General features: G+C 39.0%; 1 protein-coding gene across 3 annotated transcripts; it reads right to left on the reverse strand.

Annotated features, from left to right (window-relative positions):
• Positions 1 to 33,395: 33,395 nt before the first annotated feature.
• Positions 33,396 to 118,628, reverse strand: SNCAIP (synuclein alpha interacting protein). 3 transcript variants are annotated; one of them, XM_061346042.1, is made up of 12 exons: positions 118,490 to 118,628; positions 83,140 to 83,242; positions 75,289 to 75,361; positions 65,590 to 66,452; positions 63,488 to 63,667; positions 60,219 to 60,332; positions 54,131 to 54,256; positions 50,033 to 50,202; positions 43,774 to 43,866; positions 40,275 to 41,331; positions 38,451 to 38,521; positions 33,396 to 33,954 (listed from the first exon to the last, which is right to left on the reverse strand). In XM_061346042.1, the coding sequence occupies exons 2-12, from the start codon at positions 83,194 to 83,196 to the stop codon at positions 33,870 to 33,872; spliced, it is 2,889 nt and encodes a 962-aa protein (XP_061202026.1). In that variant the 5' UTR covers positions 83,197 to 83,242; positions 118,490 to 118,628; the 3' UTR covers positions 33,396 to 33,869. The 3 variants fall into 3 exon arrangements, with proteins under 3 accessions (XP_061202026.1, XP_061202025.1, XP_061202027.1); XM_061346041.1 differs by having other exon boundaries at positions 118,480 to 118,612; XM_061346043.1 differs by lacking the exon at positions 38,451 to 38,521 and having other exon boundaries at positions 118,480 to 118,612.
• Between the last annotated feature and the right edge of the window lie 24,444 nt (positions 118,629 to 143,072).

Consider the following 143,072-nt stretch of genomic DNA (forward strand, 5'->3'; position numbering starts at 1 on the left):
GGAAATGCAGCCCTCAGGTATCTACATCAGGCAAATGTAGGGCTTTCAGTATGAAGGTGGTAATAGAACAGATTCTAGATTTAGCTAAAGGCACGCATGGCAACATTAAGCCCCATGTGGTGATTCGTTTTAAAAATAAGACTCTCACCCAGGGATAACAAATCTGTAATTACTGTGCCCATTTCTGGGATTAACAGGGTAGATAGGTATGTTCTGGCATCATAAGTATTGCCTTTATAAGTATGTCATCATCCAACAGCTTTGTGGAATTTCGAAGAACCCATCCTATTGCTCCAGCTGATGGCACAAGAGTAGAAATCCTAAAACTTAGGTGTTTTTAAAAGAATGCAGAAATAAACCCAACTAAATAGCTGTGAGAAGCTTGAAGGGGGGGCTCACAGGTATTGCCAGTGAGACAGCAAGACTGGGAGTGGTTTACTTGAAAAACATAGGCCTTATTCAGTACACATTTCAAAAAAACAAATATGATTTAAGGAATTTAGTGATATTTAGTTATTTCTGTTTCTGATTAATCAGAGTTAAATAGTGTGCTGCATTATCAAAGCTGTGGAAGAGTGTTTGCAGCTTGAATGATGTGAGCCCAAATAACTCCATGCTCTGTTACCAGCTACACTTCTGGCAACTCTGGCTGTAAGTGCTGCACTCACCGCTGCTATGTGTCTGTTGGCATGAACCCCGCCCTGATGGTAGTATCAAGAAGGTACTGGAAATGGCCTTTTTTTAATAAACGACTACATGCCTGTCATGCTGTGGACTATTGCCCCCTGGAGTTCAAATTTGGGAAGAACCTTTTCTCAACAGGTTTCTGCTCAGGCAGAAGACCTGGCACTGTTTGTCTCCTCCCTCTATTGAGTGGATTTATAAGTAAACAGGAATTTTCTTTCATTTAGCTTGGCCTACTTGTATAGAGAGCACTGAAATATTTGCTTCTTGGAATCACGTATCTTGCTTTAGGGCCAAGGCAGCAGTTGAACTAACATTGGTTCATTACATCACTAATGCTTATCTTGACTTTTGAACTATTTCAAAGAAGTTTAGAAGTCTTTGGCATTTTTGGACAAGAGTGGTTTCTTGTTCCCACACATTGTCGTTAATTATGGAAATTACTGTTCCAGTCCTAATAGCCAGTTCACCAATGAAAGGGAGGGGGAAAGATAAGAAACTCACCTAACTTTTCACAGAATGTTTTTTAAGAAAAAACACAGGAAATCAAGTTGAAAAAGAAGTAAAAGCTCTTGGAATTCTGTTTTATTCTGTGGGAATCTGACTGTTAAGAGTCAGAGGTTTCTGTTTGTGTTCATAGCTGCTCATGCAACTTAGTTAGTAAAAGCTCTGGACTAGCAGTATAAACATGAAAGAGTGGGATTTCAGTTATTCGTACCTGGAAGTGAAGAGGGAGTTAAAAAAAAAGCCTAAAGCGTAAGGAAAGGAAAATACAGGTAGTGAAGTTTATTCCAGTGCTTGTGCACAATACTGCAGGTTGCTTCTGTAGTTTGCAGGGGCTACAAAGGATCACTGTTGTCTGGAGGATGAACTACCACCCACAGTGAATGTCCAGTGCAACCAGTGGAAGACCAAATCCTATACATATTTCTCAGTGAGATGTGCATGTATATGGTATGTGCATTGTGTTAAGCAGCAGTGAATTAATGGAAGTACACATTTTCCTACCATATTCTCTGTGCTGAATTTAGTCTAAATTAAATAGAGTACGGACATGGAAGACTGGTAACTAAAACATCCATCAAGGCAAACTAGACTTCTTAAAACCCTAAAGCTTTCTGCTTAAAAATACTTATTGATGGATCCTGGTTTATCATATTTACTGATGGCTTATAGAATCACGTTCTGCAGGTATGTGTAATGTTTATCTCTGTATTCCCTTATAGCATCATTTGAACCCTTTGATTACATAGGGTTGGGGGAGATGCAGGGAGAGTGGTCTGAAAGAAAGTTAAACTCTTCATGGCTTCAGGAAAACTGGTGCCAAAGCAGGGCAGACAGAACTATAAATAATCTGCCAGGGGAAATGACTGTGGCAGACATTCTCCTTCTTGGACTACTAAGCAAATCAACAAAAAGATACAAATCTATAGGAAAACAGAATCCCGAAGTTCCAGTCATCCTCAAATTATCACCCCTAGCTAAGGTTTAGAAATACTCTCAGAATATTCACAACATGTTTAAACAGGTTTAGGTGCAGGCTGCCCTCCCAGACCTGGAGACAAATTTCCTCTTCTCCTTTTCATTGCATCTAGCTGTCAGAACTAAACTTATTTTTTTCTGGTTTTGGTGTTGTTGGCTGCTGGTGAAATTAGGGAGCACACAGCCTGTGCCCTAAGGGGTCTGTGGGAGTGCAGGCATAAAGGGACAGGGGGAGACAAAATCTCTGACGGTGCTCCTTGTGGGGAAAAATTAGGCAGTGATGTGCCTAAATGCTGCCATTAGCATATATACCAAATGAGACCATTCACAAATAGGCAAGTCAGCAGGATGTGGGTGTCTAAATGGCACTGAAAAATCCATTCCTTAAAGTCACTGATAAGGAAATCTTCAGTTGACAAGAGCAACATAATATAATCCTTGCTTTACCACAGTGTCTGAATAAAATTGCAGGCTGCCAGTGTTGTTAGTACAGTTCCTAATGAAGATATACAGAGCTCTATTTTTGGAGAGTCTATAACAGGCCTTGTGACAGCCCATGGAGATTTATACTGCAGGATGTCCTCAGATATCTGATGGTTTCCCTCCCACAAAGGTATTTGAAAGTCCTACAGACTTTGTTCTGATGCATCTCAGGAGAGAAGGCTCCTTATTAACTGGTCTAGTGTGAAGTATTAACTGATAGCCTTGCATTACGTTTTGTGTTGCACTAAGCTTTATGCATTCACTTAAAAAATAAAATCCATGCCCATTTAGTCTGAATTTTTAATAGGTGTTTTACTAATAGTAACAGAAACATTTCTTGGCTTAATACCAAAAAAAAAAATCAGATTTTAAAGAAGCTGAAATACTAATCAATGAGTCTTTAGGCTGGCTTTTTTTTTTTTTCCTTTTTTTTTTGTTTGTGTTTGGATTGTTTTTGTTGTGGGTTTTTTTTTGTTGTTGTTGTTTTTTTTTATATTAAAAAAGTTCCACAAATGCTTGACTCCCCAAAAGTCTGTTGAAAAAAATGAAATCTTCTTCTCCCAGACCACAGTATGGTGAAATAAATTAGTATAATGATTTATGTTTACGGTTTTAGTCAATTCTGATAGAGATTATAGAGACAAAATGACAAACTGCCTTAGAGGTAAACTTAAATCATGTCAGCCAATCTTTAGTTTTTCCTTACTCTAATTGCTCCTCTTGTTCATTTATCTTCCTAGGCAATCTTTAGAAGAAATACTAGTTCAATCAGTGCATGTGCAAACCACCAGAGATAAAAAGTTTAGCCTAATTTGTCTCACTAAATTGTAATGCCTCCAGTAAACAAATCTTAGTTTGAAAGGAAACCAAGAAAAGCTAAATAAACACACTTCACAAAATGTTTCTTTCCTCTTTGCTACACATAGTATTTCTGATGTTTTACAACCTTTGCCTTCTGATGCAAGCAAAGCAAAAACAAAAGCCCAATATGCTTTTGCAGTTCTCTGGGGTAGTTGCTTTCAACTATCCATAATAGCTTTTAAGCACAAGCGATTTAGTATTGCAACAGAAAAATAATGCAAATAATTAAATGGCAGAATAAAACACTGTTTTACAACAGTTGTACAGTATGGAAGGAAAAGAGACTCATTTTAATTTCTCTTTCTAAGGTTTTGAAGCCAATACAGTTTTGCTGCTCACAGCATGCAGAATTTCTTAACTTGGTATAGCTTTATTACTGTTAATCCTCTTCTCACTCAAGTGAACAGTTTTGCCATTCACTTTGAGAGAAGTAGGTTCAATCCATTAAGCTCTTTTTCCACAAATGTGTATCCTTTTTCAGTGGAGCTGCCTGGCCTGAAAAAAACGTTCAAGTGTGTGAACCTCTGCAGAGTAGAGATGTAAGACAATGAATGATCACTGGATTGAAAGCAACCCAGTGCTGAATGGTACATTAATTCAGACCATTCATTTGATTTCTGGAAAGTCGAGGTTGCTGAATACAGACCACATTTTCTATAAATATCCACAGCTCTAGTTCTCCAACAGCACGTAGAGGCTCGTTATTAGATGACTACTTCAATGGTTACGCTTCTGTTGTCTTTCAAAAGCAAGAGTCCTATCAATGGGAGGAATCTCAATAGAGGTACTTTTGCCCTTATAAGGCTTTCAGGATCCAGACTTTCTGGGGATCTCAGATTAGAATCTGACCTCAATTGCTAGGTTTTCAAAATACAAGTGTGTCATTATTCATGTAACTAATCCCAGCAACTTGCATCAGACCATATATGTGAGAAAATGTGCATGTATTTTCAAAAGCTTGCTGGATTGGGCCTTAATCCTTCTTTCCCATCAGATTTTATGTCTAGCAATTTTTGTTATGTATTGCTGCATAAAGCTTGGTCCTGTGGCTCATGCTCTACAGGGAGGAAAGACATTTTTAAACAAGAAGTGGCAGCAGTATCTATAATAAGGTCATTGGCTGAGATATCTTGTTATTAGATGGCATGCTTGCCAAATACATATGCACTGGGTGGAAAATATGCTTTCTAATTAAGAAATTAGAGAGTAAAGATAAAAGTAGAGCATCTCCATTTCTGGACAACAGAGACATAACTCATGTCAGATGCTGCAATTCTTATCACTTTCTAATTATGCACATTTATCATGGTCATTCATCTACTTATCAGGTCTGCATGATGATACAAACATCAAAAAAGCACAAGCAGCCATAAGACCTCTAAAGGAGCATGACTTTGGGTCTGACCTTTGAAAACATACAAAAAATATATCATCTTCTGTGTTAAAGACAGCAAAAGATTAAAATTTTAAAGATTAAAGATAAGCCTGCAGTATATATGTAAAAAAAAATCACATTATCAACATACTTCTAATGGTTTATGTTTCTTTTCGGTTGTCCTACGTGTCTCATTGCTCTGCCTTGGGAGCCAGCCTCTCAAATGGTTTAAATTGCCACAGTTCCCCACTAAAGATAATCACATTGTGCCAGTTTACACAGACTAAGAATCAAGCCCCCACTCATTTCTGAAAAACAGTTAGTCTGGTCTACATCCCATTGTTCCAGTGCTTTAAAAGTATCTGGCTATGTTCTTACATATTGTCTCTGCACCTCTGTGAACAGCACAATTACACCAGTGAGAAATCAGAAGCAGGCACTCCTCATGCTGCCTCAACACTACAGGAAGCACAAAGGGCCTTTTTGTGCGTATGTGTCTTGCCAAGTCTTTACACACAGACTCATAACCAGACTACATGGATGACCTGATAGAAATGAAGGTTTCCCTCTGTTGACTTTGTGAAGTGATCAGCAGATTCAATAAATCAGAAGAATATCCTCTAAGAAAACCTAACTCCACTCCCAGCGCACATTGGCAGACTGATTTTTATACCTTTTTGTAAGGATGGCTGTCAGAAGGACGACACATAGACTATAATTAGGAAATACCACTCAGAGACTTCTTGGTTGCTACTACTGCAGCCTGGTGGAAAGCAGAGCAAGAGGTCGAGCTGCAGCAGGCCGGTGCCCTTCCATCCATACTATATATCCTTTGATAAGCCCCTGGGGGGAATTAAAGGTGAGTGAGGGCAACTTGACTTCTTACCCCGTAAGATATACGGAAGATAACACTGCATGGTAGAAATGACTGCAGCAGATAACTGCCCACCCTCTCTGGAGATGTTATCTCCTCAGGGCCTCATCTTGGGAGCTGGCAAACAAGGGATTGTGCTAAGTACAGGTTGCTCATGTGGGCACCCAGGAGCTTTCTGATGCACTGCTTCTGAGTACCTTTGTACAAGTTTATCTGAATCAGAAAGAAGAAACAAGAAGGGCTCTTATTCCCATGAAATAAAGCAAATACGAGCAAGGCACTTGACATGCAACCCAGTCTCCATTTTCAGTACAAACAGACACACAGTGGTTATGAGATCTCAGACATGTCATTTTAGTTTTCTAGGCATAAATTACGGGGAGTTGAACTGGATGTTGAAAACCATCTGTCAACTGTAGCCTTTTTGTGAGATGTTTAAGAATAGAGCACAGCTTTACAAAATAACAAATAATCTAAACCGTATGATGAATAGTTGATTTAGTTAATTTAAAAAGATGTGCTTGCCTACTTACAGCTTTTTCTGTAAATGCCATTTCACTAGACAAGCCATGTCATACCTTTGCTACATGGCTTCAGCATCATACTCGTAATAATCACCTGAAAAAATCATATGTATCTGGGAGATGATCAGGCAAAGGGAGGCAAGATCCCAACCTTAAACACTGCTTTAATCTCCAGACACTGCAGAAACATGTGTACCCAGGCTTCTTTAATGGTGAACAGTGTTGTTCCACAAGTGGCTCTCTATATGGATAGTGATGTTAGAGGTCCTAAAAGTAACAATTCCAGATGGGAACAGTGTCACTATGAGCTCCAGCTTAGATTTGTGCCACTTTGATAGCGTTGCCTGAGCAACCCAATGTGATACCAAACATACAGAGATGTTTTCAGCAGCTGCCTAATACTCCCAGTGAAGACCATTAAATGATATGGGGTGTCTGATCCACAATAGAGGGATGAGGATGGAAAAATAAACACAAAGAAAAAAAGATGGCAGAGTAGTGGTATTGGATATCACCAATGATAGGTAGAGAAAGCCGTTTCCCATTGATCTGAGACTCACAGGATGGAACCTTCAGTCTCACCATGGTGCCCTGCAGAAGCTGCCTTTATGAGAAACACCATATTCAACCTCTAAAGTTATCAAAATGCAGACCTTTTTCCTGAAGTGACAGCAACAGTCTAAATAACAATGGTCATACTTTTGCTATGGGGATGTTTGGCTACTGCAACCAGGATGTGACTATAATGCCACGTAAAATAGGCCAGCAAAGACCATAGAATAGGACTGTCAGTGGCAAGAGAAGCAACGCCACAGAAAACAAAACAAATGGGTAAAACAAATATGTTTTTTGTGTTAATGATCCCTTGAGCCCATGTAGCCTGTTGTTCCTGTTTTCAGTAAACTCTTGCTGTGGCTATGCAAGGATTTACAATTTTAGCACACAGTAATCAACTTGAATACTGAAGTATAGTACTGAAACTACACAAACAAAACCAAACTGACAGTCACAAAGAGATAAAGCATGTGTTTGAAAGCTGTACACTGAAGGTACCAGAACTGTGTAGAGTAGCGGCACAGCATCACCAGGCAGAGTGGTTAAAATGCATGTGCAGGAGACAGATTACTAGCACATACAACAGAAGGAGATTAAAACTGAAATATGACAGGCTAACCATCACTGTTTTACAGACTGAAGTCTGGGCAGGTGGTTAAAGATGTTGGTCCTTTTTACACTACTTCACACATGAGTATGACGAGCCCAAGCCCAAAAGGAAGCTCCTTCCCCTCTTCTCCCCCCCACCCCCCACCCCCTCCTTGCTGAAACTATAGTATAGCAACAGGATTTCCTCTTTGCCCATGTTTACTGGGTTTTGGTTATATTGCCAATGCATATCTGACTCAATCTGTTATGTTTTACAGAAAGCACCAAGCAGGTTAACCTAAAGGTCCAATAAATTATACACAGCATATTCTGAGGAGGTTTAATAAAGAAAAGTATGCTTTAAAGTTTAATTCACATCAGCTTTTTGAAGCAAGACTTACTGTTCCAAATGCCTTTAAGTGGATCTTTCGAGAACCAGAATGGAAAATGCAGTGCAATATAATTACATGATGTGACTTCAGTGATGGTATTAAGAAGACCTGCTGGTATTAAATGTGAAAACTTTTGTGAATCTCAAATCTAATTTTGGGAGATTAATTTGCTATTATATTTGTACTGCTGTAAGGTATAGGATGAATTTCTTAGTTTTCTGGCTTTTAAAGATTCACCTTTCTGGAAGGTTAGCTCTCAGGATAATCTAACTTGTAATTAAGAAGATAGTCTTATAAGTAATAAATCTAGAAAGGAAGAGAATGAACTGTCTTCTAACAGACCTGTTTCATATATATGCAAAACAGAACAATTGAAATAACCTAGTAGCTTCTTCAGCTTTGTAGAGCAATTAAACTCACTGGAGAGGAAGATGAGCATTCTGAGAGACGATTCAGAATTGTTCTACGAAGATCATTGGCAACATATAATCAATCAAAATAAGATCTGTTTGAATATGAAATTTTAAACACACAAAATTAACACCTAGAGATCACTACAGGAACATATAAAACATAGAATTTAAAAATAAATGCCATCTTGATCAGTGACGGAAGCCCTCAGTTGTTGTGGGCTGTGAAATGGTATAAGCAGTATAGACAAAGCATGATGGGGCAATAGATCACAGTAATAACATTTGCAATAAACAATAACAGAACAAAGCAGGCATCTATAAAAATCCCATGAGGAATTTGCCATATCCATAATTTTTCTTTACATTTGAGAAACTGTGTCAGCAAAGACCATTACAGCTAATGGCACCAATTAATTTCTGCAACTTTTAATGACATCTTTCTGGGTAAAAACCTCTGATAATACCCCAGGCTCATGATTGATAGAAGCCTGTGTTTGATTTGTACCAGGCTGGTGAATTTTTTAGTATTTTTAAAGAGTCCCAGTGCAGCCAATCAAGCAATCAACATGAAATACTCAGATCTTCTCTGCTAAAGTACAAGAAAACAGAAAAACAATGGGACTTTCTTTGTAGTGTTGACAGAGTGTTGGTGATTTTATTTCAGTAGCTCTTCAGATGATGGATGACACAAATTTTTATTCCAGAAGAAAATGACAGCCAAAAAGAAATCTTTGATTCTCATGCCATTCTGGATATTATTCTACCCTTAAAAGGACTGTTGAAATGCAGAGGAGATAAAAAATAATTGATTTTGAGGCTTGAAACATAAGAATAAATTGATTTAATGTTTGGCTTTCTTGTCTTCAGCTAAGCAATAGGTTTCAAGCATATGATAAAATCCAGTCTAGAGTTCTTTCATAGATAAGTATTTGGAGAATTTAGAAAATGCAAACATAATTCCCAGTTTTGTTCCAGAATAATTTAGCAACATCATTCTCTCATATTTTGAGATCAATTGTAGTATTAAACAGAGCCTGGAAATAAGACGTTTTCTTTGCAGTCTAGTGAGCTTACAGCCATCAGAATAAAACCTTGTGTCCCCATGTCTGCAGCAGTTAAGACATATGGGGCCATTGTGATATGAAACAGACAGAGAAATAAGCAACAAACAAAATCTCCCAATGAAGCCAGAAAAAGTAATATATTTGTGTATTTGTTCTACAGTGTGGCTGAGCATGTGGGAACAGTGTTTGCGTACATATCTCTCTCTGTGTGTTTGAGCAATGGGGAGTGATGCCTGGATATCACTGCTTTTAGCAAGAGCAAAAAACACAGCGGGGAAAGTGACAGGGGCTGATTTGCTTAGCTACCTGCTTAGCACAGGACCGCTGTAATCACATTGTGCAGTTCTCATGGATAGCCAGCCAGGCCTACAAGCAGCAGAAAGATACGGCAGACAGTCCCGTTACCTCTGGTTTATTGCCCTGGCATAATCATGTAAGCCTGGTAAAGGGGCTCTGGGAGCAGCAGTCACACAGCTACAGATCACATACGCTCCATGCCTGTGGGAATCAGGATTCCAGTATCTGAGACTTCTAATGGAGGCTTGGATGCGTGTCCTGCACAACTGCTCAGGCACTTTGCTGAGTCTCTGTGGTGACCTGACTGTATCTGTCAGTGCCTGCCTCCACATGCCTTTTTAATTGCTGTGGATGGGACATGTGTCCTCATGGAGGAAATACAGGATATTTTCTCTGAGGCTCAGCTCTCAGAACAGTCTAACAACACAGTTTCTGGTTATGAGCTATAATTAATTTCTGAGATCTGTGGCTCTGACATTTGCTAATTGTTTACTGTATGTTAATAAGCAGTGGGACAATGAATCTGATATGCAAAACTACCTTGAAGGGTTTCAATAACGTAGATTTAATTGATTTATTTGGAGTATTTGCTGAATGCTAGGAAGTTTTAAAATTCTATAAATAAGAAGACATGTATCATCTAAATTTGGTTTTCTAACGAGTAACAAATAACAGACGACAGTAATGATCCTTTGTGCATTGTATTTCTTAAGATGAATACCATTACTTTGAGGTGATAGCTATTTTATTCACTTCTCATTGCTGATTAAGAACCTGAACTGCTGTGCAAATGGTAGTCAGCTGTTTAGCTAAGTGCTCTCTCCTGGACTGAGAGCAAGGATCATACTGGCTCATGGAAATGGGCTAATGCTAGCCAATTTAGTACATTAGTGGGGAGTTCAGAACTGGAAATCCTATGAAGATGATGCATTTCATCCCCTCCAAGCTTTGTGTACATAGTATTAGAATTACTACTTTTTAAAAGACGTCTCCACTAGATTATACTGATTTTAATCAGTACTCCAAAGATCTTGCAAATAACTCTCCTTAAAACCTAATTTTCTTTTACTATGTTAGTCTATTAAAAAAAAAAAGAAAGAAAAAAAAGTCTTGTCTATCAGTCTCTCCCTGCCTTAAAAAAAATAATTAAAAATTTACAGTTGCCCGTCCACAAGTAAACAAGTATTTCTGTATTTCTGTATTTCCCTTGGACAAAAAAAATTTTTTCCATTACAGTTTTATAGTAAATGCGTCTTTCCTAACAGGTAATTCTTGTTGTATTATCCATAATAGGGTTAATATCTGCTATCATTGCCTACCATATAGTTGCCATACAGCTGTGATTTCACCAGAGGTTAAAATTTGATTCTCATAATATGCATTCTCCAGGAATCTTCAAACCTTTATTATACCAAGCATTGACCTTCTCAGTTCTTTACTGACATCTCTTTGAAGAATAATTATCTACCATAGAAAAATAATGTCTGTTCTTGTGTAAACCAGATATGACAAAGTCATATACTAGGAGTATTAGCAAATATGTACATTTACTTTTATTGGCAGAGCTATTCAAAAGAATAGTTCAGTAACTGCAGTGCAGATATTAATTACTGTGTACTGATCAGGAAAGGTACCTTGGAAAAAATGTTGCTGGATTTTGGATACAAGTGTCCTATTTTTCTCTCCTGATGCCTTTGTGGACCACTGGGAATACTCAAACTAAAAAGTGAAATATGTCACAGATGACTCAAGTAAACATGCATTTGTTTTGTGAAAAGATGTGTGTTTCATCCCAGAGCCTAATTCAGTAGATTTATCTGATACAATTACAGCGCTTTGATCACTCCAGAATAGGTGGTGTAGTGCGGGGTGTAGCTGTCCTTTTCCAATTCACTCTCCTTATCAGGATACATGTCTGTTGATTTGTTGGAAGCTGGCTGTTTTTCGTTCCTGACAAACTCCAGTGATTAAAATGTAGTGGCTTGCTCTTGTTCCCCTGATAAAGGTGACAGCTGCAGAGTTTCCAGTGTTAGTGGATATGGTCCATGCAGATTGCTTTTTAATGAAAGCAATATATTATCTTACCTAGAGACCCTGCAGCCTTACCTTGTTAATGTATTCTGGCTTGGCACCACATTCATCTATAAATTAGTTGTATTAAACATGCTTCTTACTATTTATCCAGTCTCTAAAGAGTTGTGTTGGGTTTTTTTTTTAGTTTATTTTGTCTGTAACTTTGTTTTGTACCTCCTCCAGCAGGAGCAGCATACACACAATGAACAGTGAAGTAGATTTTTCAGAAGAATATCTAGCATTAAACAATATTGTCACAGACACCTCCATACTTGACGACTTGATAATCCCCCATATTTAGCCATTAAAATATACACTAATGAATAGATGTGGAATCAAGGACACTTGATTATACAAGTCATATCTGCAAAGGTTTTCCCCTCTACTGCAATTTTAAAATCAAAATGATGGAAGTAACCTATAAAAAACAAAAAACAAGGTTAAGCTAAACAAAGTTGTGCTTTAGTTTCGTAGCCGTGTCTCTTTTAAATTGTTTGAAACAGAGCAGATTGAAAATCCTACTTGCATTGTATCCTTTAACAAAATCTTGCAGGTCTATGGAACACCCAAATGCCAAATTCATTACCACCATGAATGGCCTGTATCTCAGATATAAGTAGTGAATTCACTATCAATATATTATTTTCACCACATTTCATCTTGAACTAAATTTCAAAAAGGGGCTGGAATATCACTTTGGGACCAACTTCTGGTCTTCTTCTACTAGAAGTATTTTTATTTTTATTTTTTTAGCAAAATTCTATTTATCTCATAAAATATACATAAAATTGTAGAGGTTTAATTACATCCCTGTTATGGATTCCTGAATTATAGTGAAAATTTAGTACATTGGTATAATTCAAAGGTGATCATTATGTTACCTTTAAATGTCCATATCTACCATAAGTTTTTTAAAAAGTGAAATATATCAATAATCCAGAAATACACATATGTGAGCTAATAAATAGTGTGAAAATGTTCATAAATCTTGAAAATTTAGTATGGTCAGTGCAAAGACTTTTTTTGTGGAGAGTATTCTGCATTTTGTACTGGAAATACTGGAATTTAACTTCTTTAGAATGCCTGCATGTCTCTGCTCCATTTGTATCTTTGTTAACAACGCATGTACAGTAGGATAGATAAGTAAGGGATTAGTAAAGGATTAAAAAAAGCTGTTGGTTTATGTACTCTGTGAACACTGCCTGCACAGTTAATCTTTTGAATTTTTACAGTTTATGGGGAAGATAACAAAATACCATACCTGGTTATTTCCTCCATCTAAACTAGCACTCTGCTTCTCTTGCTGTTTCCTTGGAAAATGGTCTTTGATTTAGCTTTGTTATGAAAATAAGGACACTCTTGAATTTCTGCTATCAGCAGCATGTTAGTTTCTTTTCTGTCTTGCTTTTGCTTGTGTTGTGTATTTTCAAGTCACCTGAACTTGTGAAGTTTTTTTGTTTCAAGGGAAAAAATTGTGATGTTTTGCTTAAACACCTAGTATCCACTGAACTTGTGAATACAGAGAAAGATGGAGAAAGAAAGCATGTAAACCTGTAATTCTGAATAGGGCCATCAAGCCTTCTGGTCACTTAACCTGGAAACACCAGTTCACAGCTTGTGTGGGAACTGCACTTTCTCATGCTCCCTTTTCTCAGGCAAAGTATGTTTCTGAAAATAGATTCACTTTTTCTCCCTGTCAAATATGTGACATGTATTAAAGGTATAAGCACACCTCATGCAATAGTGTACCAAGTATTTTACATTCCCTTCAAAGGTCTTTGAAATCAACAAAAAGGCTCCAGCTTCCTAAGTTACTTCAGCCACATGTACTTGCTCTGTGTCAACAGAGATCATTTTATCACTGTTTTCTTTTTTTTTCTTTGTAGCCATCTAAATTCCTGATTATCTCATGCTGACATCTGAATCACATATACAGTAAATAACTGAAGCCATAATCAGAGATTTAATGTTTTAGCTGATAATATTTTCAGTGAATTTCAATCCCTACATAAGCCAATTTTACTTTTGCTTTTGCCAGAAACAGGACCATGAATTCATACACATACAAAACTGAACAGCACCAATTTAACACTGTGTTTATGCCTTTCTTTGTGATATAAGAAGGCTGCCTGCATGTACTGTACATCACCGTTCAACTGCCTGGGACAATAATTATCTGGATGCGTGCCTGTCTAAGAGAACTGGTTCTAATAACACATAAAAAATTTCACATGAAATTTTCTTTTAAGCATTGCATATCCTTACAACATTGTTCTCTCTACTTTTGTAATGGCATTGGCATTGCTGTCGCCGCATTACTGTATTTTGTGGAGAGTTCATAGTAAACCAGGTGTTTCACAGATCTAAAGCATGTTTTATTTAATTTCAGTAAATTCTAATGTATTTTCTAAATAAAATCAGTGAGTAATCTTTGAAAAAGCTTATAAAATTATGTATTATGAAATCCAAATTTGATACCATGTAGGAGGAGATCAAATGAAGCACCTCATCTCACTAGGAGATATTAAGGACCATACCTTATTTTTCTATGTCTTGCTTTTGGGATGCATACATAGACCCTTGAACACACAGTCTGAAATACTTAAGTTTTGTTCCATCCTCTTTTTAGTCATGAGGTGTGGCTATGGGGCACTAAGCCACCAAATCAGACAAAAACCTCTGAACCTCCCCAGCCTGCAGCAGTAGCCTGTGTAGCAGACAAGGGCAGTAGCCAGGCCCTGTGCCATTTCTGTTCTTGGACCAGATAAGGCCAGAAAGGTGAGGAGGAAACATGATGCAGCAAAGACAGAGGATATGACTCCACCATCAGGAGAGAGAAGGAAGAAGTATAAAGATTCAAAAGGGAAAAAAAGAGTTTTCGTTTTGTCCTTATTAATCATTTAGACAACTGCACAGATCTGCAAAACATACACAAGCAAACCCACCGAGTGTTGTTTGTAGCATTTGTTCTTTACATATAACCAGCCACTGCTTTGCAAATTGGTTCCTCTGATGTATTTTCCCGAAAATAATCTGTTTAAAGGAAACATTAGATACGCTCTACAGGTTGCTCTCTACTATCTTTTTGTATATCGCTGTTGCACGAAGAGATTTTGATTGACAAAATAACATGCTGGTAAAAAACAAGCAGAAATGCCATCTCATAAATCATAAAAGGAAGAAAAGAGATTATCAAACAACTAAATACTGCAAACCACAGCAGAATATACCAGTAAATCATTCAAAGCGGGGTAAATTAGATAACACTGTCCATATACAATTACAGAGGTTGCCTCCAACAACAGCCTTTAAATATGACATGTTATTTGATGTGTATGTAATTAGGGCTTAAAATCAATTTTTTCCTATTCCATTTAAAATAAAAAATGCTCTGCTCCCGAATCAAACACTACCTTTTTAGTCAAGATGGTCAAGGAGTAGTACCAGGTTAGCAGCAGCACCTCAGCAGCATAATGCAGCCAATAAGAGGTGGGTTTCCTGGATACTGTGAAAAACCGAATCCCAGGTCATTCCTGCACACTGTATGAACTCATTTATTATTCCAACTTTTTTTCTACAGAACCTATTATGTGCCAGGATCCTTTGAAAAGCAAAATCTCTAACGCACAATTTTACTGATGACATGGTAAGTACCAAAGAGGATGCAGCTCTTTCCAGGTAGCTTTGAACTGCCACAGAGCTCGAGTGTATCTAGCATGTGGTCCCATGGGAAAGTGATTAAAGGGACACCCTGGTACAGCACTGATCAGAAAGCTGAGCGGAGGGACATTGCTGATGTGATGTTTCAAGGCTATGAGAGTCACATACCTACTCTGCCACTGTTCTTTCATCGGGAAACTCAGAGCAGCAATGCTTCCTTACCCAACTTGGAGAAGCATTAGAAGTGTTGACTGGTTTCAGTGAAAGTTTGAGGACTAAGGTCAATAGAAATGTGTTCAGTGTTACAGCATCACTGGGTGATAACAGCCAGGCCGAGTCCCAGCTTCCTTGTGCTTTTTGGCTGCTCACTGACACAAGGGCACATCACATGGCTCCAGGACTCTAGGCTGACAGATGGGGTGACATGAGAGGATCAAAAGGTCGAGGAGGCACATGGGTGCAAGCAAGTAGTCTGTATTTCTTTTTCATACTGTCACCTGTTCTCCCTCTTCAGACATTCTTGCTGCTTGGGTATATGAGAAACACACAAACCTGCAAAGGCTCCTGAGCTGCAACAGGCCAAAACCCTAGTTTCAACTCCAAATCTCTGTGGAGTTTGTGTTCCTTGTTGTGAGGGCACATGAGGTCTATGCACAGGGTATGTCCATGATGTGCTGTGAGGTGCAGCAGAACAGGTGCTTCAGCTGGTCCTAAGGAAGTTCAGCTTGATGTTACTTTGTGATGCCTTCCAAAGGATAGATTTGCCACATAAATCTGGAGAAGATAGAAAGCTTTCATCGCAAATTCTTCATTTTGATCCTGTTTCACATTCTCCTTCCTCACTTTTCCTTCCATTAAAAGCTAGTACCTTCCTCCTGACTTCCACTGTTTATCCCAAGCAGATTGTTCTGACAGATGGGCAGTGCTGTTTGAGTATGCCATCTGAATCAATATTGTATGCTCAACATATTTCTCTTTTCTCCATGTGTTTGCCAAAGAAACAAACCCCAAAAGACCAATATTAAAAAAGTAATCACAAAAACTTTCTTTGAAAGGTGTACAGATATTTTCTGTACACTTAAAAAGTTATACTTCATGAAGGTAAGTAGTGCAGTAACTGACATTTCTCGTGAATTTTCCTGGAGTGAAAAATATTGCTTAGAGATACATGCTAATCATATCTTTTAAATAATCAGATGACTGATTGTAAATTATGAAAAAGGAAATTATGATATTCTTTAAGCACAAATCCTCAAAGCTGATATTGAAATGAGATTCTTTAGCCTAGTGCTTTTATCTCTGCTTTTCCCTTGCAGCCTGTTGTCCAAGCACTTTAGAAAAAAGTAATTAGGAAGTAATGTACAGTTCCACATAAAACTTTTTCTCGGTTGTCATGAAAATGTGGGTCCATTTGAGGAATCAAACATCATGTGTTACACTGTACTTGAATACAGAACACCTCATGAAGTGAGGCATCTGTATAACGTGGAATCCCAGGGAAAGGATAAATGTCACAAGATAAAAAAAAAGTTGTTTTGTTGCCATTCGTTCTTCTTTCCTGTTTATGTTTTATTTCTGAACTGTAGGCTGTTGAATCAGGGGTTGATTGTCTTTTATGCTAAGGTATACAAGTTCTTGCTTATTAAACACAAATAGAGTAAGTGTGAATTATGCACACCATCACAGAGCCATGAAATGATTTGGGTTGGAAGGGACCGCAAAGATCACCTAATTCTTGTCATGTGGGAAGAACAACTTCCACATGACAACTCTACTCTTTTATTCTTGTAGAGAACATGAAATCTCAGGAAATAATAATAATCTAAACCAAACTCTTCTTCAGTGATAGTTGTAATCATAAGTGTACTTTATGACAGAGTTGTAAAATGACATTCCTTTTGGAATACTTATGTGCGCTACTGCATTGGCATTAATACTGTATTGTTGAATTAGGCCCAGAAATAAGATGAATTCTGGTTAGCAGTGCTAGATAACTACCTACCCTTTACTTCTGTTTGTGATTAAAAAAAAAAAAATAAAAAAAAAAAAATCTGCCTTGCTAGTGAAAACTTAGTATTTTTCTACTACTACAAAAAAAAAAAAAAAAAAAAAAAGGCAAATATTCTGGAAAGTTCTCATTTCGTGTTCTCTGTTCATGGTGACTGCAAACATGTATAGTTCTAAATTACTGTCCTGGAAAATCTGGCAGGATCGAGAGCATGGCACCCTTTGTGTCTGATCTTCCTGAATATAGAGGAAGCAAGTCAGTCTCACTGGGTGTGTCTTCGAGTCCTGCCCATTCCAAAACCATGCAAATCAAACTGCACCTTAGTAAAGGGAGCAAAACCATCAGATATGCCTGTACTTGTCATCGCGGAGTGATGGGGAACAGCATCTTCTCAGATTGCTCATAGCAGAGAAAGAGGATTGGTGCAGGGAAAGGGAGAAGGACACAGCTGCCCACACTCAGTAATGCTTCTTCTGCATTGGTAATTGAGTTTGTATTTATTTTCTGTTCAGACAAGAGTCCGGTGACTCTACCTGCCGTGTCAGACAAACTTTACAGCGCATCCTTCTGAGTTAAAGAACTCTGCAAGTATTTCCTTTCTCCAGCCGCGCATCTGCGGGGCAGGAGGTTGCCCACTGCGGGGCGAGGGCCCCCTCTGCTGCCTTCTGAGAGGAAAGGAGTTTCCAGAGAAAAAGCGGTTTTTCAGTGTGCGCCGGCTCTCCCGAGCGCTGCTCTGCTGTTTTAGAGGGAATACTAGAGCCCAGCATCTGTCCTGCTAAAGGGGTGTCAAAAGGAAAGTTTAGTGTCTCTCTTTCCAGCAAGGCTGGATGGGAGAAAAGAGGTGAGCAGATCATTTCACAGGCGTTTTTTCTGGACCGGTGCCTATTGCTACCTGGTCATGCCATAGTCGCACATTATGTCACATGACATAATTAGTCATTTTCCTCCCCCTCTCTGCTGCTATCAGTGCCTGGATGGGAAACATGGTAGGACACTCATTCCATGTAGGCAGTTTCTTAGCTAAGCTGGTGCTGTTAAAAAGTGGGCAGATTTACAGCCTTTATTTACGATGTTAGCAGTAAGCCAATACACCATACAATCAATACACAAACAATTTTCATATCTGGAGGCAGACAGAAGGGCAAAACTCAGCAGTCATCTTCCCAGCCTTACAGTGACAAATGACTATGTTGCAGTTCTGCTTACAAAACACTCCTGGTGGATCACACAAAAGATCAGGTCATCTACTTCATGTGCGAGAAGGGGCACTAATCTTCTGACCCAGAAGTAATTCTGAGCCAGTCTGACTCCTCTGTTTAGACTGAGGCTGTATTTATTTACAACTAACACACATTCTTACCGAACTTCGTTTGACAAGCTTACCTGCTTTCAGGCTCTGCCAGGTACCTCATTACTCGTTGCTACAGTCAAGAAACCCAAAGAAAATGTTATAAGAGCTCAGACAAGCTTTTACCAAGTATTGGAAATACATCCACTTCTCACTTTTCGATTTTACTAGGCTAATGAGCAGAAGCAGACAGCCTCTGCTGTAGGAAAGATTGGGCTTGGAGACTGACAGGAAACAGAAGTCCATAATAACAATTTTATTTATTTTATTTATATAATTTTTTTTAAAGAGCAAAAGCAGACAGAATGCAAATTTGGATAAAGTGAAAGTCATAGCTTATGGATTACCCTTCCTGCCTCCTGGGGTCTACGTGAGATGTTCACTGGCTTTTTCCAAGTGTTTCATTTGAGCTTGATGCATTCATAAAACTACAAAAAGTATAACTAACTGGAGGGTCAGCCTCATCTGAATGAAGATTAGCTGAATAAGCCTGTGGAGGCTTGCATTCAGTGCTGAGGAGCTGATGTGAGAGAGGCTGTTACTATTCATGTGTCTTTTTTAAGTAGCAATGAAAGAAAAAAAGATGTTTTAGATAGGATCAGCTGTAGTAAATGTTTGGGCTATCATGTGCTGGTGTATGATGATTCCTCTGTGACAAGTGGACATGCACTGGTTATTCTGGATAGCAGCAGGAATCAAACAAGGACAACATCTTTTACTCTATCTGGCCAAAAAAAATCTGCAATGCTGCCTGAGAGGAGAATGGTCTTTTCCAAAGAATGGGTTTTCTCAATAAAAACAATCTGCTCCTACTAAGATCCTTTGTGGCTGTCATCTTTTAACAGGTTTAGTTCTATGTTTTAAAGTGCTCTGACAAAGCTGATGAATTTGGGTGGCATTTGTTCCTGAAAAAGACTGAAAGCAGAAAAGCAAGTGCATCTCCAGCAGATGCCAGTGGATATTTCAAAGACAACTTCTCAAAATATGTGTCAAGCGCTGTTTCATAGATCTGTATAGACTTGTTTCTAGAAGTGTTCTCGGCACTCACTAGCACCAGGCACAGCTATTCGCATGTAGTATCGCTGCTCAGTGCCTTGTCATTCATCATTTCACAGTTCTTTCTGCTAGTTTCCTTCTTTTTCTGCAGTTCTACTTCACACTTTCTTTTCTGAGTTTTGTATTTGTTGATGCATAAATAGTACTGGGATTGTAAAATATTCCTCTTGGCAGCCAGTCTTGGCAGTTCCAATCAATTAAGACTGTTAGTCATGATGGGATGGAGAAGGCAGCCCAGGCCCAGGGCATATAAATGTTCTCAGGGCCCAAAAATTCTCTTGGCAGCCGAAGCCCCTAGTGATTCAGTCTGCTTAAATTACTCCAGTGTGCCTGTGCTAGTATAGCATGGTTTGCCTCATACTTCTGGGGTGAGTGGGACCTCTAGAATTATTTCTGGGATGCTGACAAGACATTTGCTTGCCCTTGAGTCCTCAGGGTGAGCAGCAAGGATAGGCCAGGTAGTTGTCAGGTGTCTGGTGAACAGCCCCTGTGGGTGTGGGCGGGCAGCCTGAGATGTATAATGGGAAGGGAGCTGTGATCTGATGTGAGCTGTGATTCTGGTCAGTATCACAAAAGTGATGAGGGTAGCACTTCTAGCTCAACTTCATCTGCAACCCTGCTCTGCTTCTACAGTGAAATACGGACCAGCCCAGACAAGCCATGTAGAAAAGCCCCATAGGAAATACCTTAAAACAGAGAAACACTGGTGTCACTTCAGCCAACAGCTCACCTTTTTTTTTCTGACTATTCACTGCACAATTCCTAGCACTGATCTTAGGGGCACATAATGCAATGGGTGGTAAGTTAATATTAACTGTTCCTCAGAATTGTGCTCACCTCTGAATTACAAATGAATTACAATCAAGATAACTTACCTTCATGTTTACTTACACACCTTCTAGGGATTAGCCTGCAAGAAGAAAAGGTATTTCCAACAGCTATCTGTTTGCCCACAGATGACACAGCATGTACACACATTGCAACACTGTGTTATGTTAGCTCATCTCGGCTGTTGCGCAGAGTGCTGGAAGAGACGAGGACCAAAACTAACTGCATTACTGCTCTAGATATGGATTCCTGAGTTTCACCTGGCAGCAGATGGACCTTGTGAAACATAGGTTGCATTTCTCCTACATGGACTTCCTGACCTGATACCAGCTCTAGCACCCAGTTTTCAGTATTACTTCTGGGTACAGCAGACTGTGGCAGTGATTAAGGCAAGGGCAGAAGAGCTCCAATTCATCAGCTAGCTCAACATGGATTATAGTTTTGGATTTAAAATGGACTATAGTCAATGAGAAAAAGAAAGCATTTTTTGTTCCAGCTATGCTTGTGCTGTAGTCAGTGGGTACTTGTATGCAGCACAGACTGTATACCATACACACAGAGCTGTGAGTGTTACATACACATAGTAACAGCTGATCCTCTCTATCAGATCTTAAAATGTTAGTTTTGGAAAACCATTCTGCTGGAAGTGGTGCTTTGGTTCCAGCAGCAGTCTTATCTTGCTGAATTGATGGTTCAGACACTGTTCCTGTGAGCAGATTAGTCTCAAGCTATGAGGAAAGCCAGACATGACCATATCCCTGTCTTCTTTGGTCCATTTTTCAGTGTGGTCGTTTTAGGTAGCCCTTCACCAGTTCTCAGTATAGTTCCTAGAGTTTCCATGAGCTAACAAGCTGAAGACCAAAATTATAATTACAGGATGCAGGCAACAAATTCAGATCATATCTTAGGTTAACCTAAATGGGGATTCATCCTCTTAGTTGCTGAGAGAAGGCTACCTTATAAACATTTTCTGTTAAAATTCATAACAGACTTATTCACTGGGGTGAGGTATTTTCCTAGTTCTTGCCCCCAAAAGCATGCTATAAATGAACATTTTCTCCTCTGGCACTGTGACACCTCCTTCATCTACTCTTCTTTTCTCCTATCAAGGAATTCGACTTTGTATCCCTGTACTGAGTATTCACTTTCTTTGTTACGCCCTGTTTAAGCTTTGCTAAACCCTGGATTGCTTACTTGCCCAACAAATATGTGGGTCTCATTTACCTTTTACAGTAACCAAAACTGAAATTATTGATTAGCTGTTTCCTTCAGGACATGTTGTTAAACTGCTTCACTTCCAAACCAGAGAAACTGCACAGAGCAGAAAATCCCCCTGAAAATGTAAAAAGGTCAATGGTGCTTTTGATGACATGAGTGCTTATAAAGCCACATAATTCATCATTTGTTTCTACAGAACTTGTTCCTACAGGGATTAACTTTTGCCAATAAATATACCATATGCTGGATTCTGTATGGAGATTTTTAAAGCTACCTTACTAAGTCATTAAGGATCTCCCATGACAAATATGACTAAAATGGGCCAAACCCACCAGGGTTCCCCAGACCAGTGAAGCATGTGAGTTAAAGGATGAAGTCATGTCTCATTCGTGTACCAATTCTTCAGTGAGACATTTACAACTAAATAGTTTGCTTGTGACTTGTCTTTTGAGAAGAACTATTACTCCTTTGTGGGGACATGGACTTAAGCCCCCCTTTCCTCCAGAAAGAGAGGAAAGGAGAAAGAACGCAAGTGCAGGTAAAGACGAATTTGAGCAGCAATCAGTGGCTGGTGCAGTTTAGATTCCAATGAGAATCATGGAAATCAAAGATTGATTATTAGCAGTTTTCTATTACTATAAAATTGTAGCTTATTTCTTGAATCAAAAGACCAAAAAAAAAAAAAAAAGGGGGAAAGCCCTTGTTTTCAGAAGCTGGCCTCTCATAGAAAGGCTTGTGTGTTCCACTTTCATGATGTCATGATCTGTCCTTAGCAAAGTTGCCTGAAACTGCAGAGAGAGAAAATGGGATTTCCAGCAACAGCAGCAGGAAGCTCTGTGAGACAGACACAGGCATGAGCTCACTGTTGGTCTGTAGCAGCCTGTACCAACCAGCTGAGAAAATCTTTTTGCAGATGGTGAGAAAGCATAAAATTGCTACTTCAGCTATCTTCCTGACTCTCAGGCCAAAATAGTTATATCTTTGTTGCCCCTCATCAGGCTCTCCCATGTTATGGTCTGTCAGCAAATGAAACAATGGCTCTTTAAAACACACAACCTGTCTTTGTGCACCTACAGACGGAAGCTCTCACAAAACTGTGTTTGCTTTTGATATAAAAACATGATATATACACACCCAATGCTGCATGTGCTGGACTAAAACCTAAATCCCAACACTGGAGACAAATTTTTCGAAGAACTAGGAAGGACTGGGGGCTGGTCCACAGCATGTGAGAAACTCTGAACATCTCTGGAGATGAAAGACATTGCTTAATCATAACCAGTGGGAAAAAATCCCAGTATAGCTGAAAACTGATGACAAAATTCCCTCCCAAGGAACTTCTTTAGAAGGAATATTTGACTCATACAACACAGTATAGATGGCTAAATTTTATCATGATGGTTAAAGTGTAAATGACTAAATAAAAGAGGAAAAGACTCCAATGAAATAAAAACAATAGTACTATTTTCCGAAGTGATCTTATAATGGATGCTCAAGATAGATACAATGTTAAGCTTTTAAGTTTCTGTTTGAATTAACAGAGATTTCCTGAAGCAAACCGTGCTAGATGAGGACAGAAACTTACCATTCAGGTAATATTCAGATGAATGTGTGTACTAACTGTGAAAATAAAGATGTCTCATTTTATCTATTAGGTACAACTCATAACTAGGAGAAATTCAGCAAATCTGAGAGGAGGTAGCATAAAAGTAGACCAGAATATGTCTGCTTATCTGTCTGAGGTGTTTAAATGTGAAAACCTTTCAATGAAGCCAAGCCTAAGCAATTAACAACCAGGTAACCCTGTCAGCCTGACCAATCCACAAATGGCGTTATTTTAGTGGGCAAAATAAATGGTTCATAGAACGGGCATATAGGACACTTTGCAGAACAGTTGCAGTAACCAAAGTGATCTGTTCCTCCTGCAACTGTGAGTGGCGCACAGAAAAAAATGATGGATTTTCTGTGTGTGTTTTGGAATACAGAGTTCTTAGGAGCCCACATTATCTTGACCATTACAGAATGGTTCTGCTCTGAGACATGTCAGGGAAATGACACAATAGCCTTTCAGTGAAAAACAGTGTGTGACAGCCCAGCTACTTACAAATCGTTAAGTTTCCGATTTTTTCTTTCCTGTCAATAAAGTGAGATAGAAAGCAGAATGAAGACATTTAGCAGATAGGCAGTTATCAAATACAACTTCCTGAGAACAGAGGGGGCTGGTTAACTGCGGTAGCTGTGAGAAGCCATCTCATCCAGGTAATTATGATGCCTCTGAGATCTGCAGGCCTGTTGCCTGGAGCAGTACCATGATTTTTGGTGGCTGGATTTTTTTCCAGCAGTCATTGCTACACCACTACAGACTTCTAAACCATTTTTTTGGCTGATGAAACAGGGAAGGCTTGAGTTCATCATCCACAAGCTGATCTCACTTCTGTGCAGGTGTCCAGCGCTGGCACCCAGGCAGAAACCAACTCTGCTGTCTTTTGAGCCATGGCTTATTACAAGTACTGTGGTTATCAAAGAGAATGTACTTTCCCTCCCTAGTATTATGGTCACCACAACTTACCTTATTATTATTCATGAGTTTTGCAACAACTGTCAATGTAGTCATGCCCTCTCTAATAAATAACAACAGGTTACATCTGGTTTGAAGATGAAGTCTCTTTAAGTTCTCTTTCAACAAGGCTGCACCCTAACAAAGCATAATGCTTCCATGTTGATTAGGTCAAACCATTCATCATTGCAGAAGTACTGCATTAACTTGGAATAAAATAAAATGACTAATAGTGAGTTTGCCTTTATTTAGGAATATTTTGTCCTCAGCTGATGTGAACTTACTCTTCAGTCTCTCGTCATTTGCATGTACACCCTGAGGAAAACAGCGAAGCAGTAAAACCTCATTATTACACATACATTGCACTGTGTTGGAAACTCACATGATCTTGTGCTACCTTCACCCTGTGAATTTCTTGCTGCTTCCAGAGCTATCTTGAAATGTTGCACGCTCTGTCTCCCTCTGGTGATCAGCGAGGCAGCCCAGCAGCAGGCATCTCCAAGTTCCTGTGGTCTGCCTGTCTATGGAGTTTCTCTGCACTCAGGATACATTCATTTTCCACTCAGCACCCAAATGACTGCATGTGAACAATGTCTACATTCTTCCCTGCAAACCCAATTTTTTAACAGCTTGGTCCTTGCAATAAAAATTTTGTCACCAGTTTGCTGAAATATGTTCCTGGAATACTTTAATGCCAGAAGTTCGAGATCAGTGTAAAGAGCTATGCTCTAAAACCTGGAGCACACTGCACTTGAAATGGCACAAATAAGCATCCAGAATACAGAAACTAATACTCTAAGGATAGTTGCTAATTGGATGATTATTCTACTGACTTACAATTTTGCAGTTACTGGGTTTCCAATAGAATTTTAATGCTCACAGTTTGAGCTTCATTTCTAAAGTGTTTGTACATAAAATCTTTCTAAACTATGTTGTATCAAGTTCTAAATATATCATTAGGAAAACATGGGCTCCTGAAAAGGATTTTATGTGAAATATTTCTTAAACAGCTCTCTGGTGCCTTGCACAATATGCTTTCATTGCTTTGAAGTTACCATTATTCTGAAAAAGCAGTGTTTGACTAACAGATGTTCTGCTACGTAAATGCATATCAGGAGCAAAAAATTCCAGAGAAAACCTTTAAGGTTAACAGGAAGCTGTCAAGTTACATCTCATACCTATGAGCCATCTTAAATTCTTCTTTTATATATATACACACACATTTACATACATGTATAAAAGATTATCTATATATTCATCCATCAATTCATCTAAAGGACAGGGGTAGAAGTGAAAAGTCATTCTCTGTTAGAAATTGTTTTTTCCTGTTTCTGGATCCTTGTGCTCTCTCTGCTTTCAGAATAAATTCATTCCGTTTGAGTATCTGACATAACAGTCCAAGAGATGGTGACTTCCACCAGCTTCAAAAGGTGCAGTTACGGAGGAAGTATGACGTGGCCTTTTGACTGCCAAGCACTTCTCTAAGAGAGAGCAATGGAGATCTCCAAGTGACTTAGCTTCTTTGGTTTTAATTAACACCAAACTCTCTTCCCCTTTGTCTCTGCTGAATATTGCCTGGTCCTTGTTTCTAAGGCTGTTCAGAACAAGTAACAGACCTGTTTTACATGCCCAGATTCTGGACTAAAAAAACTTTATGCTGAAGTACAAATCTCTTCTCTGTTTGTACTGAAAAAGGCTGGAAAGGATGAATAACAGCTCCTCAAAGGTGCCTACTATTTTTCATGTGGAAAATTTCTTTACCCAAGGAAACCAGATATTCAAAAAGAGCAATCATCTCTACTTTCCCAGTAGTGGACTTTTATAAATAAAACCTGAAAATACATTGGAGCATACATAAGCATTTGATCCCCAGATGCTTTTTGTCTATTTCACATTGCCTAATTAATTATGTGTATATTTTATATTTGTTGTAAAAGTATAATAAAAAGCAAAGCTTTTTTATACTGTAGCATAAAAAGGATTTTCTTTCTGTTTCTTTTACTGTGCACTTTATTGCAGCATTAGCTTAGCTTGTTCCTATGAAGACAGAAAAAGGTTTCAGTATGGATACCTATGCTACAATTTGTGTGTCATCTTTGTACACAGTGTTTTTTTAAGTTTTGAAGCACTCTTTAAAGCACCTACCTAAAGCACCTTCGGGTTTGTGAAGACACAGCACAATTCAATTGAAAACTGCCAAAAACCATCTCCAATGCTGACACTGGATGTCACTGGATGGCAATTTTCCATCATAGAATTAGAGATGCTCCTGAACAAGGTTGATTGTTGTCTAACAACTTCATACTATAGAGGAAACATAGCTTCAGAAAAGCAGCTTAGAAGAGGATGCTCAGGAACATATCAGGTAGACACTTTCAAGCCAGTGAGACATCCAAGTGTCTTTTAGGTGAGAACAGTCAGCACTTTGCACACAGCATTGCTTGTACTTCATTTAAAGGAATACATTTAAAATTATTTCCTGCAAATGCACCCCCAGGGGATACAGAAATTGTAGGATGTAGATTTGGAGGATATTTAATTCTCCTAATTAGAGTTTATGAAGTCAAAGTACAATTGTGAACTGTAGCATCATCTGTAAGGGATGAACTAAAGGGTATTTTTGCTATCAAGTGTCTCAGAAAGTAATTAATACAAATGCAGCTGCCTCAGCCACAGTTTTGGGGTGTAAATCTTCACTCTAAGATAAAGTGTGTTGTCTCCTCTAGGAGAACTGTCAGAACTGTATTCCAGGAAACAGAAGAACTTGTATGACTTATTTACTTGGTCCTGCACATGTAAATAAAAGACCTGGAATGACATGGTTGTAACCAACATCCTATTGTGTATTGCCAAGTGAGACCTTCTGGAAAACAGGAAAATGTTCTTGTTTTACACGTGCTGTCTCAGTGCAGCTCTTTTTCTGCACAGGCCTTGCTTCCTTCCCTGGCAAAGCAGGCATTTGGGTAAGGCACTAGCACTGCTGCCACTTTGCAAGTGTCAGAGCAGTGGAAACTACAGTAGCTATTGCTGAGTACTTTAGGTAGCAGCCTTTGCTGAAAATATGAAACTCCTGTACCCTTTTCCACTGAGAACCTGGCAGCAGCACCATCAGCTCTGGTTTTCAAGAGCCCTTCACCAGTTCCTTTTCATGACAGGAACTCAACCCTTTATCACTAGAACAGCAAAAGTAATTTTTTCCTGTGCTGCTGGGAGAAGCCACGTTTATCTTGGTGGTGTGTCTAGGATGCTTTTTTATGCACAGCTCAAGCTAGTGAAAGATGGAATCCATGTCTGGGCAGCAAGGGCCTAGGATCACTCCAAGGATTGTCACTTTCTCATCCCACACGTGCTCTACTAACTTGCTTGCTGCTCTTCACCAAAATGGGCACCTTTAGCTGCTGCTAGAGGGTCTTCCTTTTCACTAAACCTGGACTGGTCATCTACCTCAGTGAGTGATCTCTCTCCTCTTACCTCCTGTGCCACTACTGCATGAACAGTGAAATCTGTGGGTCCTGTAAAAGAACTTTTTCTTATAGCTCAGAAAAAGTTCTTACCCCATGTGAAAAGTGAAAAGTGGCATTGCACTAAAGAAAAAGATTTAATCTGGTTTATTAATAGACCAGAAACTTACTTTAGAAGTTGCCACAATGGGGGCAGATATCTTTAAGGAAGCTGAAAGTTATTATCACCTGTTTGATTGATTAGCAAACCTGTATGTGGAAATTATTTCATCAATGTTGTCAGATAATAAATGACATATAACAGACCTCTGGCAGAATTGTTGGTTGTCTTGACAGTGCTATAAAAGCCAAGAGTTGTAAAGACCTCAGCAGTTCTCTCTCTTTAGCTAATTCTGCTGCAGTTGAATCACAGACCCATTAAAAAGAGAGCAGCCTGAAAGAGACCTTGGGAGGTCATCCAAATTCAACCGCTGGCCCCATGGCATTTCTGATGGTTGTTGCTGGCATGTAATTTCTGACAGTTGTTTCTCCCATCTGTTCTTAAAATCCTCCAATTATGACCTTCTCACATCTTCCCCCAGGCTATTGATTCCAGTGCCATCTTTACTTGTGTAAAGTTTTGCTAACACAAAACCTCCATCCCCTTTGCTATAGTTCTATATTCACTGCTTTTTGTCCTACCTTTAGTAGACAATGTGCAGGTCAACAAGGAGGGATAATTATTCCCATCCTCCATTTTAGTAGTGTACTGGAAGACAATTGTCTTATCTTTGTCACTTGTTTGTTTTTTTTTTTTTTTTCTTTTTCTTTTTTTGGTAACCTTTTCAGTGTTTCCTTATGGTTTTGCACTTGTGCACTTTCATGTTCCATTTTTAAACGCATTTCTAGGTTTGCTGTCCATATCCCTAACTTCTTCTGCTGCACACCCATACATATATGCACATATCTACATGCACATGCAGACACAGACGTACATGGTTATGCCACGGCTTTTTGCAAAACCCCTGAGTTTGTTCCTATTCTGCAGTTTTTCAAGGTTCTACAGATATCTGTACACCATCTAAATGTAAGTTTACGTTCATGTCTGTAGAGGAAAGAGGGTAAACTCCTTTCAGGCTTTTTCCCTTTCAGACTCAATTTTTATTTTGTCTTTTCTTGGAGCAGTATTGCTGACTGGCAGAACAGATAAAAAGCTAGGTCTGTGTTCTAATAGCCTCAGAATTTCTTATCAGTTTCCCAAATATACCCAGAATAATTATTTTCCTTCCTCCTGTACACTGCTTGCCAGTAAGCGCCCTGGCAAAACACCTAGCAGTTAGAGTGGGAAAGGAAATAGCTGTGCAGATGTCAAAGACAAAGAGTAACATGTTCTTCAGGAAACAGATGGCTTGAGCTTATATTTATAGTTGTCAATTTCTGTTAGACAAAAGCAGTCCATGTTACAAAATCTGAAGTATGTGGAAAACTAGAGATTAAATGTGTGCAAGGAGGATGGATTTCTCCTGGCTGAAGTCTCTAATACCTGGGTCCAAGTTACATATTGGCTGGTCAATATAACAAGGCAAAGATGGGTACAAATAGCGGGCAGTATGTCTGGTGAATGCAAGAAGGTGATACAGCAGTGATACAGTGCAGAGGCAGAGCATGAACTGCAGGTACAGTGCATGGATTGGGCTTTTTCACCTCGGCAACATATACTTAACATAGTTCTGTGACTGACAGGCATCCTGGTTACAGATCATGCACTGTACCCACTTCTCATGCACAATTGTGTACTTACTTGCAACCCCCAAATGCATTTATGAACAGAGAATCAAGGTTATACAAAAGCTAACTGAGCAACAGGCTATGTTCGAGTACAGTTAATGTACACTTAGAAAGACATTTCTGAACTTACTTACAATAGGAAATGAAACATAATTTGATAAATTATTCCTGTCATATCATTGAGAAATCATTTCACAACAGACAATTCAGCCTTGCAGTTGGATACTGCAAACGCAGGGACTATATTTTTCACAGACCCTTCTGTCAAATTTTCATCAAGTAGGTTTTTAAAAGGATAAGAAATATTTCAAAGGTACTGGGAGCTGAATCTTAGTTGACATGCAAACAAAAAGTTGTCTCACTATGACATCCATTCACTAATCCATTAATTCATAGCTAGCATATGATGTGCTGACATTTTTACTTTACTTTTGACTGTGTTGCATGGCCATATTCTGACATTGCTGTAATGGTAAGTGATGAAACATGCAACAAATCAGCTCTCAGGGAACCTTCTGAGACAGTTACCATTTTGTTATAAATAAGCGGATGTTGGAATATATTTTTTTCTACTGCTATGCTGTCAATTGTATTCTGCTGTGCCATTGATCTTATGTCAGCTTGATGTTATGAAAAGGTTTCTGAGTGGCAGTTACAGTGAAATTAATGTTAAACCTAAACTGTTTGTTTAACTTGTCTCCTGCATCTCCTTCACACACCAACTATGCTGACTACAGTTACATTAATCATTAGTAACCTAGTAAAACAATGTATTTGCCCTCTAATATGGGGACTGAGAGGCAAATAGATAAAATATTACTAAAATGCTGCTCTACTAATGCAGAACAAAGTGTAGCCCTCCATCCTGTTGATGAAATAAAGTCCCCTGCTTGCAGCTTCAACACTGCACGTACCCATAGACTGGTCATCTCAAAATACTTGAAACACATGAATCAGCCAACCAGGAAAAAAACAAAGCTCCTAGCAAATGATTTTTTGTTCTTCAAAAGAGAAGAGACAGAAATTATATAAAACTGTGAACTCACTACTGCTCTCCGACACCCTATTTATTACCTTTGGTACAGAACTATCAGACAAAACCAGAGAGCTCTTAGTCTAACATCTCTGGGGGTGACGGAACATAAAAAGCCCTTCTTTGTATCTGTGGGCAGTTTTATTAGGACACACAATGGTTCCCTAGCAAATGACTTCACTATCTTCTTTTGATTAGAAATTTCTGAGTGGACAGATGAGGACTTTTTCTGCCAAGGGTTGTAACCAAAAGGGGGTTGTGCTCCTGTTAAAATCTTTGGCTGATATTTTCTGAAGATGTTCCCTGCAAAATCCAAGGTCAGCTCTTCTGCCTCTGGAAAATGCTTTCCTTTGCTGACAGAAGCCTGACTTAGACTCATGCCAGGAGGGATCTGCCTGGAGGATTATAAACCAGAAAGAAGGAGTTATGGCACCTGGACTCTATAGCGACTAAGGATACAAATATGCGAAGCACAAGCTTCAGCCAGCTGAAGATCATAGAATATGAATAACATCAGACATGTGGGCTTTGGGGCCCTAAGTAGGAAAGAAAGTACAAATTAGGAACAATGAAATCAGCAGTTTATGCAACACGAGTTCACCTTCTCCAGAGACAAAACCCTCCGGACACTACTTTTTATGCTTATATCCAGTTGACCTGTTTTGTACTAGCTAGCCCTAAAACTGTTTCCTGCCCCAGTGTGCTCACAAACCATGGAGAGCCACATGAAGAGCACATGTAGCTCTCACGTGAAACACCCAGCCCTCCCCAGATGTATTCAGTTATACAATTACCTGGGACAGGAGTCTTCAATACATCATTTACCTAGCAGGTATCTTTGACCACAGACTCTGAAGATCTTCTGTCATCCCAATCCTATCTCATTTAGTAATCTCTATTGCCACAGGATACTTGCATAATTTGATTCATCATGTGCTGTATGAAAATGTACTCCAGAAACAGATACCCTGCAAAGAGCATGTGATTTAAATCCTTGGTCTCCAGAATAGGCAGTTTCTTTCTTCTGGGGCTTGACAATGCTTACACCTTCTTTCAAATCCTTCCACAGAAGTCCACAGTTTTATCCCCTGTTTCAGCCAGATTCTACAGATATCTAGTCTAGCAGACTTTACGTATCCAGCCAGTCAAGATCACTCAGCAGGACTGATGCTTCTGTCATTCATGTGACTGTGGTCAACTCTCTTCGTCTTTCAAAAATGCTACCTGCCAATTTGTTTTAAGCCCATCTACCAGACACAGGATCTCTCCTTATGCTCTCTTTCAGCACTCTGGCAATTGCAGCACATATGTCTAATCTCACTTTGCATTCAGATTTTTTATACAAACACAGATGACAGGAGGCCCATTAGAGGTATTGCTGTTCCTGGCTGACATATATTTTTGGAGGTTTGGTTGTTTCTTTAAACAACACAGTTCAGGTCAGCTAGAGTGCTAGGTTTATCACTTTAGTTCAAAAATCCCAGTGTTGCCAAGTGACAGATAAGAATTGTGGAAAGAAAATCAGAATTTCATTTCTGTAAGTGCAGGCCTTTGTTGTTTCTATTTGTGGGGGGTTTCGCTGTTGCCTCCGTTTTTAACCAGGATTACTTTGTGCTTATCCAAAGCCTATATGCAGGCTGCTTGGGGCATTCAGTCATCTTGGTCCATGGCAGCTGTATGACCAAATGTGACATCACTCAAAAGAGTGACCCAAAGAAAGACACTTACCTCACTTAGTTGAAGGTGTCCAAGTACCATGTAACTCTTCCAAGAAATCTATTACATCAACTTTCCCTGTAGTAGATAAGAAGGAACATCTACTCCTGTAAATGAGATATCTACAATATGCATGATGAATCATACTCAGGAAGTCCCTCTCTCTTATCACTGTCCAGAAAGGAAGTCCAATGGTCAATATGAACACAGCAAAAACCGGCAAGAGAAACTACACAGAAAGCAACTCCTTTGTACTTAATCAAAATCTTCTTGAGTGTCCATATTATTTACTTACTAGTTCTACAATTGCAGGAATTTAATTTCCATAATGTCATTTTTGACTTCCCTGCCCCACCGCAGGGAAGTTGAAACTAGACAATTTTTAAAGGTCCTTTCCAACCCAAACCAGTCTATGATTCTATGATAATCTTTGTGATAAAAAATTTCTTTGGCAAACTGAATGTGACTTCCCTATGTTCCATTAGAATAGTGAGTAAAATAAATCCTCATGTATTTGGATCTTTCTCATCAAACCACAGCAGTCTTCAAATGGAAAGTGATCAATATAATCAAAGCAAATGTAAACACACATATCTGAAATAAATAAATGTGTCAAGGAAAGATTGTGTAGTAGTCTGCTTTTGGATGCTGTGCTGTATGACACATTTGCAGTATGTACTCACAGTTTACTAGAAATAAAGTGAGTTCAGTAAGAGATTGTATTTTATCTGAAAGGTTAAAAGAACATTTAGTAAAAGGATTACGATGTTTTTGACAGAATATGGACTAGGTCTTAGCAGATTGCTAAGCACATTGCTAGTGTTTGGTAAGTAACAATAAATGGTAATTTAAAATTGCATTTCTGTTTTTTTTTTTTTTTTAATTTTTATTTCTTTTTGCACATTTTAAAGCTGAAAAGGGACCACTAAACATTAAAGCAATTTTTGACTCAACTGACTGACTGAAATCGTGGTACTGGACACTATCTCAGTACCAAATAAGCACCAGAAAGGCCAATAAAACACTTAAGGCTCAAAGATGAAACAGTGAAGTATAAAAAGTATCTGCACTCAGCATGTCCTATTAACATCATCTTTATTTCCTTTTTACAAAAAATAGAAATAACAACAGACAAAACATACTCAAAAAATCAATGCTTTTGCCTTGGTCTCACTGAGAAGCTGAGCAGGCAGAGTCCTGGCTGAAACTTTGACAGTATATGCCATTGACAAAGGGGAATAAAGATATATGACAATATACCCATGCAAGACACAAAGTACAAAATGTGTTCTGTGGCCCAACAAACATTTTGGAGGTTGCCTGTGTCATAACAATTTTCAAATTGTTACTTTTGCTCACCCATGCCTTTACACAGCACAGCTTACAAACAAGTTAGATATACACATATATCATAAAAAAGTTTTGTATATGGTCTAACTGCTACAAATTAAGGCATCCTAACAGCTGCTGTTTTGCTGGTGAGGGACATGTCTCATATTAGTTTTTCAAAAAGGATATATTTCAAACAAAGTGAGACATGTTGAGATGTGGTTTAGAGGAAAAATTCCTGCAGCTCTGGCTCTTCAGTAATCTTTTGACTGTTCAGTTTCTCGCTTTTCCCATTGATGTCATCATGCCTGGAGAAAGAAAGAATAAAATTACTCCCTAACAATATAGAGGGGTTTGCCTCGCGTTTGTATAGCCAGTTCTGCTCCATTTGCAAGTACTGAACTCAGTCTTCTTCTCCTCTCTGTATATTTCTTTCAATATATCCTATACAGAATACTTCTTAATACTGTGGATTCTTACTTTCTTGTAGCTCCTATTCTGAAATCAAAACGGTAAACCAGCAGGACAATGAAGACCTTTTTAAGTCATGGCATTAACTGCTACACTGTCATAATATTCTGGTAATAACTGAAAGAATGTCAAAAAATTCCTTTTCTTTCAGGGAAATGTATCATAGTGATAAAAAGATCCACTACAATAAACATGAGACATATCCTGTTTGCTTCTGACTCCACCTGTAAGGGGATCATCAAATCTCCATTAGAAGTCACCATAAAGAAATAAACACTTTCAGAAGTTGATTCATTGGACTTACTTTATGCAAAAGCCACACGAAAAATGGCAAGTAGCAATTCTATTTCTGATACGGGCCCTATATCTCTTTTAACACTGTGATTTCGGTAAAATCTCCATTAAAATCATTAATATTATTAGACACATAGATAAGGATTATTTCTCTACAGTGCATCTTCGTCTCCACACTAAGTAAATTTAAATTAAATAAAATAATCTTTAAATCCACCTATTGTGTGTAAAACTGAAATGATAGTTTGCCAATTAAAGTAGAAAAATGAAACACTAAACATTTGTAACATTCAGTTTCCTCACTTCCTTTCATATGTCCTTGTTCTTAATCCCCAGTATGTTTCCCCTACTCTTCAATTAACCTTCCAGCTGAATTATTTTTGATTAAGCATTCAGCCCACAGCAACTTCCAAACAGTTTGAAAGCCTTTTAGGCTTATTTTCAGTTATTACTGCTGAACAGTAAAATTCCTTTGTTGCTGCAAAGGACAGATACCAGCAGGAGATTAAAAACCCATAGCAAAAGGTAAGAGTGTGTATAAAATGTTTGCCTTAAATTCGCTTACTTGTGAGCCTAATTCTTACAAAGCAGTATAGCTTTATTCCAGTCTACAATCACCACAAAGAACCAAATATCCCCAAGAGACTGATACTTAGGATGCTCAGATAACCTCATGGTTATTTCAGGTTTTAACAGAAGCTGTCCTTTCCAGGCACCGCAGCTCTGGGTCTTAGTAAGAGGGCACAAGGGATCATTTTATTTTAAAATCCCCCTAATTCATCTAAATTACCATTGCCACATACCCAAAGCAAGAGCAAAATATAGAATTGAACTAGGGGAGATAGAATTTCTAGGACTGGCTTTGAAGAGGTAAAAGAGTAGCACGTAACTTTTTGGCATTTAACATGCATTGGTATTATCAAGTATGTTTAGTGTTAACCATGGAGCTTTTTTAAGGGATGCTTTCTAAGTCTAAGATAATTTGCATCAATTAACTACTTCATTAGCTTAGACTTGTAGTGTTGAAAGACCCTTTGGAGGAGTCCCCCATGCAGGGGCTCACTAGGCACTCTGAAGATACTATTTTGCAGGTCTACAGTCCCACTGTGACCTCAGGATCATTTTAAGCTAATGCAGGTGCCTGTAGGTCTGTAGTGTTGAACACACATGCCTTTTACAACAGTGCCTGCTGAGTTGAAGCAACCGTATTACTAACATTACTAGCTACTAACCAAATTTCTAGTATCTTCTGGCATCTGTGTTACCACAGAAATACTAAAATATCCCCTCATACAACAGGCACTTGATGCATGATCATAACAGCTCACAACAACTGTAAATTGGGACAAGGCCTAAATTACTCCAATATTGATTTTATATTTTACTAGTTCAAATGGCAACTATTTTATTAGTTATCCAGATAAGCATCCTTTTTCTAGACTATATATCTGAAGTTGTAATTAAACCAGCACTATGCCTGGCAGTGGGATACCTGTTATTTTAGAAGTATGTGCAGTTTACTGTTTGACAGAAATCTGATGGTAGATTCTGTTGATTGCCCCTGATGTACGAAACAATTTTTGCTGTTTATAGCTGCAGCTAAGGGGTTTGTATTGATATGCTGAGTTAGTGCATACCTTAATGTACTGTAGATCTCAGATGATCTAAAGTGTGAGAAGGAACTGTTCACTGGCATACATACAAGATGGAAAAAACTACAAGCATTTGCTTGGAGCTGTAACATGCAAGAAAGTACCCAATCCTTCCGAAAGGGGAATAAATATCTCAACCCATCCTGCATATCCAAAATTTACTCTAGGGCCTTGAGAAAAATGGGGTGTATAAAGTTTTAAAAGAACACTAAAAAATGTAGTACAATCCCTTACTAATAAGCTGTGACCAATTTGAAAAAGTAATCTATAAAGCCTTGAAGTACTTTGGTATTTTGCATGAAAAAATAAAACAAATGAAAAGAACAGAAGCTGAACAAAAAGAAGCTGGAAACTGGTAGAGAGAAATGTCATCTGACTCAAGGTAGATTTTTGTATAATGACTTTGGATTTCAGAAGATGCTAATAAAATTTGCTATATCTACAGTCTACAGTCGCTGTGGGCTAGTGACTGTGCCCAGAAATATAACCCTCCCATATAACAATCTATAAAGGCTTTAAACCCCAAAGACTGTACTATTTTCAGAAAGGTTCTTTTCCAAACCAGCTCTGAAATGGTAATAACACAGTCTCTACAGACCATACAGGCAAAATTCACATAGTGTCAAGAGGCTTGTAGGGCACATGATGGTGATTTTCTTCTGTTATTTAAATTTCACAGGCTACAGGGCAGCATGCAGCGGACAAATGACAGGAACCCATTTTGCTGTTCAAAAACCACAACACATGATAAAAGGCATTAACAGAGGCTGGCTAAGAAGCTCTGAGAGCCCTCAGGTCTGATTTCTGAAAAGCACAATACACCATCCTTATGTGATTTTTGGAAATCTCATGCCAACAGTCTCTGGCAGTTTCTCCTTCTTCTCCTAATCTGTGGATACTTCTCTCCTAATTCGTGGGTACAACAGACTCCTTCACCTGTGCTGCTAGTGCACACTGCTCCTTGTTTCCTAGTCTCTGGTTTTCCACATGCCCACCACAACAGGGGCAGCTTCAGGACATCATGCTTGGACCAGAAGTGCCTCTAGGCACTTCTGGCAAAACCTTCATGCTTCCAGCAGGTGATTCTGCAGCTCTGCAGCAACAGCCAAACCTCTTTTGTCTGTTGCTGCTTCTGGGTAAATGCTGTGCTGCCAGGGACTTCTCACACAAGAGCATTTACACCAGGCAATACCAAATTACAATAACTGCCTACATCTGGGAGATAGCTCTAACATAAAGATGAGATTAATGGTTTTGTGTTACTCCACGGACTGGACAGGCAGCTGGATGTTTTGACTGGAGGCTGCCCAATGATGGTCCCTCAGACTGCTGCTGTGCAGTCAGGTTTCTGCACTACAATTTCCCACTTTGTTTTCAGGAGAGAATGAAACTTCTTGGAAATATTGCAGTTCCACCTGGTTTCACATATACTGTGCCAATGACTTCAGAGTAAGTCTCCCATTTCCATTATGGAAATTGAGTTTTTAAGCAGTGGAAGATCCTGGCTTTAGAAAAAAAACAACCTAACAAGAACAACAACAAAATTAGGTGTTTAGAGAAGAGTAACCTGAAAGAAATTTAGGCTTTCAAAATGCAGAATTACTATTTTATAATTTTCCCTTCAAATGTACAATTATGGTGTTAACAGCAGTCATTTCCAGGCCTAATGAAAGGACTTACACCTCAGTTTAACAGAAAAAATGATCCTCACAAAAATTTGTGAGTGTGAAGAGCTGAATAAAAATGACAGGTAATTTTTACAAAGCATTTGCTTGTAAAATAAAATCCCATTTTGTCAAATGTTTTTTCCAGTATATCCTTACGGACCTTGAGAGACCGCTCTCTCTTTGCCTGAATAGTCCTGATGGAACATGTCTAAATTAAGGAGTTTGAATACAGTCAGACTTTTAAAAACCAGATTTAATGCCAAAGTAAGAAAAATGTGTGAAAACAGGAGAGCATTAGACTTAAAAGTACAGCATTCTGCCTCATATTCTCTGTAGTCTCCATTTAGAGATGAACTGTAGTTGTTCTGCTCTCCTCATGAGAGGAAATTTAACTTCCATTCTCATCTGGTACTTGCCCTTCATTCAACAGAAGCTGAATACTCAGCCAAAGTGTGCTATACTCCCTGGTGGATTTATAAGTATCAATACTTTCTATAGTTACATGGAACTCAAAATCTGTAGCCAGTTCAATGGTGACATCAGCAGAAATCCATCATAGATTTCTGCTTTTCTAGGAATGTAGATATTTATCTGTTCATCTATTTCCCTTCTTATGTATCAATCACAGTATTTCAGTTATGAATAAAGCTAGCAAAGACATGCAATTTGAAAAAAACAAAGCAACATTAATGCTAAATATCACCATGCATAAGCACATACCAAGCATAGTTACACAGAAGTTCTTCATTCAGCATGCTACAGGAAAGATTGGTGTAGCTGAAGTAAGGACCCTAAGGAAGTACAACATCATATCAGTTAAAAACATGCACTGAGCTTCCTACACACATAACATGGAAGGCAAACAAAACATGCAAATAGCCACAATAACATTTAAGCAGATTTCTTTTTGAGCTAGTAAATAAGGCTGAATCTGTCACCTTGTTGAGATGTGCGCTTTGGTCCTTTGGTTTGGTATGAAAATGTATTCTTCCCACAATTTTGATGTTGGCAACAATGACATGCAAACATGGCCTTTTCACAGATGTATTTTACAGTGTGTCAATACTGTTACAATTACCTCATCCAATTCTTCAAATTTCTTAGGGAACTGTGAAAACTTCTCATAACCTTGCACTCTTATCAGAACACCTTTGAAGACAGACCATCTTTTCTCTGTCACTATAAAATCTGAATCACTCTTAAAAAAATACCACTGTGTTATCAAAATAATTCTGTGTTAAATTGGCTGTTTGACTGGAAGGCGTATGACTTTTAAAGACTCGAATCAGTAAAATTCATACTGTGATTCTGAGTAAAATTTAACAAATGCAGTCCCACTTCAATGCAGCTTATGAGGTCCCATTTTAATTTTGTATTTCATTTCATATTCTGCTGTAGCACTACTGTTCTGGCAGTACCCACTAATATGGACTACTCACTGTTTCCCAGTTCTCTGTTTCCACTCTTTCTTTTCCATGCTCATTTTGCCTCCTCTATGCCTAAGATTTTCCTGTGTTTTTCTCCCACTACCTTGTCATACTTTTTACAGTATATAATTCACTATTCCTCCTCCTTTTGGCCTGCTTTATGTACTTTTTTAATCTTGAAATTATTCTTTTGCTTCATGTCTTTCCATCCACCCATTCCCTCACACCCTGTCTTTCACAGAGGATTAAATTCTCTGCCAGTGCCTCTCACTCAACTGTTTATCGTGTCTCCAGATGCTCGCACTTCTCTCAGCTCTATAAGTACATGGTGCTCACAGCATTTCCTACCTGTCTCTTTAATTCAATACCTCTTTCTTTCTTTTGGAAGATACATTTTTCTTCAATGTGATTTCTCTTTACTATTAAACAGGAAAGCCAGACTCCTTAACTGAGACACTACTCTTCCTGTTGTGATCCCAGAAAGGGAGCTTTTGGGGATCACCTGGATCTAGTACATTTTGCTGCAGACCAGTATGATACGCTCTGCCACAGGAAGACTCCATACTATGAGAAGAGGGTGGGCAAAGAAGGGTACTGATGGCTTTAACACCTAGGGGAGGGCTGTAGCTCCAACAGAGGTAGGAAGGACCATCTCTCGTATTCTTCCTCTTTGTATTCTACCACTTATTTTTATCATATTGCTCTCATTAGTATTGGCTATAGAACAGGACAGGGCTAGATCTTCAATTATTTACTACTCAGAAATCACATGGATTCAAATGTGACATTCTCATTGTATGACTTGTCATTCAGAGCAACAACAAACATCATCTCCAGGTGAGTCATGTCTCTGCAGAAAGCTTTCAACACAGAACATGTGAATCATGTGCACCAAGAATACAGACTCTGCACACAAGCAATACCTGTGTAATATTCTTTGAAAAAGCCTTCTAAAATTAAAACAAAGACAAGATTTCTAGAGATAACATACAGTCAAGTATTTTGTGTGCATCCTTTTGCTACAGGAAGGCAGGAAGAAGAAACTGTCAAACTTATACACTGCTTAAAGAGACAAGAGTTAAAAAAAAAAGGCCCGTCCTCCTTTCAGTGCACTCACTGGCTTGTTTCTTCCTTTTGTGAGAGCTGCTGGATTTCCCTTGCTGTCTGCTGTCTTCCTTCCTAATGAGGCAAAAGGCAGTGTAGATGAGGTTTTGATCAGGTTAGCTGTTTGACAGTTGTTGTTGTTATTTTGGTTGCCACTCAGTGTCTCCATTATGGACCGAAAGGTTCCAAAAGGCCTTTTTAGCTGATCCCCTGCTGTCTCACCAGAAGCAGGTGGAGACCGCACAAGTCCTTTGCCCCGCTCCTTATCCTTTTCCTCATTTAGTTCTGGTTCTGCTAGCTCCACCTGCACTACAGGCTCCTCAAAAGTTACTCGGAGTTTCAAGTTTTGGGAGGTTCTGCGCTTTGAAGATGGAGACTTGAGAGCACTCTTAGGGCTGGTGGCAACCTTTTGAGCAGCCTCCATGCTGGATGGAGAGTTATCTCCACAAAACTGGCTCTGAGGTACAGTACCAGGCTGATAAGGGGCTTCATTGTCCGGATCACTGTTCTCTGAAGTAGGGGAAGGACTGTGTCCATCCACAGACTTGGAGACCCTGATACCAAAAGGGAAGCGGCGTCCTCCTCCGGAAGTATGTTTCTTAATCATCAGGTGCAAACTCTCTGCGCTCTCAACACTCTCCACTATGGGCTGAGGCCTTGGTTTGTCAGTTCTTTTCATAGGGGTGTTCTTGTGGTCCTCAGAATTAGCTGAGTCTGTATCAGACTCACTAAGTGACCTCTGCATCAGTTGCCTCAGTCTGGCTAACTTCAGCTCCCTCTTCTCTGGCAAAATCTTCTTCACGTTCTTGGAGGATGCATGAGCATCCTGAAATTCCAAAGTCAGCTTTTCCTGTGTACAGACATTTTCAGAGATTTCCTTCCCTAACAACTGGCGCAAGATTTTATCTGAGTCTTCATCTTTTGTCTTGGCTCGAGTGCGACTAGAAGTTCCCAAGCTGCCAAGAATATGAATCCCATCTTGGGTATTTAATTTACTTTTCGGTGGAGACAAGTCATCTGCTTCAGACGGTTTCCATGGGGGTTTGCCAGAAGCAGGAGATGATGGTAAGCTTAAAGAAAAAAAGAGGAGAAAATACCACAGCCAATTTAATGCACATATAAAATGTGAAACTGCCATTTCCAGTGTATGTGTCTGCCTCAGCTTGTTACTTACCCTCTCCATTGCTATGCACATGGTATTCATTACTATGATGCCACAGCAAGGATTACAAAGAGAAGAATGTAACTCTGCTTCCACTACTAATTAGGATTTGAGTTTCTTCACTTTCTCTTACAAAGAAAACTCCTTGAAATTAAAACTTAGAATGGTTGTTTCAATGCCAAAGATGACTTTATGAGGAAAACTTTAGGGAAACCACTGTTTCCTATTTGTGGGAGTTGACATGTTTTAAAAGGTGAAAAAAACCTGTGAGGCCAAGTGCCTACTATCCAAAAAAAAAAAAAAAAAAAGTGGGTTATTCGAAATACTGTGAAATTACCAGCTATCTGCATAGCAATTGTTTAATAAATCTAAACGCCATCTGGTATTAAGTCTGGCCATATAAGACCTCCTAAAAAGTCAAGGTGATTTGTGCTCAAAATCTTTTCAAATATGAAAAACTGAAAAGTATGAAAAAGGTGACATTAATTTATTTCAATACTGTTAGAATAATGAAGTTCAGAACTCCAAATGTTATAGAACAAGGAAACAGCAATCTCAAAGAAGTCCAATTTGCAAAGAACATAAATTATAGAGACCATTTCTTTCTCCATGACATGTGCCAGAGCTCATAATACTCTGCATTCTTATTTTAAAACCCTTTACCTCTAAGCAAGGGTAAGACGATAAAATTAAGGCTATTATGAGGCAGTGAATTCATACAATTAATTTATTTTTTTCACAAGCAACTTCTGATGAGTCCATAGTTCTCATAGCATATAAAATTCACATGCCTGTATTAGCCACCTCATCTTCATTTTCTGCTGCTTCTCCTGTGGCAAACTGAAATAAACGTGAAAGAATATGCATGTATCTACCACAGACATTCCTAGTAAAAACGATAGGTTCTCTTAGATCTGCTACTAGCTGCTTGGATGATGATAATATCCCCAAATGAGTTCTAGCTGGAAGGAAAAGTAGTATCCAACTGTGAAGTAAAACATTAAATAACAAGAGTATCGTTTTCAGACTTCCTTTCTTAACTAAAAGGATACTGAAACCTACCTTTTTACAGGAATAATGAATCATGAGATATCTGCTTTCAAATGATCTTATCTGATACTTAAACAGTCCAGGTTCTCACCAGTACTCATATGTGAGACCAGTCAGCAAAAATCACACAAACCAAATAAGCTGGACAGAAATTGGTCTTACTGTTCCTGTTGAGCTGGCAGACAGGGAATACAGGGAAGACAGAGACCATAATTTAAAAAAAAGGGACAAAACAATTCTTCCCAATGTGGTTTTCTATTTTAGAAGAAGGTTGGAGTTTACAGCCATTTCCTAGCTGAAATTCCTTCACACATGCATCTCCAATCCCGATGTCCTTGTTACATACTTCTGTAACTTTTTGCACTTCTCTGAAGCACTGACACATTAAATTGAGGGACATGGAGCACTTGTCCAGAAAAGCATTTGGGATTCTGTGAGAGTGGAAAAAAAAGCAGTCACTGAAGCTGTGAATTCATACTTGATGACCCAAAGCTCTGACCATCAGTATCTGCAGAAGCTTTTTTGTTAGCTTTACATTTTAACATATATGAAACTTCCTAACAACTCTGAAAAAAGGAGCACTGTATATGTCTTCCAGAGAGGAAACTGGATTAGAAGATTATGACATACTGAGTCCTATTTTCATGTGAGTTATTTAATTCCTTTCAAAGCTTTCTTCAGATTGTTATCAGAGAGGAGTCATATGCTTGCCTGACTTCTGTGCATCACACTGGGAGTCTATGGCAGAAGTCATAGAGATATGTTAGCAGGCTCCAGATCCAGTCGTCTGTCTTTACTTTCCTCCTTGCTCAGTTTGTGTGTATTTCTGGGACTTCTGACAGGATACATAAACAATATTTTGGAATTTTGACTTTCTATACAGTCTAATTAAGCCAAAAGATTTAAGAAGCATAAGGAGTCTTATTAACCCAAAAGCAGGTTTTGTTGGTAACTGGACGAATTACTGCTGGCAGTACTGTTATGGACCACTACAAGACCAAAGTTTACAACTTTTCTAGGGGTTTCTAGGCTCCTCTGCTATTCCTCTAATACAACATATATTCTGTTCTACTGTAAATCTGATTTTCACTCTGTTGGGAAATAGGGACTGTTCATTTCATAGTCAAAATTTCCAGTAATTATACGACATTACACATTTTCACATTCTAGAAGCTCAGCTTCAAGCTCACAAAAAAAACCCTCAACATATACTATTTAGCCAGTTCATAGCTTCTCCTGACAACTGATATACCATGCAACTATGCAAATCCAGACTCCAGCACAATTCTAGTCACCTTACCTTGGGGACGTGGGCAGTGACTTGCCCTCTGGCCGCTGGGCTTCTAAAAGCTGCTGGAGTTGGTTCTGTAATGTAACACGTTCCACTGTCTGCCTGCAAGAAAATGTAAGACTGTTTATTTACCTTGAACTGTAAAACTGTCAGCATTAGCAGCCTACAGGATAACTGATCCTACCCATTCAACTTTGTATTCAAAAAGTAAGTCCTTTTCACCTATACATAGTAAGTAAAAAGAGAAATTATAAATAACAGCACAAACTGACAGCTTGTACTTGTCTCTGAATTCCTGTGGATATTTTGTGATGACTGCACAAGATCAACTGAGAGATACTTACCTGTCAAAGATTATTTATTATACTTCATAGAAGGAAAATGTGGAAGCAGCAGTCCATTGGAACCCACTGACTTACAGAAAATAATAGCACAGAAACAACGATATGGCAGAACAAATGCAGGGCCACTTGGTTCCTACTTGTTAGTGTAAAGGAAGAGGAAAGGGTCAGATTAAGAAGTCACTTCCTACATTTTGTAGTTGGCTTTTACTGAGCTAAATGATAGCTCAGACAACTGCTCTCTTCTATCTGCAAATAAACTCAGAGAGGAGCTTTTGCCCACTGGTCTAATCCTCTTCAATTGCAGAATGGAGCTAAGTATGATCTCTGTATAATTCAGTGGAGTAGGAAAAAACCACACCTGCTTGCTGCCCAAACATATCACAGATCCTACCTGTGCTCTACACCAACTTTATACTCAGTAGTGCTGTAGCTACTGTAGCCTTCAGTCTGGTGTGATCTGCACTGATTTGTAAATAACTTTAAAGACCATTGTTTAAAAAATTGTGATAGTACATATTAATTGTTAGTTTTACGAAAGTGACATCCATAGTACAGACTCCACCATCGAAATGTAATCATAATTTCTCTTATCCTGTCACATTCTTACTTCGATCAGAAGGACTCAGTTCTACAAGATAACCTGCAAACCTTCAAGTAGTTCTATGAACTATGAACCTTCAAATGAAGGCTTAGCTCTATTTGCCTAAAAAACTTTTTCTCCCATTTCCCTCCCATCCAATTTAGACCTTCCATTCTAACATTCAAAACACCCACACCTTTAGCCTGTCAACCACTACAGTTAACATTCCATCTTGTTTAGTGACCTCTAAGTTCCAGTGCTTCTAAACACTGCCCAGACAGAATTATTGGGAAACTACTAAGAAACCCAAGAGACTTACAGCTTTTTGTTACTCTCTGTATGGTACCTTTCATCTGGAATATAATTGGTATATTTGGTTTTATTTCCTGGTCCTCATAAAATCACCATGTGAAAATGACTTTTTACCTGCTTCTTCCAGGCTCTGCTTCTGTTGCTGTAGAAGTAATATATTTTTAGTACTTTAATTCTTGTTGGATCTGCAGAACTAATACAGTTCTCCACCAGTGAGCTGGACTCTTTCCTAGCTCACATGCAATCAGCAGAAGAGTTAGCTGAGTTCCAAGCGCAGCCTTTGTAACTGGCAATGTGAAAGCCAGAATGACTCCAGATGACTTTTTAGACTAGGGGTTGTACTTTCAGGGCTGGCAGAAAACCAGACTTTTTAGTTTTAAGATATCAGAGTGGATCTGAAAACTGCTACAGAAATAAAGGTAGGATTTTGACATACTGAATTGCCATCACATTTTACAATACAGACATGCTTTATGTAGATCCTTTCTTCTTTTAATTTTCCATCTTCCTTCCTCTTGCCTACACACTTCCTTAGATTATTTTAAAATTACTCCTACCATCTGTCAACATTGGCTTATATTTCAGATATCCCAGATACTCTCTTTTAAGAGCCAGGGAAATCTGCATTTTGAGATTAGACTGTGATGCAGTTTATCTGCTTTATTTGCCGTTTATGCTTCCTTCAACTTCTAAATAACTAATGTAGCTAACAACTTCTTATGCTTTTAGCTGTAATGGAAATCTCTGACACCTCTTCTACTGAGTTAAAGTTCTCATTCCACTTAAACATCTTACTATGCTAAAAAAATTGAAGTTTCCTCTATTTTCGCAGTTCAACTAGTTAGCAAATAGCCCACAGAAACCCACACATCTTGCCAGAACTTTCCCTAAAGGGACATATACACATATATATCTAACATAACATTGAAAATGAGTGATCATAACTTCTTGGAATATTTAAGTATTAAAACCAGACTGATTTAGGAGACAGGATCACTATAGCTTCAGGGGAAAAAAGGTCTACTTACTTTATGGTATTTAATGCCCAAATTTTGAAGGTCTTAGCTTAGATAATGTTCACAGTAAGTAATACGCAAGGCCACTTCTGTGTCTACTTAGACAACTGTGGATTCCCACTACTACGTAATGCGATCAGGGAGCTCAATAACTGCAGAAGGAACAATCTGAGGCATTTGGCTCTACTGAATTATCTGTCATAGTATGTTGCCTTACTTATTTGCTTTGTTTCAAATAAAGGAATGGCCACTCTATGAAGCTAAAAATAGAACAGCTGAACTAAGTAGAAAAGAGATGAATAGATAATTGTGAAGTATATACTGGGTTTCTTATATCTCTGTATATCACTTACTACCAAAAAACCACCCTCAAAAAAACCACTCCCCACCAAAATCTAACCCAATGCAAAACCCCAAAACACACTAGCAACTTGCACACACCATAGCACACCTCCGCAATAACTTTTTTATTCAGCTGTTTTTCAGCTATTCCTCTGAAGTTTTAGGAAAACCATGGATTTTGTTTACAGAACACAGAAAAGTGTGTTTACAGAACACAGAAAAGAGGATATTAAACCACTCTCTTATCTTCATCTTTTGATTCATGGTTTGCTTTGATCTTTTGGCTTGTGTATCAAAAGATACAAGATTTTGGCTTGTGTATCAAAAGGATCAACGAATCTCTCACTGATTAACTGCTTTGCACATCCAGGCCTGTAAATGTAGGACAGTGCAACCCTTTGGGAGTGCATGTAGAGCCATCTGTCATGAAGCAGAATTGTAAAAGTAGTCTAGGAAAGCATTAATTTTATGTCATTAGTTCTGATCTGGTCTCTTCAGGCCAGGAAAGTCCAAACAATACAAATCATTACTGCTAATGTCATCAGTGCTAGAAACTATGCATTTGTGAAAGTAGGAATTCTCTACACTGGCATCTATGGTTTTTAAAGCAGATTAAATCAGTGAGGAAATAACTAAGACTTTAAGACTTATGGAGATCTCAGAACTAAAATGAAAGGCAATATTTTGTATAGACTCTGCAAGAAACTTTTGTGTCATAAGCATTTTGTTTAATTCAGAAAGTCCTACTGGATTGAGAAGAATTCTATAGTTAGTAAGAGATGCAAACCTAAGCTTTTATTTTGAAACCAGTAACAGTTGGGTTTTTTTTAGTTCCTTCCCTCTTTTGAGAGAAAGTATCAGTTAATATTCTTGTGAAGATTCAACGGAGCATTTGTAGTTGAGCTGCTTTGGATCAAAGAGCTGAGAGTGAGGACTCTGGCAAATGTGATTTTACTGTTTGGGTTGTGGGCCTTCTTTTCAGGAATGGCTCCAAAAAGTGAGATGAATTGGGATCACTTTTCTCTAGAACTGCTCTGTGTTGCCTTGAAGATTGAGGGCTCATGAAAAGAGAACAAAAGAAAGTACTTCCTTCTTTGGTTTAGGACCTTTGAAGACAGGTCTTGGTAGGTGCTGGTCTAAGACAGTTTCTGTGCTGCAGTTCTTGCACGATATCAAACACTCTGGTCTTCCTGTAGCTGGGGAGATACGGTGTTATCAGAGACAGGCTACTAAGCACCCAGAATAAAAGAAGACTGAATGATCAGCTCATGTTTTCAGCAGTTGAGGGAAGGCTGGGAAGCACATTATGTGTTGATGTGAACCATTCAGGTGATCCATCATGATGCAATCATAGCTCCTCTGTCTCTAGAACTTTGTCCATTAACACCAGCAGAAATAGGTGGAGGAAATACAGGAAAGCCAGCTGATCTAGCCAAGTTGGAGCTATCCTTATGTAAATGCAGTTTGAAGTGATTAAGCATAAACAGGACTTCCATCGGTTGCTATCTGGTGCTTTCAGGATATTCAGAGCTGCTGTAGCCAGTGAATTCTCCTGTTATGCTAGAGGTAAATATGGTTGAGAAGATGCCGATGCCCAGGCATGTACTTGGATTTTTAAGCAGGATGGGCCTGCAAAGCAGTGCAAGATTTTTCTGTCATCCTCTATAGCTCCTGAGCACCAGCCTCTGAACATGGTCCATTGCTTCTATCAGAGCCACTCACAGCCTGAAGCTTGCAGCCCAAATAGCCACATAAAAGCTGCTCTTTTAAGCAGAAAATAAAGTATTTCAACTGCAACAGGACTGCACAACAGACTCAGTCTCTTTGTAGACATGGAAGAAAAGACTGATGCTGCAGTTACTGGAGCTAAATCTAAAGCCTGAAGAAATAGGCTGCTGAAAGGAAGAAGATTTAACTCCATCTGAGACAAGTAAAGGAACCCACCAGAAGCCAGATAAGAACAATTTAAATGACTTCCTATGTGTGCAGTCTATGAGGTGACAGGGAGAGACTTGAAAAAGTGGCAGTATTTTTGTCAGAACTAGACTATTTCTATAGGGGAATACAGCCTGCTCGCTGACGTTACAAGTTTTTCTTTTCCATATGAGAGATAACATATAAAATACAGGGTGAGCACTGAAAAGAATTGAAACTGGGAGAATCTGAGGTTGCCATTCCTACTTCTTGGTGTGTGCAATTTTTTTCCTGCGAGTTATGAGGAAAACAGATTTCATTATATATTGAGATGATTCAGATGGTGTCCTAGGTTTAGCAGTAGCAGTCATTTTTGTCCTTCTTGGTAGCTGGTGCAGTGCTGTGTTTTGACTTTCGGCCTGGGAGCAGAGCTGATGAAAATGATGTTTGGGTTTGGCCAAGGACTTTGTGAGCCTCATGCTCTGACAGGGAGGAGGGGAAACTGGGAGGAAGCAGAGACAGGACACCTGACCCAAACTGACCAAAGAGGTATTCCATACCACAGCACGTCATGTCCTGGAGGTAACTGGGAGCTACCCGGAAGGGCTAAAGGGACTGCAGGGTTGGAGGAGGTATCAGTTGGTGCTTGGTTGGGCTGGGGGGGATGAGTTATTGGTCGCCTGGTGATGAGGTGTTGTATTCTCTTCCCTTGTTATTTCCTTTATCATTACTATTATTGGTGGCGGCAGTAGTGATTTGTGTTATACCTTAGTTACTAAACTGTTCTTATCACAACCTGTGAGAGTTGCATTCTTTTTGATTCTCCTCTCTGTTCCCCCAGGAGTAGGGGGGGGGAAGAAGGTGGGGAGTGGGTGAACAAGCTGTCTGGCTGGCGTTAAACCACAACAGATGGTAATGCAGGCTACTCAGGAAATACCCTACGTTCTCTTTTTTTTCCTTTTATACCAGCTGATTTGTATATTTTAGTATTTTCCAGCGAATGGACCAACTACAAAACGCACCTGGTACATAGGATTATCAGAAACTATTTTCATGGCTTGGGGTAGCTGACAAGCTCTTCATCATGCATCTAAGTCAAAACAATGTTAGGTCAGTTCTGATGCGTTCTAGGAGTCTTATGAGCCTATTAACATTACTAAGTCACAATAACTGCATCTACAATAATAGCAAGCAATTGCGTAAATTCATGTTTCAAAATAACAGACTTTTTACAGAATGTTTAATAAAAAACATACAAAAATATTCAAACCACCTCCTATGAAGAAAAAACAGATTATATTTCCCAAGAAGCCATTGCGGGCTTTGGTGACCTTTCAAGTCCAACCTCCCCCCCTGCAACTATTTTCATTATGTTTCCCAACATCAGCCCCCAGCACTGTAATTAGAAAAAGAAACTCACTGTATATAAAAGCATGCTGTGTGAACAGAAATTATGATCAGCAATGATGTGATCCCTAGGTATGCAAACAGAAAAGGGACTGTATTGCTTCATACATATCCTGTTCCACTCCCACTCCTTTCATCGATGTTCATAGCAAACTGCTACAAAGAGAGCAGCTGAAAAACTGAACTGTTAAAGGTGAAGGCGCAAATTCTTGAGAACAGGAAAGAGTGGAGAAATAAGGTAGAAATATGACTTGAAAGTATCATACATAAGTAGAAAAGAGACACTGCTAATAAATTGAAGACAAAGTAGGGTATTTTAAGAATGATTCTGATGCTAGCAATGAAACACTTACTCCTTCAGCTGCTTAGTTAGCTTGACCACCTGAGAGGCCAATGACATACACGTCTCCACAACTACCAAGTAGCGGGAACACATGGTGTGCCCATGTCGTTCAGCACTTTGTGAGGGTTTCTCTCCCACATGATTTTGCATGGTGACATTTGCTCCATATTCAACCAATGTCTGTAAAAACACAGAATGAAACATTGACATCTGTAAATGTCTCTGTTCTGACTTCTAGTTAAGCACAATATTGACTGGGCCCAAATCACTCCTGAATAAAATGCTTGGAAATACTGGTCTAAGCCAATCCACTTCTAACAATCGGTCACTTTCAATTCTGTATGCAGAGTGAGCTCAAAACACATACCATCAAAATCTATCAGTCAGGTGCAAGGATAACACAGAAGAATGAGCTGTTGTTCAGAAGAACTAAGAAAAGCTATATTCTTTCTTCTCCCTTTGCAGTTCTAGTCAGTCTTCTGTTCGTTTTTTTGTACAGTACAGCATGACTTTTAGTATTCATAGAGTGAGCGGGACTACCAAATGAAAACACAGGACTTACTTTCAGGCACCTATTATCTCCTGGTAATCAATACTGAGCCACAGTAACAAAAGTTTTCAGATGCATGTGTCTATGCATTACTGAACATTGTGCTAAATTTGCACATGGTAATTTTAAAAAAGAAGACACAGGCAAGTGCAATTCAAATGACTTGATAACATTAGGGTCCAGGGCAGACTGAACACATTGCTAGCCAATTTACAGAAGATGGTGATCAGCTGTATTGGCTTACCAGGTCTGGTATCTACTTTCTTGGGATGTCTGTGCTGCACTGAAACACACCCTTAGAATCTCAATTTAGGAGAGTCTTTACTACAGTATTTGCTGACTCCTTTTCTGGTTTAGCTCTTAATTTCCTAATTTAAGTTTAAAACACTCAGCAGACTCAGTCTCAATTTCCTGATTTCTTAGCCAAATGATGTTTGGATATGAAAATTATGGCAGATACTTTTCAACAATGCCTTTAGGTCAGACAGACAAAAAATTCTTTTTGCAGGAAAAAAAAAGTATGTACAACTACTTTTCCAATCTGATTAGATTTTCTTTTATTTTTTTTTCCTTTTTCTTTTTCTTTGTTCTGTTTGTTTTGTTTTTGTTTGTTTGCTTGGGGTTCTTTTCTGTATGTGTGTTTTTAATGCTGAAAGAAGTCTCATTGCTTTGCACTTGTTTGGTTACCCTCTCTGTTCTCCTTTAAAGATATACTCAAATATATGCCAACTTTTAGTCTTTAAGAGAAATAATGGCTTATACTTTGATGTATATTCCTGTGTTACTCACAGTGCTAGCAAAGAAACCTATCTTGTTGCTGAAGAACTATCTAAGTTGTGAGCATTACATTTGAGTTACTTCGGGGACTTGAATCCAGAGCATTGTAAAGGCAAAGAAGTTCTGTTAGATTGACCTCAAGACATCCAGTCACTGAATCAAGAATTGAGACCAAACCTTCAGCCTTTTCAATCTGTTTATGATAATCAGTATTATGCACTATTTGCTTTACTGGTGTGCATTTAAGATAGGACCTAAACATTCTCAGCAGTGTTCAGACACAGATTGCTCATAGCACTTTGGAAAAAATTCTGAATAAAATCATAATGCATTCTTAAACTACAGCATTATTAACATCACACGTACAGATGAAGAAGAGGTATTGTGTAGCTGAGCTCTTGGTTGACTTATGGAGGCAGAGTTGGTAATCCACCAAGCATTGGACTGGCCTTGTTGACTAAGAACAGTAGGCACAGAGACCTCTACATCTGCTTACAGAGAAGAGGAATGGTGATCTGTCTGGGCTACTAATCTATACAGAAAAGGAACTTACCGAAAGTCTTTCACTGCATCTCATGTCAATAAATTTGGTTTTATTTTCCAATAAAGAAAATAAAGAAAGTTCTGTAGAAAGCAATCTTATAATTTGGAACACAGTAAGACTGTCACCAGCTTAATGAGAAGGCCAGAGCATCACTGGCAGGTGGTGACCCTCCCATCTTTTGTAATGCTACTTAGAATCTCCATGCCTCCTTTATCACTTCTTTCCTTTTACCATATCATTCACTGTATATTGTTTTAAATTAGACTATAAACTCACTTGGAATAAGGCTTATTTTGTTTAGAGGACAACAAAACCTCAACTACACTTAAGACTGAGGTGTTCATGAAGTGACACTACTAACATTGTATATTTTTGTTGTCATTAGATATTTTCATGTTTTATTTATCCTGGTTTCACTTCAGCGCAAAGCACTTCTTGATTTGTACATTTATCTACAATAAAATAATATTGAGAATTCTAAGCTATTTATTAAGGTTAATTCTTCACAGGGAAAGCAGGGCTATTCTCTTTTTTGTTTTGTTTTATCCATGAAAACAGCCTGCAGATGTCACCACTCTGTTCAAAATCATCTACTCTCATTTCTCTTTGAAATTCATTGTCCGTCTTGATGAGGCACTGCTGAGTTAGCAACACACCCTACCACAGTGGTGCTCCCCCCAGTAAATCATCAACATTTCTTCTATCCACTTTTTTCAACTGATAATAGTTTGTCTACAATATTAAAACCACTAAATTTAGCATGGATGTGATGATCTATTTATTTTTTTCTCATAAGGGTTTGTAGAGGGTCCATCCCTGACATCTTAAAAAAACAGACATCAGTGAGAAAATGCAGAGACAGTCACTTCCAAATCTATTTGACTTTGTTCTGTTCAAGTCTATTCTTTCAGCTCGGCTGCCATCCGTTTTCCTTTTTTCATTGTGTGAGACTCTCAAACTGGCTTTATGGAGTTATGTCTTCTTGGTGTCCAGGTATATAGATAGACTGCTATAATAATAATAAGCAGCTATGCATCTGCAGATTTAACATAACTGTGCACTCCGGAGAGGTTAGATAATGAGAACTGACTAGCTGTATTTCTTTTAGGGTTGAATTAATACAGATTTTCTGTATTTGCAGTAAACTAAGAAGTGCTGTCATATATTGTAACAGGATTAAGTCATCTACTGATATATGAGTCCTTAGCCTCTGGGAATTACTTCTCCTTCTCATATAATTTTTCCTCCCCTACCTGAATTGATCACCTTGATTTCTGTTTCTTACCTTTCTGCCATGTGGTTATTTATTCTTTTATCTGTTTTTATACAATAACTGATTTGTTTCTCAAATATATTTCTGAAATCATTTTATTATTATTTCTTCTCCAATCAGCTTTCACTTTAATTGCCGACAACAACAAACACGGAAATGTACTTATGTAACTAAAGCTTCTAGCAACTTTGATGGTCGAAAAGTACATCAGCAATTCAACTGCAAATCTGCAGAGTTGAGATGTTTAACCTCACCATCCAGGTCAACCTTATAGCTTTTTTGGTATGTCTGCACTTGACAAAGGTACTGTAAAGAGGTATCCAAACTGGTTTATTCAGATCTGGCTCCCAGAAGTACTATAGCTGCATAAGCCTTCTTAGCAGGACAAACTACCCTTTTCAGTGGCTCTATAAAACATAACTATATTGCTTTCAGTGGCCAAGCTGATTCATTGAGAAATAGTTAGAAATCGGCATTACACTGCATTACTGAGGATAGACAAATTCAAAAATTCTAAGTCTAGAAAGAACAGTTTACTCAGAGTGGAAATTCTTCAACATAGATAAACTTACTTGCCAGACTTTGCCTAAGCAGGAGAGCTACAAGTATTCATTGGAAAAAGAAATGGAAGTAAAATATCAGAAGAGTACAAGTATCTACTCTGGCTGCCTTTTTGTAACATAAAAACGTATACAACACTAGTTGCTCATGTATAAACAATATAACAATATAAGCACACTTTATTCTTGCAATACTACAGTTACTTTAGGCTTACAATAGCATAATTGACAAGAGAATCTAAATCCAGATCTTTTCAGTATTTCAGTCTGAGTCCTACTGGTTTAAAATTCTTCATTCCAGTATATTTTAATGTATCAATAATTATTCCCTCTTGTAAGATCTCTTAAAATAATTTTATTAGTCGTTTAATGTAAAGAGGTTTCTGGTACAGCTATCACTCTACCTGTATGCATCCTAGATAGCCATGTTGAGCAGCTATGTGAACAGCAGTATTTCCATCCTGGTCGACTTCATCCAGTGAAATGCCCTGTTCTTGCATGAACTGAAGAAGCCACAGAAGGATTTTCTCCTAGGGGGAGGGGGAAAGAGATGTCACCAAAAAAAAAAAAAAAAATGGTACAGACCTAAATGTGCTAGATTATGGCTACTGTTTTCTGTTACTAATGCTGTCCAATACTTCCTTGTTTTCATCTCTTAACTTTGTAGGACTTAGTGTATCATGGGTCTGCCTCTGTTTGTTTGTCCCCTAGGTAAATAAGCTGAAGTACTTTGTTTTATAAAAAGACATACTAGGAAAAAGATGAGTACTGTAACACTGTTCTGTTATTACTGTACTGTAATTCTGAAAAATTGTTCACTAAAAAGCATGCATGCCTGCATATTGCAGGGGAGACCTTGGGCAGAAGAGCCTGTATGTCAATCTTAAAATCAGCTTGTGAAAAGCCTCTTTGGAAAACTAAAGCACAAGTATGTGCAGGTCACAGAGCTGAGCAGTTAAGATTCTTCAAATCTATCAGATGCCCAACTCTGGGATGTTTTGCAAGAGTAGCAATATAACTAAACCCAGGAAATCCCTCTACCCTGAGTTCTCAGTCTATTGACTAATTGACTGCCTGTATGTGATTGCATGTTGGGAAGGATGGGAAAACATGAACTGCAGACTTGGAAGCGGAAGTCTGGAAGCCAAAACTGAGATGCCAACCTAACTCTTTTCAACATTGCTTTTTGCACATGTATGCCAGTGTATATGTATACACATTTACAGTGTACACGTATACACATTTATATGGGTATTCTTTCCTAATAATGGACAGTTTACATAAGTGCACTATGCTTATTCTATTTCTTGTCCCAGCAAGTTTATTTGGAAAAATCTCTCTAGGAACCTTCCATGACTCTCCAGATTAAATTTCATTGTGCATTGCTGAACATGATACATAATGAAAATCTAGAATTAATCTACAGATTACATTAAAAAGTGAGGTCCATTAAAGGGTAGCTGACTACAGCTGTAGTCACAGTTTTTGCATCTGAATAGCTGGAAAGAATAAATTACTTTCTAGCTTAAAACTTTATTTTAAAGTATTTTTCTTATCTTCCATTGACATCTTATCTTGTGTTATACTAGGTAGGAGCTCTAGTTCAAAATGGTTTCTAGTCTTGATGAGGCAAATGCCAGTACACAGACTTAACCTGCAGTACCTCAGTAGCTTCAGTGATACTAAGTATGTAATCACTCACAGTCAGATACATGGGCCTGCACAAATGAAATATACCTAAATGAAACAGTACTGAAAACATGTCTAGGACTCTGAGCAGTAATCAGGTAGGAAAGAGAAAGAATAAAAATGAGAAAAGGAAATTCTACCTAGTAACCTTGAGCATAATATTTTTTTTTTTTATTTTTTTTTTTTTTTGTGTCTAAAAGTACCACAGAAATGTCAGTATCAAGGGAAAAGAGATTCGGGCTCTTTTAGGTTTCTTCCAAATGATTCTGCTTATTCAAGCACCTGGATCTCTGCTTACTGCTTCAAAGGGCTAGTCTGTCTGGAACTTATCTTCTTCATATTTCCACTTTAACAGCAGTTTTGTTTTTATTACAGGGTGAAGGGGTAGGTATATTTACTTCTCCTTGGCTGAATGCCCAATATAGCTGACAGCCAGCATGGAGAGATGACTTCAGATCACATATCCCTTTTAAAATACTTTTGAGCAATTTCTTGAGATGCCTGTGGTGTTGGCCAGCTGTGAAAAAAGGATTACACTACTCCTATGAATTGCCCTTATGTTTTAATAATTAAAAGAAAAATATATTAGCAAAACTCCTCTGTAGAACTGGAAGACAGCTACAGCTTTGAAATCATATGTTTATTTGAAACATAGTAGGAACTAGACTGTTAAGCATGTTCTGTAATTTTATGATCACTATCATCATGGAGCAAATGATGCTTTCTAGTCATTTATCTTATCAACATGGAAATCAAGTGCCTGGAAGGCTAAAGGTAATCATCTGTACTTAGGACTGTCTGTGCGTCAGCTGACCACAGGCTCAAAGTCAAAGGCCTACCCAAACAGTTTGTGTTTCTCTCAAATGACCATATTTTCCAACAAATGTACTCTTGACAAAAACAAAACAATCCAGTGCAAAATAAAAACGCAAACCCAGCTGTTCTCTTCATTTACACCTAGGGAAAATGAAAAATTATATGTGAAAATATGTATCACTTCAGTAACACATTACTTATTTGGGACAAAAGTGTTCTTAGGAATAGGTTATAACAATCAATTTACTCAGACAAAATGAAAGATCAGAAAATTCATGTGATTACGATAATGGAAAGTAATCACATATTTGTTATGTAACAGGAAATGACAAATACTGACAAATTACTTAGTCTATCTGATACTTCTAAGACCTACAATGGCTTTATGTTGTAGCAGTGGTTAATAACCTCTGTCACATATTCTAGGCCTATAATATAATAATTCAAGCCTCCCTAAAAATAGATTCTGGGAAAAATATCACAATACGTAACTTCTGCTTTGCGACTGGCTGCAGACTTTGCCTCCACCAAAGCCTTTTGCTGGGTTTTGGGGCAGAAAGAACTAACAAGCACCATTTAAACCATTAGACTACAAATGGAAGGCTTAGCATGGTGAAGAGGACCAACTCGAATCTTAACCTCATCAGTTGGTATTAATTAAATAAGATACCCTTCCCAATATCCCTTCACCATAGCAGAGTGAGTGAAAACAACACATTATTCTTGCAAAAATGACATTAGACAGGAAGTCAAACATCCTGAAGGTGAAAAATAGGTGTGTTGTTAGACATTTGTATACCTGAATGTCACACTGTCCTGCCCATTGTGCTCTCCACATTACACCATTGCCAAGTGGTGCCCGGTACCCTTTCTAGGTTCTCAGTCATGCTGCAGCTCTGCTTCCCTAAGGTTCCGTTAGACTGTCTGGCTCTTCGAGGCAACATACCCTTGGCATTCCCCCCACCTTCTGCCTCTTCTGTGCTAGTCTATGCTACCGCAGTATCCATGTTGGAAGAAATTACAGCCTTGTGAAACTCTTACTCAGGAACTACTGCTATGTGCACCTACGACTGCACCACCACTTCTTCCTGTCACATGGTGTCTGTGCCAGACATAGCTGGTACACAATCTGACATGTACCTGTGATTTATACCTGGCATGGAGAGGACTGCCAAAAACCCTGCTTGCTTCTTGCATAATCCCATGCTTAAGGAAGCCCTTGATAGGAGCAGCTGACCAGGCTACAGGTTGACTTTAAGCTCTTCCTATCTTCCATCACATGAACTTATGTAGTTCCTTTCTCACTGGAAAATGTAACATTGTTGAGATGTCTTTGGAGTCAGGCCATGACTGTGGTTTGATGACCTTCAACATAGGAGCTATGCTACAAACTCCCTTTTGCTGCCCATTCTAAATGATATTTATTGAAGAAAAATAAGGTGGCCATGTCTAATGCCTGGGGAAACAATGGATGGACTGACTCTTTTAGAAAATGATTCAATAACAGGTCTTCCTTGTAAAAATATTACTCTTGTAGTTCTGCCAAGACTAGTGTTTACATGGATTATCTCTCATGTAAGTAATGGTAAAATAAATCAAAACTTTGAGGAAAGTGCCAGCTACATATTTGAATTTCTCAAAGTTGTTTTTTTTTTTTTTTGTCTTAACACAGTTGGGTAAGACAGTCTGGCAAACATTCAGCCTCAACATTCCCTCATGTTTGTAAGATGTTTATGAATTATATATATATACATATATATATATATATAAGATAATTGCTATTACATGTGAACTTTCTTTGGCATTCAGCTAACTAAGAAAAATTGTCAGCAATTTATATATTACCTTTTTAAATTTCATGGGTGGCTGGTGTTTCTTAACTGGTAGAGCTTCCATCCTTCTCTGAAAAGAATCTATATAAAGGGTGCCAGGTTTGTTCCTGGCATTAGATAGGACAGCTGACTGAAAAAAAACCCAAAGCTTACTGGATTTAGCTTGTACAAATATTTTCAGAGATGAGGACAAAATTAGGCCAATCAATTGAAGATACAAATGTAAGTTCACATGAAATTTTCTTTTCCATATGTTTTCTTCCCATTAGCAAACACACCTTTCTTGAATCCAATCCTGATCTGACTCCAAGCCTCCCTAAATTCAGTGCTACGTTTACAGGCCAAACTTGCTGTGGAAAGCAGGACACCACCAATCAGTATATTCAGCAGGGTCCTAACTTGCACCGGTAACATCTGCACAGTAGGTGAATGGAAAAAAGGCAAAGGAGATCTTTGCATAGCATGAAATCAACTGTGTCTTTGTGCCTATGAAACAGGAAGAGAAAGGGTAGACTTCCAGCTCAGCCTTCCAAACCTGCCCCCTCTCTTTCCTTCCCCCTCCAGTAAATTCATGCCTGGCAGGATCAGTTAGCAGAAATATGCCACCATAATTCTATGGCACTGAATAAGACAACCACACTTGTACAGGAAAGAAAAAGATAATTTTCTTAGTGGTTACATTTTGCTTGTCCTTGCTTAACAATTAAAGAGAAAAAAAGCATTAGGACAAAAATAGTGGGGTTTCTGCATTTATTCTTAATCTCTGTTGTAGAAACTGAGTGATAAACTGGACCACCTGCCAAAGAGATTATAGAAAAATAACCGATCACTATTCCTTGTATAGAAGATCCTGGAGAAAGTCTGCTGAATGGAGGTTATTGCAAGGTCTACTTAGGAAAAACAGACTGTGGGATGAGAATGTGGTGCGGTTAAGTGGTATGTGTTTCCCCAGACATTAGAAAAGCACTGAAATGCTGTACTTCTTGTGGCTGCTGATCATTAGATTTATAGATAAGTGAAGTGTGGAAGAGGATTGATTTACAACATATTTTTATATGTAATTCTCAATAAAACTGGCTAGAAGTAGGCAGATGGTATTCAAGTTTCACCACACTTCACTGCCAATATACTGAATTCCTGAATTCCCACAATTTGCCAATTTTTTTTTTTAATTAATCTCTCCTGGAAAGGAAATGTGAACTATCCCCAAATGTTTGATGATTTTCTAGTATGTCCTAGGAGTCCTCTAGGGATTATGACAGCTCATCTCCCTACATGTTGGGGGGTTGGAACTAGAGGAACTTAAGATCCTTTCCAACCCTAACTATCCTATGATTCTATGTTCCTGAGACTGATAGGTTGGCCTAATATGCCAGCTAATCTTCTCCAAGCCATTAGTTAAAAAAGAACAGAAAGAAAGAAAGGAAAGAAAGGAAAGAAAAGAATGAAAAGGAAAGAAAGAAAGAAGGAAAGAAAGGAAAGAAAGAAAGAAGGAAAGAAAGAAAGAAAGGAAAGAAAGAAAGGAAAGAAAGAAGGAAAGGAAAGGAAAGGAAAGGAAAGGAAAGGAAAGGAAAGGAAAGGAAAGGAAAGGAAAGGAAAGGAAAGGAAAGGAAAGGAAAGGAAAGGAAAGGAAAGGAAAGGAAAGGAAAGGAAAGGAAAGGAAAGGAAAGGAAAGGAAAGGAAAGGAAAGGAAAGGAAAGGAAAGGAAAGGAAAGGAAAGGAAAGGAAAGGAAAGGAAAGGAAAGGAAAGGAAAGGAAAGAAGAAAGGAAAGGAAAGAAGAAAGGAAAGGAAAGAAGGAAAGAAGAAAGGAAAGGAAAGAAGGAAAGAAGAAAGAAAGGAAAGAAGAAAGGAAAGAAGGGAAAGAAAGGAAAGAAAGGACAGAAAGGAAAGAAAGGAAGGAAAGAAATGAAGGAAAGACAGGAAATACAGGAAAGGAGGGGAGGGAGGGAGAAAGAATACCTCCCCCCACCCCCCCGCCCCAATTTAAGAGGGAACATACTGAAAAAAATACAGAGATTCAGTGGGAAAAGATTTTCTATATTTGAACTAAGAACACCTGTAATTAAAAGCCATAAAATGATAATAATGCTTTACATTGAAATTCTTCTAAAAGCACCTAAATAATCTATGCCAAAAAGTAAATTAAAGTCATACCTGGCCATAGCAACCTGCATAATGAATAAGGCTTGGGTGGTCTTTTGAGCAACTTAATTCTGCAATAGCTTCTGTTTCGCTGACCATCCATCGAACACACTCCAGCTGGCCATTCTAAACAAATTAAAAAAGATAAATTCCAATTGTTTCTGTTCTAAACACGTCTATTAAACATTGAAAAGTTTATTAGAATTATTAAAATATTATGTAATTCCAGTTTGTCTGAAAATGTGTTATCTGCTCTCATCTAATGCACTTGTTTATCTTGTCCCGTTATCAGTTATGGTTTGGCTATTGATTACAGTGAAAGTGGCAGTCAAACAGTACTACACACACAACCTGGTCCTGACTGTCAGACTGTTCAGAGAAAAACCATAGTTCTGTTTTCATCACTTGTACAGCAAGGCTCAATGACTAAATAAGATAATTTGCTGGAGCAGACTGAACAGTCTCTCTACAAACTCTGATACGCACTAATCACTATTCAAATCCATGCTTCCTAAATTATTCTTATGTACATAGTAGCTGAACACCTAATCCTCATGGATTAGGACCTATCTGTAATAGATACTGTATAAACAGAAACAAGGAGGTGGTTCTTGGCCTGAACACATTTACAGCCTAGTTTCAAGACTTCCAAGCTGCTATGCACACTCCTAGTAGTTTGCAAGTTACTGTGAAGTGGGATGTCGATGCTTTGGAAAGATATGAACATTTTCTTCAGAGCACACTTGTGGCCCAGTGTAAAGGCAAGAGGTTTTAGCAGCTTCTCCTGCTGCAGCTTCTTTTCAGCAACGGTACCTTGCTAAATGCAGTTTTGCAACACCTACATTCCAGCCTGTTCTTACTTAATTTTTCAGCTCTCATGTTCATAAAGGCTATTATATTCCTTTATAGCTGAAACAGGTATTTCAATTGCTCAGTCAAAACCTCAGAGAGATCAACGTATGTAAATATAAAAAGCTGTTTGCGTACATTAAACAGAAAAAGCTATCATGAGAAGGAAAGAAATATCCATTTAAAGTTTCAGTTTTATTTTTATAAAAACAAAGAGAAGACTGTAACAAATATTAACCCATTTACAACTATATGGGAGAAATAAAAACTGGAATAATATTAAACTGATATTTGTCTTATTCTTTCCATATGTAATGTATGTATATAAACACAAAAATGTACACCATTATATTTTACTTACTTTTCTTTTTTTCTCTCAATGTCAATAATGAAGTGAAACAAGGAAGATACTTTTATTCTTTTTAGTATATTAGAAAAAATCCCCCTTATATTTGGGTTCGAATATTAGTGACTAATAATTTTTAATTTTGTTTTTCCTTTGTATCACAACTGAGTAAAATGTTTTTGTATTTTTTAAAATTAAGCTAAAGAATTAATAAATGACTTGCTAAATAAGACAATTTTGCTAATGTGGAACAGATTTCTCAGCAGTTAGTTAAAATAACTTATCAACATGACAGTATGACATATCAACACTCCATTTTTCTCTCTCAAGCTCACAGCTAAAGGTCAGAAAGAGTACTATAGTCAAAATAATTAGTTTTAATTAATTAATTAATTACTGAGAAATGCTATGCATCATCAATGAATTGTTTAAATTCTCTTGCATGGAAATTTCTGTTCCTGCATACAAGTTTTCTTGTCGAACACAGGTGCATGCCCCACATGGTGTAGTATTATGGAACTCAGAATGGTATAACATAAGAGTAAGAATGAGTAAAGTCCATTCTATCAGCATGCAAAACCACTTTGGAAGGAAGACTCAAGCACTACAAAGTTTAATTATGCCAAATTATTTCAAGGCTGTCAAGAAATTTCACAATGATCCACGTCCAGTCCAGCCATGCAGGTCATCATTAGAAACACCTGGGCCTGACCACTCCATTTACATTAAAAACTCCATTACATTTACACAGTTTTCTGTGAATGTCAAAGCATGGTCAACTACTATAAAAATTATAGGAGCCAGTCATTAAAAAAGCTAACCTTTCTGAAGAATAAGACAAAAGATTTTATTTGACTATAAACACAAAACATAGGAAGGTTGGGAAAAAAAACAGCAAAAAACAAACAAGAAAGAAAATGGTTTCCAAGTAATATTCTAAGACTTTAAATTGGCAGACTATAACTATTCAGTTTGGCCATGGGCCAAGTTATTGAAGCTAAATACCTGACTTTTATAATAGCATTTCATTAGTACAACTAGCTGTCAGTTTATGTTTATATTCATATGGATTGTCCCAGAAAAATTAAAAGAAAACCACAATCCGGAAACCTGGATCAGGGCCATAGGTCATTGAAAAGATGTCTCAAAGATGCAAACCTGGAATCCACCAGTCTTCTTTCCATTTCTAAAGTTTTCCCAAGATGTAAATAACAATAAAACCCCAGAAGAGTAAGAAACTCTTGCATTGTATTTCACCCCTTTCCTTGTTTCTTCTTAAGGTATTTAGTGGATAAAAGAAATGACATCCAACTATTCAATCTCACTTACTAAAGAACCAGAATCAGTATGTTTAACTATCAGCCTTCCTGTGCACCACTATGTTTTATTTTAGTGCAGCAACAACAGTAATTTTCACATTTTCCTATGTAATGAGTGCAAGATCTTGGGTAGGGCCATCCCAGGCACAGCTACAGGCTGGGAGGACAAGTGACAGAAAGCAGTCCTGCAGAGAAGGACTTGGGGGTGTTGGCTGCTGAGATACTTAACATGAGCCGGCTTCAGTGTGCACTCACAGCATGGAAACCAACCATATCCTGGGCTGCATCAAAAGGAGCAGGTCAAAGAAGGTGATGCTGCCCCTCTACTCTGCTCTTGTGAGACCCCATGCTGAGAAAGTTGGAGCAGTTCAGCCTGGAGAAGAGGGGCTGCACAGCATTCATAGCATTTTCCAGTATCTGAAGGGAGAGTATATGGATAACAGAGAGGGACTCTTTCTTAGGGACAGTAGCAATAGGACAAGGGATAGCAGGTTTAAACTTAAATAGGAGAAGTTCAGATTAGATATAAAAAATAAGTTTTTTACTGTGAGGGTGATGAGGCACTGGCACAGGTTGCCAAAGAGGTAGTAAATGCTCCATCCCTGGCAGTGCTCAAGGCCAGGTTGAACAGGGCTTGGAGCAATCTGGTCTCGTGTGAAGCATCCGTGCCCATGGCAGGAGGGTTAGAACTACATGATCTTAAGGTCCTTTCCAACCCTGAGTGTTCTATGATTCTATGATTACAGTGGAGACAAAGACTAGCTTACCTTTATTGCTAATCCAGCTGGAGTTAGCTGCTCAATGTTTCGTTCATTCAAACAATCTTCACCCATCAAAGAAGTGAGATGCTGCAGGCATTCTGCATGTCCCTTTGATGCTGCTACATGTAACAGGTTGTTGTCACACTCATCATGGATCTTATCCAGATTATCTGCAGCTAAATGTGGCTGTTAAGAAAAGCATTATGTCAGTTACACTTAAGGTTAAAAAGTTATACAGAATATTTAAGCCTCACACCCAAGACACAAGCTAAACACAAAGATGTTTCCTCACAGGAATGTTCTTTATAACTCAAAATTAGAAGCTTTTCACCTCACTGTATGCAACCTGGCTACCATTAACAGAAGGACAGAGATGGAATTGCATTGGCTTGATTCACTTGTAGTTTCTCTTTTTCATGCAATTGTCATACAATTGTCAGTGCAAGATCTTGAGTAGCTTTAAGTCTGTGTACTAGTTTGATCAATTAAGTACTTGCAAAAGTACCTACATTTTCATAATTTCTGTCCATTTTGTGTTTGGTTTCTCTCTCTCTTCCCTCCCTCCCCCCCCCATATTACAGAACTACAGAATGCTTGAGGTTGGAAAAGATCACCAGGGGTCATCCTGACACCAGCTCAAGCAGGGTCACTGAGGTTAATGTCCAGATTACTCATGAATATTTCCAGAGAAGAAGACTCCGCAGCCTCTCTGGGCAACCTCTTCCAATACTCAGTAACAAAGTTCTTGCTTGTATTCAGGTGGAACTTCCTGTGTTTTACTTTATACCCCTGGTCTTTCATCCTATCATGTGGCACCACTGGTAAAAGTCTGACTTAGAAAGATATTGATGAGTAATTGAACAGAAAACATCTATGACTCCTAAACAAAATTCCTGATTAATTTGGCTCATCACAAAAGTGGCAGCTTGCATTAAGCACCATCTAAAATGAAGTTAAACTGCATGATGGAACACGTGGTACAAATGTGGTACGTTGTTTCTATTAAATAAATTTTTGGAATATTTATGTGAAGTACTACACAACCATGAGCTAATACAGTATTTCTTCTCAAATCTAATTTTGAGACAAAACAATAAGACAGAAAATCCAAAATGAAAACAGAAGACAGAAGATGGAGTTAAGAAGTAGCAGAAGTAAGTTCCTAGAGGTGTGCAGGCTTGCCAAAGTTAGTCTATTTCATGCAAAATTTTTGAACTGTTTGGCAATAATATGCATTTTCTTACTATCTATCTACCTATGGTGACCTCTTTTTCCTCTCTCTGTTCCTATTTCAGAGTGAATTTAATTCGCTTGTTCCTTACTGAGCAGTCTAATATTGTCTTGTGCCTCAGTATAGTCTTTGACTATCTGCTTTTGTTCTTGTTGCTACGTTAATAGCATGCCTTTGTGCTTGAGCTAGACTGGCAAACAGAGAAACTAAACAAAAATCTAACAAAACCAATTCTTATACATACACTGCGCCTCCACCAGCTGTCCTGAGTAGAAATCACATGCTCTGAATCACTGTGTTCACTTACATCTAGTTACTTTGGAAACAATCATTGATAGTGTCTGATCACTGTGTTAGAATTTACTAAAAAACTTCACATGGGTCAGAGGTCAATGAGGCTTTAGAGAAAGCTGCTGCCTGTGAATGCTGCGGCAACAAGACAGCATGAAAACTCCTGAATAATAATCAGAATACGACAGAGGCCCCTCTGTTTCCATCATCAGTCTCTAAATAACTGAGGTAAATCAGCAATAATTGTACAAAGCGACACACAAATGTTGTAAAAGACAAAACTCAATTAAGATTTAAATTTAGCATTTAAGTGAATCAACAGCTAAAACTCATGCCTTCTATAAGACTTCAGTGTACTACATACACTAGCAATCTTGGTAGTCTTTACATAAAACTAGTATCTTTGTTTTGTTACATATTTGATTTAAAGACTAAAACTTTCCATTTGGAAGCCCATATGTTCAATTATGAAGAAGCACACAGATAAAAATGACAGCATTTCAAAATATGTGCTTCATCAGCTTTGCTGGCTTAATAAACCCCATAACCTTTATTCTTCTTGTTTCATGAAAAAGATGATACTTACCAGTAAAGATATTTGGCCTTCCTTTACAATATTTAAGATGCTCTTAATTTTTTTTCCCTCTTCACTCCTCTCTTCTGGGCCCCCTACACTGTTCCAGTTCATACTCAGTTCCTCTAGCTGCTTGTTTTCTGCCACTGCTGTCTGCAGGTGGAAAGTCCTCAGATGGCAGTTTGGCATAGTCTTCTCAGTTTTGTGAGCATGAGGATCAACAAATGTCCTGCTGAGGAAGCCCTTACCCTGGGCTTCGGATTCATGGATTGAGCTACACTTCACTAAAGGCTGGGAAAGCTCTAATTCTTCTGTTAAATGCTTGTGCTGATCAAGGACAATAGGCTGTGTTTTTCTCAGCTGAGAGCCTTTCACAGGAGACAGCACATAGAACTGCATGCTGTTAGCAGGCGAGCTCTCCGTGTTCCCTGCAGAGCAGGTCTTGCTGCTAAGACCATTCACTGTTGAAGACACACCCAAAAGTTTTTTCTCAGGAACTACCTTTGTAAAAGGAACAAGTTGCTGGCTTGATTTAATATAAGGCACATCCAAAATTTCATCCATATCCAGGTCATAGTGCTCCAGCTCCCCAAGCATAACAGCAGGCTCAATGTTTTTGCTTTTAAGGCTCTCTTCTTCTCCTGGACTCTGGTCATCATTTGGAGGTGCAGATTGAGAATCACTACCTTTCTGATATTCTCCCTTCTGGTTCTTGTGGTCATCGATTTCATTGTTCTCAGAGCTTTCTGGCTGATGCTTTAATGGCGAAACCCTCTTCACTGGTCTGAATTTATTGCACACATCTGCAATTCCTGATGGTTTCTGCGCATTTCCAATAAGAGTTGAGACTCCACAGTTCCAGCTGCTGCTGGAAACTAGAGAAATTGAAGAATGCGATTTAGAAGTAATTACTACCAGACAGGTGACATAATACAGCATGCTTTAAAGATATACTTGACCAAACACTGGAAACAAGAATTAAATGATGACATGCCACATTAATATCTAAGCAGCTTTAACAGCATCTCTGTCAAAACAAATGAAGAATTTGAGACTCCAGAGAAGAAACTTTCTTCAAACATGACATACATTGTAATCAATTACAAATAAAGTCATTCTAATCATGTAATGGTTATCAATAAGAGCTTAGTGGTGTTTACAGTGGTCCTGTCCACTGGAGAATGGTCGGAAGGAATCTTATCTTTGAATATGATTACATGATGGGAAGCAGGGAAGAAAGGGGAGTGAGACTCTTCTCCACAATGCCCATTGACAAGACAAGAGACAATGGGCTCAAAGTGAAACTCACGAAAATCAATCCTGAACACAAGGAAATGCTTTTTTTACTGTGAGGCTGGTCAAACACTAGCACAAGTTATGCAGAGACATTCATACAGTTTCCATATGCGGAGATACTCAAAATCCAACTGGACAGTCCTAAGCTTAACCTGCTCCAGCTGACTCTGCTTAAGGAAGGCTTTTGAACTACATGATCTGAAGCAGTCTCTGCCAATCTAAACGATTCTGTGAGTCTCTGATCTGAAAATTAACCCTACTTATTCAGGCATGAGGCTTCCTTTTCCATTTCTCTCTATGCTGGGATTCTCTGCCAAGCTTTCCATCTCATATATATAACCTGTACACACACACACACTCCCCCCACACATACATAGCTCTGAACATTCCAGACCATTATTTCAGTGCACTGCAGAATCTGGAGTTTGACTTGCAGATAAGAATGGGAGCTCAAGACACCTGAACTCTTAATCCTACTGAACTTGAACTTAATCCTACAGAACTTGCACTCTTTCATGCAGACCAAGAACTCTGACACAGTTTGCCTTATTTTGTCTTTTTTTTTGGTTGAGGGACAGCACTAAAAGCACTAAAGCCTTTAGGCAGTTTCTATGCCCCTTTCAAGGTACACTAAGAGTTAACGCATTCTAAAAGTCAAGAATACTGTTTAAACAAAGGAGATTTATTACATGTGCTAACTGCATATCAGTGGGATCTAATTTGTGGTCAAAACACACAATTTGCCATGAACACCTTCCTAAGGAAACAGATATATACACTTTCAGTGCAACACTAATGTCTGAAGTAAAGGATTAGTATGGCTTAGTAGTTACAGATGTCTGAAAATTACCTTAATGCTTTTGGAAGCACTTAAGAATATATTTCCGAAGAAGAAATAAAAATAATAATAATCAAAAGGCATGTAACTTAGTGGGCCAATACAAAGAACACACTGTACTGACTTATTTATGTATTGTATAAGATTCTAGGTTCAAAGGCCTACACTTTTATGTTGGTTTTATTTACATGTGAAATTTTTTCCAAGTGATACAGGGAAATGGATACCATATGTTTCCCAGCTGTTTTGCTCTGACAGGAACTATTAAGCACTCAGTATGGAAATGAATTCTGTCTGAGTTTTATGAAAACACTGCTTTCAACACAGGGGTCTAGACAGAGGAAAAGGCATCAACATTTTGTTTGTTGTCACTTTATTTAGGCTTACATTTATTTTGTTGCTTGGCTTTCTTCACTTTCTAACCTTAATAACACATATTTACATAAACCACTGATGACAAAATTGTAAAATTGGATACTGTGAAGAAGGAATGGCGATTGTTACAAATCTGTCTTGGATCATTGTGAAGTCATGTATTTCTCTTTTCTTTCATTACAGTTAGAGCACAGTAAGGTACTTCCACATTTTTCACTGGTTTTGTTCCCAACGCCCCTTTACAAACATTGTTTTTCCAGAAAACAAACTGGAATACAGAGAATGGTTAGCAATATTTTTACTGACTTAAGAGAAGTATTCTTTACTTAACTGGGATGACGAATTTACACTGCATCTAATAAATTATTAGAATATGGTATTTAACCACAACAGTAGGGAAGAAAGCAAGTTAGACTGGTAGACACAATCCTTCTTTGTGCTGTTTTCTACCTGGTTGCTGTATAGGCTGCATCAGTGATTAAGCAGTAACAACATGGTTTCTGCCTACAGAGCACTGAAATCATAGGCCAGAGTGGGTAAAGGCATGGCTTGAATCTCTTCTACTCTCTTTTCAGATGCTTGTTACCTGAAGAAGCAAATCAAGCGCTGCCTATGCAGCAAAGCACCAGCACAGCAGCAGTCATGTGAGCATTCTTAAGCAGCTGCTCCACAGGAAAAACCTCTTGCTCATCTCTCCATACTTATGAACTTGGGCAGAGGCCATTAAACATCTGGGTCAAACAAGTGCTGTTTGATTCTTTTATAAACAACAGCAAAGGATTGTCTGAGTTTAAGGAAGGTAACTAGAATGCAGAGCAGCTATCCTGATTTCAGAGTCTGACAAATAATTCTGGTATAATCTTGGATAAGCTGCATCTTTTCTGTGCACCGGTATCTCAAATGTAAAAAAGTTATGACAATGTTTTTTTCCAACTAGGGTGTCAAAATTATGTGTTTAACTTTTATTCATTAATATGGAGATTTGGACAGTGTCATTGAAGTAAAATGAGAGAGGAACATAAAACGAGACTTTGGTTGTGCTGCCTGGTAGACCAGAGATGCTAAACCATTTCCTTTGAACAAAAGAAAATAGTACCTGATGAAAACCTGTAAGTGTCAAAATTGAAAAGGTTGTTCTTCACCATAAATTGTGCTCTATGCTCTCCTTGAAGATGAGAAAGGCAAAATGTGAATAAAGACGCCTGAACGATTGTTTTTAGTTTTTGTATTTATTTATTTACAGGTGTCTCCTAAAACTACTGGGGGTTAATAATAAGAAAAGGGCAAAATTAGGGAGTAACTTCTCTGAAATTTATGCACTTCATTAGATTTTATTTTAGGAATCCATATTTACCTTGAAGTTTCTAAAAAAACCAAAATCCTTATAACCTGTTTCCAATTGGAAGCATCTGTTGACTTCACAGCATTTTTCAACATCACCTCTGTATCTAGGGCAGAGGTAGGAAAGAGAGGGAATTGTATCTCTTACATAAGCACCTGTAGAATTATAGGGTAACTATATGAGTTTTGTCCAACCACAAGACTACCTCATGCATGGATGAAACTTTACCCTTGTGACAGGCAGTTTCTGTGATACGTAAAATCTAATATCAGAATAGCTTTAAATTGTCCTGAGTATAATGAAAATAACAAAGAACTCAGCTTTTACTTTAGATTTATAAGGAAACTATCAATGAAATTCATTGCTGGTGTGCATACAAGAGCCTGTCTCCCTGGCATATGGGTACAGTAACATTCTTTAAATGATGATGTTTTCATGAAGTTTACAGCACTGGTAACACAAATAGGAGGTGGCAAAAGGCTGCATATCACACATCACTATCATTACAAAATGAACTGAACATGCAGTATGCTCAGTTCATTTTGTAATGATAGTGATGTGTGATATGCAGCCTTTTTCACTCTGCAGTAGAGCGGTACTTGTAGATGTTGCTATTCCAGATCTTCATGAACCCAGAATGGCTCACGTCCAAAGAGCACTGACTGCCTGAGGAAATTGTCAAACTCGTAACAGTGTATTTCTGTTGCCATCACTACAGGCTCATTTAGGTTTATGCTTTGACCAGTGTTCTGTAATGACAAATGTTGCTGTTGAACAGCTGGGACATACAACAGGCAGTGGTGCTAGCAAGCAGGAAACTGGATGCAAAGATCTGAGTCATTGGCAGATCACCTAGCAGATATGCCCATGTTGCTCTACTAGATCACTTTACACCCTACACACCAGTTTAACAGGAATGAAAAAGAGCATCAATTCACTCCTGTTCTTTCATAGGGGACAACCAGTGATCCCCATTACTATGCTACATCCCTCAATGAAACTCTTGAGCCTTTTCAGCTTGCTGTCTCTGTTCATTCTCATGATGGTCCAGAGCCGTATCTTATAGTAAACTGCACTGAAACACTGTCCAGGAGAAAAACTGTATGACTTCCTTTTATACAAACATTCATCAGTCATCAGTGACATTAACACTTCCACCCAATGGCCTGACCTGCATCCAGGCTGTGCTATCTCTAAATTCTCTGCTCTTCAAACTTTTTTTCATACTTGTGCAACCAATAACCACGGTAAAACTGAATAATGGAGAACACTGCACTACATGAGCTCTTGTATGCCCAGAGACTATGGTAAGACTACCTGCTGATTTGATGAGTTCATCATGCCTAATAGATCTTTCAATAGTCCGTGAACTTCTGTGGTTGAATCACATTTATATGGATGAGAGATGAGTAGGAGCAGCCAACAAGGCTTTAATAGAGGAAAATCATGCCTGACTAATCTTAGTGACCTTCTATGTTAGAGCAACTGCATTAGTGGACAAGAAAAGAGCTACTGATGTAAACTATCAGCTTCTGTAAGGCATTTGACACAGTCCCCAACAATATTCTTACTCTTGATGTGAAGAGATAGGTTTGATGGATGGCCACGCTCAAAACAGTTGCAGTCAACATCTCAATGTCCAAATGGAGATTAATAACAAGTGGTGTTCCTCACTTGTTGTGTCAGGGGTTCTGTCAGGACTGGTACTGCTCAATGACTTTATTAATGACATTGACAGCATGACTGAGTGCATCCTAAGCAAATTTGCAGAAGACCCTAAGTTGAGTGGTGCAGCTGGTCTGCTTGAGGGAAAGTATCCATAGGGACCCTGTGCAGGCTTGAGGACTGGGCCCATGTGAACCTTACGAAGTTCAACAAAGCCAAGTGCAAGGTCTTGTACCGTTACAATGAGGGTGATGTGACAATGGAAAACATTGCTCAGAGAAGCTGTACCTGTCCCATCCCTGGCCAGTGGTCAAGATGAGGCTGGATGGGGCTTGAAGCAATGTGGTCTAGTGAAAGATGTCCTTGCCCATAGAAGGGGGGTTGAACTAGATGATCTTTGAAGGTCCGTTTCAATGCAAACCATTCTAGGCTTCTACGGTTATATAAATGAGAATAAACTCTGCTAGGTTGACTCCATTGCTGCAAAGGCCAAATGCATTCAAATGATTTTCTTTTTACCTAAAACTCTTCCTCTTTGCTTTAAAAATTCACTTGTGGAGTTCTCTTCACTTTCTATCATCATCATTAAGGAAGCTTGCAATTTTCCTTGACAAGTACTTATCCCTATGAAATATTTTTTAAATGCAGTATTTGACTGTATTGCTCATGTACTAGATAATTATTTAGGGGCCTGCAGTAAGTATGTGCAAAGTTTCACATTCAGAGTGTTACTGTCCTGTGAAAGAAATGCTTGAGCTTCTTCAGTGTGATATGACTTCAGCACAGACTCTTGAGCCAATTAAGACTTGTACTCATTCTAGGTCCATTTAGAGCACGGTGATTCTGACTTTGTGTATGGACACTGAGCTGTTGTCTACAGTAGGGAAACTTTTAGATAATTCATCACAGCTATTAATGTAAATTTATCCCCAGCAGCAATACTGGGGCTTCAAGCGACAGAGGAAGGGATGTGCCTTTCATATAAAAGCATAATCAAAACCAGTTCTGAATATCTATTTACTATTTTATTAATATCACTGAAATAATATTTAACAATTTTAACTGAAGGTGGCACTGTTTTACAGTTTTAATATATGAATAACTTCCAGAAATACATTTTAGGTTCTTCAATGTAAGCTCTGTCGCATGAGAACTAAAGAACCCTGCACAGGTAAGAACAGAGAAGGTTTAATCCCATTTACGCAGAATTAGAAGCTACTCTAAAGAAGAAAGAAAGGATAAATAAGGTAAATAATAATTCATCTTTTTAAGTAACAATGCACTTTCCGGGAAACTCAAACATTAATACAAGCCTCAGTGAACTAATAGTATTTTTTTTACCTAGGGTTGAGGAAGAACAATACAAAAGCTGTCGTTTCTAAGGCAGAGAATATAGAAGAGGAAAAGTAAATATCAAAATAAATAATTTGTGTGTCCCATTGTCCAGACTGATCTAATGATGTGAAAGGGAAGTACTAAGTAAAGTTCTACTGAAAAATCAGAAGAGGTCATTCTGGCACAATATGTGCAAAACAGGAAGAGGCAGGATGTGAAAACAAGGTAGAAGAGGAGCTTATATACAAGCATCACAAGTTTCAGACATATTTACCTGTGAGGTATTTGGAGCATGACAGTGAAATTTATGCCATTTAACATTGCCTCTAGACCTAATTTTACCTTAATTTTTCTTATAGCTAAAAAAACTACAAAGAGATTTAGACAGAAAGTGTGTTTAATTTCATATTCACTGATTTATTACTTTTTCTCAAATAGGAAACAAAACTGAATAATTTTGTGAATGACAGCTATTTTGGGAATGAATAGAGTGCAGAAGAATAACTGCTGGAGATTAAAAATGAACTTCCTTTTCTCAACCTGCGAATAAAGATTTAGAATAGGATGTTGTCGTCATTTGAGACATGCATTTAACGACAACCAAAAGTCATCACAGCTGACAGAATATACTTCAACAGCTATATGGCTCAGTGAAGCTTGTTGAACACAGGTGTCTTCATGGGGCCTTACAAAATCTGCCCAGAAAGAAAGCAACCAATTTCATGCTTAATAACAAAAGCATAAAGGACTGATTTCTGTTTCAGTTCATCATTGTACATTAGTTAATGCTGGAAATTAATGGACAGGCTGGCTAACCCTTCATTTCAGAAAAATTACTTAGATCCATTTTTAAACTACACTCTAATCTTCTATCTTTGAAGATGAACAATGCCCACCTTAGTGGTTAGTACGCTAGCTAAGAAGATAACTCTTTTGAAGCATAATGGTAGAGAAAGTAACTACCCTTAATCACGCTGTATTGTGCCCTGTAGCTTTTCTCCAGTTTCATGTATCTTTTACCTTGTCATCTGGGGGTACTTGGGCTCCAAAGGTCCCTTAGAATTTTCCTGAGTCAGAATTCCCTAAATCCAAGGAAGAACGCAAAGGAGTCAGGACTGAGACTGTAATGACTGCATGACTTCCATACACATCTTGCAAAAGGGTGATGAAGGAACCACATGACCTTCCCACTGGCCAGTGCTGTCCAATATAGGGAAGTGACAGTGTGAATGTAGGCAGGAAAACCTAAAAATGCGCCATCCCTGGCAGCATTCAAGGCCAGGCTGGATGGAGTCTTAAGCGACATGGTCTAGTGTGAGGTGTCCCTGTCCACGGCAGGGGGGTTGAAACTAGATGATCGTAAGGCTCTTTCCAACCCTATTCTATAATTCTATGATTCTGTGAATATGGAGGGAAGGGTGGTGGAGGACATGGGGAAGACTGCAGTAGAATGAGACATGAAATGTAGAATGAGACGAAGGACTGTAGTGATGGTAGGATTAAAACTTAGGCAGGGGAAGTTTAGATTAGATATAAGTAAGACGTTCTTTACTGTGAGGGTGGTGAAGCACTGGTACAGGTTTCCCAAAGAAGTGGTAAATGCTCCATCCCTGGTGGTGTTGAAGGCTGGGTTGGACAGAGCCTTGGGTGACGTGGTTTAGTGTGAGGTGTCCATGGCAGGGGGGCTGGAACTAGGTGATATTAAGGTCCTTTCCAACCCTAACTATTCTATGATTCTGATTCTAAATTGAGAGGGGTGAATCAGGGGTCCTCTCGCTTTCTGCTTCTTCCTTGAATCCGCCTGCAGCAGGTAATACTGCATGTGCTATCACTGCTGTGCCACAAGTAGGCAGTAACATGGCAAACAGGTATGTTAAAGGAACTTTGCTTCTTTTTATTGCCAAGGGCAGTGGCACACAGTTGTGATGACCTGGCCTTTAATGACTGTGGTCGAAGAAGTTGCTCCCAGAAGCTTTTGACTTAGTTACACACCTTGGCATTTACAACTCTCTGAAAGGAAACAGAGAAATAAAAGTTCCCAAAGTATATCACAGTTCTTAAAGCTTTCTACCATCCCATAAATTCCAGGTCTTGCATTTCTGTTATAAAAGCATTTGATGCAACAACATTAATGGAAGGTCAATTAAAACATCAGAAAACACAATAAACTTTTCATAGCTCAACAAAAATGCTCCTCTCACCAATTGATTTCCGCTCCATCAAAAAGAGAAAAACAAAAGCGGATTAATCTGATTTACAGAGTGAAAACCAACACTAAATGCACTTTTTATCAGGGAGGGGGGCGATCTCCAGCTGGTTCTCATATATATGCCATGATTCTTCATTTAGTTTACACTATTAAACTAAAAAACTCAGCTTTAATCTTAACTATTACAGTGTGCCTTAGAGTAGATTCTATCATGTAGCATCCTTGATACAGTTTCAGACTCTGGCAAAACATCATCCCTCAAACTGGTCATGGCCATATGGGTAGTAAATGTATCCAACATTTTTTCATTGGCGCCTACATTATTACATCTTGTCACCAATGGTTTCTCGGGTTTTCAAGTAAATTGTTGCATATACGGTGGTTTGGAGCTGCTGAGATGAAGCCCTACATTTATCTGTATACAGTCAAATCCTTTTTTGGAACTTTTTTTCCTTCTAATGAACTAACATCTGCTGGGGGGGGGGGTGGGGGGGTGGACTAAAAAAAAAATAAAAGTCATGTTTCCAGAAAGCTGTACAAAAATGAGAGAAAACAAAACAAGAGAACACTGCCAAGAAGCTATTGTTGCCAAGTTGTACATGATACAAAGCAGCCTAGAAAACTACGTGTGGACAGAAGTGGGCATCATACCTGATCTGTCTTCATTTTGTGAATCACACCTTCTACACAATTCTGGAATGGTCTTGAGAGAAGTTACGGAATACTGTAAAAAAAGGGCAAAAATGGATATGAAGTAATTAATTTAAAAAGATAAAAACTAATGTTGTGCTCACAGCTTACACCTACCAACCCAAGGGTACTTCCAACAGACTGATGGTCTTCACAGGCTGTGCAAGAAAAGTAGATGACATCTGTTTTTGAGACCCACCTTGAGGGGTGTCAAACAGACTCACAAAGCTACAGCAAACTGTCTCCCCACCTCAATTTTCTCCTTCCTGTAGATCACCATTATTCAAATCACAAACACATTTTACATCTCCAAACTTTCCATGGGATGCAAGATACCTCAAATCTAGGCTTCACAGTAAATGTCAAGCTTTCCCAAATCAATATGTAGAAATAATGCAGGATATTTGTACTTGTAGAGTATCATATTTCGACAATATTTTGTATTTGTAGAGATTTGATTTCAGAGGTGATCTGAAATACATACACAGATGACAGGCTCATTTCTCTAACCTAGGCTTTATTAAAACACACTTGCATTATTACTTTGATGTGACAGGATATGCCTGATATTAATCAGTATATTATTCTCTGAATTCATCATTAAAAAGCAAAAAAAAAAAGGGGATGACATATGTATCTTACTAAGGAGAAATCTTCTTCTTATAAATTTGTGGAATATTCTTGGTAAGACACATGATCCAGTGTTATAAAGCTATGCATGCTGACATACACAAATTAAGTTACTTAATAGCAAGCCTGCCTTAATCAAATGCTTAAATGTTACAGGAATTTTCACTTAAACAAATGAAAATCATTATGCCTGTGAAAGATCAATGGCTTAGCTCATATTCACAAAACCCTATTAAAACCAGTATTTTGGAAACTAAAACACAAAACTGCATTTACAGTTAGCACAACTGAAAATTTTTAAGGAATATATAAACACCATATGTTTTCAAAGAAAGATATTTTTAGCTGGTGTGCTATTGATCAACAAAGCAAAACAACTACGTATAAAACCACATAAGCTTTCCATACAAAAAATAAATGGTCATACATTTTCATGCTTTTTGCTGACAGCTCGTCATTCTGAGTTTGATGTGCTTCTAATCACAATTGGCAATCTACTTCAAAACAAGCTGAAGTTAACCTCCTGTGACCAACTGCAGAAGTAATTTACTTCTCCAGCGCAAGTTTAAGACTGTTGCTCAATCAATTGTAGTTACTTTATTAAGCCTCAAAAACCTCCCATGCCTTACTTTTTCCCTTCTTGGCCTGCTTCAGGGGTGTATTGAGAAAGCTTAACTGCAACAAGAATCTTTCATAAGTATTCCCAGGATCAATACTAAACTTATTAATTAAAATGGGTAGCGGCATGGCACATATCTATCCACTGATTCCAATCTCATTAAATAAGAGGTAGTCGAATAAGGCCATGGCTGCAGGATGTGACAGCCTAAAGCTACAAAGAGCACGAGAACAAAGGCAGTGAGAAAAATGCTACTAAATACAAATTAATATGAGTTAAATGTACACATGCACAAACACCATGTGCTGTGCTTCACTTCGGTTACTGTTTAATAATGGTTGAGTTTTAAGCTATATATCTTGTTATTTCAGCACAAAGACTCACAAGGCAATGTTGAGCTAGTCTAGTAAGATTCTTAAGAGAATCCAAGGAACATGTCTCCAAGGAGTATGGTAGCTTCATAAGACCAGCTGGTGCAGTTTAAACTATTACACAGTTTGTAATTCAATTAGAATGAGGCCTTTTGTATTCCATTGCTATGTGTTTTGTCAGGCAACCTCAAAAACAGAGAGCCATTTTTCTTTTTGTCTTTTTTGCTGTTCTTTCCTGGAAGAACAGATTTTCTTTCTGTTTCAACACTGCACTAAAATGTATCCAGTTACCACCTCCGACCACCAAAAATCTATTAAATGTTCTAAGTTTCATTATGAATTTTAATCATATTGGTTTGATTTCATTAACAGATTTCCTCCCACTCACCTCTGTCCTTCCGTGCATTTACATTTCTACCATCTGTATTTTGTGGTCAAGATGTGGAGAACTGGCTTTTGATCCAGAAAGCAACTAAAATTGCTCTTTAAAGTGGACTTCTCCCAGTCATAAGCACAATCCATTGCCAGCTCTTCCCTCTAGAACTACTTTCATATACTTATCTCCAGCTCTGATAATTAGTAATATTTGATAGCTTTTCTTCAACAAAAAATGTCACGGTTATCAGACGTATTGCAGAGGGACTGCAAAGGGATTGAGACCGCAACCCTTCCCTGGAACAGAATTTTAGACTTAATGCTTATTCAGTGGCATTTAAAATAGATTATTTCTACTCTTCATTTATTAATTTTGAACTGCTCTAAATACAAAATTAAATACCATTTCTTACATTTCACCATTAGAAAAACCAAGTCAACCAGACCCAAGGGCCATGCCCAAAGGTGTGACAATAGGAGAGCTAGGCACATGAGGTTGCTTCCTTAGTCAATGCTTACTGTGATCTTTTGTATTTAATCAAGTGTGTTGTGGTTGATGGTTAAATTCAGTAACAAAATTAAAAGCTTCTTCCCTGGCTTCTTCCCAGGATAATGAATGTTCAAGGTTTGGGTTCTTTTTCTATGTCCAACCTGAAATAGTGAATTTCAGTAAACCCCTTAAGATCCTTTAAGATGGAAGAGCAGGATCAACAGCAAGCAAGAGATAAGAAACAGTAATAAGCATTCTATGCAAATGCAAGATATTCCCAATTTTCTTCAACTGACACTGCTAATTTAGGGAAGAGATTCAGAGCAGCCCTGTGGAGAAGGACTTGGGGGTGTTCGTCAATGAGAAAATTAACATGAGCTGGCAGTGTGTGTTCACAGCCCAGAAAGCCAACCATATCCTGGGATGCATCAAAAGGAGTGTGACCTGCAGGTCGAAGGAGGTGATCCTGCCCCTCTACTCTGCTCTTGTGAGACCTCACCTGGAGTACTGTTTGCAGTTCTGGTGTCCTCAATATAAAAAGGATATGGAACTCTTGGAACAAGTCCAGAGGAGGGCCACGAGGATGATCAGGGGACTGGAGCACCTCCTGTATGAAGATAGGCTGAGAAAGTTGGGGCTGTTCAGCCTGGAGAAGAGAAGGCTGCATGGAGACCTCATAGCAGTCTCCCAGTATCTGAAGGGGGGCTAAAAGGATGCTGGGGAGGGACTGTTCATTAGGGACTGTAGTGATAGGACAAGGGGTAATGGGTTAAAACTTAAACAGGGGAAGTTTAGATTGGATATAAGGAGGAAATTCTTTACTGTGAGGGTGGTGAAGCACTGGAATAGGTTGCCCAGGGAGGCTGCGAATGCTTCATCCCTGGCAGTGCTCAAGGCCAGGTTGGACAGAGCCTTGGGTGACATGGTTTAGTGTGAGGTGTCCCTGCCCATGGCAGTGCGATTGCAACTAGATGATCTGAAGGTCCTTTCCAACCCTAAGTATTAAATGATTCTATGAAACTGAATTTTTTTTTTTGCAAATTTTTTTTTGTAAAAAAGAAATTCTATGATTCTATGAAAATGGAACCTCCCTTGTACAAAACACTTGTTCACTATGTACAACTGCACTACATTATCTGAATTAATGCAAATGTTAACCTTTTCAATTTCACATGGTTCTAAAATTTTAATGCAATGAATTTTAAAAAATACACATACAAAAAAAACCCTTTAATCTCTAGAAAAGCTGTTTTGTGCTGTGCCACTTAAATGCCATTTGCAGATTCACCTGTGTCTGAGAAGTATCAGAAAGAAGGAATACTGCATCATGAATAGTAGCATAATAATGTATACACAAAATAGTTTAAAGATGCAAATAAAAAAGCAAAAGTTATTTCTTAGTTTTCCATTATGGAGAATACCTTTAATGTCTCCTGAAAAGGAGATATTAGGGAAAAAAAGGGGGGGGGCGACAAAGTTGGACACAGAATGTAATTCTTAGACCACCTCATCAGAACCATGACAACCCCAAAACACTAAGGACCATATGCTGGTCCAACTGAAGAAAGTATCAAAACTCAGCAATTTCACCTCCACTGCATCAAGACAACAGTGACTGCTTTTATATGCACAGCTCTTTGTTTTTGTGTAGATGGAGACAACAGACATCTCCTTCATTACAGCTAATTTGTTTCCAAGTATTGTTATTACTGTAAGCCATTTAAATCCCATTTCAATTTATTTGCTATAGTGGAAAAGGGTTTCATTAATATTTAAATCCCATTAAATTAATACCTTTATATTACATTTGATGATTTAATAATTTATAACTGTGCAACACCACCTTTTTCCCTAGACATTTATTTGGGAATAGCAAGCTACACTGAGAACGAGTAAAGCAACAATACTTGGCGTGAGGTAGTACTTTTCCTGATACTAGTGTCAATTTAAGTGGCTCCAGAGCAAAAAAGTGGAGGAAAGAGATTAGGCTGGACCAGTCCATGTGAGAAATACCTCCACAAAATAAACTTCTCACTTAATGGCTGTGATCAGCATCTTTGGATCAACACCAAACAGCTTATAATTAACTAGCACCAGGAGCTCTGATTATGACCAGGGCATTTGGCATTATTTCAGTAAATGAAGAAATAAAATAGTTTAAATTTGCACAATCTGCCAGTGCAATAGAATTTTAATTAAAGGATTAGGAAACCTTCAGGTAACCTTAACAATAGTGTGCAAATTATAGGCAGGAATAAATTTAAGGGAAAAAGCAGGAAGTTTTAAACTTTTAATAGTGTATCTACCATTTAATGCAACTTACATGTTGCAATTTTTTTCTTCCTTTCTGTGAGTAGTTATTCGTGAGGAAATAAATGAAAATATACAGCGTGGTTGCTTAATGTCATTGCTTCATTGCAGACAGAATATTATTTTTGTTTAATGTAAACAGGAGTCCCAGAAACCTATTCTGCTGTGTCAACCACAGTCAAATATACTGTGGATATTGGAATAGTACCATCTTAATTTCCAAATAAGCATCTCATTTGCATTTCAGAGCCCTGAGGGAATTGGTAGGGGTGGCTGCTGAACCATTCTCAATCATACATTGAAAAGTCATGGCAGTGAGGTCAAGTCTCCAGTGGCTGGAGAAAAGTGAGTATCACATCAATTTTTAACAAGAGTAAAGAGGAGGACCTGGAAACTACAAACCAGTCATCCTCACCTCAGTGCCCAGTAAGACCATAACAAATGATTAGAGACAGCCAACATGGCTTCACAAATGGCTAATAGTTCCTGACAAATCTTGTTATCTTCTGTGATGGAGTGACAACAGGTACAGATGTCATCTACCTCAACTTCTGTAAGGCCTTTCACATGGCTCTATACAACATCCTTGCCTCTAATTTGGAGAGGTATGGGATTGACGGATGGATGGTTAGAGGGATAAGAAATTGGCTATGCCCAATGAGCTACAGTCAACAGTAATGGGTGGTGTCCATTTAGGATGCATACTGCAACCGATACTATTTAATATCTTGATCAATGACACAGTGGGATTGAATCCACCCTCAGAAAGTCTCATGTAACACAAAGATGGGTGGTGCAGTTGATTAGCTTCAGGGAAGAGATACCATCCAGAGGGACATTAACAGGCTTGAGAAGCAGGCCCATGCAAATTTCACGATGTTCAACAAGGTCAAGATTCTGCTCCTGAGTCAGTGCAATCCCCAGGATCAGTACAGAGCAGGGGATGAAGGGATAGAGAGCAGAAAAGAGAACCTGAGGATACTGGTGGATAAAAATTTGGACATAAACCAGCAATGTGCACCTGGAGACCAGAAGGTCAACTGTACTTGGGCTACACAGCATTCTCTCCCTTGACTCTGCTCTCGTGAGACCCAACCTGGAGTATAGCACCCAGCTCTGGGGCCCCCAGTACAAGGAAGACACAGACTTGTTGGAGCAGGTCAAGAGGAGGGCCATGAAAATGGTCAAAAGGATGGAACACCGCTCTGCATCTATAATACTGGAGAAATGTACAGTTTCATTTTCTAATGCACAAATACATTAGACATTTGAAACAAAAAGAAGAAAGTAACACGCCCATTTACATGTTTATTTTCCTTTTCAAACAATTTCCTGTCTATTTTTTATGTCATTTTGGTCATTTTGGCCGGAATGGTCTACAAGGGTCTGGACTATAAAAAACGGCTTTCTAATTCAGGTACATTTATAAGTGCATCTTTTTAATAGCCTTCTTGCTGCCATTGTTTTTAGTCAATACTGTTCTGTGCTGGATTAGAACCAGACGGCTAACAGGAACAATATAAATTGCTAACACTGATGCTATGCAGCTGCTCCTTCCACAGCAGGCTAATGATAAAATGTGAAGGTCAGGTATCTCTAAATTGTAGACAGTGAGATATGAGTAGAGCACTATCACAACCATGAATTCTCTTGTTAATCTGGATTTTTGCAACAAATCCTTTGTTCCCCTACCTGCTAAAACAAGGAGTAAAATTGCTACCTCTATAATTTGTGCTGTTTTTTCATTCAAGGTCCAGTGTCCAGTGAAAGAACAGCCTATTAAAGCAGGCAGCCTGAGCTGTTCAGCAGAAAAATGAGTAACCTAACCCACCAGTATGCAGCAACAGCCACAATGGGAGAGACATGGAGAGGTTACATCTATTATGTTTTACAGTTTTACAAAACTGAGTATAGAAACAGATAGCAGGACATGATCTAGCATATAGGTGCAATAAAAAGAAAGTTGCCCAGCACAAAGTATTCAGTTCAGATTGGCTCATTTTCTTGTAATATTTTGGACACTTGCCATACTCCTTTTTAATAAAAATTCAACATTACAATACGTTAAAAAAACCCAAATCCTCTCCAAAAGGAATCTGTCTGTGAATAAAGCATCTGGAATGTTTTAAAATGAATCAAGAGTCCCAAATGTTAAAGGAAAACCAGGCCCTTAATTTAACTTCTTTTTTTTTAAAGAAAATACAAAATTATGAAAACGTGGAAGGAAGTGATGGAACACTTTCTTTGATCTGAAAACTGACTTAATAAATTATCCTCTACTGGATTTAAGTTATGTATTCAAGTCCATTGTTAAATTGACATTAAAAGTATTAACTCTATTCTGCAAAAAGGAGAAACGCTAGCAGTAGTACCATTATCATAATAGAACATACTGTATCAGTGCTTCCTACAAGAACCACTAACAATGAAGTTGAACAGCATTTTTGCTTGCAGTTACAGCTGCAGTTGTTTTAATTGTGACACTAAGGATCAGTGTTGTCTACGAATCCCTGGAAGTCTTTCTGCCTCTTTCTTTACCGTATCACAGGTACATATCACACCTTTTGATAAAACTTTGTTGTATTTGAAGATGGCTAGTGGAGGAAAGGGCAGAGCAACAACTGATTTGGAAAAGGAGCAATTCAGAAGTGAGAGAGACAGGAGGTTTTTTTGCAAGTTAAATACATTCAGTAAAAAACAAGGTGAACATCATTTTGGTGTTTAAGGCTAGCATCAGAGTGCATATAACTCATATGAGACAGCAGAGTAGACAAGCAACCCAGAAATATAACTCTCTTATTAATTTGATTTACAAGCAATTTTTAGTACCTGGAGGACAGGAATCAAGATTTCCTTTAAAAACCACATTATTTTATTCTAAATTTAACTTATTTAAGCATTGTTATATGAGAAGTAAAAAGGAATATGACTTCCAATAATAGTGTAGTTTGTTATATCAGGATTGAGATATCTAAGAATATCTCAACTTGAACAAATAAAACAAGACTTGTACTTACCGATATATCATCACTAAAATCTATTTCATCCAAATCAAGGTATTCAGGGGCTTCCATTATTCTTCTATGGACATTTTGGGTGAGTCAGCATAGTAGTAAAGACCTAATTAAGAAAAAGAGAGATTGATTGTCTACTGAAGAGGCAAAAATCACACAGAAATGGTTTAATATAGTTGCCAAATTACTGAAAACGTTTAACTTGTATAGTCGAGTCTTTCATAATTTAATACTAAAAGCTAAATGCAATTTGCCATCTCTACTCTGCATACCATGAAGAAGCCTTTTTAAAATTTAAGGGAGAATAATACTTGAATTGGCAGCCAAAAACCACTTGATTCAGCATCACTCAGTTCAGTATTGGTGTAAAGACCTAAGCTGTTGAGCATTCTCATAAACCCTGCAATCATAGCTACGTTAATAATGTATCTTCCTTAAGGATGCTATTATTTTACTGGTCTGAACGCAGCAACTTCTGTTACTATAGTTCTCCTCTGCCCAAGAAAGTAAGGAGGAATCATGCTGTGCACAGAAAACAAAATCCTATCACACCTTATCTCCACTTACAAACAATTAGCACATAATGCAGTCCATGTTTTACATATGGGAGATTTATCACTCCTCAGCCTGCAAGTGCACTTCTCGCAGAAAAGTAACCAAGGCAAACACATAATTACATCAATGTGAACTTATTATCTGTGGCCTTAACCACTTCCTTACATGAAGGCAGAAAGAAGAAAAAACTCCTTTGCAAAGCAAGAAATTTGGCTGGAAAGGCAAATGCAATTCTGAATAAACTGGAGCTTAAACAATCAAAAGACCAAAGACAATAAAACCCTCATTACTTTCTTAATCCTAAGTAGAATGAAGGTGTGCATTATCACTGCAGACAAGTACAACAGAACTGCACAAGGAAGCTATTTTAAAGGAAGCTGAGAAATAAAATCACTGCATTTTCAAATAATGTGAGGCACTGCATAAGTGTCAAGTATTATTACGAAAGCAAATTAAAACCTTCTAGTACTTTTACATAACAAAAGGAAACGCCTGAAGAAAAAAATAATAATAATACAAGCTCAGTTTATTCATTTGACAACTGTCAAGAAACATATGCATGAATAATGAAGTCAGCTGTGTAGGTCTAAATAAAAACACTGTGTGAAACATTCATATGCAGTTAAGAATGTCCTAGGAAAAGGGAAGAAAATGCTTTTCAGCAGGTTCTACTGGTAAACAAAACCTCAGTTAATGTCCTTCATAACACCGCACCCACAGAGAAAGATGATCTTAAGACACAGAAAAGTTATTAGAAGAAGAACCAAGAGGCAAACTTACAGTTTTAAGCTGAAAGAGCAGGAAAAAGCAAATTCTTATTTCTTCTTATTTCTCAGAAAGTTACTGAAATTAAAGTATTATTCAGCATCATTTTCTTTCTAAATGAATATGCTCCTTTTGGCTAGGATAGATTTAATTTTCTTCATCGTAGCTTGTACGGGGCTATATTTTAGATCTGTGCTGGAAATACTGTTGATAACACCAGGACCTTTTCATTACTGATGAGCAGTGCTTACACACTGCCTCTCAGCATACCCCACCAGTGAGGAGGCTGCAGATGCACAAGCTGGGAGGGGACACCTGCAGGACAGCTGACACCAACTGACCCAGTGGATATCCCACACTTTATGGTGCCATGAGCAGTATATGAAGCTAGGGGAAGAAGAAGGAAGGGGGGATATTCAGAATGATGGTGTTTACCTTCCCAAGTCACCATTACACCTGATGGAGAGCTGCTGTCCTGGAGATGGCTGAACACCTGCCTGCCCATATGAAGTGCCGAATGAATTCTTGGTTTTGCTTTGATTATGTGCATGGCTTTTGCTTCACTTACTGACCCACAGGTTTTCTCACTTGTGCCTTTTCAATTCTCTCCCCCATTCCACTGAGGGGAAGTCAACAAGCAGGTCTAAGGGGCTTAGTTGCTGTATGGGCTTAAACAATGACAATGAGAAAGGAAAAAAGGTGGGGGGTTGGGGGAGGGAAGCGAAGAAAGGGAGGATGGAAAAGGGGGAAAGCATGTATTTTCTTTAATGCATTAGGGTATTTGTGTTCCTTGCAAAAAGAGAAGGAACTCGTGGGGAGGAGAAACTGGGGAGAAAGGCAGCATCTACGAACCACCTCAACTACCTGTTACTGGCTCTTATTGAGACTGTTAGACTTGAGTGAAGCAGTGAGAAATGAGATGGATAGAAGAAGGTAAAAACAGTATAAAGCCCTCAGTCAGCTCAATATGAGGAAATAGAAGTGGCTAGAATGTGAAACTAGTCAGAAGCACAATTCCCAAATGCTAAGTTTATTCTTAAAGAGAGACACTAAAATCAGTCAAAATCCCTGTAATGAGAGGAATTAGCTGTTGTGAAAAGGCATCACATATTCAAGTCTACAGGTTCTTTTCCACATTAAAGATTTTGCTTTCTTAACAGAAACACAGAATTTCAGCATTTTTTAAGGTTTATACTTTAACATGTTGCATCTGGGTGACATTAAAGCTTACTTGCAGCAAAGTGCACTGCCACTTTATTGGGTTTGCATAGTAACTTTTTGGTAACAGGGTGTTACAGGTGTGGTTTCTGTGAAAACACAGCAGAAGCTTCCCCTGTGTCAATCCCAACTGACTCCAAGAGCGTCCCAGTACTGACCAAAGCTGAACCCACCAGTGACAGTGGTAGTGCTGCTGGGATAACATGGTATCCCAGAAGAAGGGGAAAAAACCCTGCTGCACAACAGCAGCTGGGAGAGAAGAGTGAGAATATGTGAGAGCAACAGCCCTGCAGACAGCAGGCAGGGATGATGTTCCAGGCAATGGAGCAGAGATTCCCCTGCAGCCCGTGGTGCAGCCCATGCGAGGCAGCTGTGCCCCTGCAGCCCATGGAAGTCCATGGCGGAAAAGATTCCGCCTGCAGCCCATGGAGGACCCCACACTGGTGCAGAGGGATTGCTGAAGGAGGCTGTGATCCCGGGAGAAGCCCACACTGGAGCAGGGTCATGGCAGGAGCTGTGGCCCTATAGAGAGAGGAGCCTGCGCTGGAGCAGGTTTGCTGCAGAACTTGTGACCTCACAGGGACCCAAGATGGAGCAGTCTGTTCCTGAAGGATGCACCCCTTGGAAGGGACCCACGCTGGAGCAGGGGAAGAGTGTGAGGTGGAAGGAGTGGTAGAGACAACATATAATAAGCTGAATGCAAATCCCATACCCTATGCCTCTCAGCTGCTGAGGGAGGACGACGCAGAGGAGTGAAGTTGAATGGGGGAAGAGAGGGGTGTGGGGAAGGTGTTTTAGGTCTCGTGTATGTTTCTCACTATCCTGCTCTATTCCTAACTGGCAACAGATGAAATTAATTTACCCCAAGTTGAGCCTGCTTTGCCTGTCTTGATCTCAGCTCAGGAACCTTTTAATCTTATTTTCTCCTCTTGTCCTGTTGGGCATCTGACAGTCAAGCAAAATCAACTTATCACAGAATCCCTCCACAGAGGTAAAGACTAGCTGTCAGTTTATCATCATGGCTACCAGCTCAAACCAAGTAATTAAGCCAGTTTTACGAGCAAGATAAGTGCCAACTCTGTATGTACTGTCTTACAAAAATTACAGGATTGTAGAATCTACCCAGATTCTAGAATCTATCCATAAGGTGATAAATGCGTGAAGTATGAATGAGAATTAAAATATAAAAGTTTAAAGGTTAAAGACATAAATAGACTGTATCACATGCGAAGAACCTAAAACCAAACCACAGCTGCACTGAGTTTCAGTTTTTCACTGGAATTAAATGGATTAAAAACCCCTCATCAGTATGTTTAAAAATCAGTGAAAGAGATAAATAAAGCTACTCTAAGCATGCCACACAAGAAGCCAGAATCAAGAAGTGACATAAAATTTTTATTTTGCAGTTAAAACTGATATATTAAAAAAAAACCAACAAAACAAACCTGCACAGAGAACTACTATTCCTCATTACCACATATCTCAAGGTTTTAGAACAAAAAGATCTCAACCTTTCAAGCTTCATATTTAGTTCTAAATTGCAAGAAGCCATTAAGCAAAACAAACAAACAAACAACAAAAAAAAACAACAAAAAACCCACCCCAGCTGCATCCATCCCTAGTTGACAAAAGGACTACATTTTACCTATTTACAAAACTCCTTGTGCCAGTCCACAGCCTTGCCAACATTACTTCCCCAAAATGTTATCTTCCATCTTCTCAAAACATAAAGACCATGAAACACACAAAGGCTGAAGAGAAAACCGGTAACCAAAACAAACATATTTTCTCTATGGAAAACTTGTCTTTCTGAAAATAGTGTTCAGTTATATGTAAAGAAAGGGCAAGAGAGTTAGGCATTCTGTTTGCTGTAAGATTTTAATTTTTTATTTGATGAGGTAAAACTGCACAGCAACTCAGGACAAATACTATGACCAAATATGATTTCCCACGAGTATACTTGGAGTCTAATTCAAGAGGTGCACTTTTTTGATACAATTCAACATAGTAGAACTACACCATATATAATTCAAAACATATGGTAAGCACAGTGCTCAGAGTTGTGACTATTTTGAGACCAATGCTGGCTGAATCCAGCATATCACCAGAAGTATAAACAATCTGAACACCACTCACTAGCATATCATAAGCACAACAGGTCAAATTCAAAGTAAAAATAAGTGCAATCAAAATTGCAACTGCCAGCAAAGAATGACGTGAGATGAATAATGTCTTTCCAGCATTAAGACCAAAGCAATACAGATGACTGTCTCTAGCCTGCCAGCAGAAATGTCTGATCAATTTTCCTAACTGTATTTTGGAAGCTAGTCATTAAATTTCCCACAAAATTTAATCCAGACAAGGGCATTTCTTGTCTGGAAATTTGGCTTCCAGAGAGACACATACACACACATTTACATTTTATACAGGTAAAAGAAATCCTATTTCCTCTCAGAATTCACAGCTAAAAGAAAGAAGCTGCATAAACATCACCCATATGTGCTCAAGAAAAATTGCTTTTTTTTATAGTTACATGAAAAAATCTCACCAGGAGGAACAATCCAGCTAAAAATTACCACACACAAATGGGGTAATAGTATTGGTATAGTAACATTTTGCATATGTTGCACTGCAACAGATATTAAACAGTGGGTAGGTTGTGAAATAAAGCAAAAAGAAAACCCCAAACTCACCCTTCTCCTTTTCAAACAGCAGCAGAAATCCTTTTTGTTTTTCCAAAACAGAGATTTTGTCTGCTGTTTGTCCTCCTTAGCTAAAGTAGTTGTCTGAACTCAGTTCCTGTTACTGACAAATATTCAATACAATTACAAGAATGAGGGGGAAAAAAGGCACAAAGAAAGCAATTCCCAGTGAAATGATAATTTAAAAAAACCCCAAAAAACAAACAAAGCAAAACAAAAACACCCCAACAATTATGTATTAGATACAGAAAAACAAATCCATCAATTTCTGCAAACACTAAACCTCCACTCTAGACTGAGGGTATGCATTACCTAGAGATGAAATGCTTACACTTTCCACAGATTTCTTTTTTAAGGTTGTCCTGGGTTTAGCAGCCGCAGACATTTTTTCTCTTTCTTGGTAGCTGGTGCAGTGCTGGGTTTTGACTTTCGGGCTGGGAACAGAGCTGAAAACAATGATGTTTTGATTTGGCCAAGGACTTTGTGAGCCTCATGCTCTGCCGGGGAGGAGGGAAGCCAGAAGGAAGCAGAGACAGGACACCTGACCCAAACTGACCAAAGAGGTATTCCATACCACAGCACGTCATGCCCAAGATGTAACTGGGAGTTACCCGGAAGGGCTAAGTGGACTGCAGGATTGGAGGAGGTATCGGTTGGTGCTTGGTCAGGCTAGGGGGGTGAGTTATCGGTCGCCTGGTGATGAGGTGTTGTATTCTCTCCCATTATTTCCTTTATCATTATTATTATTGGTGGTAGCAGTAGTGATTTGTGTTATAGTTACTAAAGTTACTTAGTTACTAAACTGTTCTTATCACAACCTGTGGGAGTTGCATTCTTTTTGATTCTCCTCTCTGTCCCTCCAGGTGTAGGGGGAGGGCAAGAAGGGGGGGAGTGAGTGAAAAGCTGGCTGGGTTAAATCACAACAAAGGTAGATCAAGACTTGGATTTCTCTCACCACACAGTCTCAAGAAAACAATCACACCAACAAAAGTCCCTAGGGGCTGATGAAGCCTTCTGAGGATGAAGAAGACTGAATGTGGGAATGGCAGGATTGCTTTAAAAGCCAGTCCTCATGCTGACTTTGTATTATGAAGCCAATGGGCATTGCCTTATCCATACTAAGGCACACCAGGCAAGAACAAGATCATACAGGTGAACATTTGCTGTCAATTAACTGAGTGAATGGAGAGACTGGCATGGCAGGTAGAAAGCAGGCAAGCATCTGTTTTTTGTTCTGTCTGCTCAATGCAAAACTGTGGACTAAAAAATCATAACTGATTTGCCCTTTGCAATAAGGTTGTAGCAAATACGGTAGCTTTGAAAGGAATCTGATCCAGTACCTTAGCCAAAAACAGTCTCACTGCTCCACATGAAAGACTAAATCCAAAAGGGAGCAGAGGAGAAATATCCTCTATTGAGTCAAAACAAAATAACTAATTAAGAATGCATCATTTTAATTATTTATGGATACATAGACAACACGAACAAATAACAATAAAATAATCTGCTGTCAATTAAATGTCTGCTTTGGTTGTAACTCTAAGAAATCCTGCTAAATGCCACAGGGGATTTTATTTTCCACATCTCAGAACTGCTATACCAAAATATTTGAGGATTTACTTAAACTTTTAATTAAATATAAAGTAAATCAGATGTAAATACTTCTATGGTGGTTGGCAAAAGGCTGTTTCCTTAAGCACAGTTAATATTAAAGATTTAGGCTTTAAATGCCAGAATGCCATGACGGCTGCTTTTTAATTAAGAGATAAGGTTACATTTTACAATTATAGTTCTAAGATAAAAAAATAAACATATCGCCCTTTCCTAAGCATCAGAGACTACAGAAGCTCAAGATGAACAAGATTCATGTACAGAAAGGAAAGACCTTACATCTTTAATTTAAGCATACAGTATGTTTTTCAAATAATGTTTGAAATCTGGTGTCTGAATTTTATTCCCTAACATTAAGAAATACCAAGAGCATAAACCCAAGTTTCTTCACTTTGAAATAAATAGAAGAGTGTAATGTTACATTATGTTAAATCTATTCAGCATGCAGTGAAAAACCCAGCACCTAGTTAAAATGTACGATTCAGGAAGGTACATCATCTGTCAGCAGCAGGAAATATCTAGAACCTTGAATTCAGTTCCTCCATCCTCATATTCCTTTGTAAGAGTGAAGTTCTAGCAAAAATTGATTTGTCCTTGTAACCCTATTTATTACATAGTATAAAGAAAGCCTGTGTTCAGGAGCACTGCTGTAATTAGAGGATATGAGGTCTGGACTATTTAATGAAGGCAAAAAAGCCGGTCCACTGGATCCCAGCAAAGCCAGTCTGGGCTAACAGCACCGCCTTGTCGGCTATCACACCTCTTACTACTTCTTATGCTCCCTGGTGCCTAGCTGTGACAAATGCAGAATACAAGGAGAAAGCACCAAAGACATAGAAAGCTTGCTGTTTCATCTGAACAGAATTAGGACATAATAGAATAGAAATAACAGAAAATATCAGTTGGAAGGGACCTACAATGACCATCTAGCCATGACAAACATTTTATATTTAATACTATACATACATATTTGTAGAAGACCTCAGCTTCTCGTTCTTATAGAATCATAGAATAGCTAGGGTTGGAAAGGACCTTAAGATCATCTAGTTCCAACCCTCCTGCCATGGGCAGGGACACCACACACTAAACCGTGCCACCCAAGGCTCTGTCTAACCTGGCCTTGACAGCCAGGGATGGAGCATTCACAGACTCCCTGGGAAACCCATTCCAGTGCCTCACCGTCCTTACAGTAAAGAACTTCCTCCTTACATCCAATCTAAACTTCCCCTGTTTAACTTTTAACCAGTTACCCCTTGTCCTGTCACCACAGTCCCTAATGAATAGTCCATCCCGAGCATCTCTATAGGCCCCCTTCAGATACTGGAAGGCTGCTATGAGGTCTCCACGCAGCCTTCTCTTCTCCAGGCTGAACAGCCCCAACTTTCTCAATCTATCTTCATATGAGAGGTGCTCCAGTCCCCTGATCATCCTCATGGCCCTCCTCTGGACTTGTTCCAACAGTTCCATGTCCTTTTTATGTTGAGGACACCAGAAATGTACATTCTCTTCATTGTCCTTAAGGGGGAAATTACTTGGATAAAATCAATCAATATTCAAGCATATGACTTCGATAATAGAAAGAATGACACTACAGCTCAAATGGAGGCTCATTTTCTTTTCAAGCATACCACTTTTGCTTCATTCAGTCACATAAAATGACAATCTGACATATGGTTAGACTCGGTTGACACTTCCAAGTCACATAAGGATTTGTGATATTATAATGCTGTGAAGTGCATTGTGCAACCAATTTTTGTAACCTTCTAGGGGTCTCAATGTGTTCTTTTTCCAATTATGTGAAATAACATCTTTTCTATTACTTGCCATGCTCAATGTCTGGATTGTCTATTACTGACTGCGCACATCTCTCGTACTAGTTTGTTTTATTTACTTTTCTTCCTTCTATTTTCCAAGAAAAATATATTGTGAATGAAATTATCTATCTAGTCAATTTTTAAAACAAATACATAAGGGAAGGCTCAGTAGGAAGGGAGATTTTAAAGAGTAAAGGTTAATTTTAAATAGCAATGTATTGTTAAACAAAAGCAACCAAACCAAACCAAAAAAGTTAACAGTGAGGCTGAAAAATTATGTGATTTATTTCAGTGAAGGAATGAATTCTGAGACCAAGATTACCTTATCCTTTATCACATTTATACCAAAGTTTCCCTGAGTTTAAAAGTTCACAGCAGCAATTCATAATAGTATGATACTTCCAAAGCAAGTAAAAATAAAAGCATTGCTTTTAATCACCATGCAAGTACTATCACTGCACAAGCTACACTGATAGGACAGGAAGAAGGAATGCAGTGAAGCACAACAATTTTCCAAGACCAAAAGATGCTATTTTTAAAATTCAACTTCAGAAAAACTCTGCATTTCAGACATGTGGAAACAATATACCCACAGCTCTGAAGAGGCATGAATACTGAGCCCAGTTCTGTTCCTAATGAAGTCACTGGTTTTAGATAAGAACAAATGTATTTGTTTCTGGCCAGACAGAACTGAACTTCTCCTGGTTGTCTGCCTAGACCTCAAGATCACATACTGCTTGGATAGAAACCAGTCTTACCGAGTCTTAAAGGAGATGAGCCAGCAAAGTGTGCTTGCAGTCCAGAAAGCCAACTGTACCCTGGGCTATATCAAGAGGAGCGTGGCCAGCAGGTTGAGGAAGGTGATTCTCTCCCTCAACTCTAGTGAGACAAAATCTGCAGTACAGCTTCCTGCTCTAGTGTCACCCGTACCAGAAAAACATGGATCTGTTGCAGCAACTCCCAAGGAGAACCACAGAAATGATCAGAGGGCTGGAGTACTTCTCCTACGAGGAAAGGATGAGGGAGTTGGGCTTGTTTAGCCTTCCAGACTAGAAAGACTCAGGGAGATCTTACTGCAGCCTTTCAATACTTAAAAGCGGCCTATAAAAGAGATGTGAACAGACTTCTTAGCAGGGCCTGTTGTGACAGGTCAAGAGGTAATGGTTTACCTAAAAGAGGATAGATTAAGACAAGACTACAAGGAAAAAATTGTTTAGAAGGATGGTAAAACCCTGGAACCGATCACCCAGAGAGGTGGTAGATGTCCCATCCCTGGAGACACTCAAGGCCAGGCTGGATGTGGTTCTGAGCACCATGGTCTAGTTGAAGATGTACCTGCTCATTGCAGGGGGGCTGGACTAAGTGACCTTCTATGCTTCTATTTTAAAAAAAGTAACTTAAAGGTAGGTAATAGTGTATGGTTCACCTACTTTGTCTTCTGCCCCCATGAACTGTATGGAAAATTCATCACAACTTGAGGCATTTAAACATCAAGTATCTTTAATTATTACAATGACTTACACTATGCAGTCTGTAAGTAAACGTTTGTCACAATTAACAGAGTGAAGATAAAGTGTGCTTATGAAGACACAGTTCCTAATGTTTGTTGTTTTTTGTTTGGTTTTTTTTTAAGAGACTGAATTGTATTCCATGTAACTTACTACAAAGGGAAAGCATTACTCCAAGGATGACATCTGAGCTCCAGTAAAGTACAAACAAGCTTTGCCATTAATCTCTGTGTGACTAAGACATCACACACCTTAGAGTATCTATTCAGCTGTTAGGAAGTACTTCTTGCTTTTGTAAATATTACTCCATTTAGTGCTCTCATGAATAACCACTACATTTAGTATTACTTCTTCATTCCCAAAAGAAAACAGCAACCTAACAAAACCAAATCAATATTGAGGCTACCAAGTGATCTGACTAACTGTATCTGAAGAACTGTTTTTACTGTAAAGAAAGAAATCTGCTCACTGCAAACCACCCCAGGTTTCTCATAATTAAACCATCCTTTCCACCCCACAGCTTATATTTCCTTCAACATTCAAGCATACAGAAAACTAGACTTCAAGCATTCAGCCAAAATAAATGCACTTGAGCATTGTGCACTGAGGCCTAGAAAAATAAACCTGTTTGTTTCAATTAGGCTTGAACGAGAAACCTTTGGAATTGGAAATTAATGGCTGTTATTTTAAAACGGAAACAGCATACGTGATTCAAGCATTGTGCAAAAGCTAAGGCACTGACTGATTAATGACAGGATCAAAACAAATAAGAGGTCAACTGATCTGTTGAAAAAGACATATTTAGTTGGCTGTACTTGATTAATTTATGGTTTTATTTCGTTTGAACCACTATAAAGTTATTTGCTCTTAATACAAAATACCTTACAGTCATGCAAAATTAATATGTTTACATCATTGTACTCAAGCTTATATGGCAACTTGTTTCAGTTATTTCACACCAGCTAACTCTATGGACTTTAAGACTCACTGACATGCAGGTCCAAACCAGATCAACCAACCATCCTGCGTAAATGACATTAAGTACATACATGTATAAATGGAGGGGAATACCAGACAGAAACCTCACTAGAATGCACAGCAATAACTTTTACCATAACTTATCCCTAGAGTGCCACTGTTTGTACTCATATAATGACAGCAGAGTACAAAGTAAGATAGTAGTTGTACTAGATGCTCTGTGCACATTCGAAAATTGGAACATACAGTTGCTGCCTTGGATGCAATCCGCAGCCAAACTGCAAGTAGAGCAGGTGGTGGGATTTATTACAGCTTCTAACATCTTAACTTTTGCATTAGAAGTGGGACATGGTCTGGCTCTGCCACTTTATCCACTTGCCAACTCATGTCAGTAAGAATCACAGAGCTTTAACCGAGGTACCATGCACAAAGGTAGTTTCTACTGAGCATGCTGCAGCAGCATCCTTTCCTCTCCTCTCCTCTGTGACATGTTGTTACACTTCTCACACACACAGACCACAAAGTAAGTTTAACCATTAATTGTATAAGCTTATTACTTATTTAGCAATTTTCCATATAAAAAAAGATTTTACATGTGAGGGAAGATAAAATGAAACGACACACTGTTCATTCTTCTCAGCCATTTCATATTACAGGGCATTAAACTAGTCAAGTGTGGAAAATATCCTGTAGTTCTACTTATTTCCACTCTACTTTCATCCCACTTACCTAAGCTGTGGAGTACCTCTTCCTGACAGCCGCTGACCCTATTTGGGCATGACAGCTTCTCCCTTCACTTGTTTAAAAAGGCTCTTTAAATGGTAAGGAGCTCCTGCTACTTCGTTTAGATTGTTCTTTAAATATGTATTTAACTTCATGTTATCTTCAGTTATGGCTCATTCTCAAAATGAATTTGTTCAGTCTCACCACTAACATTTCATGGCAGTGTGACTCTAAAGCAACAAAGTGTTTCTGCTTAAAATAGAGAATAATAGTTCTCAAATCTCTGTTATACAAAAAATACTAGTGTCCATTTAAAATTATCTACTTGTAAATTTAAAATCCAGTCATCCAGAGATATATGAAACAGTCAGCCCCCCCCCCAAAAAAAAAAATGAACTACTTAAAGTGTGATATTCTTATCATTCAGATTTGAAGGGGCCTGAGATCATTTAGTCCAACACCTCTGCTCATGCAGGGTCAGCTAGACTGGGTTAAGCCCAGGACTGCAGGTTAAGCCCAGGACTGCCCAGTTGGCTTCTGAATATCTCCAAGGACGGAGACTCCACAGTATCTCTGGGCAACCTGTGCCACTGTTTGACCAGTAAAAAAAAAAAAAAGTGGTTTCTTGTGTTCAGGTGGAATTTCATGTGGTTCATTTTGGGCCTATTGCCTCTTGTCCTGTCAGTGGGCACCACAGAGAATAGACTCATTCCCTCTTCTTCATCCTGTCCCATCAGGTATTTATACACATAGGTAAGACTCTCCTGATCCTTTTTTTCTTCAGGCTCAACAGTCCCAGCTCCCTCAGCCTCTGTTGATATGAAAGAGGCTCTTGTCCCTTAATCTTCTTGTCTCTGCACTGGACTTGCTCCAGTAAGTCCGTATCTCTCTTGTACTGGAGAGCCCAGAACTGGACCCAGTATTACAGGTGTGGCCTCGCTGGGGCTGAACAGAAAGGAAGGACCACCTCTGGGGATGGACTCTTCATTAGGGACTGTAGCGGTAGGACAAGGGGTAATGGGTTAAAACTTAAACAGGGTAAGTTTAGACTGGATATAAGGAGGAAATTCTTTCCTGTTAGGGTGGTGAGGCACTGGAATAGGTTGTCCAGAGAGGTTGTGAATGCCTCATCCCTGGCAGTGTTCAAGGCTAGGTTGGACGAGGCCTTGGGTGATATGGTTTAGAGCGAGGTGTCCCTGCACATGGCAGGGGGTTGGAACTTGATGATCTTAAGGTCCTTTCCAACCCTAACTATTCTATGATTCTATTGGTTTGGTGGCAAAACTCTGCCTAAAGCAGCACAGAAATCTGTTTACTAACTTTGCCACAGCAGCATATTTCTGGCTCATGGTCAGCCTGGTGTCCACAAAGACTCCCAGGTCCTTCTTTGCAGAGCTTGTTTCCAGCCGCTTAGCCCCAGACATGTGCGGATTCATGAGGTTATTCCTCCCCCGATGCAGGACTTGGCATTTCCCACTGATGAACTTCGTGTAATTCCTCTCTGCCCAGTTCATCATCCTGTTCAGGTCCCTCTGAATGGCAGTATAAATCCTTTCAGTTTTGTATCATCTGCAAACTTCATGAGACTGCACTCTGTCCCATTGTCCAGGTCTGTTTAACAGCTCATGTGAAGATGTGAAGCAGTACTGGCACCAGTACTCACTGCTGGGGTAGACCACTAATGACTTACCACTAACTAAACTTTGTGCTACTGATCACAGCTCTCTGGGTGCAGCCACACAGATATTTTGAATCCATCTCCCTGTCCACTTGAGCTGATTTTGTCAGCTTGTCTATACAGATGTTATGGGACACAGTGTTAAAAATCTTAGCAAACAATATCCACTGTTCTCCCACTATCCACCTGCATCCACCTACCTGTAGAACACTGTCGGGTTGGTTATGCATTGTTTCTCTTTCCTGAATCAGTGTTGACTACTCTAGATTATTTTCTTGCACTTCATGTGTTTGAAAGTGCTTTATAGGAAGTTTCTCTCCATCACCTTACTAACGACTGAGGTAAGGCTGATCTCTTTTTTTCTTTTGGGGGAAAAACTCTGGTTTTCCACAGGTTATCCTTCTCGCCCTTCTTGAAGTCAGGACTGACATTTGGTCTTCTCCAGCCTTCAATGACCATGACCTTTCAAAGATGATCTAGACCGGTCACACAGTGACATCAACCATCTCACTCAACACTAATGGGTGCAGCCTGTCAGGCAGCATGTAGGTGTGTCCAGTTTAAGCGCTTCCTTGTCCTTCACCTTGTCCTCCTCCTTGTCCCTCCTTGCTCCAAACCTTTCCTCTGACCTCAGACGCCTGGGATTCCTGAAGCTTGTTACACCCATAAAGACTGACAGAGGACACTGGGTAACTTGGCCTTTTCTGTCTGGTGTCACTAGTTCCCTTTCCCCATTCAGCAGCAGGTTCATGTTTTCCCTAGTATTTCTTCGGCTGCTTGTGTACTTACAGAAGCCTTTCCTGTTACCGTTCACATCCTTTGTCAGACTGAACTCCAGGTCAGCCTTGGCTTTCATCCGTGCAAGATGAGACAACAACTTTATACTGCTCCTGGGTTAACTGCCCCTGTTCCAACTATTGTACATTTCATGTCTGAGTTCACTCAGGAGCTCCTGGGTCATCCATATGATAAGCAGAACTGACTCCTGCCACCTTTGCTTGATTTCCTGCTTGTTGGGCTGGACTTTTCTTCAGCTTAGAAGTGGCCTTTGTATATCAACAAGTGAATTCAGACTCCTCTTCTTGCCAGAGCTGTAACCAATGGGATTTTTCCAAGCAGATCTCTGAAGAGATGTATGGACTAGTACTGGTGGCTGCTATGTTAACAATGATTTCTTTCTCTAAGCATTTATCTCCCTGTTATTTTTCTAGGTTATAAATTTGTGTGAATCTAAAGAAAACAAATTTTTCATTTCAAACACTGGGTAACACTGGATATAATGCTAGTAATGTAGGATGTGCAACAGTGAAAAATAAACCCAAAGCAGAGATTAAACCTTTGCATTTTATACACAGTTTTACAGACTGGCACGGTTTCAATGCATTTTGATTTCAGTGTCCTCCTTATGTACTGAAATAGTTAACAGAGAAACAAAAAAGAAATAATACTGTTTAAAGAATTTTCGGGTTGTGCAGAAACAGAAATACCTATCAAAATAATTGCTTGCATAATTATGATATAAACAAGCTGCAATTAGGATGCACTTATCATTTCATTATGCTGCTCATTATGACCAAAATATCCTGTTTGTTCTCCCTGTTCAAACAGAAAAAAACAACCCTATTCATGAAAGCAATTCTTTACAGTTTTTCAAAAGGAAGCTGGAGCTGGTAAACACATGTTCTTATGGGAAATTGCCATAATCCTGACTACATCCCAGCAGGCTCTGAAAATATTTCTCACAAAGTCCCTTCTATAAAATCTAGAACATATGTACAACAGACTATGCTTCACGTCCTTTTAAGGAACTTGCTAGATTAATTAGAGAGCATCACTCTTGCATTTCCTTTCAAATATCTGCCTTTTGCTGCAGGTATTCTGCGGTATTTGTTTTCTCTCCTATTTTCACAATTTCTGCACTTTGTCAGTCTATGAAAGAGGCCATGAAAGTTTATATCAAGACACTCCATTGACAGCATCTTACTGTAGGCTTCTAATGCAGTAACGCCAATACATAGGCTACTGATAAATGCATTTCATTATGTTTGTATCATTAAACTCCTACTATTCTTCCAGGACAATTATCAGAGAAATCAATACAGTTTTTATTTTTTATGTGGTTGCTAAGAGGTTTTGAAATTGATCCCACAGGTTTTTTATTACTATTGACTGATACATCAAAAAACACAAACAGATCAACATAGCTACTTTACTAATTGTCATTCCGCTAAATATCTATAAGCCATTAGAGACATGCAAAAGTCACAAATTTCTGGATGAGGAACACTAACACTGATGAAAATTTTAAAAAACTTCACCACTTGAAAAATGTAGATCACTCTGCAATCTAAAATGGACAGCATGACTTCCTCAGCTGTTTTTTCTTTACTACTTCTTTTCTGAGTTTTTATCCTCTTGTATCTAACAAGGCTATTCAGTTAGAGACCACATGAGACATGGAAACACTTTGAATGCAATCAGAGAAAAGTGCAGAAAATATCTTGAACTTTTTATTCTGAATATAGATCTTTCATGTTCCAAATCAGACACCTACCAATTAGTCTTCCTGAAGGGCTCTGTCATTTAGCATCACCTACTGTAATTATCTATTTTTGCCAAAACCAGAACCAGTAGCAGCCAGAACTCTGCCAGGACTACTGTCCAGGTAAAGCATGCACCACATCTTCTCTCAGCAGCTGTATTTTCCATAATTGTTTAACAGACAGATGAAAAGGCATGCCTCACTGTCTCCCACTAACTGGAGCAATAATGATTTGTTCAAGTTTAAATCGAGTGTTTTATAGATAGCACAGATAAGGAAAGGGGATGGGTGCACTTCTGCCCTGTGTAATTTACCACTTTTTTTTAAAGTGAATTTGGAACTCCCCCTTTCTGATTTATCAGTATTGTACTCTCACACTCATCCTGTATTGGCAGAAACAGCTGCAGAAAATGCAGCAGAGAGAAAGAAAAAACCTCAGAGCTTTAATGAACTTAGAGGAATTTATAACCAATGCCCTCCATTAAACCAGTGTGTTTTCCTTTACCACATGCAAAAATATTGCAGTAGTATTTTTAACTTTTTGGATGTCAGTTGGCCACAATGACTTGCTACTACAGTTGGAAACCAGACCACAAATGTCCTACCGCTAAAGTTTAAATCTATCTCCTGGGTTTGACTCCACACTATAAATTACTAAAACAAACAGGAAAACATTTCATTTACACTTTTCTTACTTTCCATCGAGGACTCTAATCCCCAGACAACTATTCGAAGTGCCCTGCTCCACTATATGTGACCCTCTGAAAGCCCAATATTTTAAGTGCTCTGCCTTAAAGGACTCTAGCAACTTCTGTGGGTGTCACTGTTAATTAAGGACACATGGAAAGGAAATGAAGGAGCCAAAAAGCAGTCTTGTTGTCTGGAAAAACACTAGAATGCATGGACATGGGTGACAACAATAGGAAAAAGCAGAGCTGGATAACAGGAAATGTTTGCATCTGATAGAAACAGTCTAGTGCCTCTTGTTCAAGCATAGGAAGAAGCTCAAAAATCTGCCTTGAATGATTATTTCTTTTAATGAAAAATGAAACTGTTTAAATTTTCAAAGGTAACAGGAAACCAAAAATATTAACAAGGATGAACCTTTCAAAACTGTTAAAAACACATTGTATTTTCTTTCTACATTTTCTACTCAAACTTCACTGAATAAGAAATCATTCATAGAGCTATCAAACCATGTAGTGAGCTAGACAGTGAGAACCAGAAAGTTTAATAGCTGAAGATGACCAGATAGGGCCTGGTGATAAACCAGAATAAGACACCAGAAATACATTTAAGTATTGACTGATTCTGTAACTGTTTTTTACTCAGCAGTAGCTTCATTTTTGCTCCACACCACTACATTTCTGTTCAAAGGGTCAAGAAAGCGTGCCAAAACCAGATGGCTCTGGTCTCTAGTAACTATCAACTGATACCCAATTTGGATTCCTAGCCACTAGCCTTCACAAGTGAGAATTATGCAACTGTATCACTTAGGATGACCTCTGAAAGGGACTGCAATTTGAGATACAGAAACTGTATGCCCGAGCTGCTTATCATAGAAACAGAAGGATTAAGCTCTCACCACTGAGCTATCATCTTGATTTCCAGGCCCCCCAACTCCTCCACCTCCACTGAGTTAGCCTGTACTGCACCCCTGAACTCTTCTCTAGTAACGACTCTTGGGCCCACCGCAAACAGCTGTTATGTTTAGTACAATCTGTTGACAGGGATTATTGAAAGAATGCATGGCCAAATACCACAATCTGTTTTTTCACTAAAAAATGCAACAACCAACATTTCTACTCCTAGTCCTAGAAGGGTGTAAAAGAACAAATTTAGAAACTGGGAATACATCTATCTACTGAGGGAATAAAAAAAATTGAGAACATTTGGCAGACAGCAGCTTAGCTTCACAAGCAAATATTTACTTATCTGCAACTGACAAGTAAGCAGAAACACTGATTGGCTAGAAGTGGTTTAAAATCTGCGCAAGTAATTTAGCATCAATGTTATAATGTTTAGTTTTCAAGTAAACAATATTGTCATAGGAAAGCTTGTGTTTGTGGATAATAGTACTATAATTTGTAGTTTTATTAACATAATTCTCTCCATCTATAACGCAAATCATCAGTCTTGGCATGTGACCAAGTTACAAGTGTAGTTGCTTTACTGGGAATAAATGCAGCTGGCTAGGCAGTATTGTAAGACTGTTATTCCATTTTTCAACAAAGGAGTATTTCTTTTACTGCCTCTTTTTCCCACACACACATATGCTGAAGCAAGCAACAGCACTCCAGGTAGGATGTGTCTCAGTTTCAGGAAGAGAAGACAGCTTTAATACTGTTCAGAACAAATCAGGGCCAGTTGCAACTGTTTAAGAGATTATTCCTTTTAAACCAGCTCCAACCTTTTCCATTCACTTGTTGCAAGGTAAAGGGGCATTACATCTGGGAAGCAGGGAGGAACAAGGATTTCCTGGTTCATATATCCTACTAAACAGAAGAAAGCATTGCCAACGCCAGAACTTGGATTGTGGAATACTGTCGAAGTTGGGAACCTTATGTGGTCCAGGATGTTTGTTCATATGGTGTTTCAATTATACAGATGATTCACTGATTTTTATCATAGCTGTACAGTCTGAAACGAACTCTGGACTGCAATGTCAGTTCAGCACTTCGCTGCTACTAACAAATATGATCATAGGTTGCTTGTTTCCTAGTAAATCCATCTTCTAAGAACCATATTTTTGCTACTCAAAAGTCAGTTGCAACTCTCACCAGTGCTCCTAGAAGATTTGTGATGATGTCTTATGATTCCAGAGGAACCATGGCTGGGCAAAGAAAAGAGTACATTGTCTGCAGCTGTCGATAGTCCTCTGCTAACTGGTGATTTGGGCTCATGTAAAATATGAATGCCCCTTATGTCATCACCATCAGTTCTTTCTTGTGAATAGTTCTGATATGATAGTAAAACCGCACATCAGCCACAATGCAGATACTATTCTGAACAGGTAGTTATTCACACATACAAATTTTGCAACTTGACTACCTTAAAAATGAAATTGAGTTTAGAGAAGGCAGAATAAGAGGGGCAAGTGAATTCTAAATCTACCTGAAATCCTGGATCCAACAGGATGTCCAACCCTCATCCACAGCTGTGTTCTCAAAGCTCTGACCATTTATGAAGAATTTTACCCACTTTGGTTGTTCACTCAAAGATCCAATACTTTCACAAGTGAAGATAGCCACTAAGTTTTGTAGCAGTACTGCAGTGGGTTTGCAGAAACACATGCAGAGCCGTAAGAAGCGCTGTGGAGTCATACAAAGACACTACTGAGAGTCTTATGGGAGAGTTCTGACAAGAAATCAGGCAAATCCATAGAACTGAAAGTGGTAGAGACAGCAGTCTCTCCTGTAACTGTTAGATTCAAAGAGCCCATCATCAAAATACAAAGCCATACTCTTCCCTGCAAGGTAACGCAGCTTTTGTGTTTGCCTGCAAGTTAGTTAAGGCTTGTACAAATTATCTTAAAATGTAGCAGGACCTTTTAAGCAATTATGTCTATCCCAGGGAAGTGAGTGTAAGTCAGATCTAAGCAAGATCTTTCAGAATCAGCTGGCAGTCTCACTGGGACAGAAAATACACTTTTGTGTTACATAAGTAGATACACAGAAAACAAGAGTACATATAACAAGTGATTCTGCAGAATGTCACACTCTAATATACTACAGACTCTAAAATTCAGATTTACATTGAACAACCAGACAGGATTTGCTGCTAACGTAACAGAGATTTATCTACCTGCCTGAAAACCAGATCTGCCAGATCAGCCAGTCTTCAAGACTAAGCTCTGGGGAAGGTAGCTGCAGAAATCTGAAAAGCTCTGTTTTCAGGGTTTATGAAAGAATATGCCCTGATTATCCACCTACTTTCACCAATGAATGACCTAACAGTTCTGGCATCAGCTGCGCTGGCTGCAAATCACCATCCTTCTCAGCCAGGACAGGGTGCCTCAGAGTACTCCATAGGGTGTGAGTGAAGGATGCAAAAAAGAAAAAGATTACTATCTCTTTCTTAATGTACATTAAATTTCGTTTTGAAAGCAAGAAAAACAGTTACTTCCTTCACTCTGCAGGATTATGGTGATGTAAACGCAGCACTGGTGATTTTTTCACTTTCTCAATTTCATGGAAGCAATTTCCCTCAAAGCACATTATTTATTATGTTGCCATGATGGAGGCCCACATCTAGAAAAATTGTAAACTGCAAATATTTTCAAAAGATTTTGGAAGTGTTGTAATTTTTCAAGCATCCTGTTTGGTTTAAACCTATCCATTTACAGGGAAAGAATTTTTGCAAATGTTGGTCCTGGTGAAACTCGTGTTTTCCATATTGCAGTTAGAGATCTAAAATAGATTTAGGGAGCATTATATTATCCTATACCTATATTTAAAACATCATTTTCACTTTCTGCCCCATCACATCAATCTATCTTGACATGTTTGAAGAATTAAAAAGAAAAAAAAACAAGCTTTTTTAAATTTGCATTCTGAACTGTTTCAAGAGCCAAAAATACAACAATGGATTGATACTGCAATATTTTCTTATGGAGGTTTATTAAGATAGAATTTATAATTATACACTCTCCCCCTAATCAAAGCACCCTCTGAAAGTGAAAGATCTCAGCAATATGTAAAAAATAGCTCTGTGCAGGCGGCTTATGAAAGGGCTTTTTCCTTTGCTTATTGAAATGGTGAAGAAATATAAAGAATGAATGAACTAAAACAAAACAAAAACAACTGAATCAAAGGAATAAAATTACATATCCTATCACACTATGAATAAGATTAAATTACACCAGCAGCACAATCTGGAATAATCAGTAACAGAACATGTACAACAGTGGGAAATCTGCCATTGGTATATTCTGGAGCACTGAATATACAAAGGCTCAAGTTTAAATTGTGCAGCTAGTAACTAGTTCATTGTACCTCCTCTACGCTTTAAAAAATATTTTCTTAAGCAGAGCTACCCAAAAATGTCTTCAAATACATTTGTTTTGAGTATCAGTAATTTAATGCTAACGCCAAACCCAGGTTAAAATAATACATTCACATACAGATCAGGAGATTGCGTATGACATAACCTTCCATGGAAAATTATGATTGAGCAGAAACATCAGGAATTAACTCTTCTGTTTTTCAGACATTTTAAAAGTGTTAGCTCTGACCAGAAAAATCTTGCTTATTAAAGCAAGCCTAACAGATACTAATATTTTTTCTCTACTTCCTGCAAAATTTTAGGGGAAAAAAGTAATTTCTACTCCAAAGTGTGACTCCTTGCACATACAGTATTTGGAATTACTAGGAAAAGCCCACTGCTAATTGAATTTATGACTTTACAAGTGAAAATACAGCAGCTGAACTAACAAAATCAGGTTGAGAGTTGATGTTTTGTTTTGGTTTTTTTTTAATAGCTACCTCTTATACCAGTAAATTCTATGGCAGACATAAATCTTATTCCATATCACCTATCTGTTCTACTTTAACTACCAATGGCAATGCAGGAAGTTCATAAATGTGAATCCTCAGGAGCCTTTCACGCATTGCTGAGAACAGTAAAATTAATGGTTACACATCTGTAATCTGAACTTTGAGATGAATATAAGCAAATTGTGAGTGCACATTTTTCAAATGATTGCACCCATTGTTTTCCGCTGACTCATGATTGCTGGCAGAAATGAATAATACATTTTAATGCAGTGTAGACATTCAGCAATCACAAAGAAAGAGAGTATGTATGAGTATATATCCATCTTCTAAGCATACATAATACTATACCTATAGGTTGTCATCTGGTTTTAATACTAAAACACCAAATAATTTATAATGCAGATCTGTAAAATATATATAGAACACTGCATCAATCATGCACAAGTACTTGTGCTGTTCAACATTTCTGTAAATCCTCCATTAAACTTAAATTTGAGACTGAACCAAAGACTTATATGGATCAAGTCATGGTTGCTTGGAACAGTGAAAGAGAGACATAAAATGCTGTGCTATTTCATGTCAGAATTATTTGCAGTTCACTTCATTATTTCAGAGAATATTAGTGACTGAAATACAGTGCACTCCACATTAAAGCAGTACTTATTCCTTTTCTTTAATTCAGGAGGCAATTACTAAATGACAATTGGGAGATCAGCTGACAGGACTCCTAAATTATTCAACACAATCAGTACACTGCTAATGTAAACAAACAGCAAGCAGAGCCTTGTGCAGCTATTCACTAATATTGTCAAATAAGAAAGAAATAACTATTTGAATACAAAGGAGGTCTTCCTTAGCCTCGTAACATACCATGAACGACTAACTAGTCCACACAACGATGACTCATTCGCTACGGAAAACACACAGACAAATGAAAATTCAACCATTATATCCTGAAAGGTGGCTGAAAGTATAAAGCCCACGTGTCACCTAAAACCATTCTATAGTAATGTAAAACTTTACAAACATAAATAACACGTGAGAAAGTGTGTGTGAGTGTACACACTGTACTTGCATTTACTTAAGCAAAACTTCAGACACATGCACTTCTTGGAGAATTAAACATAACATCCAGGAAATTAATGGTTACATATGATTCCAAGTGAACTTCACAGTGACACATACAAATATGCATGATATTCTGCTTTAACAACAGTTTACCCCAGGTACAATTTGAAAAGTACTGTGCCATAAAAGTGTTCACAGCTTCTGAAGTCTTTTGACAAATATAATGAATATTCAACATCTGCAGGGCTGTTGCAAGTTCATGAACTACAGAAATGAAAAAATGCCTTCTTTTGGTAGCCTAGTTCTTGTGTAAAAATCCAAAAATAATACACCCTAGTAACAGCATCCACAAGGAACCAGACACTTGGCCCCAAAGTAAGACAGAGCAGTAAAGGGCTTATGGCAACTACCACTGCTGATGTAGGTTCCAGCACTTGTGTTAGGATGAAATCAAGCATAGCATAGCTCAGCCTTTCCAAACCATGCATTGGTTTGGGGGGAGGTAGGGAATTCTGTGTCAACATCTTTAATAAAGCAGATGTGACTCATTGCACTCATTTAAAATCAGAAACTGAGGTCTCTCCTTTTTCCACTGAATCAACAGCAGAAGCATTGGGCACAGTAGCACTGGGGCTGGGATTCTTCATAACTTTCTAGTATCAGTACAATCCATTCAACTAAATCGTAGAATCTGAAACTGCAGTTTTGTGACACAGTGGTCCAACCCTGGCTTTGGTTTGTCTCAGCACCACGCAACACCCTGACTCACTTTATATTTTGCAGTGGCACCAATCACAGAAAAATGTGGGATTAATTCGATCAGTGTAACATCCCCATAATTCTTCTTAAGATGCTTTTTTCATTCAAGAACATATTTCATTTACAAACTGTTGTTTCAATAAACCAAGTAACCTGAGATATCTTTGCTCAATGTGATTCAAATGCTGAATCTGTTAGTTCATGTTGGGTTTTGCCTCTTCTTTCCTTTTTTTTTAATTATTATTTTTAGGATAAAAAAAAGGCATTTTTCAAACTCTTATCTGCATCTTTCATCTTTTCATTTAAATTCTTTAACCCAAATTCAATAATCATCCATTAGAATTTCAACACCTTGTAGTCCCACAGTGGTCTGTCCAGTTACTTCTAGAAACATCCAGGGAAAGAACTAATGCCAAACGGTACACTCTAAAGTTTGTAACATTCAAATGCTGTATTTGAAGTAAAAAATGTAGAACTTGCCTCATTTACATTTGCCTGCCAAAATATATATCCTGCATCTAGTCCCATGATGATTTTTTGCTTCAAGTGAACTTTAATTATAAATTCAAGAGAAAACTCCTATGTAAGTAACATTCCCTGTAAAGGTCACAACATATTCAATGTATCCACCATTTGTGTGAAGTTGACGCACTGCCATGCTCACCTGTGGAAGGCATGTTTTCTGTGCAACAAGGGCCAAACCACTTTGCTATACTGTCCTTGACCATCACCCTTTTATTTTCCCTTTTTTCACTTCTGGACAACCAACGCTACTGTCCCATGCTTTGCACACTGAAACTCACTAGAACATTCAGCAAATAATCTTTAACAAACTTTAATACTCCAAATTTCAGAGTGAAACTTCCTGTTGACAAAAAGTGGGTTTTACTCACAGTCAGGATCTGGGGCACCAGAGAGTAACCAGCTTTACACTTCCATTTGGTATGTGAACCAGCCTCAGGCAGGGTATATCACACAGAGCATATATCTGGAAATATTGTGCCCATAGGCCATAAAGCAAACCTTGAATTCAACAACTCCCACAATAGAACTCCGTATCAATCAGAACAGCCCACTTTAATTTGAGGTTACTTGGTGAATCACACAAATTTGACTGTATACATATATTACAGGTATTTACTTTAAAAGTAAACTTACTATTAAAACATATTTAACAGTTATACTGCAAATATTAACTTTTCTCATAACTAGAAATGGAACTTGTCCATTAGCATCCATGCAAATATATTTATTTTGGCAAAATTTAAATGAGCGAAGGACAAAAACTTGTCAATTTTTCATATCTTATTTCCTAAACATAGCCTATGATGTTGTTTGCAAAAATTCTTAGAAGCTAAACAGTGTAAACTACTGTAAATGCAAGCACTGCCAAACAAGAACTTTTTATTTCAGTTAAGGCTTGGGGAAACTGAAAAATTCGGTGATGAGCAGCTGAACGATTCTTGAGAGACAGCTCAAGAAAACTGAATTACATTTTTGAAACTACATTAAAGAAATAAACCTCACTACATCAGAAACTACAATGTTGCAAAATCTATGCATGGGGACATTCGTTTGCTTGTACTGATTTTTATACAGAGTCTAGCTGAAGGATCCTTTCACATCTTACAAAAGGATATCTACCTCACGGAGGGCCCAGCCAAAGCTACTCAGAAATATCAGGTAGCAATTTTCATTTCTTGTTTTCCCCCATCCAGCAGTTAGCTAGTCTAAATCTTAAACAGTCTGTTTAAGCCTGTATGGAAAATCATGTATATCTTTATAGCTTTTTCAAGGATATTCATCAGTATTGTCCAACAGTTGGTGCAAGAGCTCTGGAGCTCATCTGGCCCAACACCTATGATCAAACAGCATCAGCTAGAGCCAGTTGCCCAGGATTGCATCCATGTGGCTTTTAAATATCTCCAAGGATGAAGACGCCACCACCTCTCTGGGTAACCTGTGCCAGTGCTGGTCACCCTCATAGTAAAAAAGTGTTTCCTGATGTTCAGAAGAAACCTTGTGTGTTTCAGTTTGTGCTTGTTGCCAGTTTTTCTGTCCCTGAGCACCACCTGGTTTCATCTTCTTTGCACCCTCCCTGCAGGAATTCATACATATTGATGAGATGTCCCCTTGAGCCTTCCTTTTCCAGGCTGAATAGCCCCAGATCGTAGAATCATGGAAACACAGAATGATTTGGGTTGAAAGAGAACTTAGAGCTCATCTAGTTCCAGCCCCCCCTGATCAAGAAGCAACCTGGCGTTGAACACTGCGATGGATGGAGCATCCACTTCTCTGGGCAACCTGTTCCAGTGCCTCACTACCTTCAGCCTATGCTCATGTGAAATGCTCCAACCCCTTACTCATACTTGTGCACTCATGTGCATCCCATCACGAACCCTGGATTTATGTATGTTCAGTTTGCTGAAGTATTCCCTGTCCTAACCCCTAAGATACATCCTCCTTGCTCCACCCCCAAAGGCCAGTCTTGTTAGTAATGGCTGAGGCAAGGAAGACATTCAATACTACCACCTTTTCCATATCCTTTGCAACAGGTTCCTCTTATCATTTCTTTACCACATTATTTATGTGCCTTCTAGCTCCATTAGAAAACGAGGTAAATGCTAAACATGCTTGACCACCACACAACCTGCAAAAAAGAGGGAAGAGTGAGGACAGCATAAAGGGGCTCTCCTATTTTTTAATTTAAAGGCTACCACCTATGAAGGTACTGGAGGAATTCAGCAAAAAGTATGACTCTTTTTCATAATGAAAAGTCTTTTCATAATCTTTTCATAATTGTTTTCATAGTGAGAAAGATTAGATGCTGTCAGATCTCCGTATTACAAAAAGATGTTGCTATTGACAATTCTGCTAATGTACTTTCCTAATGTATATTCTTCTCATAGGTGGATAAGTGAAATGAGTTAGATAATTTATTCAAGTCCATGTGGTGCTAGAATCAGGTTTAGCTCGTATGTTCCTGCATTCTTGTGCTCTATTTGGTGAACCAAGGCTGTTCTTTTTCCTTTGAAAGGTGTCAAGGTCAGACATAAGAAATAGTTGTTTTAAATAACTATTTAAGGAAAGATGAGGGGATATTTTATTTCTTTCAGTTCAACCATTTGTCTAGAAACAAAGTATTTTCTTGGCAGATAAGCTGCAACATTCCACCAGCCTGAAAATCTCAGTTTCACCTTACTCCTCTATAGCCTATCTCATGTCACAGAAATATACGACTTGTTAAACTATTTTGTATTCCTCTTTTGTTTGACAGTACTTGCTTTTTTGTGAAATATTTCTGTGGAAAGAAAAAATGTGCACGAATTCATCTTTTTATGTCCTAACTTCAATTTCCAACCCATGTTTTCTCCCTTGTCTTTGTTAAATACTATGAATACTGAACAGTGAAAGAACTGGATATTCAACAGACCTTTTCAGACTATATCTTTAGGTAGAGGTCGGTTTGCTGTTTCCTGAGGTATTGGCTGGTTGGCCGTTTTTTTACAAGGTTAGGAAAGTGTCTTTCTGAATAAAAAAAAAAAAAAATAAATCTCATTTGCAAGCATACTTGTCAAACTTCACTCTTACAACATGCTACCTTAATTGAAAGCACATTCACTGATAAAACTATAGAGCAACTTAACAATTGATCTGACAAAGCAAAACCAACCATTATGATATCCATTTAAAAATCAAACAGCAACAAGCCAAACAATAAGAAAAAAACACAAAACCAAACAAAAAACCCAAACAAACAAAACCCAAACAAAACAAAACAAAGCAAAACAACAAAAAAAAGAAAGCAAAACCCACAAGAAACTCTCAGCAGTGCTGGTCTCTTCCTTGAAATATACAGAACACAAAACCTCATTACTTCTCTCAAAAACGCGTTCAAATCCTCTTAATAAAATTGAACCATGTTTTACCTATTACAGCGACAACTACTTTACTGTCATTGTTGATAGTTTTCATATAATTTCACAATGGGGTTTTTTTCCCACACAATTGTGCTCTAGATTCAATACTTTCATAAAGAACATTTAAAAATCCAAACTTTCTAACATTGCTCCACCAACCTGTTGTCTCATCTGGATTTTAACACTTGCAAAAAATGTGTGGCCTGGATCTGGAGGTTCTTCAAGGCAGAGATTAGCAATCAAACTTGGAAGAGAGACTATAAAATGAATTTTTAGAGTGGATAATTGCCAGAAGTCTCTCCTATACTCCATTGCCTTTTCTGTGATTCCTTACACAAGGGAATTAAACAGCGGAATAACTGGCTAAACTCTATGGAAAAGAAAACTAAACTGTATGAGTACAAAGAATAAGGGACTCAGGCCCAGATGCAGAGCAGGCACTGACAATGCTGCAAGGAAGCAATGGGCATGAAGTCATGAATTTATGTCAGCATGTGTAGGAGCATCCATGGTAGTGCTAATCTAGACAGCACAGTTAAAAATAGTAGTGCAGACAGATGAAAGCAGACTTCAGCATGGCTTAACAATCTGCCCAAAAGGTTCGGACAGCCCTCTAGTAAGTCTAGGCTGGTGCTTCTTCACATCACATATAGATCAAAGCTAATACAGATATGTCTGCATGTCCTGCAATCACACTACTCAACTACAGTGTAGACACATCCAGAAATAGTGCTACTGTAGATATGTTCGTCTAAGAACTGCATTTGCAAAAAGCAAAGCCTGGGAACATACCATAAAGCATATGCGACATGATGAGGAACATATGCTGGAGACAGTGTCCATTATGCTAAATTGTATTAGCTAGGCTAATTCCTTTCCCCACACAATATGCTTTCCTTGTACTCCTGGAGGGCATGGTAATGTGCTGGTTGGCCTTTCCTATGAGGATTCAGAGTCAGGTTGGATTAACCTGATCCTTCAGGTACAGTGGCTCACCCAGTTTTACTGTCTAATGAAAGAGACACAGCTACACTCGAGGCAGCTGGAGGCAACCATGCTATGTGTAAATGGCACTTGTTCCTCTTCATGAAGTACCAATGCCAGATGCTGAAGCCCTAACCTAAGCAGGCATATTAGTTATTTACCATTTCAAGGCTAGTTATTTCAGAAGAACAAAATAACCAACAATGCCTTTATCCAGTACTGCTGCTATCGGTGGCAGAACCTACTGTGATGCAGAAACTCAGGGGCTGATGCACTTCTGATTTAGGACCTCCTCCCCTGAAATGGTGGTCTGTTGTTCAGCTGCAACATTGTATCATCTGTTAGCTGACACTGCATCCTGTAGGGGATAGCTTACCATTTGTCCAGCAAGTGACCAAAGGGATTTACGTATGCTCTTAAACTGACTGTGTAATGAATGATTCACTACAGGGAAATTTTGTGTGCATTTGCTAAATCACAACCAGAAGACAAGTCAAGAAGGAATGCAGCTCTTCAGCATGCTTAGCCTTATGAGGAGAGTATAAAGACACAAAAACTTAGTGTTGACTCTGATGAAGTTGTGGCAGGAATCGGATTGCAGCAGCAGGGGTTACATATAGGCTAATTTTACCATGGGAAGAAGCGAGCCAGTGAAATTAACAAAGTTCTGGGTGTGGGGATAAAAATCCCTTGCTGTTGCCTGTCCCTCTGTGGAAACCCTGAGCACGTGCACTTAGCTGTCCAGATCTGGGCATCTCATCACTCAAATCACAGCTTAACCTCCAGTCACTGGGCAGTGCCACTCCAGTCATTTCGTCTCAGATTCATGAAGTGCTTTACTAGGGAAGTGCAGAGAGGCAGTGGTTAACTCCTCCACATAGGGAGCATCATAGTAAAGAGCAGAAATACATTTTCCACTACTCTGTTTGCTAATGCACTTCATCTGTGACCTTCAAGAACAACTATAAGGAGGTGGGTGAGAGTTTAATTGCTGTGCTCACTTTTAGAGAATGACAACTAAATTTGCCAAGTATGGTGTGAGAAACCTACCCATTAGACTGACAATATCAATGCTTTTGAAAGCATTACCGAGCAGACAAGATAACTGCTATATCTGTGTAATACATATCAGTAGCAGATTCATATTGCTGAACAGTAAATAACAAATTAATCTCTCAGATTTTGGTGCTCTCAAAAATCTGTTCCAAAAAATGCAGCATTGAGCTATTTGTAAACAGAGGCTTCCTGAATCTAGAATTAAGAGTCAACTTATCTCAAAAAGTAGTATCATTGCCATTTATGAGGGATAAAACATGGTACACGAACACAAACAAACATTAACAGAAACATACTAATTCAAATGCAAACACTCCAAACATTAATTTTTGGAACTGCACCATGTGCTCTGGAACAGTATATCACAAATTTGGTTCTTTTTTAACTTGCAACTAATTGCTTTGACAGCATTTTTTCCCAAGATCTGGCCTGTTCAATCGTAACAGCACGTACTGTTACCATGAGACTTTACAAGTAGTTCTTATTTTCCTATGGAAAACTTAAAATGCTATACATAAATACCTAATGCAAAGATGCATACAGAGGAATACAAACTCTGCTTCCTGAAGATTATGCTATTAAATTGCTTTAAGCAAATACCTCATCAAGAAGGTGTAGAAAATATTATAGTCAAAAGAACACTGAAAAGCTGAATGCTTCTTTTTCTAACCTGTTGCTTGTTCCACGGTTACGCCACCTCACTCCATTCACACCTATGACAAGGGTGCAGATTATCTTAAAGATGAACATGTTAGTCAAGTGGCCCTGGTAACTACGATTCCACAGATACGAACTGAAAAGCACTGGTGGTGTTCAAGATTACAATATTTATTCAAAGTTGCTTACATTTAGCCACCATAAATCCCTTTACCTCTAGTTTAAAATCTGTTTTAGGTTAATGAAAAGCAAATAACTAATTATGTAACTATAACTCAATTTCCTGGTGATTCCATTCTGTAACTCAAGATAAGTTTTTTGCCCATGTGCCCATTGTGCTTTATCCAGTCCTCAATGTAAGAATTTACAAAATTATAATATCCCAGTATTTAATGTAATTAGGACACATGCCTTAAGACTCTTTGAATGTACAAGAAATGAATATTCTTAGACTGACAGAAGTGTGGGTCAGAGAATGCGACATGAAGCTTATTTACCTTGCTAGCACTCTTCTGCTTCTGTGTTCACTAAATTTCACAGTTTTATTTTGCTTTATTTTGTTGGCTTGGTTTCTGTTTTTAAAAACATCTTGGATGGTGTATTTACAAATACTGAAATAAATCTCTCACCTTGCTGACACCTTCAATATTTAAAACCTCAAGCCAGTTCGAAAGCAATTCTTGGGCTCTTCATAAATTCACTACTGTGACTCAACTGGAACTGACAACTTTGCATATAAAAGGCTGAATATTTACAGTTGTACTTTAGTAAACGAGAACACAAGATATGTACATGCATGTATAAACATGACAGCAGTTATATGTTACTAGTCTGGGCAGTTAAAGATATTTCCTATTTCTTAACAAAATGCCAGTCAGTATGGCCAGACCTGCAGAGCTACTACATGGGTGAATAACCAGCAGGACAGTACAGCTTCAAATCATAATCATGTACATACCCCTGTCACGTGCATGTGAAGTACAGCCTGATTTTTACTCACAGATGTAAGCAGGTTTCCTAAAAAAGGGGGGCGGGGGGGGGCGGGGGCGGGGGCTGAAGGGAACAGCTAAATTCCTAATTGGAATTTAATTTTAATTAGTGAGTTCCAGATTGAAACAGTAACAATAAAACAGATGGGGGAGAGAAGGGGGAGGATTTATACACAAGGAGAGGTCATGCAGTGCACCAGATTGAGTTTAAAAGATAAGTGATACAATGCCTTTTTCTCCAGTATAAACAAAGAAAAACGATGCCAGCAGTTTGACTGCAAACAAGAATTGGGGAGGAAACGGAACTGAAAAGGAAATGTTTACAGCAAACCTTAGAAACATAATGCTTCATTTTAATCTGAAAAATGTATTTTCAATCATTACTCAATAATTCTTTATAAATTGCAAATCAACTACATTCACATTCAAAATAAGCTTTCCTAAATGCTCCTTAACATACTAGTAAACACAGCTAATGAAGGGTGGTGCCAACTGCCAAACTATGGCAGCTGGACTGCACTTCCCTTTGATAACCCTAAGATGTTCAGACCTCTGAATCACTCAGATTTTATCTTAGAAGATGAAATTACAGTTCCACCTTAGACAGGTAAACAGCAGGTGATATTTCTACCACAATAATTAATTAATTACTTTTTTCCCTGCAGTTAAAAACTCTCTTGGGACCTTAAATCAATAAGGTATCTGATGTGCATGTTCTATTTTCTCATTTCCAATGGTTCCACTGTGAATATAAATCTACCATACAACCACATTTGCATTTAAAGACAAATTCCCTCGAGTTTACTCTGCACCTGCTCCATGTAAGCCTATCTTCTCTGCCTCCTTTGAGAAATAGGCAGGTCTGCCAGAAAAAGAGAGCACAGACACAACGCTCCTCCAAGTCCTCTTGCTAATTATATAACCTTTATTTCCTTTAGCTTAGTTATGGCCCTATGCTGACAGAATTTGAAAAGAACAACTATTTGGCCTTCCAAAATCCAATGCTTCTCGGCTTCTTTTAACATACTTTTAATCTTGACAATGAACACAATCACTCTATTTTCTAACTAATATACATTAATGCATTGGCAAATGGGTTCCTTAAAAAGACTTTCACCAGAAAAATATTAAATTTTCTTTGTTTTGGTTAGCAATAATTAACATCGGTGCATAAGGAAGGAGGAGCACAATCTCATTCTGGCATTTTACCTTCAACTTTAAACTGAAATATATGTAGGTTTATTCCAGCAAAATCAAAATTAAAATGGTAATTGGTCTCTTCCCCTCCTTGCTCCTGTAACCATGCTCGTGATTCATGGATTGCTTCTGCAGCTTCATGCACATAATCAGAAACAGACAAGGGTGGAAACAGAACTCTACTGCATGTCCATCTAGTCAGTGGAAATGTTTATAAACCAGGTGAGGGGAAGGAACTTGTTGCATCCCACAGATATTGCTGGAACCCCTGTTCTGTGTGCTTCTGAGCTGCAGCAACACCACTCTATGCATATATGACCACCAAATGATGCCACAACTATGAATGCCATCATCCCAGCACTATTGCCAACATGGGTTTTGTGCTGCTGTCCATGATTGTTGGGTCACCCCACCAGGCTGCCTCTGGCGATGTGCTCCCCTTTCTTGCTGGCACCACATCACAGTGTGGAGGCAGATCTACCCCCATGTCTCCATTTCAAAGGCCAGAAACTAGAGCAGCTGCAGCAACGCTGTGGTGCTTTCCCCTTCCTGGTTGTAATCAGGCAAGTGTTCAAGCAGGACAGAGCTCTTGTGAGCACAGAGACATCAGGGGCTGGGATGTCGTGGAAGAGGATTGTGTGAGACGGAGAGCTGTACCAGTGCAGGCAGTATCCCACCTCAGGTACCTGTGGGATGGAGACTCCTTGTAGCTATGGAGTTGCATTGGGATAGTTAATTACCCAGAAGGCTGAACAACAGGGAAGCACTTTCCAATTTCTTGAAGCTCTGCTGATGCCTTGTCAAAAAATGGTTACAAAAATTTGTATTTTTGGGATTATGGTTTTCCGATCATAAAAAAAAAAACAAATGCAAAGTAACCTATCGCTTATGCACAGTATTCAGGGGAGGGCCTGCATCTGAGTCACCTTGTCCAACTAGTCTCTTTGTTTTACATGCAGCTTTCCATAAACTCAGAAGCTGGCCCCAAAGAATCATGTCATAGTTACCACATCACTGTCATTGGAGAAAGAACAGTACGAAAACGAGCCACTTCCATCTAATATAACTTGCTATCTTCTACGTTACTTCCTTATCTGAAAGACTGCGCATCTCCTTATGCCAAAATGTCACCTAAAGTATTTTGAGAAGTCCACACTGGATTATTTGCTCAAACAAAGAGGTTGGTTGCCGGGTTTTTTGGTTGTTTTTGGGGTGGTTTTGTTTGGGTTTTTTTGTTTGTTTGTTTTGTTTTTTGGTTTTTTTTTTAAACATGCTGCTCCCTTACAGGCTGCTCAGATTTGGAGAGAACGCTCCACTGGTTTTCTGATACGATCCTATTTTACTCACTTCTTCCAGTAAGTTACAAGTCACATTTGCTTTCCTGCAGCACACTGAGTCAATGACACATATCAGAAAACAAAAAGACCTGAAAAATGACTGAACTGGTTTAAGATGCCGTTAAGTAACTGGGTAATGTGGAACAGTCAGTCTTTGACACACAAAACCACACAGGAAATAAACATATCCCATCTTACAAAGGGAGGCTTTTCACACCAGGCATGGGCAATATGCCTCTATGTACCTGAAGAAACACCTAAAGGAAAAGTTACTATACAGTTTTGGAACTGTAACTATAGTAGTGAGACAAGTTTCTTCTTGACAGATGGACAAGTGAAATTGTTTAGTCATATGAAAATCCTTTCTCACTGTTTAAATTCCTTCCTGAGCAATGCCTCAAGCCTCTTCTCAAGATGAGGTTTCCAGCTTAAGGCACAAAATCTTCAAACTATGGCTCCAGTATGGCACCAGATATACTTGCAGTACAAAGACAGAAGTGGTATTTGTAGAAGACATGAAGAAGCCATGTTCAGCAGGCAGCCCATGAGCTAGGTGGAGAGGATTTTAGGGTGAAAAAGCTCATGTTTATGGATAGTAGTAAGCCAATGGGTCATACCACTTACGGCTCTTTGGGAGTGCTGATAGTACATACACCTACCAAATACAGGGGCAGGGCACTTTGAAAGTCTGCTACAGCATGCTGTGCAAGGCTTAAATATGTGCACCGCACTGTAATTCCTGGCTGCAGGATTGGAGGTCTTTGCACAAGACGCAAGGCAATTTTGGTTTTCCTGTGCTAAGATTGTATCTCTTCAGCCATTTAAATATCCAAAAAAAAGGGTCCAACTATCAAGTCATTTGCTTCAGAAGGCATTTTTTTAAAAACTTTTTTAGTTATCTTTTGTGGCTGGATCACCGCAGTGTACAAGGCCATGCTTCCAAGATTTTCTATAGAAACATAGGCACTGGCAGGTTTTTGGTGGGGGGAGGCTTTCTGAGAAGCAGTTGTGACTGATTAATCTCTCTTTAAGAGCTGTGGCTTTAAGCCAACCATTGAACGTGCCATGAGGTGATAACATTGACAATGAGACTATTTAGGAGCTGGTTTGCATCCAGTACCATTAGGACATAATCCTCGAGCTCCCCTTCACATAAACTGTCTTTGCTCACATCAGAACGCTCGTCTGACCCACGGTGCAAAAAAACACAGTCTTGGACTGACCCAAGGCGCAGTTTTTCTACCAGACAACTTTGCATTTGCTTCCCACAGTTACACACATGCAACTCATACGTTACTCTGCTCCAGGCTTCGGCGAGCCCCGGTGGGACGGAGAGTGTGGAGGGCTGTGCCCGCCAGGCACGCCGGCTCCGAGCGGAGGGGGAGCATACCTGCGCCGGCTTCGAGTGTCAGCCGGCTTCGAGTGTCCGCCGGTTTCGCCGTGCTGCGAGGGGCTCTGCAGCGGCACTCGCAGAGCTGACATCACGTATGTGCTGTCTCAACAAAACCCCCGCGTTCAGCCCTGATTTCATGCGCAAAGCACTTCCCCGGAGCGGGCTGCCGGGGGCCGGGGTTTGCAAACACAGAGCCCCCTTCCTCCCGCTCCCGCCCCCCGGCCGCCGCTCCCGCCGCCCGCTGACAGGCAGGGGGGAGAACCCGCAGACGCGCCGGGCGCCTCCAGCGCTACCCGCACCCGCCGCAGGGGACCCCGGGCCTGTGCCTGAGCCCCCCTTGCCGTCGCGCCGGAGGACAGTGGCGGCAACAAAGCCCCCCGCCCGCTCCACTCGCCTCATCTCACCCCTCTCCGTTCCGCTCGACCGTTCCTCGGCAGCCGCGGAGTGATGGAGACGGAGGAAGGATCCAGGTGCCGCCTCTCGGCTGCCGCCCCCCGCCACTCCCCGCCGGTGCAGGGAGGGCTCCCGTTCCCCCTGTCCCGCCTCCCGCCCCTGCCCTTCCACCGGCCAGCGGACGGCAGCAGACCGGTAGGCGGTCTCTCAGCTTGCTGGGTTGCCGGGCCGGAACCCGCATCCACACACGACCAGTCACCCGCCGCGCCCCCGCCTCCTCCCACCACGGCGGGGGCCTGCTGCGTCACGATGTCGCCGCACTCCGCGGGTGAGGTGCGCGGGGGGCGCTGCCACGTGACCGGCTGCGGGGCATGTCTCGGCGGCGGCACTCCCCGTCCAACATCACCCCATTGCCGGCGAGCCCCGCGGTGCGCCCGCGGCGGAGGTGTTGGCCATGCCCCCCGCTGCGGCTGTACGGAGCCGTGGCCGCGGCACCGAAGCTGTCATGTCGAGTGCTGCGGTAAAAATACCTGGAAATACCGATTTTAGTCCGCGCACATCTGTTTAAAATAAAAACTTGGTGGATTTGGGGTGGTTTGGGGCGGGTGGGGAGGGGGTTTGTTCTGCTACAGAAGTTGGGAGTGTATCGCTGTTGCCTTGCCTGCCTTCCCTCTGTTTGACGCGGATGGGGCTGGTGACACCCTCGATCGCCTTCCCGCTGAGCAGGTCTCACCTGCCCCGGTGGTTAAGCAGTGCCTTCGGTTACAGCGCTGGGGTCAGCAGGACTGCGATGGGTGGGCTGGCCCTGCCGCCCTGACCGCCCCGTAGGCCCGACAGACGGCGACTCGCCGGGCCTGCGGGTGGGTCGTCCCGGGTAACAGTTTGCCACCGTCGCATCTGGTGGCACGAGAAAAGCAGAAAAGTGAACGTTCTCTGGCCGGTTTTCTTTTCCTGTCATTTAGCCTGTCTTGAGCCCTACTTTCACGTCATTAACAGGCATTTATTCCCCCTCTCCTCTTTACTTTTCAGAGGCCCATTTTCTTCCATCCTGTCACTTAAATGTATCCCTTCATATACCTTTCCCTCTCCTCCTGCTTTTGTGTGCTTTTACATTTCAAACACAAACCACCTCAGATGTAATTTTCTCTGACAAGCAAACTGCTGCAAAAGACCAAAAGATGCGTGTAGGAAATTTAAGTGAATTTACGCTAGTTTGGCATTTTGGAAGAGTGTTGAGGCAGGACACACTCAGCAGCACCACAGGTGTGCCCACATCAGTCAGCATGTTAACTCTGCTCTGGACGAGTGCTTCTGGAAACTGCAGAAACATCTCAGTCTCCAGCTCAGCGGCTCTGTGTGCTTCCTATAGGGATTTCTAGTGAAAGTGCTAATCAAAGTATGGCTACTGAACACAGAAAAATAACTTATTCCACTTGATCCAGAGACACAGTCATCAGACAGTAACAAACTCGAGAAGCTTTTCATCCAAACCGAGCAACTTGGAGATGAAAGGAAGTATAGTCCTCTGTGATATGTTCCTTGAGCTATCTAGCGGCCCAGCGTCATGCATTTTCAAGTATTTTTCAGCTCACTTGACATACTTGCCCAGAAGTGGAAAGCTGATATATTTCTTTCCTCTTAAACTGCATGTTTTAGATGAGTAGAAATCAATCTTGAATATTAATCACAGTGAATCCTAATCTTCACGTGCAAGGCTAACTGCCTTAACCGCTTTAAGAATGTCTGTACTGATTGTGGTGGGGGAGAGGTATACTTAGAAAAAGTCTTTTATGTCACTTGCTTTTATGAAGGGATGCATTTGGACACTGCACGTTTCACACTTGTACATATATGAAGATTAAGTACCCATTTGGGGTGTTTGTATTGTGTTTGATTAGGTGGTTTTATACAGGAATGCTGGTCAGCTGTGTGTGATTAAATGGTTTGAAAGGAATGCAGGTCAGCTCCAGAACACTATGTTAGATAGTACTATGGCCTGCTTGATGAACAATACTGATGAAAAACGAAAACTGAAAAAAAACCCCACCATCCATATGCAAATACCACTTTTAAGATAAAAGCTTGCCAAATGTCTTTGTACATGTTACATGTCATAGTATCTCAATTACTGCTTATAGCCCTGTTTATATAACTACTTCTGAACTTATTTCTGGAAATATAGTTTGAATATGAAGTGCTGATTAGTCTATAGGGCTGCACAAAAACTATATGATGATATACAACTTCAGTTCTTGAAAAATTTCAGGATTAATTTTTACTTCCAGTTACATGGCACCATCATTACTTTTTATCTAACATAAAATCACAGAACCCTAGCACTCTTCTTACTGTGTGTGCAAGTACACAATTTTACAGAAATAGAAGCAACTTCTTGTTGATAATCTTATTCACAGTGGAGTAAGTGGCTCAAAAATGTGTTGTACATTGCTTTTCTCATACATCTCTCCGTGCTCCTTTAATGGTCTGTTGAACCTCAATGTCTCTACTTGATGAAGCTAGGGCTGATATTTGTGTCAGAATTGCACAGCATATGGTTGGATACAGATGGGAAAAGACAGGCCTTCTGTGGGCTAGCAACACCCACAAAAATGAATTCTGTGGCCCCCATCAAGGGCTCATGGCAGTCAGCAACAATCCATCAGCGCCCGTGAGTGATCCAGCAGTATCTGTCAGTGATCACATCCATCGATGTTAATGAATATGAGAGAAAACTCTCCACTACTTTTGAAATTCCTTCAAGAGATGACATTGAGGTGATTTAAGTGTGGTGCTTTTTCACCACAGAGAAAATTACGCTGCTCACAAAGACGTGAACAGATTTCAGTTAAGGCATGAAGCCCATTCAGACACATCCTGCAGGAGCTTTTCTGTTTCTGTGCAGGACCAACTTGGGTGCCTTTATGGTGGTTCCTGGAAGTGTGCAGCAGTCCTGCAATGGGAAAGGTTGGCAGGAACAGAAAGAAGGTAAGAGGAGCCTGGAAGAGATGAGTTCAGTAAGATACATTATGTTGTCATTCTTTTTTCAGGCCAGCCTTGCTCTGAAAGGTAACACTGTAGAGGTTTTAAAGTACTTTATATATAAAGGCAGTGTGTGGACTTCCAGATGGTGACTAGGACTGCTGATGTGTGATTTCTCCACCAAGGAACATCACCAGTAGTATCATATTAAGCAAAACCCAATAATTACAGAGTAAGTGCATCTCTTGAAATAACAAAGAATAAGCTTTAACTCAGTCACACGATGGTCCATGATCATGACTGGTCCACAGTCATTCAAAGCGGTCATCAGGACACTTAGATATTCTCTTTTAGAAAAATATAATCCCATTCAATGTTGAGAACCAGCAAGAACAACTACTAATTTTAGAGCACAACAAAATTCATGTACTCATTTTGAAAGAGTGAGCCCAAATTAAATGCATTGTTCCTATATTTACCTTCAGGTTCTGAATTGAGTTAAATGGGACACAGATCAAGTTAACCTTGTACCTAACTTTCAAAAGACATAGGTTTTAGTTTTCCCTATCTTCAGTTTGCCCTAGAATATACAAAATACTACACAGAATTGGGAAAAACACTTTCATTCTGAAAACCATGTAAGAATAGAGCAAATAGAGTTTTAGGGATAATTCTGTTAGAAAATAAAAACAAGATTGTGTAGTCTGTTGGAAGTATACTGACTCACTGCTTGATTACAAGAAACAATACCACTCACTTGCTGATGAGTAAGTCTGCCATCTTAGATTCATGAAATTGTTGCATCTGAATGAACCGTGAGACTGCCTACCTGGGACTGCGATAAAATAGAATTGGGGTTCTGCTCTGTATTTGTACTGTTTTCAGTGTTCATAATATCTAAACCTGATGTCAATGGGCCACTCTGCTCTCAATGAATTTCAGAAAGCAAGAGATTGCCTTGCAAAGAATGTAGATTGGATCCTCATTCAGAAGAAGAGACAGCATTACTTGAATAATTAGTTCAAAAATATCTTTCAATGCATACAGCTTTGTTTTGGGGAATGTGCAGGAAGGTATTTTCTACAGCTGTAAGAAACCATTTACTTGACAAAAAGCATGAGCAAAGAGGAGTCTCAAACTTGGGCCTTATTAAATGCTTATTGATTTGATCTGTTTTGTTCGGTGGAGCACATAGTGAATTTCACAGTGTGGCATCCAATGTCCTGCTTACACATTCAGCATAACTGTGCAGAAGAGCAGAATAAATATGTATGGTTGGAAAGCTAGTACATAGCAGGGACTATTACCATAATCAGCCACCCTAGCTTCCTGCATAAAGACCCATAATTCCTGTTTGAACTAGGGAATGTTTTTCAGAAAGTCATCTAATCCTGATCACTACACTCCTAACAACATTGCTGTAGCAGATAATTAGCTTCACTGTTAAATTATATATGCTTGGTCCACCTTCTCCTCCAGCTACTAGGAGTTTCAAAGTTCTGACACTGGCTTTAGTTTTGCCTTTGCCTGCTGTAAATAAGCTTTTCATTCTCATAGATTTTATTTCTGCCTCTCTGCAAAAGGTTTTCGTTTTGTTTGGTTGGGTTTTGTGGGCTTTTTTTTGGTTGATTTTGTGGGGAGCGGGAGGTTAGTTTGGGTTTTTTTTTCTTTTGATAGATTATAAAGGATATATTTGAATTCCCTGAGATTTTGACAATAATAAACCCTAAAACTTCAAATTCATGAGTACTTCACAGATTTTCATTCTGAAAGTTAATGTTGGCAAATCGGAAAGCTTTTAAGAGTGGTCTTCAAAGCAACTACAGATGTTGATACATGTTTTCTTAATCTGTTATTCCTCTGCAATACATACAGAGACCACCTTTGAATATAATCCATGTAAATAGGTTGCTACAAGGTAAAATGGACTGTAGAGCAGATTACAATCTCTGCTCCGTAATTGCTCTCTTGTAGCTCCTTGTCCCTCCTATGCTGAAATCAGATCACTTGCTAAGTGGCAAGTGTGCTCTTGTTAAGTGGCAGGTGAGCTTGCACCCATCAGAAGGTAAGCATGCACAGAAGCAGATCCCTCAGAATAGCTGAAACCCACCGACTCATGGCATTATGATGCTTGTGGGATTACTCAGCTACTGCTTTATACTGGGAGTACATGTGTAGTTGGCTGTCCAGAATTACACCCCACTTTTGTTCCATCCTGTATGTGTGACCTGCATTCTTTGATGTGACCTCATTAGACAAGAAAAACAAGGAAAAAAAGTAACAGTTTTTTTTTTTTTGTTATGATTAGAATATAATATATGGTGCCAATTTAAAGATAAGGTAAGTAGGCAAAAGCCTTGGAATTTAAGTTCAATGTTGATTTACATGTATCTTTTCCAGTTCAGTAGGGGTATGAGTGAGTCATTAGAGGAAATCCTGACTAGGCAACACTTTAAACTGGGTTAAGACCAAATACTATGTTTCACTTAAGCAAAATCTGTACCTTACTTCTTGTAAGGGTTAGAAGTGAATTCTAATCACAGCAACCCTATGGAAAAATGAAAAAAATTATAGCTATAATCAGTACATCACTACTAATTCAACTGTCTTGAAGACGCCCCCATTTATAATTCTATTCGGAGAAATTTCAAATCATACTTACTGTCAATCTCTTGTCAGAAAGGTGCATGTCCTGAATTAGGTCATACGAAGGCATTTCAATCAATCTTTAGGTAATTGCTAAAATAATGAAATTAATAAAGCAGTCTGGAGAAATCTCTGGAAACCAGCTGACTATGTGACATAGGCATAAGAGGAAGGTAAAGTAAGACTTGAAGACTACTTTGTAATAGGTCTTCACATGAGAAAGGGGAACTATTTCTTACTAAAAAGTTAGGACGAAAAAGGTTCAACTTCAGGAGCTGACCAAATGCCTGTACTGGGGCTTGGTACTTCTCTGCTGAAATGAAGAGTTCTGCAATAATTAGCAGTGGAGTCAACTTGGTAGACAAGATGATGACTTTCTAAGCAGTTAGAGAGGTGTTTGTTTCCTATTTTCTTTTCCTGCTGGATCTCAAGACAGCACATGTAGACACGTACACAGAGATACACACATCTATCTGCATGGTCTACCTATATGAAAGGAACTTGCCAGTGATAGATAAAACTGGAAGTCACTGGAAGTAAGCACAGATTCTTTACCCCTCTTAATTTTTTGTGAATCACATAGAAGACAGGATTCATCTTTTGTTTTACCTCAATAAATGAAACTATGCAGTGGTCTCGCTGCTTCTCATAAAAGTAAGGGTCCTAACAGCAGCCACACTACAGTTACAGACACCTATCATACTGATGCCTTCTTAAACAATCTCTCAAAATACTGTCAAGGTCAAAGGTACTACTTTGGGTAAAAATAATATCATAATTTCAATATACTGAGACAGTTGATGTCATCTACTGGATTTGTGTAAAGTGTTTGACACTGTCCCACACGACATCCTTGTCTCTAAATTGGAGAGACATCAATTTGATGGATGGACCACTTGGTGGATAAAGAACTGGCTGGAAGGCTGCAGACAACGAGTTGTGGTCAATGGCTCAATGTCCGGCTGACGACCTGTAACAAGTGGTGTCCCTCAGAAATAGGTGTTGGGACCGGTCTTGTTCAACATCTTAGTGGGATTGAGTGCGCCCTCAGCAAGTTTGCCGATGACACCAAGCTGTGTGGTTCGGTTGATGCGCTGGAGGGAAGGAATGCCATCCAGAGGGACCTTGACACGCTTGTGAGGTGGGCTGATGCCAACCTCATGAAGTTTAACCATGCCAAGTGCAAGGTCCTACACCTGGGTCGGATCAATCCCAGGCACAGCTACAGGTTGGCCAGAGAAGAGATTCAGAGAAGCCCTGCGGAGAAGGACTTCGGGGTGCTGGTCGATGAGAAAATGAACATGAGCCAGCAGTGTGCGCTTGCAGCCCAGGAAGCCAATGTATCCTGGGCTGCATCAAAAGGAGCGTGACCAGCAGGTCGAAGGAGGTGATCCTGCCCCTTTATTCTGCTCTCATGAGACCTCACTTGGAGTATTGTGTGCAGTTCTGGTGTCCTCAACATAAAAAGGACATGGAGCTGTTGAAACAAGTCCAGAGGAGGGCCACGAGAATGATCAGGGGACTGGAGCACCTCCCATATGAAGATAGGCTGAGAAAGTTGGGACTCTTCAGCCTGGAGAAGAGAAGGCTGTGTGGAGACCTCATAGCAGCCTTCCAGTATCTGAAGGGGGTCTATAGGGATGCTGGGGATGGACTCTTCATTAGGGGCTGTAGTGATAGGACAAGGGGTAATGGGTTAAAACTTAAACAGGGGAAGTTTAGATCAGATATAAGAAGGAAATTCTTTCCTGTTAGGGTGGTGAGGCACTGGAATGGGTTGCCTAGGGAGGTTGTGAATGCTCCATCCCTGGCAGTGTTCAAGGCCAGGTTGGATGAGACCTTGGGTGATACGGTTTAGAGTGAGGTGTCCCTGCCCATGGCAAGGGGGGTTGGAACTATATGATCTTAAGGTCCTTTCCAACCCTAACTATTCTATGATTCTATGAAACAAAAATGGCAGTTGAATAGAAGCTGAGTGGATCCACATTTTGTGATGAGTGTTGACAGGAGGCTACAGCCAAGTTCACCAAAGGTACTGCTTTGTACTGAGGAACAGCCAATTCACCTGTAGCATCAGAGAAAAGGGAATCTAATTTTTGTGATTGGGCATTGAGAGTTTTCAGTTCCTCAGTGGCTGACAAGATGCTTCAGAGCATTAGAATTCACATTAAGAAAAAAATCCCATTCACATGACTTCTTACTTAGCAGATCTATGCTCACCAGAGCCTACTAAAATGTCCTCCCTTCCTGAACTTTCATGTATAAGGTCTGAAATAGTAATGTGAACTACGAAAAGCACAGGAGAATAATTCATTTCCATAATCAGCATTTCAAATCAAACATTTTTTACATGGTATTATACATTCCTAGTGGACAAAATGAACTGTTTTGTGAATGTTCAGACTGACTTAACCTGACTACTGCATGACTTGCATAATGAAAGCCTATTTTTCTTACTCTTGTAGAGAGGCAGTTACAAACAAGATTATTTCAAACAGCATTTTCCTTTGCTATGTTGTACTTTACTGTTTTCTTTCACGGTTGTAATTATTTATGTTTGCCAGCTCTGCTGTCTAGCACATATCTATTTAAAGTACTGTGAGCTAAAGAAGGCATAATTTATGTTCTTTTTTAATACCGCTCTTGCTACTAAATAATATGCACTGTTATTTGTCTGCAATAAATAATGTGTAAAAGAATCACAATTATAAAGGCATATGGTATTGTGATACTGTTTGTAAACCTGACAACCAGGTAAGTCCTGTGGGCAAAATGTAGTTAAGAAACACCATGTTATTCTTTATAAGGAAGAAAGCATTTTTCAAAGCAGAAGCTGAACTGAAGTCTAAAGTAACTCTCTCTGAACTCAGAATGACAGTTCTTCTGACATGGTCAATGATACAGAATTTAATTTCTCGCTTTCTGAACACTGAAACATGTAATTACGCAACAGCAATAACACAATTTGGTAATTATCATTTGAAGTCATCGTTTAGTTGTTCTGATACCAAATAGGGTTTCTGCCAAGAAAAAAAACTTTGTTAGTTATTCAAATAGCATTGCATTAAGCATTCAAAAGACTTAGGAAACTTGAAACAGCAGACATGTCCCATGAGATTCACAGCTCTGTCCCGTGATCATCACTGTGATTTACAAAAATAAAGCAAACAAATAAAACCCCTAAAACCCAATATGGGCCAAATAACAGCTGTTCTAAATTGACATAGCTTTTTGTGGTCAAGGAAGAATGATGCTGATTTACACACATGGAGATTCCAGCTCTGATCTTTCATTTTCTTCCTTTCAATACGTCAATAAGGATCGTAATAGTAGCCAATGATAACATATCTTATGTAGGATTTATATTTTATTTGTCTTTGTCCTCCTTGTATTGTGTACTACACTAATTATTTTTCTCTTTCTCCAGACATTTCCTTTTCTCCTCCTCTTTCTTTTGTGTCTTTTCTCTTGAGATATTATTGTCATTTGAACTGGCAAAGAAATAGGTTCCAATTTTCTTTTCTCCAGAAGAAAACAGATTTATTTGAATCTGTCTTGGCAGTGTGTTCCCCACCCATGGGCCACCATGGAAGTACCAGTCTCTGTGTTTAGTGACAACTCCATTGTTCTAGATATTTGTTGTTATTGTGGTATGCCTGCATAATGAGAACAACTCCAGAATACTTAGCCTACTGAGAGCCTGGAAAATGAAGATGTGAAATTACATCTTCTCTCTTTCTAGTCTCTTTGCCATAGAAGAGAAGTACAGAGGGGTTTGAAACTTGTCCCATGCCAGAACTGAATTTCTGAAAGGAAGCTTTATGTTAACATCTAGCTGGTTTCTTACACACAATCTGTCCTGCCAGTGCATGATCTGAAAGCTTCACAATCAAGGCATGACTGCACTGTGTTGTGCTAACCTGGCAGATGGCTCCTTTGGAGCTGCTAGCAGCTGGTATAATTTAGAAATTCTTTTTGGTTGCTTTAAACTGGGAGCTGGCATTGAACCAACCTGAGGATCGAGCTATTCAGCCCTCATCCCCCCCACACCCTTTATGTGATTGCCAAGTCCAAATTGAATGCCTCAAAGAATCTACATCAAGAATTTGGAGTTTAATCAAGAAACCTACTGGATCAGATGCTGTATGTATAGTATCAGAATTTGTACAGCAATAGGCTGTCACATCCTTCACCCTGTGGGAAATTATTCTGGGCCAGGTATGGTACACTGTGATGATGAAGCCTGAAGGCTCAGAAGTTCATTGGTTACCCTGGCCAAATCTCCATCTGTCAAAACAGGCTGTCTCCTGTCCAGCCAAAAAGTACTTTTGCCTGCTATTTCTTTTTGGGTATCTAGCAGTCGTGAAGCATGAAAAGGCCAAGTTTAGAATTAGACCTGAGAGTATGAGCTCAGATCTTTCACTTAAGGATGATATAAGCAAAAGTAAAATATACATGAAAGTTCAAGCTTTGGAGATCACGGAGGTAGCTGTGAATTAGCTAAGAAGGATTTTTGACTTTTAAGGGTAAAATAGACAAGTGTAATAGTGATCTGACATTGATAGGGGCCAGAACGCCACATTTCTCTTTAAAGCCACCCCATTTAAGGAAAGCAGGGAAATTTACAGTCTCAGCACCTGTCAAGGTTAAACACTCTGACTTCACAAAATTTTTCCAAACATAGTCTGCAATATAAGAGTGGAGAGAATCCTAAAAGCAGAAAAGGAAGGCACAATGGACAGAAAAATAGGAGACATACGGGAGAGGAATTGTACTGGGTCTAGTGTGAATGCGTGATAACTAGATTCTGGTGTGTAAGGTCAGGAGTACAGTCAGCAGATCCAGAGAGAAAATAGGTCAGAGCAGTGTTAACTGTAAGAGAAACACTTTCAAGGAATCTCAGACCATATGGAGTGATTATATAACTTATTGCTCTTTTGTTGAAGAAAGCAAGAGTGGTGCCCATATAGGTGCCCAACTGATATTCATAAGGCAGAGGAATTCTTCCATGTGTTCTTTTCGTCTTTTTGCACAAAAATCCAATGCTGCTGCCAGTAACAGCTCATTGTTAACCATGTATTCTGACATTGCATTGAAATAGCTTGTCTTTGTACTGCTGAATGGCTTTTCAATGCCTTATTGACTTAAAGGAAATAGTAAGACATTTCATGCAGTTGAATATTAAGTAATCCTGATCCAGCACCAAGATGCTTATTTCTGGTGTTCTTCAATTTGCCAAACATTCTCTCAGCCAGCTGATATTTTAGATTTAATATCCATGACTTGACATATCCCTTCTGTTTGCCCTATTTGCTTTCTTTCAGTTCATGTCATTCTTTCATATGTAACACTAACCAAGGAACAAATAAGAAAATAGCCTCAAAAAAGTATCATCAGGAAAAAGCAAGGAAGCAAAATAACATCACCTGATCCAAAACTGTGTGTATAACTACACAGGTAATTGTCGAAATGAAAACTTACTTGCCACATCTGACTTCTCTGGAGTGGATGTGATCTATCACTCATCTTCTCTCTCTTCTTACTTTAGCTCCTTGCATTTTGATATGTCAGTTGTAGAAACCTGCATTTCCATAGTTTTTTATTTATTTTTTTTTTTTTGGTGGATGAATCATAGTAACGTAACTCCATCTTCAATAGTGTGTGAACCAATTCTGTCTCTCAAGGACTACCTACTATTAATATTGTGTTGTTAATTGCTGTTCACTGTTCTGTTTTTACACACCTGCTCAGAGTCAGCTGCACAGTGTCATTAAATGTAAGGTAATGGGTTGGTTAGGTTAAAACGATAGTTTTGCTTTTACATTTTTTTTCATTGTTTTTTGAAGATGTACAGGGCTCAAAGTGGGCTGTCAAAGTGCTGCACGTTCCCATGGAGAGTGTCATTCTGTCTCTAGTGAACAGAAAAAGACAAAATTTCTGCTGGCTTCACAGGGTTCAGATTTTACTTGAAAGAGGTCATGTTTCCGTATTGCAAAAGTCAACTCATTTGCCACTTTAGCTGTGTTTGCTTTTTGCAAAGCCTGTGAGGCAGACTCATAAAGTTCAGGTCTTCTTGAGGGTTTCAGAGGGTTCAATAACTGCTAAAATAGGAAACCTTTTATTTGATGTAATTGTATACTTCTGAAATTAAACTGTTGTCATTGTTTAAAATAACAAGATACGTTCAGGTTTGTAGGAATGGGATTAGATTGCAATTAGTCCTGAAGTATCAGATCCCTTAGTCCAGCCAGACACACATATTTAAAAGCAATGCTTTATTTTAGGGTGGAAAAAGCCTAGGCTCTTGTTTCTTTTCTTAGATTCAGAGAGGACATCATGTGGTAAGACAAAAATGCATATAGTTGATGGAATTTATTCCACTAAGCTGTCATTCTTAAAACCAAGGAATAAGTTCATCACCACTAACTTTTTTTCACGTGCTTTTGATGTTATTGCACATTTACAATGTACATAATGCACCCTATAATTTCACACAACTACAGTTGTGCCTTGTTTAGCCAAAGTAAATTGTTTAAAACAAATATCTTTATGAAGTTTGATGGAGATAAAAGATGTGTGTTGTTCAAAAAGATGAATGTTGGAGAAACACTGATAGATTTTTAGGTACAGAAATATTAGGAAGCACTGCCATGGTAAATGTATATGCTGTGCTAACAGTCTGTAACAGGATTAAGCTAGATAAACCTTTCCCTTATGCATGAAAGAACACCTTTATAAGTCAGTGCTTTTCTCAGTTATAATCATGGAAGTCCAATCCATGAAAAGTTTATCGTAAGCTGAAAAGTAGGGCAGGGGTTAGACCTGTCAGCTCATGTTTGACCATGCAAGTAAGTTTATTTTGAAAAGAAAGCTCTGTGATAAATAAAATAAAAACATCAGACCAATCTTCTCTTTTGTTGCAATGAAGTTTGCTTGTACATGAGAAAAGCAAACTCAGGTTACTTGTAATCTCTGATAAGATGAAATATTTAAAACCCTAATAGGAGCATTGCACATATTGTTACTGGGGGTGATGAGAAATGGCAAAAGGAGCACAAAGGAACACAAGAAGGTGCTGCAAGTACAGCAGAGTTTACATACTTCCTGGTCAACTGTAACAACCACAGCAAACTGGTACGCCTTTGAAAAAATAACCCCGCTGTCCTTTGTAATTGCCTTTTCTGAAAGTATAAAATATCCCATACCGTTATCCAAAGAGTCACGAGTATCATTCACTATACTCTCTGTGAAGTCTGATTCAAAGTGAAATACACAAAGTACACAGTTACAACTAGGTTATTACAGACTAGAGAAGAAGGGATCTCTGTTTAAGGATGGTAGAGAAGGCTAAAGAGAGAACTAGCCGAAATAGGCAGGCCACAGGAAGATGGGCAGTAAAATGAAGTAAAAGATACCAAATAAGAAATGTATTCTAGAAGAACTCAGATTGGACACCACGAGGACAAAAATATCCACATTCCACTACCCTTTGGCACATGGAATAAGTCCAGATTGAGGCATGGAGGTTTATTTTCTGTTCCTATCAGCCAGCTTTCCTTCATGCCTGTAACTGGAATGAGTAAGGCTTTTGCATACTTCAAGAAACTAAAGCTCTTTGTTCTAGAAGTTTTTGACAAGTTTTCTTTGTAACTGAAATCTCTTCTGTTGCTTTCTCATTACAAATGCAAATTTAATGTAATCTACACTTTTTTTTCTGTAAAGATTGTCATGTTACCTCCTTACATCCATGAAGAAAAGGTGATGAAGTTTGTCTTTCTTCTGCTGCTGCTGGACAGCCTCCATGATTTATTTAAAACAAATAACCATCAAATTCAGCTCTTTTTTGTTGGTATGTATTTCACGTTAAAAGCCATATATGAATACTCCCATTGTTCAGGCAGCAGCTAATGTAAAGTGTGTTGTAAGAAGATACTACAACCAACAGCTTGCTTACCTGTGAATTGTCCTCTGTAAAGACTGCTCTAAGCATTTGACAATCATAGTCTGGTGTCTGAGTTACTGTGATTGGTCCATTCTTTTGTATTCACAGGGACAGCTAGAACATTTAAGTGAGATAGAGGTAAGGAAGTACCAGAGAGAATACAGCATGCTTCTCCTTTGCTTTTTCTGCAGGCGTACTATATGCTGTCTGATGATGTGGCTACCAGAATCAAAAGTACTCTTTTACCTCTCATCTGAAACAGAAAAACCAAGAATCACTGAAAACAAGATTTAAAACTATATAGGGAGGAAAAATGTAAATTAATATTCCTCTTGTCACATTCGTGACAATGGGTACCCTTCTCTGAAAACGTTTGGTCATTTTTGAGTAAAGTACTCTCCAATTCCTGTGCCTCTTGGTTTATCTTTGCCCCAGATTCTGTGGCAGACTCTCTTCCTATTGTTGTGTATATTAGCACATGGCTGTTTCACTGAAACTTTCTGCTCCCTCCACGGCTGCTTCTTCTTAAAACGAGTTACCCATATCTATCTGTATGTCCAAATTGCTTAAAGCAGTGACTTCTTTAGAGTTGGCAAGCCTAGAAAACTCTTCATTTCCACCTCCAGAACTCATTTCCAACCTAAATTGTTCTCTGTAAACTCTTCCCAATATTCAAATGGCTTCTGTCCTTTCTTACTCTTGGGAAAATCTGTGATGGAATTAGTTGTAATTTCTCATAGTTAAAAATACTTATGAAGGGCAAAATTAGGACTAAATTTCTGAGTTTGGGATCATGACTGTATGAAAAGCTGCAAGGAGACAAATGTTTTCTCTGGTTACTCTGGATGGCTGAAGGTATATGGTGCTTTGGCATGGCAGTAAGCCTGAGTTAATACATTTGCCATTCAGCAAAACTCTCAGCAGGCCCTACTAAATTAGTTGCAGCACTTGACTACCACTGTTAAAATCACTTCCAGATTGGAACATGTCCATCACCATCTAGCCTGGGGTACAGGCAGTGGGGTTTGCACCTGCATAAGAAGATACATTTTGAGTACCCTTTCTAATAAGTTTTATGAGCATCTTCTGTTTCCAGCTGCTACTTTTAGTATACTGTGTCATGACAATTTAACCTTATAGTAAACACTAATTAAAACAGATCCTACAATATTATACACTTTTCTTGCCATAATATTTGGTAAAGACATATTTTCATGCTTGAAGAAAATATAGTTTGAAGGAGTCAGAGTTTCAGCTAATGTAATTTCATGAATTATGAGTACCATAGTGAAGAAATTGGTGAAAATACATAATAGCAACTCTCTTTTGAAAGAGGCAATCCTGAAATGATCTATTTCATTATTTAGGACTGACATTAAGAATTCTGATGTAACTCTTGAACCTGAAATTCTCAATTTATGCTTTCTTCACGCAGGATTGCCTTGTGAGATTAATTTTCTGCTATAGCCATAATGATAAATTTCAGGGACTCCAGTTCTGAATATGCCATTGCTGAAGTGGGTCAACACATGCAATGAAAATAACATTTTCTAAATTCTTTCAAGAAAGCACAGTTGGCCAGCCCCTCTCCCTTCTTTTCATTACACAGCTTGATAAAGTATACAAATTGATGCCATTTGTATGGCAATGACAGTCTGATGAAAAATTAAAAGCTGCTTTTGATGCAACAAATTTTCATGGATTTTGCATGAACCTTGATTTAAAAGAAGCCCAAGTGGATTTCACTTCTTAATGTTTGATATACTGCTGAAAGCTTGATTACTTAAAAAAAAATACTTGAGCTGTCTTGTAAATCTTATAAAAACAGCAACTAAATCAGTCACCAGTTTAATCATATAAGGCAGAATTCCCAAATTGACTGTTAATCCCTGTTTTGAGGGCTAGTCCTCTGGTCAGAGGTGATGGGTACATTTCAGTCTCACATGAGTGGCTGAGCAAGTACATCAAATGAACTGTAAAGACAAAGGCCTCCATTCTCTCTGCTGGGTAGTCTTGCTAAAGTCTTTTCACATGGCACAGGAAAAACAATCTGTGTCTGGACTTCTCTGATGATTGCAGGTGCGGCAGACTTTCTACCGAGGGAGGAACTGAACAGCAAAGTGGTGTCTGTAAGCTATTCCTTATCTTTTTAAAGCTACCCTGTTGATCTCTTGCATTATCTGCAGACGTTGTTATAAAATGAATAACCCCCTCCAGTAAGGGTATCATGTGAAAAACAACTAACCAGTATTAGCTTGGGTTAGGCAGAGCCAGGGATGCTTTGGTACCATGGATTCTGAAGGAAATGAAACAGTCAGATCCAGACTATGTCCAGAAATAATGCACTTTGTTTGAATTCCCAGGGGAAGGGGAGGCAGGGGGAAAAACATGACCTTCTGCTTCGCCTGCTTTTGTACAATGTAGATTCAAACTATAAGAAGGAATGAAATAGTCAGCATTTCAGAAGCTTACTAAATAAATTACTAGTACCATGTCTATTTGTAATTATAGGTCAGTTCTTAATACCATTGTAAAACCACACATTCCAAGGCTTTGCAAGCACTTACAAGCATATTTTAATCTCTTTGGATAAAAGAAGCTGCCATTGGCAACAATAAGAAAAATGCAGACTAAGTCCCTTTGTTATTACTATGAAATGATGCTTTTCACTACTTTAAACAACTCCCCCAGCACACAAGCTGTGTACACTCATATACTACCCATACTAAGCTATTTCTTGTGACAGCTTTAGCTACATTGTGGAAAAATTCAGTGACATACTGTATCACAGCACCACACTGACAGCACTCTCATGATATCATGTCTGGAGAGTCTGATAATAATATCAGAGGCAATGTCTCACAAAAGAAGCCATTATGGCTCCACAGATGTATCAGATCCAACGAAGCTGCAGGCAGGAAACAGTGTCAAGAGCTTTGCTTCCTACAGATATAGCTGATCCTTTTGCACTTTGGCAGTTGTACAAGGACAATAAGAGATGGTTTTGTTTTACTGTAGGTGCTATGTTCAAAAATAAGGAAAAATGTCAATTAAAGATAATTGGGTTTTTTTCAGTCCAAAAACGCAAAACCATATCCTTAACTCACCCTGATCTGGCTGGGTATTTCAGTATATACACTATATAAAATTTACACCCCAGGATACTTTTCATGCCAGTCATATGGTACTTGCATGTGGAATATCTACAGTGCCTAGTTATATAAGGGCATATTAAAGCAGCTTTCAATTCCTTTTTGTGTTACTCACTGCATTACTATATTGATTCTATTTGCTATGTCTTAGTGCTTCTGACCCAACACAGGTCAGAAATCTCACTGTACACTCAACACAGATCCATAGCTCAAAGTGGAAAGGATGAGAATAGGAGGACATGGATAGTATAAGAAACATGACGCAGCAACAGCAACAACTTCCCATTAGTACACTGAGAATTTTGTTTACCCTGAGCTCACATACCTCCTAAAACCAGGTATGGGAGGCCACAAGAAGGACATTTTCTTAGCTTCTCTCAGTCTGTCAGATGCTGCTGTCACTGGTGGGAGTGAAGAGTGGAAGGCGCTCATTATATCCACCAGCTTGATGAGGGTTCAGGGTGCTCAGCACAGCTCTGTCTGACACCCTGGCTGCTCCCCTGCCCACAGCCAGTGCTCTGTGTCTGTCGCTCAGGTCTGTGGCTGCCCACTTATTCCTGGTATGGGGTAGTCTCCCAGCTGCCTGTGAGCATAGGCATGGACTCTGCTGGCTGGCAAGAAAGACTTAACCAAGAACCTCATTTGTTTCCTTTGTGTTGACAGAAGAAGCACTACAGTTGATGTTCTGGCTCTTAAGTTAGAGACTTAATGAGGCCCTGAACAGAGTAACAAAGGAAAAGGTGGACCTTGATGTCTTAAGCATCCAGTTTATCTATGCATATATGATAATATAATAGTAAAAAAGGAAAATCATGCAAAATCAAAAGAAAAAATGCAAAGCAAAGTACTTTTCTATCCTTTGTCTGCTCCTTATTTCCAAGGTTAGTTTTGCCTTTCTTGTGTCCTGTAAGCACAGGCAGCCTGGCTGCTGCTGTTGCTGGCTAGTAAGCCAAGTTCTGGAGACTTGGTCCATGGTTGCAGTATCACAATTTAAACTGTGCTACAGTAAGTGAGTAGTAGCATCCTTTTCCCTCAAATTTGATACAGCTTATCCTGAAATGATTGACAAATTCAGCTTGACACTGTCTCAGCTTGACGCTGCTGAGGTATCAAAGAGATCTGAATTTGTGTCCACCTCAGAAAGGATTGGCCAAAGGAGAAAGTTTGCATCCTCCTAAGAGAGACCATTCATGTTGTGTGAAATGTTTCCTTCACACAGGAGGACACAGATGCTGTTTGCATTGACGAATGTCTTCAACGTTATCTTGGCAGGTAAAGCTTTTGTCCTCCAAAAAGTATTTTCTGTGTTTTCAAAGTGGAAGGCATTAAAATAAGACTGCTCACAAACCCTCTTCCTACCTTCCCAGATATTTCATAGTGGCTGGAATGCACTAAAGGGAACTCTTTGTTTCCATCACCACAGGCAGATGAGCCTGATGAACGTGACTGGACCTGATGCTAACATGTCTTGGTGGATTTTCTGGTAACTGAGCTGCCATAAAAAAAGGAAGCTGTCAGACACCCAGGGTGTCATCTCTTTAACTGTTTTATTAATTTTAAAAAGTGATTCAAAATGGAAATCCATTTTTTCTGACAGGTGTAGGGTTTGGTTTAGGTTTTTCTAACCACAAAACACATCCTGAAATATTAAACACTGAGTATGAAGGGGCTTTTTTTTCAAGAAACCTCAAAATATATTGTCTTTTTCTTTTTTTTTTCATCTGTTGCCATTGACACTCAGAGAGAAGACACTAGCTGGGGTAAGGGTAACAATGTACATCTTGTAGCTTAAATGAGGGCCATGGCAATAATATAAATACTCATCTAGCAATTTTGGAAATTGTTTCTAGATGCCAAAAAAAAATATTTCCTTTTGTGAATTGGTTTCCGTATGATTATTATTGAAAGTCTGCAAAATGCAGATATTATTTACAAAACTATTTACTCATGTACTGTAAATGAAGTGTTTAAAATATGACAGAACAATGTATATGCACAGTACTGCATATAGAGAAAAAGGATGCTATGACTTCTGCTGTGCTAACATTTGCTTTTGGGTTGGTGTTTGAACCCAGACAGAGCACTGCGGAGCTGAGGTCTTAGTGGGCATAAATTCAAATCAGAAGAAAGGAATATTTAGTGAAGACTACTGAACACTGAAATCAGGTACTTTCCACAGAAATGTTTATGATTTTATTCATGTTGATGCTGCTTCTTTGAAAAATTATGCCTTTTGGTTTGCCCACTTTACTCTGAAGAAAGACTCAGTGCCATTATCCTTTGGAAACAAGTATGCTTTGAATAAACATTCCAAGACAGCATAAACACTGTATAAGCATAAAAGGAAAACAAGTCTTATTCTTTTCCAAGCCTTTAATGAAAACAATTCCTATATATGCACTGGTGAATTAAGAATATAGAATAACCTAATAAAAATGTTGAAATCAGAACTGTATTTTACAGGATAGCATGAGTCATATAGGGCACTGGTGCATTGGGAGAATTCTGAGATAGTGTTTTATCACGCCTTTTTTTGTTCTGCCTTTTAAAAATGTTCTTTCTGAAGCCTCCTATTGTGTTGCAGAACCATTTTAATACAGAACAGTATTTTACATTTATTCCACATAGCACTGACTCCTTTGTTTGTGTTTTATTACAAAGCATTTTATGGATTATAGCTGTGCAGCATCATCACTGGTTGCTTTGTTCCTCTGCCGTGTAGGAGTGAAAACTAATGTACATGAAATATGTTAGGCGATAAAGAAAGGAGGATTGATCAAAGGTAATAAAAAATCTCTTTCATAAACTGCCTGAGAGTAATTAATGTAACTCACTGTCTTCTAACAAAAGAAGGTGCATGAAATTCTGATTTGATTAGAAAAGACGGGGTGAATTGATGCTGCTAGGATTTGAATTTGTGGCTTAAAGGAACAAAGAATTCAATTAAGAAAAAAAATACACATCAAGCCATCAATCAAGCTAAATAAATTGTCTCTTAGAGGTAAGATAATTACAGCAAGTTTTAAAAGACTGGTTGAAATGATATGGCAAGAAATCTGAACCTAGAGGAAAATGGAGAATTTGAGCCTTCAGAAATACCCAGATTATGGATATTGTTTTGCAGATCTTAAGAGTTGCTTCACTTAAGCATTTATTGCTAACACATCATAACCTTTTTTGTGCAATGAGCCAAGACTGTGTTGCAACTCCATGCCACAGAAGCAAATGACAGCTGCTTCTCTGCAAGAAACACAGAATATTTTTTAAATGTTCAGAGAATAATCAGCTAATACAGTATAACAATTAAAGTACTACAACAGGTAAATAATCTGGAATCTTTGGCTCCAAGAAAATCAATGGCAATTTTTTTATTGGATTCTAGAGTCAGGATTTTAGCTTCAGGTTTTTTTTCTACAAAGAGTGATTTACACAAAGACATAACAGATACAAAGATAAGATTCAAGGCCCTAAAGAATGGAAAAGGTCATTTCAGTGCCACTAGAAAGCGGTTGGATTTTAGTTTGTTATGCTTCGTGACTAACAACAACTGTAAACTGAACTTCTGCAACCTCCTCAGTAACATAGATGCCCGAGACAGGGAAATAACATCACTGGGAAGGCTAAGTAGCAGTATTTCACTTGGAAACTGAAGCACTACATTTGTGCTAAGCTACATGGCACACTAGTGACAGACGAAAACAAACCCTCCTGGAGTGCTCCAAACAACTAAAACTCAGTCTCACACAAAAGCCTTTTGCTTGTCATGGAGCTTTTGTCCTTGTCTCTGAATTACAGTATCCCTTCCCAGGAATGGCATATAGCTCATGTTCCAACAAAGCAAAAATAAAATGGAGTTGGTATTGTAACAATTAATCCACTAGGGAATGATAATCTTTTGGCTACTGATACCTTGCAACTTGCCAGGTTCACCCAGTCTTTGTTTCTGATAAAATCCATTCTTGTGGTGTTTCCTGGTACTATATATTAACTTTAAAAGAATGACACATTTGTGTTGCACCCATAATTGTGAGCACATTTCATACTTTGTGTAAATGGAGTAAATTATCTCTACAATAACAACCTCGGAGATGTGGAAACAGAAATCTAATGCATATATTTCATCTCCTTAGTTTATTTCTGAATTAATCTTTGGTTCCTTCACATCTACACCTAATAGACACACATGGACAAACTCACAGAGGCATGCTACTGTTGTGGATTAACTTGTTTACAAGGATATATCTAAGAAATTTGGAAGTTGGTTGATTTGCTAGTTAGATATTTACTGGCTTTTAGTCATAAATGATTAATAAATATGTACAATTTAGGGGACAAATTCAATGACTGTAAAGAAAAAATATTTCTTAGGCATGAGGTAGAGAACAGAAAATAATACTTTTAAGTATTCAGAATTATTTCATGTAAAGTTTCCCATGTACCCTACAGATATTAAATACTGTAGTGCTGCATGGTACCCACATTTTGTTAAGTATTATTAATCCTGAAATATTTCAGAGATAAGAGATTGGAATTCTGAGCTTGTGATATGGACAAAGCTAAGAGGCAAATGTCTGGCAAAATCTAATTGGTGATGCAGTATTCTTAATTTCCGGTCTGCTTCTCAGTTGATCCTTTGTAAAATATTTAACTGGATAGCACTTGTAAAACCTTGGCATTGCCCCTTATATCTGTAGACATGTTCTGTCTTCAGGAACTTTTATGATGGAGTTAGAAGTATTCATCTCCACATTAGAGGATATGCTCTCTTCTTAGATGTAGTTTTTAGTGGTTAGGTCATGTATAGTCAAAATTATTATGGAGGAAGAGGATGCATTTTATTTATTTATTAGTTCTTTTTTGGAATCACTTTCAAATTTTATAACCCTTTCTTTTGTCTCCAAGTTAGAAACCTGGCCTGCAGGCTCTGTTCCAGTGTGGGGTCATCACAAGTGCACATTGGACTGTTGGAGACAGAGCCTGGCTGATGCGTGTGGTGAGGAATAAACCCAGCTTTACTGGCTTTAGCATTAGGGCAAAGTTGACACAGCAGATTGAGGAGGGTGTTAGTTCCTTGGACACCTGGTGAGTAGGAAAAATGTTATCTTCCTAGAGGAGACTGGTGTGCAGATAGAGGCTGGTCTTTTTCCACACTGAAAACTGGTGATAGCTCTCAGAAGTGAAGTTTGTTGAGGCAGTCACTCCTGTCTCCAACAGCTGCAGCTGCTCTTCCTGGCATCCTGAAACACTGGAAAGGAAGGTAATACAGGAGGACTGCTGGGAATAACCCAATATCTAGCAGTTGTCTTCCCTAGCTAGATAATCATCCAGTATATAGCATGTTCTTCTCCAAAGCTAGGTTCAGGGGTTCTCACTGTACATGCTCAACTGCTTTAGAAGTTTGCATTTATAGTCTTTCAAGTAGAGTTTGGGAGGTCTTTCACTGGCCCTGCCTGTATTCTAACATACCACTGGAACTACATCTTCTATTCCTGTCTTTAGTAAGGAAATTGGGCAGAGTTTGGAAAGGTTGCCTTTTATCTTTAAATGTATCTCTCACCATCCTTTAAAATAATACTCATCATAGTGTTTGCTGCAGGTATTAAGAGGTGAATTGCATTGGCAGGGTAAAAACGAACCATCTCTGTGCTGTATGTAGTACAAACATCTTCATCTCTTTAGTACTACTGCACAAGATGTGCTCTGTGGAAGCAAATATCAGGTGCATACAGTAAACAGTGAAAATGTGGTCATCTTTGATTTTATCCAGTTGCTAAAAGAGGACGTATTTCTTTAAATGAGCCATGTGCAATTTTGTACTGGCTTGCATCAAACTGCAGTATGTCACATCTGATACTTACAGTAGTTTATGTACTGAAAAAAGATGAGGTGAATTCAGGGTCAGGAGAGTTCTGTAAATGCTATTCCTGCTGTTCACTGTAATCCTGCATGCATGTGTAGGGAATATTCCAATTTCTTTTTACACTTGTGAATACCCACACTGGGCCCTACCTAAATTGGTGCTGAGCACCTGCAGACACTTGCAGGTGCCAAACATCTTTCCCCAATCCATTTCTGCTACATAATAATTAAATGAGCTGAAATCTTATAACCAAAACTTCTCTCTCAGACCCAGCTCTTACAATAGCCCAGTCTGGACTTGAGCTCTGTGCCTCACTGCTGATTTTGACCATTAATTTCTTTCTCATTATGGCAGAGCTCATAGAGGCTGGAAAGTATGCAGATCTAGTAAGTCAGATACTTGGGGAGAATAAACACATGATATGACATTGCACCACCTGTACAGGAAAGGCAGCCTGATGGTTATAATTGACCATTATCCCAAAGGTGACTGTGGTCTCCTGCCTTTAACAGGATACATGGCTACAGCCAAAGTCTGATCTCAGTTACACATGGAGAAATCAAAAACAATTTCACTGTATTCTCTGATGTAAACAAGACCAAAGTTCAGTCTTCAGTTGCGCTTTTTTTTTCCTTTCCTTTTTGTCTTCTTCTCTTTTTCTTTTTTTTTTTTCTCTTGAAAATATGCTATTCCATGAGTTTCTGACCCACAAAAAATCTGAGTCTGTGGTAGAGCATACACAATGAAAATATCCCCATCAAGATTTGTTGACATTTAAAGTACGCCTGCTGAAACTTAAGGCAAGCTAACATAGACATGGGCAGATACATAGATAATAAATGAAAATAGAAGGGAAGAAAGAATTGATGAAACAGAAGGGGCTCAGAGAATGTAGTGAGAAGATGAAATCAATACTTGCTAGAATCCAAAAGGCTCACCTCCTTTTCTGCATTACCAGTATGACTTTATTTTTGTCAATAGATTCCAGTTTTTAAAACAAATATAGGTCGGGCACTGAGAAATTTGAGCTTTATGGCAATTCTCTGATGAGTGTGACTTGGATTTCTCCTTCTTAGGAAGACTAACTGCTGAACTTTGTGATCTTGCCATGTACCCCAAAATCTGGGATGCTCTATCTCTTTTAGAGATGTCCATCTGATCCCTTGAGATTGCCCACTGTGTGCTCTCCTGCATGTGGGATTGATGCCAGGTCTGCAGCAGGATGTGGATGCCTGTAAGGGGTATCGGGGGGCCTGCATACAATGGAAATCATCACTGTCACTGTATGCATCACTTGGGGCTGGGGGGAGCCAAGCAGCAACACAACAGTGGTGGTTCTGGGCATGGAAAGCTGCCACTAAGCCAGTAAGCTGCTCTGTGCAGCCTGTGGGTGGTGCACAGCAGGGAGGTGTGATGTGGGAAAGCACTGGAAGATGCTGACAGTTCCCATACTCCACCCAGCAACCCCCAAATGTGCTTCTTCTCCCACCCTCCTCCCACCTCCTTTTTCCCCAGGTTGAAACGCACATTAGCCAAGCTGCATTGTCACCGGTGCAGGGCTGCTGTCTGGGAGCTGAGGGGCCACATAAGGTTGGATAGCCAGGGAAAGTGGGGTACCCAAGCTCAGCTCTTACTGGGTGGTCTCACCTCTGAGCTGTTTTCATCAACCCCAGATGGTGATGGTGGGCCAGAATTCTGGTGCCTTTCTTCCACACGGGGCCACATTTGAAGGCCAAGCCCCAAAGCCAGGGAGTCACAGACCACGAGTAACACCAGGACGCAGTGCTGGCAGGAGACTTTGGTTTGCCAGACTGTGGTCTGTTCCCATGAGAGGCTGTCAGACAGTCTGGCTGAGGAACAAGATGGTTTTAGTCTCTCTCACTGACAGGACCTCAACTGTTGTCAGAAACAGCTTGCACAGGTTAATGATACGTTTGGGAAGACCCCTTAACTCAAAAGCCATGAGCCCTGTCCTGGCATAGCCTGGGCAGAAGGCAGACAGTGATCCCCTCGGG

This window comes from Neopsephotus bourkii, unplaced genomic scaffold, assembly GCF_033783945.1.
Source record: "Neopsephotus bourkii isolate Nb327-2 ecotype Australia unplaced genomic scaffold, CSIRO-AGI_Nbou_v1 NB_256, whole genome shotgun sequence".
Lineage (NCBI taxonomy): Eukaryota > Metazoa > Chordata > Aves > Psittaciformes > Psittacidae > Neopsephotus > Neopsephotus bourkii.

Bases quoted from the DNA above. Each gene is read 5' to 3' on its own strand.
- SNCAIP (XM_061346042.1), bottom strand. From the start codon at position 83,196: ATGGAAGCCCCTGAATACCTTGATTTGGATGAAATAGATTTTAGTGAT. The intron at 66,453-75,288 runs GTATGATGCCCA...CAATTTCTCTAG, and splicing joins ACAAAATGAAGACAGATCAG to TTTCCAGCAGCAGCTGGAAC. The intron at 38,522-40,274 runs GTGAGTGCACTG...GTACTTCCTTAG, and splicing joins CAAAAGGAAGAAACAAGCCA to GGTCCTTACTTCAGCTACAC.